This window comes from Sinohyriopsis cumingii, chromosome 18, assembly GCF_028554795.1.
Source record: "Sinohyriopsis cumingii isolate HCF-2022 chromosome 18, ASM2855479v2, whole genome shotgun sequence".
NCBI lineage: Eukaryota > Metazoa > Mollusca > Bivalvia > Unionida > Unionidae > Sinohyriopsis > Sinohyriopsis cumingii.
In genome coordinates, this window is record NC_142978.1 from 82,488,467 (window position 1) to 82,632,645 (window position 144,179).

Below are 144,179 nucleotides of genomic sequence, written 5' to 3' on the forward strand. Positions count from 1 at the left end.
CCCAGGGAAGATAACTGCACAAATTCGTTGTTACATGTTTTAATGAGTCAACTACGCCTACTTCTCAACAGATACATGTTATCTACTAATTTATGAGAAACGGTTCATCCAAGCAAGCACGGAACTTGATCATATGGATCCCTATAAGAAACACCACTCATTAAAAAATAAATAGGCACAGATCAATGAATAAAGGATTATTGATCGTAACCATGTAAGGCCCTAAAATATAGTTCACGCTTCCGTGACTTGGACTAGTTTACATGTTGAATTATCGGCTTTTAGCATCTCTTCTGATAGAATATTCAAATTCTCCTTTATTATGATATTTCGTCGCAAGCCGGATGCCATTCAAATATTATTAATCACGTACACAAACCTACCGCGTTTCAATAGTTTAGATTATATCAAGGTTACGTATACAAAACTACTCTATACAAGACATTGGCTTTCAAAATGTGATATTAGGTCATGCAGATTAAGTATATGTCTTTTCAGTTACACGCGTTTTTATAGTATTATGATAATATTTACGTTTGTCGCCGGTTTATCATAAAGGTGATGCTTTCAGCATGAGTGTCATCAAGTTTTGCCGATAACTCCTTAGATCAAAACAAGGAAATGCCGTGATTGAATAAAGTTCTGTCAGTTGGGAAAAGGGTTTATAGCCAGTAACGGTCTTAGCAAACAAGCGGGGCCTCCTGTAAGCACGGCATTTGGAAAAAAAAACTTTTAAACAAGTTTTATATAATAATGAAATTTTCTTCCATCGCTTTAAAATTACTTTCTCTTGATAGATATGTTTTTCAATGTTACGAACGCGCGCGGCCCCCGTGAGCGCGGGGCCCTAATTAGGCCAAATTGGTCCAATCGGCTTGAGGCCGGCCCTGTTTATGTTCACATTCTTCTGAAAACAGAGTTGATTCTCAGACTTCAAATATGGCTTTTATCAATATGCATCCCGTGTCATTCCTGATCAGTAGGAAATTATCAGGACTAGATTGGTGGCAAAATGTCAGACACCCCCCCCCCCCACGACAAAAAGCCAATAGTTTTGCAAATAATCCTTTTTTATTCCTATTTAATTCTTAGTTTTCAATTTATGTGCAGCAGGATTTGGTCGGACCTTGATGATTGTATTTGGATGATTTCCACAGAAGCTTTAACCAGAGTTGTGTCGAGAAGTCGGTGGTATTCCTTGGCTTTGCGGGTCTAAATATTAGTGACGAGGAGTGGTAACCGGATTTCTGTTGGCTCCCACCTCCGTTTGCGTTCTCGGAGTCAAAGGATTTCCTCGACCACCAATGTCTGCTGCCTGATGAGGTGTAATCGGATTCCAGTGGAGGCTGGGGGCTGTGTTTGAACGGCATAAAGAAAATGAGTTTGGATTCGAAATATGCTTGTCAGCGAACAGTCTCGAAGGATCAAAATGCAGAGTATGAAGCACTCTTTTGTCGAAGCTGTCTGAACAATACCGGATTTCGCCACGTAGAGCTGCTCCCATTTGGTTATTGATCTGGAACGTAAACTCCATCCATTTGGTGTCTAGATATGGCTGAAAGACAACAAACAGTCCAAAATATTTTCGAGCCTGCGGTCTTTGAATTCGACCTCTCAAATCAGTTCGTATCCGCTGACCTTTACGGAGGGTAATCACTTCAGACCCTTCGTCTAAACTTCGAAAACCGTGCTTCCACATCGTTTCTTTTACCTTTCCTTTAGCTTCTATTTCAATTATTTCGGTTCTTATCAGACACTTTGGTCTATTCATAAAAGTCAATAGTATGCATCATTTTGCCTCTCCTACCACATACAGAAATTCGTCCTGAAGCGCATTCATTGATGATTTGTCGTCTCTGACCGGTTGCTTAGTTTGCACAATGCTGCAACTAAGCGAAATAAGCATCTTAAATACTGCTGCTGCTGTTGCTAATAATAATAATAATAATCAGGGAGATATTTTATTGTGAAAGTTCTATACTAAATCTCTACAATTGCGTTCACTCTTTCTGTAAACTAATATAGGTGAATTTGCATTAATATATAATCCTTTCAATTTCGCAATGTATAAACACAAGACATTCAAATTACATTTCACTTCTATTTCGAGAGAGAGAGAGAGATAGAGAGAGAGAATATTAATTTGAATTTTTCTATTGCAGAACAGGAATTACCCTTAACACTTAAATGAGGCCACGGTCCCAGAGGAATAGCAACAGAAAATTATTAACCGAGAACGAAAAGGAAAGTATTTACTTGGAATACAATCAGACAACTAACTGCTTGAAATCCCCCCGCAAAAAAAAAAAAAAAAAAAAAAAAAAATCCACAAACGACATACAAATGTACAAAGACGTTTGATGGTCATTATTAAAATTTAAAACAAAAGTTAAACAATAACTCTTTGTTTTGCTTTGTGTTTGGTACATCAGTCATACAAAAGTACGAAATGTTTCTGTTGTCCTTTTCTAAACATGTAAAAATATAGTTTTATAAATATTTAAGATAATATTACGTTACACTGATTCACTTATGCAGCTACCTTGATATGCAGGATAAAGTAATGCCTAAATCTAATTTATCGTTGTTCTAGTTTTAATTTGATATAACCATGTTATGACGCTAATGTTCTATGCGATAGAAAAATCACTAAAATTGAACTCTGACTGGTTCGTTACAAATATATTTCTGGTTTTTGGGGCTATTAATTTTGTCCAATTGACTTGTCAGAATTTTGTCTATAATTATTTTCTTGTTAGTCCTCATACGCCTTCTTTCAATCGAAATTATAGTACTGCTATATTAGCTATTTAATTAATTAAATGAAAAATGAAAAAATTAGATGTATTGTATTCGTTTAATTTTGATCATGTTTGACACAAAGAAATTGTACGCGATAAGGTGTATCGCGTACAATTTCTTTGTGTCAAACATGATCAAAATTAAACGAATACAATACATCTAATTTTTTCATTTGAATTAAGAATAGGAAAAGTTTTACTTAATGTTCAGTTTTATTTCTCAAATGTTTACTTTCCGAAACAGCAGCTTTATGTTAGAATTATTTTGAATCTCTTCAAGACAATCAATATAGCCGATGAAATGAGCCTTAGTTAAGAAGGACTGTCATTAATCTAGCATCACGAGGGGGTGGGCAGACCAAAATAAGTGTGGCGACGACCTTTTTGGTGTACCCGCCCCTCTTGCTGTTAATCTAATTTTCTAGAACTGTCCATACCTAAAATATCTGTTGTAATTATGAGTAAAATTCACATGACTGTAAATATCTTTCCTCTTAAAAAATTCGGATAAAAATACTCATCGATTTTAAGCAAGCAGAGAGTTGTGAGTGAGAATGAGTGTGAATGACGTCGGATAATGGGTATAGCAGATTTGATGAACATGCATTTTGAATGAATAGAAAGGCGATTATTTTACATAAATAGATGTATTGTATGCTTATGTGCTCCTCTGGTATCTAGTATCATGTCTGAATCAATTAGACACACTAACTTGATATTGATTGAAATTAGTTAGACACACGTTGATATCAATTCCTTACGTGCTGATACTGTTCACTTCACACGAGTGTGTTCCGTTTTTCAGTTTCACACTGAATACAACAGCTTGGTCATCATAATTTAGTCTCACCATTAGAGACTGGCTGTTTCCGGATGAAACCAGTGGATTAAATGGCAGCTGTACCTTAACTGGCTTGTTAAAATGTGTGTTGTCTGGATTACCCACAACCAGGCATAGGGATATATACTCTATGATTGGGTTCTTGAAGGCAACCTTCAGTTTCTCAAGCTGTTTTTTCATCACCAGCAATAGCTAAAACGTTCATAATTTTTTTTTTTAGTGAGAAACAATGTGTAGTCGATGATCATGTTTTGTTTAAATTTTGATAAACTTTAGGAAGTCATTACTTTCACTTTCATTTCAGCCATGGACATGACACATAAATAAATGTTAAAATGATTTGAACAAACTGAACCATATAGGCTTGAGTGCATGGGAACAAATTATACTGAAAAACCGAAGTACACTGAAAAACCGAAATACACCAAACTACACGTGTATTTAAATGTTCTCGGTGTATATATCGTTGTACATATAGGAATTATGATTTGTTTCTGTTTGAATAATAATAGTTACGTTGTGTAAAACCGTGATTTTAAATCTTTTTTGTTTTTTGCAATTGAAAGGAGTAAAGCAAACTGAATTAAATCCGCTGAAAAAAGAAAGCAATTTTCCAAATGAAAGAAATAAGTGAGCATAGCGCGGTACTAGCAGAGAACGAGAATAACTACTGTAATATGAATCCACGCTGAACAAGGAAAACAAAATCTAGTTGTAGCATCCAAATAAAAGGATGCTTTACTGTTGTTGTTTTTTACTATGAAGGAGGGTGCAAATTTAAAGTAGTTTATTATCGGGAGTATTTTCTATTGGTCTGATAAAGATTTATTCCTGTGAGGCTACCGCACACTCAAGTCTGTATTCAGTGACTAACTTAAAAAAAAACCCAGCAGAACTGAGATGGCCGCTATCGCTAAACCGGCTTGAAGCAGCTGTTCCGTTTTTGTGTGCCGTTTTATGATATTTTTGCTTTTTGCCTGTCTTCGTCTACGTTATTGTGTTCATTATGTAATGGCTCTCCAGTTCGTATGTGTTTTTTCATCTCCTTGTTTTGAAAACGAGAACAGTTAGACTTTTTCTCAGCTGTCTTGCTCTACTGCTACAACTTCGTTTGTTTTTGAACAAACCGCCATCACGTGATACTCGCCAGTCAACCCGTTTATGCTATGATGGACCCTCAATAATTGCTTTAAATGACCACTCCTTGGCTCCCCACACTACATTGTGCTCTAGACTAAACGAACTGGGACTACATACATTATTACCTAAATGTAAACAGAAGCGAAAAAATAAACGTTGTTTCAAAGCTGACAGTAGAACAGGAAGAAGATTACCAGTTATCTCCATTATGCTCTTTCCGGCTCAACAATTTAAAAATTCGACCGTTAGTTTAGATAACAAAATCCAAATCCCTATTAATTCGTCAACCTTTGTGTCAACTATCCAAGAGATACCTGTGCGTATTGCATTATTCAAGTAGGAGTAGGACCACAGGAAATTAGTTAATTTTATCGACGACCAGAATACTGACGTCTTTTTCCTGACAGAAACATAACTAAAAACATCAGGCGATGAGCCGAAGTGTGCGGATCTAACACCCACTAGTTACTCCATCAAGTCGTTCTCCCGTAACTCGCGTGGAGGTGGAATTGCTGTCATCACAAAGAACTCCATAATCAAACGTCTTAACCACACCACAACATTCAGTTTCGACCACACATCGTTTGAACTAGTGCAAACCACACTCACACTGGAGCAAAGGTCAGTCCATTTTTTCTGCCTATACCGCCTTCCTTCTAGTAGAAAAAACAAGCTGACTGAATCTCTCTTTCTGGAGCAGTTTCCGAATCTCCTGGAATATGGAAATTCGATAGGTTGCAACCTGATTATTCTTGGAGATTTCAGCTTTCACTTTGACTGTCCTGGAAACCCGAACACATCAAAACTCCTAGATTCCATTAATGTTTTCAACCTCAAACAGTCAGTTAACCAACCCACCCATAAACATGGTCACATTTTAGACTGGATTCTTCATAGATCTGATGATAACATTCTACGGTCTTCCTTGGTATCCCATGAACTTGCATCAGATCACCTCTGCATTATATGCCATCTTGACGTATCAGTCCCTAACCCTCCACCTTTATCTGCTACTAAGAGAAACCTCCATATGATAAATAGAACCAAACTAATGCATGACATCCAATCAAACCTAACAACTTGCTTACCTCCTACGGCAGAACAACTTGATAACTGCCTGCGTTTATTGCTCGACAAACATGTCCCAGCTACCAAGTGCAGAGTATCAATTCAAAAGTGTTCTCCATGGTATAGCAGTGTTAGGGACCAGCTTCGCACTACTAAAAAAGACCACCGTAAAGCTGAGAGGCTTTGGCTTTCCAACAGACTCACTATTCATAAGCAAATCTATGAAACCGCTAAGAATAATGTCACAGATGTAGTCCATGCAGCGAAATCAGCCCACTACAGTACTAAGATCATGGAAAGTTCCAGCTGCAAAGAGCTCTTCGAGATTACTAACAAGCTAATATCAAGGAACAAATCTACACCACTTCCAACTACCTTCTCTCCAGTCGACCTTCCGGACATGTTTGCAAATTTCTTCCGTGACAAAGTACAAACCATTAGAGACAGGCTTGACACCACAATTTCAAATGACTCGTCGTCACCATACAGTTGGGATACAGAATTTGAGTGGCAACCATTAGCAGCATTTGAACCTGTCTCTATGGATTTCGTACGTACAATCCTGACGAAGAGTGCACCAAAGTCATGTGAACTTAATCCAATTCCAACATCACTGCTGCTTGAGTGCTTAGATCCAGTATTGCCTTCACTAACTGATGTTATTAATACCTGTATCTCATCAGTGGAATTCCCATCATTTTTCATAACTGCCATTGTAAAGCCTCTGCTGAAGAAACCAACACTAGACCATAACGATTTAAAGAACTACCGCCCAGTTTCTAATATCCCATTCATATAAAAAATCTTAGAAAAGGTTGTTCTATCCCAGCTTGTATCTCATCTGAATTCAAACAGTCTTTTTAGCAATGTACAATCTGCATATCGCCCTTGCCACAGTACTGAATCTACTCTTCTAAAAGTAGTTAATGACATTCTATCTGCGTTGGATAATGGAAAGATTACAGTCCTCATCCTCCTTGATATGTCTGCAGCATTTGACACAATAGACTATGATATATTACTTCACCGTCTCCAGCATGTATTTGGCATTAATGATACAGCCTTACTTTAGTTCAAGTCCTACTTGGTCAAGAGGACACAAATTGTTCCAGAATTCTCTGTTCTTGGACCTGTTCTCTTCATTCTATACACTCAGCCGCTCTCAAGTGTCATAGATCTTGATCCAGTGTCTCACCAATTGTACGCTGATGACACCCAAATATACAAATGTAGCCACCCAGCTGAAGCTGATGCTACCATCCAAGGTATAGAGAGGTGCATTTCTGATGTGAAATCATGGATGATATGTAACAAGCTGCAGATGAATGATGATAAAACTGAGGCCATTCTGATCACAACACAAAGACTTTCTCATTCACATCCTTTACATGAAACAATAAATATCAGCAACGCCAACATTAAATTCACACAATCAGTACGAAACGTAAGTATTACTCTGGACAGTATTCTTACATTGCACCAACATGTCATGAACATATGCAAAGCTGCATATCTTGAGCTGAGACGCATCAGCTCCATTCGCAAATATATTTCAGTTGATGCCACTAAAACACTTGTGTGTTAATTAGTACTTTAGTTAGATTGGACTATTGTAACTTAATTATGTCTGGTTCATCTCTATATCTACTCCAGAAACTTCAAAAAGTTCAAAACACAGCTGCTCGGATCATACTTAGAGTACCACGATCAGAGCACACCTCCCCGCTGCTCTGTACTCTACACTGGCTATCCATTTGATCCAGAATCAAACACAAAATTTGTTCTCTGTGCTACGTTTCATTGACGGACTTTAGTCTAACATGCCTATCCGACCTCACCCAAATGTACACACTAGCAAGATACTTACGCTCCTCTTCTGACAATCGTATACTCATTATTCCCACTATGAAAACAAAGTCATATAGACAGCGTTCTTTTGCATACCAGGGCACAGCAACGTGGAATGAATTGCCCACTGAACTTAGACACAAAGACAGTGATCCCATTCAAGAGTGCTCTCAAAACTCGCTTATTTTGACTGCAAGAACAAACTTAAAGACCTAATAATGTTTCCTACCTTAAATATTTTCAGCATGTTTTTTATGTTTTCTAATTTCATGGTGTTTGTTTTTGTAATCATATCATATGTTTTTTATCTTATAGGTGTTGTCTAATGTTGTAAAGCGTGTAGAGCTTCTAAAGATTAGGCGCTATACAAAGTTCTCATTTTTATTATTGTTATTATTATTATTATTATATAACGAAAAACAGCATTCTTTGCAAATGAGTCGAACATTTTGTTTAGGTTGATCAAAGCTACATGTATATGCATTCAAATATATCTGTACAGTAGAACCTGATTCGAGCAGTTACCTTTTAGAAGTGAAATAATAAAATAAAATAGAGACAGTCATATATATGATTATATTGTTATAAATGATATACAGTTTATCAATTTTTTTTAAAATAATATTTTAGAAGTGTGAAATTTCGTCCCTGAATACACCTGCTTGCTTCATAAAGATTCATTTCTTCAAAACTTTAATGGGATGTTATAGAACTATTCTTTGAAACAGACGTTTGCAGAACATACGAGGGTTGATTAAGGATTCGTAGACTTCGCGTATTAAATTCCAAGTAATCTATTTAACATCGATGACACTGTTTTGCAATTCTGAGATGATTTTTCCAACTGTACTAAACTATGTTGCCTCTTCTTGAATCTTTTTAGATCGCTCCACATCAAAGTCCAAAGTTTTGCAGTTTTGCATCCTAAATTATGCTAGGTTTAACTTGGAAAGTGGCATTTAAACCAACCAAGAAGCCAAGCGGCATAGTCTGTATTCAATTTCACTAAGACTATTATAGTTTCACAAAGCCTTTTCTGGTCTCATCAGTGTCTTCTTTTAAATTCCCAGCTTTTGTAAATATCACCAAGTGATGGGTTTCCTCCCAGATCTCTTGCGTCACATCTGCAACTCTGTGAAACATCATGAAACACTCTTCTGGAAGTACTTTACTCATCTCTTTTGATTTTATTTTCGCTTTACCAAGGTAATGAACCGATACACCGTTTTTCTTCCGATGTCATTCCTATAATACAGTACATCAGTCTGGCTGGGATATTTGTCATTTATTCATACTTAGAAATAAGCCAATGCGAAACTGGATACGTTTACTTTAAACCGCTCAGAGTCAGCCTATGTTACCTAAAAAGGTGTGTCATATTTATAAAACAAGATGAAGCATGTTGGCAACATTTTGTTTGATATTTCATATGGAGAAGTTTGAACTTTGCAGTTTGTTTAATTTTGCATTTATTCATAGTGTCATCGAATTTTTCAATCAACCCTCGTACGTGACACTTGCGGCAGGTTTGACTGTATTGTGTTATATGTCTGTCTGTTTCTGTGTACATATGTCCGTGTCGGTTTCCCTCCGTGTATGTATGTATGTATGTATGTATGTATGTATGTATTGTAATAGCATACCGTGATGGATATCTGCGTAGTGTTCAGCTCAGATCCCTTCCGCGTTTATCATTGGGTCAGATTCGTGAATATAATTAACGTTAGAATCATTGCATATCTCCAACGCCATTGTTTTGAGAAAATACATTATGAAAAAGTATCAAATTTTCTTGATTTTGAAAATAACTCCATTGCCCTTAAAACAAAGTGTGTGTGTGTGTATATATATATATATATATATATATATATATATATATATATATATATATATATATATATATATATAAGGAACGGAAAGTGCATATACCAAAATGGAAAGTGCTATTCACGGATTCTAAAGGAGAATACTCGATAATACTAACTTAATTTGTATAAATACAAATAAATATTATTATGATACAGGTTAAAAGCTTTGTAATTCATACCCCACGGAGATTCGAACCCAGGTCTTTGGGTAAACGGTAACCATTCATGCTTGCATGTCGACCTAATAATCAATTATCATCTAGGAATCAGTTATCACCTAAGTGTTTAGTCATTCAAGATTCCTCAAGCAGAAAGCAAGGTAAATAAAATCGATTATAGAGATTACAAATATACACCAAATAAAACGAAAAGTGCCGAGTGCTAAACCTGGATTCTAAAAGAGAATACTTGAAATACTGTTTAGTCATCCGTATATATTTATCTTGTGGTGGCTTTAGCCCCGACTCCTATTGATAAACATAACTTCCACGTCTTAATGTAATTCGAAAGGGAGCAAATCTTCACTATGATTGCCAATTCGGTAAAGTAAATACTGCAGGAAACAAATCAACATGTAAGTCATTTCTCCCATGAAAATGAATGCTTCCAGGAACAAAAGCGGTGCCTACAAAGGACATGGTCGAACCATGTTGGAGTTTTACCTGCAAGTTGTTAATGATCTGAGAGGACTGGACAATCTACGTCATTTTCTGTACTAACCCTTCAATGTATCAATATTTTCATGGTTTGTACAGTTATGTAGACTTCTGAAATACTTCGAACAGATCTCGTGGAGCATTCTTTCCATACGAAAATTAATTTGTCTAAATGTATTGCTCTCTTTTTCAGATTATTCATAGATACAAATACAAAAGGATGAAACATGAATTACCATGTAACTATAACATTAGAACCTATCCCCTTTTAACTACTACTCATGTTATCTATCATTGGATTTAACTAATTTCGTTCCACTTTCTTTACATCTTTCTTTATTGCTTTATTTCGGAGGCAAGGATATAAATAAGCTAATTGTATGAATGCAAAAAGCTAGATGTATTTTATTAATAATTTAACTTCACGTTTTGACTCAAATTCAGTCAAGTGCTACTGGACGAAAGCCAAGAAATGTTTAAACAAAGTCAAAGACTTCTATTGGACGAAACCAGCTTTTCCAAAATTTCCAACAACCGTCTTAATGCAAAGATTTTTAAAGTTGTGCAAAACATAGTGCGTTGCTATTTAATATAATGTTCTACCCTCGAACCACAACAGAAGTCCAAAAGTTTTCAATGAAGTTTCTGAAGTTCTGGAGCTAATTTAGAGCGCAAAGGGGTTATATAAGTACCAATTAATGAGGTCAAATGTCAAAGTGCACGTGTCTCCTGTGTACATCCAGTTATGCATAGAATTGCAATACTTATCTTGATGCGTGCAACATATGATTATAAACAAAGCTTCGATTTGTGAACTGCCTAGTTTTGCCCAGCTTGTTCAATATGAGCTACACGCTGGAAAATTGTTTATGGATTTAAACATTGCAAAATCTAAACATTGTTAACATATAATACTCATTTTCATATCAGATGGCACGGAACGTTTCCAAATCAAACTCTGCTGCAATTGCAATAAAAACATATTCGAAGATTGTGCCTTTCCCAATGTTATAAATCCACAGGTGGAATAACTGTGAATCAAAAGATGGAGTTCAGTAAGAACAGTACAAACCCCGTAACTCCATGCTGAATCATATTTGTTTTCAGAGTAAGCGGGCCTTTGAAGACTGCAGCTTCTATGTGTTTTCAAAGATTTTCTGAATATGAAATAACTCGTTTACTTGATGGTCAAGGTAAGGGAAATCTAATCTTGAATTTATTTTGCACCGAGGTGCAGAACATTCTAAGCTATGTCTGAACTGTTAAATTCTGATAAGAGTAGGTACTCTGCTTCAAAAGGAAAGGGATACAGTATTATTTGCCTTATGTTCTGCAGGAATTTTAATCCAAGTCGTATCCTTGACCACGGCACAGAAGTCTAAATACTGGCTTGATACATATCCATGAAATTTCACCATGACCTTCATCTCTTCCTCAGAATTAAGGCTTCCTTTAATTTGAAATATTTCAGACCTGTCACTGGTTCCTAAGCGCCCACTCTTTTTTTTAAATCAGATTTGGCAAAGATAAAATTTGCTTATTCTTCTTTTCATTCGACAAAGGTTTAGGCCTTCAAGCCATCAATGTAGTTTAGGGGTACCTGCACATTTATCTCTGGATTGTCATACAGCGTTAAGTACCCTGCATTGAATAGCAAATGTTTGTTGCTTTTGTTGTCTGCTAAATGAAATAATTTACGATGTGTTAATTTTCTACGCATAATTTTCCAATCAAAGAAATGATTCAATACGTTGCTATGAAGAAATCCTTAAATGTCTTGAGAGGTTATGTCCCTTTGATTGGTCATCAGCTAACTCCATTATATGGAATACCATTACGTTTTTGTTCGTATTGATATGTGTAGCACGGTAGAGCATTATATTATTGCTCACATAGGTATTGGCAGATATAACATATTATGTGCAGTCATTAAAAAATTCCTTCATTAGCAATTCTACGGTGAACGCGTGACTGTAATTTATGTAAGCATTTTCGCATTCATTTAATTGTTAAAATATATATGTACGGTCAGCATTTTTGAGAGAGAGAGAGAGAGAGAGAGAGAGAGAGAACAGAACAGTCAAATAATGTTAAACATGAATAGTACACAAAATTCAGATATTAAATTTTCTAGTATCATATTTTTTTTAAAATAAAAAATGTAATTATTGCCATAGAAGTTCCAAATTCACATGAAACTATTTTAATTTAAACGCATGGTAATAAAACATCATGATATATCCTTCTGATAGCCATTTCATCTTTACGCTTTTAGAACAGTTTTAGTTTAGTTGGATATAGTCTTTGTCTCTGCAGTCAGTTCCAACACGTGTCTTCAATATCTTCCCTTTTATGATGCACCCTTTGTTTTAAAAATTACACAACTGTATTAGTTAATAGTATTTAACCCTATCACGAAGACACTGAGTCTTTAGTTGGAACAAGAGAGACAGAAAGCAAGAAGTAGTGCAATTGAATCCACGCCGAACAAAAAGGAAAGGTAGGCATTTTATTTTACTGTTTGAAACTATTTAAAACTGAATTTCTTTGTATACCTTTGACAAACATGCAATTGCATCATTTCGTGTAGTTAAATATATAGTGAAACTCATCAAAACCGAACTTACTGTATGCTACTACTTGGATCCCTTAAAGATCAGACATTCTTGGAGGGGTCCCAAAACTGTTCCTTCTTTAATATAATCCTACTCCCACCCCAATTAATCTAATCCTCTCTACTATTAAAACAAAAACATCTTTCAATTCTAAATTACAATTGTATCCCTATTTTGTTCCTATTATTATATTTTTTTAATTAAATGCCCGGGATTTATTAATCGTGAATGTTGATTTTAATAAAAAGATAAAAAAGACAAATCTTTCATTATACCCTTTTGTGCAAAAAAATGCATCAAGCACACTTGTGTAATAAGCTGATAAACCCACACTTTAATAGTTTATCTACTAGCTTTAATTATTACACACTCATTTTGAAAGCTCTCTCTCTCTCTCTCTCTCTCTCTCTCTCTCTGATGAATGACTTCAAATTAGCTCTTAGTCGGCGCTGATCCGTCAAGTGTTGTTCTAACCACGCGTGCCCTTGGCAGATCTTATCACTGATACGCTTACTAAAGTAATTCCTAACTGTAAACAATCTAGACCAGCACGTGTCACGCGTTTAGCAGCTAAGTACGTTTCCTACTTTGGAATGAGTTTCGGTTTTATGGAATTTTATTTAGTGTAAAATTTAAATTTATGATTGAGATTTATTTCGGTTGTGGAGTAGAGAGGTTTCAGTTTACTTGACAAAAATAACGCTATAAAGTTTAATCTGCGCTGGTTGTGAATTTATAAAGGCTATAAGTGTCTGCTTTTTTGCTTTCTGTTTAATGCTAAAACTTATTACGAGCGAATGACGAGAGAAAAAGGCACCCCCCTCGCCCATGTAAATTTTGAATAACGTCTAAAATCACCATTCTTTATTACGACGTGGAACGAAAATGCCTTGTAGACAAATTAAAGTATGTAACATGATGTGTTTGTCCTTATTGGATTCTTTTATGTTTGCCCTAGCAATCTTTTCTCTGTTTCTATATGATATATCGAGCAATAATGTTTCCTAACCGAGTCTTTTTCGATTTACTGTTCCATTTCGCTTTTTATTTTCTCTTGTCCATTTCTTGCTTTCTTTGTTCTGTCTTTCTGTACTTGATTAAAACAGCGTCAGCTACCACTGACACCAGTGAATAGCTTTAGCAGTTAAGTAGGGCACCGAATAGCCAATTTTTCATCATAGTTTACTCAACACCAACGATCTTACAAGTGATTACAAACTAGAATAAACCGAAAGCTCGAAGTGTAGTTCAATTCCGTGGCACTTCTAATTTTAAAAGACTGCATATAAATTGAAAGTAATTTAATACTAAGGTATTTACAACGCAGATGATGAAATATCGATAAGCGTCTGTATGATATGCCAACAAAAATGAGTGAGGTTCTACATGACAGTCTTCTTGTCAATAAGTACCTTAGGAATGACACAAGTCTTTATAAAATATCACTGATGATCTGTATAAAATATAGTTTTCCCTGGTAACAAATTGCAAACGTATTGTAAATGTGAAATCGTGTAAATATAGCAGTTGCAGATCTTGCAGCTTTAAATGTTTCAGTCTACCCTAGTATTTTGCAATACAACGTTATAATATAATTTACCTTCAGATACGTCATAAGCAATGGCTTAAGTATTCGGATAATGTACGGTTAAAACACTGATTTCACTTTCCAAAGCATTTATTGCGTTTTTTCTTCATCCTGTCGGAACTGAGCCATGGTTAAAACACGAAGACAGGAATGTGAAAGGCCCGTTTTGGTGAGTTTCGTTTATTATGCATCCGTTTACACGGAGATTGCTTCGCAATAAAAAACAGAAAACTAACTTTAGTGCAAAAGTCTGAGACTTTGCAAAAACACTGCTAGAATTTCAGAACATTATTGTCGTCAAGTTTTGCGAAATTGCATAACTTATTATGTGAGTAATTCAAAATCTGCACACGAATTTTCAGGCCTTTGGGTCGGGTAGAAATGTACTTAAGAAATAACTTTCAAGACCGAATAGTATTATGCTCAAAATGGTTTATGACATGAAGGTTGTTTTCAAAAGGACAGAAAGAAAAATCACTTGTGATCAGAGATTTATCGAATTTTTATTGTAGAACTTCATGACCTGCAAACGCAGATACTGCAAAGGCCTAAACAATTTCTTTAAGTCCATGAAACAAACTTTAGGCCTTTGTTTCGTTTGAACTTAAAGCTTTCATAAGAGATCAATCCCAAATTTTTGACAGTATATAATTCTAGCTTTTAAAGTGTGTTAATTACCACAACAATTTTATTTTCCTGAAAAAAATATACAGTTTGGTGTAATTTTAAATAAATGACAGTAGATAAGATATGAGAGAGCTGAAACATTATCTAAATAAAAAAGACTTCGATCCTTTTGGCGCGTTGTCTGATGTGCACGCACCACATACAAAGTAGATGGAACAAATCTGATGCACCAATAGTTATGAAATGCTACAAATTTTACAGAGAAAGTTGGTGGATTAAATAGAAAAACAAAATACAGTTTATTAGAGATGAAGAAAGTGCATAAGACGCACTTGAGTACTAAGGTACAACAAAGATGGAAATGAAAAGACTGATATCAAAATCAACAGTGAAGTATGTGTAATTGTGTATAATCAGTAATATAGGATGGATACAAAATAATCACGCTTATGAAATAATGAAGTTAAGTTCAAGAAAAGCTTATCAGCACAATAATTTGCCCATTACTGTCTAATACTCCAGTGAACCATATTATTTTCTAAATATTTAACGATACAACTTTTCTTCACTGTTTCATCTTTTGAAAACTGCTTGTTGCTGTATTTGCCACTGCTATCTGATAGGTAACGATACAAGTTTGAATCGAATAATAATAACATATATTTGACACAATTTAGTTTTCAAATCAAGTTAATTGTTGGATTGTTTTATTTTGTCTTGACCTTTCTTCTCGTTTTTTGTTGTTGTTTATCTCCTCTACTCTACAATGTAACACTTTTTTCGTCACATTTATCTCGCCTCAAAACCTGGCATTTTACCGTCAAAAAAGAAAAATAGTACAAAACCCGCTAGCCCCCCCCCCCCTTTCAAGAATTTGTTCTTCCAAAATGACTTTGGCGATTTTCATATCATGAGTGAACTGAATATTATCTGTGCCAAATTTATGTACTATTCGTATATTAAATTAATATGTGTTTGTGTTAGTTTCATACCATATTTGGACATAAAAAAGACATGCCATCCTAGTTGTTCAGATACATTTGTGTACGGTACGACTAAGTCAATTATAAACACACAATATTTTTTCTCGTCAGAAATGGCGGAACGGTCAGCGCGTGTATTCAAAATGGAAGGACTGTAAGAAGTGTCCTGGGTAAGTCAAAGCTGTAAACCATGATGACGATACCCTCATGATTGAGTTCGATGGCGGAATTATTTACAGAGTGAATGCTGCACTAGGTTAGTTATTAAATTAACTGGAAATATGGAGCGAATTACAATTTTAGCTGTACTTACCTTTAAGCTTAAGTAATTTACCATTTTCGTCTGTCAGTTCATCCTTATTTATAGTACAAGTCACATGGGTCATGTACGCGCATTTACTCATTTCAAAATAAATATAAATTGTTCTCTTAAAATTTAACACTAATTTTCTTTAACCAAAGTCTATTCAATCTTGACTGTTAAATGCTCTACGCGTTAACTGTCACCAAGAAACTTCCAGACGAAAATTATCTATCGCTAAGGGCGTTTACAATGGTGGCCATGTACTAAACTTGGGTTAAAATACAAGCACAGTCGAGGGTAGTACGAATTTGTTTATCAATATGCGTAGCTTTCATTGTGACATCACAACGAACGACATTTAATCCGGATTGTACTGGATCCCACCTTTAGGTTAAAAAATGTCTACGTATTTTAACATCGATTTTGCCGTATGCACGTCTCGAAGCATTTAAATAATGACCTTCCAAAGGAATATGGATGTATATGAATCCAAATGAAGTGAATACTTGCCACCTAAAGGTATGAAGAATCATATTTTATCAAATGATTCCTATTATTGAAATAGTCGGTGTTGAATGCCTACATGGCCCGTGTGGCTTATACTATAATCGTTTACAGTTTCTTGCTTCCATCATAACTTGAAGTATTACACGATTTTTTTCATTTGTCTTGAGTTTGTCTAGGGCATTAAATTAAATGACTGGCACAATGTGTTTGGAACAATCACGCTTGATAACATAGAACTGGCTTAACTGGTTTAGAAAGATCATGGTTGCATAAATCCAAAAAAGGATTTCTAACAAATTTCATAGTGTGCCCGTAGAACAAAATCTTTGACGAGTTGGAAAATGGCAAAGTTTACGTATCTGTATTTATCTTATTTACTACTACTACTACTAATAATAATAATACTAATACTAATAATAACTTACAGACTTAAGTTTATAAGCTAAACCCAGCAGTTTCACAGAAGATATGACAAAATAATGAATACCACAATTTGCTCCAGCGATCAGTTCTTGATAAATTACGGCAGCATGAAAAGTGAAAGACTTATTCAAGATTGTGTGATTACTACTAGCGATTTTAATTTAAAATCAACGCGCTCTCTTTCTAAGCAAAATGTAAAGGCTCTTGACATTGAGTAGTATCAAAATAGGGTTTTGCCTTTTCTATTCCTTATTTGCTTCACAGACTCTATTCCCAATGACTTTTGCCCATTTTAGCAAGTAAGCTGCACATATTCTGTAACCAGTTTATTATTGGCATTAATAATCCATGAAAGTGAAGTGGCCCAAGCAAGATTCATACAGTGACGCAGAGCAGTGACCAGCAAGGCCGCCATTGTCACCCACGTTCTTAATCGTAAGCCACTTTCCATTGCCAGATTTTAAATCACTGACTCTGACAGTCGTTGTTGAGCGACTTCATAATGGTTTTACCAGTCGCAGCCGGCATTGTTACTGTTTACGGTAGTGAAACAGCTTTTGTTGGTGCTCGAGTCACTCATGGCCGTAGTCGATCTCGAACCCTGACAGGCTATGCCTGTTGTTGCAGACTTGCTTTCGTAGCTTCCTCTGATGGCGTCACAAGTTATACTGATCTGCGTCGTCGAGGTATTCCTCTGTCAGGGGCGATTTGATGTGCAGTCCCTTCGATTCTGCAAGAAAACTTCCCAGTGAAATTTGGTTTCGTTGATGAGATTGTGAGCACTGAGGTAACGCTTTGGGTTGTACAAAAACAACAAGTTGTATCTTATCATTGATTTGTGCGCAAAGTAGCCTCAGAACTTATCACTGGTGTCGTAAATATACATCAGTGATATCTTCAACAATTGCATACATCAACACGCGATATGTTTCTCGTTATGGTCATATAGTCCACCGAGACCTTTTCCTTGTTTCGGTAGTTGCTGGCAGCACTTTATTTTTGGTCCTTTTATCTATTCGGATTGTTCTTCCTTTGTGCTAAACTGAGTTTCAGGTTGTTGCGCTATTCACTTTCGAAACTGTTGATCTGTACCAAATTGTCGTTCTTCAGGAGTTTTCGCAGTTGGTAATACACGTTTATGGCTGGTTTAAAATTGAACGTGTTTCTTCAATTTGCTGCTATTCGTTTTGGGGTACATGTGCTACTCGATTTTGTTGTTCCAGATAAGTATATGATTGTTTCTCCAGAGCCTCGGCCAATTCTTCCTGTGCACATGTTGCGCGTCGTAGATTTATTGTTGCTGTGCTTGCTGTCTTGACAATTCTTGTTGTAATCGCATTGCTGGTTGAAGTACAAAAGAGTGTCATATATTCTCTCAATGAATTGTTACCTTACGTTCCGATCGCAAATACATTATACATTCTTACAAAGTGATTACGCCTTTCACCGGTAGCTTGTTTCTTTCCAGTAAACTCCCTAAATACCATTTTAGGCCATTCTGTGCTCATGTATTTATCATGTGTCTTTGATGGTAATTTTATAATGTAATCTTTCCAGTTGGGAGGTCTGCGAAGAGCGGCACGTATAGGATTTTCAAAAAATCACATCACGAGCTAGACAGTTCTGGTGGTCTAAATGGTTAAGCATCAATCTCGAATGCCAGAGGTCACGGGTTCGAACCCCGGCGGGGTCATACCAAAGACTTATAAAAATGGTACTAATAGCTGCCTCGCTTGGCGCTCAGCATTAAGAGGTTAGTGTTAGGACTGTTCGGCCTGGTGTCAGGATAATGTGACTGGGTGGGACATAATGCTACATGTCTGCGGCATGATGCCCCAGTGCTAGACACCACTGTAAACTGGCTACGTGTCTGCGGCACGATGTCTCAGTGCTCGACACCACTATAAACTGCCACACTGCAGACATAGTAGCGATAAGACTGAAAAGGTGTTAAAGCTACATTAAAAAAACCAAATCACACACACACACACACACACACATCCCTCGCGATTTACGTTGTTAAACTAATAAACCGATGTTTGCATCTGCGGCTTGTTTTTGGGTGGTACGTTTTGGTATTTTGGCAACTGTATCGCTAAGGCCTTCATCAAAAATACGGTTACCTTTTTGCGAGAATGAAAATAGCTTCTCCAATTTCACCGTCTTCTTTGACTTCACGCATCGCCGCTGGCAAGTTTATAAGTGTCTCTGCAGTTGCTATTGTTGTTTCTTGATATTCTTGATGTGTTAATCTTTCTTACGAATTTTACCTGGTTGTACTTTTGGTCCAGTTAGCGCAGCCAACAGTTCCACGGTTGCTCTTGTGTCCTTCTTAATATCGTCGACACATTCGACGATTTCCTTTGTAGTTTGAATCAGCGGTGCAAATGCTTGAGTACTGATACCGCAAACGACGACCCAACTGATGCAACCAGGACTGACACGGACTTTGGACACCTAGAAGAAAATACCACAATGCTTGCTATGGCTCAAAACGACACGGATAACGCGAACTTTAATAAAATAACTATGTAGGTTCCACAGGGAAGATCACTGTATCATCCTCTGATAAAGAAGATTTAGATCTGTATTATAGGTCTGAAAGTGAGTACAAGCCATCGAAAGAAAGCGAAGCATATGATGAGTCTGATTTAGAACTAAATGAATCCTAATCTGAGGTTTCAAAGAAAGACAATTTCAATAATAAGGAAACAGATGCAGAAATTGATATAAGTCTGTAGTATTCAGATGCTGCATTGCCCTAAAGCAAATGCGACCCCCCCCCCCCAACAAAGCACTGCAATTGAAATGTAAGATTCACAGGCAAATAAAAAAACATGCTGAAGTTGGGAGCTGTAAACGTTTCTCGTCAATTCATGTGATGACAACTTCAAAATGAAGTAGGAGCTCGGAAATGGGACAAAAACGTTCACTGCTTGTGCTGTGAGAAAGCGTATTCCAAATTAACTGTTTTATGATTCAAAGATAAAAGACCGAATAATAGTTTTTACTTAAAACGTCATCATACAAAAGAATGTGAATGTCACGGTTTTTCTCCCATTTATGATTTTATAACAATGTTATATCTAATCTTTCAACAACTCGTGCATTCTTCTACAATACGTAACATTATTAGTTGTTTACATATTACGGTTAATCACATCTGTAAAGTTTACGAAACCAGTTTAATTAATCAATTAGTGATCGTAAGTCAATTTTATAATTCGAATTTATTTGTTTAATAATAAAATTTGTTACGAATCCACACAAGATCAACCTCAAGGATAGTAAGAATAATGTTTTTGAAAAAAATGTTTTTAGTATTATTTTGCAACAGCGTGTTCCATAAAATAACTAGATTTTTTTTAAAAGCTCTTAAAAGAAAAATATTTAAAAAAATAAAAACAGTTTGTAATTATGACTAATGATTTTGTAAATAATTCTGCATGGACTAAATGTGCGGTTGACCGATATTGCTATGGACTGACCCCGATATATATTGAGTATGCTATGGGCCGACAAGTCACCCTTGAAACATGAGCATATGCAATGATTGCTAGATGACCATACCATCAAATCACGTTCAAATTACATAGGACACAAAAGTCGTCTAAATTCTAATATTACATTTCTATAAGGTCCCAAGTGAAGTCCGTAATGCTAAAATCCCCCATTGGCCCGAAAATGTCCTATCCAAGTAAAGTGCCCTCAAAGTCCCATAATACATCAATCTTATTGATAATGTATTTTCCATAGGGTCTCACAAGCCCGATATTAGTTTACATTATTTTGGTTCCTCATTCTGTTTAGTTCTACATTCAAGCACGAATTGTTGGCCTTGGCAAGCTTGCAGTAAAATTTGATAACAGTCGCAAAAACAAAATTTCGAGTATTACTTATGTCCAATTTCTCTGTCATTTTCAAACACTGTTACTCTTGTGACGATAATTGAAATCACTACTTAAATTACTACTGTAGTTATATTAAGCAATATATTTTCCTCACAAAGTGTTCACATGTGCCTTAGTATAAACAAGTATATATACGATACATTATGGATGACGGAATACCGGATAGCAACAGTTATGCCAGTTCAGTCACTCATAATTGTGCATGAATGAGGTGGAAAACTAAACAAATAATACTAAATGCCTGACATTTTTGTTTGGAGCTTTTTTTTCGGCATTTGTTATGGCTTCTCCAAATTGATCACATACATGGATACTAAGACTGTCGGCAGTCTTGACACATTTGAAAATCCGTTCATCCCAATTTGGGAGAAGGGGAGGAGAGGCAAAGAGAGGAAATACCAGAAAAATAAAAAATGATGTGATATTGCCATGGTGGCATATAATTTTTCTCCCACTTATATTTTAGTATCTCAGTATGAAATCTGGAAGGAAATAACTTATTAGAGCACGAGTAAATATTTCATTGTCAAGACCGATAGTACAAAATTACAAATTGCTTTTACTTAACAAGCGAAGCATTGCCTTGTTTTCAGTAATAAATATTGGATTTAAAAATCGATCGACTTGTATAGATTCTTCCACCACCCAAAATATACGCCAAAGTAGTCAACAGTTGCAATAGTACATCAAGAAAAAGAAGTTCTTAAAGTTTTACAATTTAGGACCGTGACATTTTACAAATTCATCTAAATAAAATACTTGAAATTGTGTATTTTGCAAAGTTAGTGACTATTTACATCCTGAGAAAGGAAACAAACTTTGCTTAGCGTATTTTTGTGTGGATTAATGGAGTGAACATTGACAAAGGGATAATATTAAATTTTCAGAAGTTCCATGCTGTCCAACTTAACTATTGAGAATAGATGTGTAATTGATTTGCATTTACTGCAATCGAACGTGAATTGTAATCTTGGCAAATCTGCATCACGTTTGGCACGAGATGGTCCTACCAAATTGTGGAAGTCACTTAATTTCAGCTTTCATTGAATTCTATCTCATGGAAATCGAACATTAAAGCAAATACTGGATGGCAAAGATTTTACATATATTTAAAATAACTGTGTATGGGGGTGGTATGAAGTTCTTATATCAGTTTTGGGAATACTATGAGCCTTATGGTATCATTTGGCAAATACAGTATCAGGAAGAAGGGACATTTTAGGTCCAATGGGAATTTTAACATTATAGAGATCTAATATTATCATATGGGAGACCTTGGCATGATCGGACAATATAGTCCTCTATGGGAATGGTAAACGTGGGAGACCTTGGCATGATCGGACAATATAGTCCTCTATGGGAATGGTAAACGTGGGAGACCTTGGCATGATCGGATAATATAGTCCTCTATGGGAATGGTAAACGTGGGAGACCTTGGCATGGTCGGACAATATAGTCCTCTATGGGAATGGTAAACGTGGGAGACCTTGGCATGATCGGACAATAGAGTCCTCTATGGCAATGGTAAACGTGGGAGATCTTGGCATGATCGGATAATATAGTCCTCTATAGGAATGGTAAACGTGGGAGACCTTGGCATGATCGGACAATAGAGTCCTCTATGGCAATGGTAAACGTGGGAGATCTTGGCATGATCGGATAATATAGTCCTCTATAGGAATGGTAAATGTGGGAGACCTTGGCATGATCGGACAATAGAGTCCTCTATGGGAATGGTAAACGTGGGAGATCTTGGCATGATCGGAAAATATAGTCCTCTATGGGAATGGTAAACGTTGGAAAGACAAACAAAACCCCACAATGACAAGCACACATGTCAGAACTTGGCAAAACAGTCGAAAATCATGAGGTATGATATCATGTTTACAGTATATTTTTAAGACTTTGGTATGTGACTTGTAAAATCAGACTATATTTTATAATTGATCTATAGGAAAGATGACCATGCCCAATGAATCCATGTGAGAAACAGACAACATATGAAAAGTCTTCAAAGATGTTTCCTGAACATAAAAAAGGATGAACGGAAATCAAAGTCCAAAATAAAAAATAAGACTTATTTACAAAGAAAATCTTTACTTCCAATTATACAAATCTGATTGCATATATGTATGTATGTATGTATGGACAATACAAATAAAAGTAACTGACAATACTTTATCATCAACACTTTTATTTTTGATACAAATGTTAATACTGGAACACTGACTTGCAACTACATTCATTCTTTAATCTTAAGGTTTCAAATCATATTCTTTTCATTTAGCATTTGTTACATTTTAATTCTTTCCTAATTTCAGACATTTTTATAATCAAGGAATTAAGAATACTGAAGGCATTGATGATTCTGGTAATATGGTTCATTAAACACGATTCATTAGATGAATAAAATTAGTGAGATAATCATGGTATTTTTATTACCATATGCATATATCAATATCTTCATAAGTCTTTTATTGCCTTTACCTCTCAACAGAAAACGGCTTTAAAAATTCATACAAAATTTTGGCATAAAATATGGAAACAATTACCTTTATGGCATTTTCTGTGTAAACGATGCATTGTTTTAAGTACTGCACTGAACTATGATCAACGGCAGTAACCAGAAAGTCTAACAATTGTCATCTACGATTAGATTTAGAGTTTTGTCTTAACTTAACACGGCATGCCTAAACTTTACAACTGTAAAATGTGTACTGTCACAAACACAAAATACTGAGGCAGAGAACGTATATAGTATGACATAGGTTTGGATTCATTCCTAACGTTTCAAATATCAAATGTATATTATTACAATAAGATACTAATGAAGTAATTACTAGTAGATGGTATGTCAGAGGTTTGGAAGAATACCTCACATCTTCTCTTCATTTAACTGTAATTAATATGCCATTTTGTTTATCATCAAGGCTGCATATGGAATTCCTTGTCATAGCTTTCTGCGATTCTAACTGAACAAAATAGTAAATGTTCAACAACATTCAGGGATTCTTTGCAGAGTAGAACATACAAAACCTATCAAGCATTCCGAACATATGACATCAAAATCTAAAGTACTTTGCAAAATTAGTCAAAATTATGCATCCAATAATTGAAATTTGGTACAATATACAATTCTGAGCAACAAGAAGTCAAATTTAGAACATACAATAACTATGAGGAGCTGATAGGGAATTAGAAATATATATTTAACATATGTGTGGAATATGCATTTTTTAATACACTGAAATAAATGCAATCATGTTCACACCTAAATGATAAACCTGAATTTATTTGCACAAGCTGTTCACCACAGACAATAGTACCTCATCTCAATATCTAAAAGCTCAAATGGTCAACTCAAGAGATTCCGACCTATAAACATACCATTTAAGGAGAATGTTTCGCCCTCAATTTAAATTTATTTCTTACCCTTTCAGAATATGGAGACTTCTCCATCCACAATGTAAGATTATTATTTCTTACCCTTTCAGATTTATGGTGAACTGTCAGCTTTGAAAAAAATATCTTATTCTTGTTCCTTCCTTGAAAACAAAATGTACAGATGTCTCCATTTTCAGTCTTTTATTTCACCTCAGGCAGTGTTTCAACTGAAATTCTGGTTCTTTTTGCATTGTGAAATCTCCGTAATAATATTATCAGCTATGAAGGTTCATAATATTGCTTCTGCGTCACTTCATTATTTGCTTGTCCATCACTTGCCTTAATTCATCGTTATCAAACACAGAAATATAAATAACAAAACTTAACAATAATTAATGCTGATTTATAGTTATCAACTTCCACCTGCATGTGTTGGTTTGATATACCTCATGAAGCAACATTTTCATGTGCACTGTATCTATAAAAATAATAAATCAAACGCAAAGAAGCCTCAGAAAGTTAATGCATAACATGTAAAAAATGTCCAAAAGGGGTTCCTCATCTTGAATATAATATGTCCATTGTGTTAATGTTGGCATGCAGTAAATTAATATACCTTTTGCTATCATAAAAGCACAAAAATGCAATAATAATAACAATAATGATCTCAAAAATAATATCACAAATTTTGGTCAAGGATAACAAACTGTCAATTATATATATATATATATATATATATATATATATATATATATATATATATATATATATATATATATATATATATATATATAATAGCATAAACAATTTCCCTATTGCACGTATCTACATACAAGAAGGCAGCTCCCTTTGTCAATGTTGGAAGCTCTCCTATTTTGAGGTGCACTGTCTGTGAAATATGTTTACATATATTAGGCATGTTTTTGAAGCAAAATTAGCCCACATAGTTAATTGGAAAGGAAACACAAAATAAGCATAATGGTACAACAGCTGTGATAGAAAAATCTGCTCTCAGCAAGAGATACATGTATTTCTTAAATGTGTAGACCAAAATGAGGTGTGGGTGTTTATAAAGGTATGTACAGGTATTATGTCTAATATGACATTTACATAAATGACAACTTTGAAACTTGTATAACAAGTTAATTCTATCAACAAACTGACAATGTATAATTCAAAGCTCAATATTAGGCTAAATCTACCAAATTGGAATCAAATAATGATGGGCTCAAACCCAATGCACGAAAACAAAATCAACTTGATAAAATATATATCCTCAGTAAATACGATGGATGTGAATATTTTTTTTCAGGCTGGTATATGAAGGCAAAGTTACCTAAAATTATCCCAAACATAAAAAGAATCTTGAAAAAAAAATATGAAAAAGAAAATAATTTAATATATATCCATATTCCAAATTTATAATAACATGTAAACTTGTAATTGCTTGTTCTTGCATGCATGAACTGCAAATCTTTTAGAACATACTTGTGTGATTCCTGACACTATTTCATGTGAAACCTGGCAAAAAAATTGGGTCTTCTAGATATTATTTATAAACAGTCATGATGGGCTCAAACGTATAAATGTTCTCCTCTACCCTTTCAGTGCGAACCTTACATCAAATATGGCTGATCAAGAATCATAATCAATAAGAAACTAGAATGAGAAGTCTTCTGACAAAGGTTTATGTCAATTCAACTTTTAGTTCAGAATGGAAAGGTATAAGAATGCTTCTAAGATTTAAGATTGGCACCATCTTTGTTCAGGACCAACCAGACATCATCCAAAGTCTTACAGTGAAAACTTCATGTAGACATAAATGTTTAAGTAGGATGGGAGGCTATAATTTAAATTTCAAGATGGTAACTGTTACCATCATGGCCATATTGTTATTTGAGCAGCACCATTTCATTTAGGACAAACAACACTGCGGGATGAATGTGTGTACAAAGATTTATGTCACTCCTTGAAATAGTTTCAGAGGGGTCGCCATAAGAATTTTGTGAAAAGAGACAGATGACAGACAGTAGGCCATCCCATTCTGATTTACAACTAAAGAGCTAACCAAAATTTTAAACATAAATGGTATGTCCTGAACAATGATTCAACAAAAACTATAATAGATGTCTTAACATTATATAAGAGTAGAGAAGAGTAGATATTTTCAAGGAACCTATAAAGGGAATCTGTATTACAATGTATTATCTACAGAGACAAACAAGAATACATTCACTAGTCAATTATGGTTAGCTATTTTTGGTTTCTTACATCAAATCTGTAAGACTTGTGTCAAGATTGACAACAGTTTCAAGGATTTAAGATGTAAATCCATTCTATAAGAGGAATAGTCAAAACATGAAAGTTTGTATTCCAAATGTTTACTTCCATAATAAAAATGACCTAATACTGATATCCCATTCATTCGAAAAATTATCCAGTTACAAGAATGCTATATGATTCCATAGAAGAGTGAAAGTACTGAAGGAACCAGTAGTAAAAAGATGAATAATGAAACCATCAATATTTGGCAAAAGCAGTTTCTTTAATGGCGCTTTTTCTTCTTAATAAAGGTTATGCAAATTGCACTAAATTTTAAGCTGTAATTAAAAACAAAATTGTGATGACAGCAAGCTGGTCACCAGCTCTACTGTAGCACTCAGGGACAGAATGTGCTCAATGTGGACACAGTCACAGTCACAGTGCCTATTTTAAATTACAGAAGTATGCACAAAGATGTTTTAAACAAAATTCATTTAAAGGGAAGGACTATTCTGGCAAAGAATAGCTAGAAATCTGATTAACCAATAAAAGAAACATCTCATGTACAGAAATGGATGGGCATTTTCTGGAATAACAACACCAGAAAATGTTCAATTGTCAGAAAAGAAACAACATGCACATATCTGAATATAATCTGTTTTACTGTACCAGCAATTACAGTTTATACAAATTACACAATTATAGAACTTAACTTGTAAGACAAATTTCCACAAAGATTTGGAAAATGACACCAAAATATATGTTTCAAAATAAACCCAAATGTTAAGCATCTATTCCAGGAAATATAAAGTCTCTTCTTTTAGTGATAAATCAAAATTATAAAAATTGTGATAAAATTCATCATAAATATGGATGAAAACACATGTATGCAATACTCATCATGTACTCATTGTCCAAATGAGTCTTCACAACACAAGTAATCACATCTTAATACAATACCACTCGTATTCGTAGAGACCAAACACATTCATGTTGTTTATGTTTATTCTGGTGTAAAGAAGACATAAAAAAATACAAAGAAGCAGAAAAGAAATTTTAAATACAATAAATGTTTCATGTAAAGGATTAGTAAACTGTAATGGCATTATGTAAGGAAATACAAATATCATTAATCAATCATTAATCAACGATAAATTCAAAATGTATCTGACCAGTTTTCTCATTGGCATCGTGATAAATATTTCTGGCATAGATTTTGCAGGTGACCATAATGATAACACCAGTTACCGGTCCATCGAATCTGACAAAAACGAGAGGCGAACGGTAGCCTTGCTGGTTACGGAAGGGGAAGTACTTGACATGGAAACCATACGGTGGGTAGTATGCGATCGGTCCAATATTGTCCTTGTCTGCAGGATTCTAGAGTAAATACAAGAACAGATCAACTTAACATAGAAATAAATACAAGAATCCCAAGCTGGCACAAGATCACTCACATGGCTGACACCTGCCTAACAGTGAAATGAAGAAAGCAGTTGGCAAAGAAATCCGTGTGGTAATCAGGATGCTTTCCATAGACATCTCTTCTGATATTATTATGCTGTGTTAAGAAAAGAACCATTTCAAGTTTTATTTCTGTTTTTCCCATCTCTACACCAATCTTAGTGTCCTATACAGCTAAATTTTTGTGATAGGACTGTTACAACTGTAGGTCTTAAACTAAGTAACAGAAAAAGTGAAACCAAGAATTTAAGTAAAATCAAGCCATTTACTTTTCAAATTTATAAAATGCAAAGTTAAGGAACATAGTTTTATAAATTTAATCCCAAATAATCCTAGATGTCCTATTAAAGTCCAAAAGTATAGAATATTCTGATTTAACTCCAATAGTTTTTAATGTCCTAGTGGATCGCAATGATCTAATCAAAGATGTTGTTAAATGATTTCTCAATAACCCCAAAATAATGTCTTAATCCAGTCAAAGAGTACTTTAGTGATTCAAATGAATGAAATAAGTAATTTCTCTCAAACTAATATTCTTATCACAAATGCAAACTCTGATCATAGGATCATAGATTCCCAAGGACTGATATGAAACATGAATGTATTAATTTATTTCCAAAGTCTATTTATTCATAGGCAATAGAATGTTCTGGAATTCCCTAGATGAGAATCATTTTTAATTTGAAAATTACATTAAACTGTAAACAATTTAATTTCTAGAATATTCGGAGCCCAAATCCTACATAAACATGTTTACAAATTACCATTATCTTAAAGTACAATTTAAAATCGCGGAAAAACTTTAAGCACAAAATATAGATATACATAAAATGAGGTTTGTTGTCAAAGTGAATATGTTTGATGAGCACAAAAAGTTGTTTAAATGTTTTTCCGACTTAAGATATTGTGGCTTTATTTCATAGCAGATAGACATTGTCTGTGCAAAATTACAAGCCCCTCATGTCATGATGTTTGGTCAAATTCTTTGGACTGGTTTTCTAGAAGATGTTGGTAAAAAGCTTTTCTTTTCTTTGTAATTGTGACCTTATTTTATGAAAGTCCTACTTCACAGACACAACCTAAAGAGGTTCATACAAGAATGCTTGTTAAATTTGATCAAATTCCAAAACGTGGTTTCTTTAGAAGATGTACTTTCAAACTTGTCTATTTTAATAGTGACAGTGACATTGATAGCAAATTAGTGTCCATGGTAAAACAAGAGTCTTTTTAAGGGACGGATGCTCTACTTTCTGGAACTGAATTCCTGAAATTGAAGATAACAATAGTAGCTATTACAATGGATGCAAGATTGGCCCCATTTTAATTTAGGGCAAATTTGACACAATCTGAAGACTTTTGGAGAAATTCCATGTTAATATGGCTATCCATTCAGCTGAATTAAGGAAGAGACTTTCACTAAGTTCATTGTGATGGCCATATCTGAGGTACAAGCAACAGAATTATTATTCCCAAATAACTATGAATCACAATTATTCTTCTGGCGAAACTCCATGCTGATATGACTTTTCATTTAGAAGAAGCAACAGTAACAAGAGTTTCAAGATGGCTGCAAAGGCAGCCATATTGTCTGTTAGATTGGCACCAATTACATTTATGACCAATTAGCATAAAATGTCCTCTGGTGGAAACCCAATGTTGCTATTGCTTTCCATATAGGAAGCACAATGATAAGATTTTAAAGATTGGCAGTTTTTATTTAACAACTGCTGAGCTAAACACCATAAGATATGACTTTCCATTCAGGAGGAGCAACAACATAAAGTTTTTCAACATATGTACAGTCAAACCTGGTTATCTCGACTATGTCGAGGATGTCAAAATCATTGTCATAACCGGGTCCCGAGATATCAGGGTTTAGTTGACATATCTACTGCAGAACAATGATTATGCATCGGAAGCATAAAAAAATGAAGAGTTTTGTTTCTAAAAACAAATGACATTTCTAATGCACAATAAAAATAATAAGTCAGTCATGCCTGGTTGCACAAAAAAGAAGACTGGAGGTCTTTTAAATAAGATTAAGTAACAAGTCACACATTTTTACAACACTTAAGTTACTGCAACAATGTCAATGGTTTAAAGTTGTTTTTATTTCCCTGTGAATAGCCTCATCCCTTTGGTAGCCTGATTTTCTCATGCTGTCCAAAATCTAGGCCAACTTAAGTACATGTACGTGTAGGACTATACTTTTTTTTTAAGTATTGTCTTTTCTTAGAGTTGACTAGCAGCAAAATGTAACTGACCAATATTGTGCATGACAATCATTCAATTTTGTTGATCATCAGTGGTTTCTTTACCCCTGTATAAACCGGTTTTCACTGATAAAATTTGCCTCTGTACCGGAAAAATATGAGGCTGTCGGTCATATACCAACAAACTGTAAAATGTGTTTCAAGTCTTTAAAGTTATCTGTCTCAATATCAAATTCTGTATGAAGACAACTTATTCGATTCATACAGTTAGAAGCCAACTTAATCCATTTATACAGCTGTAGCCCCAAAGGAGAGTCGGCTAATATCTTTGATGGTCAGCAAGACTTTGATATTCAAGATAAAAACAATACAAATGAAAGCACTCCTCTTTTTGTTTCATAGAGGTTAATTATATCAGTCATTTTCTGCTTTATTCCGTTTGTGTTGAAGAATACAATCCTGACACAGTGTTCAACAATTTCATTAAAAAATATACTCATTACTGGGCGCTGTGGAATTTTGTAAAAAAAATACCCTTGGTGTTTTTATTTACTCTTGTTCAAAACAAATTAATAACCAAATGTTGGGGGCTTAAAGGGGAGGGGAACCAGCTTAGTTTGGAATTTTGCAGGTTTCTATTTGTAGATTAATGTGAGTCACGTGACCTAGCTATCATGAAGGTGAAGGCTTAAATTTGCACCAAGCATGGAAACACTTTAACTAATACCAAATTTGTATTAAATATACTGTGTAAAACAAATTTGGTATTTGTAGCTACATTTAATGATGTTAACCTGATAATTTTCCTAGTTACAGATAAGATCACATTCACAATGCTGTTTGGAACGAACTATATTGTGGTTTTGACATGTGATAATGTCTATTTTGAAGGCAGCTTATATATAGGCCAGAAACACATTCATTCAGTTTCCTTAAAGTATTGTTTACAAGATAATTTTCTCCATTCTATGCAAGAAGTGATAAACCCTGCATTAATGAGATTGGTAGATTAGCATTTGTACCAGTAAAATTTGCTTTTGTACCGACTTTTTCCATCATTGCCATTACGAGGTACTGATAATAGATGCATTTTGTTGAATTAGGGGGGCCACATGTTATTTCAGACCAAAACTTATCCCCAACATAACAAGGTTATCGACTAAACAGGGATCAAGATAAGTGTTAAATACTTAGCATAACAAAGAAGGCTTTTTTTTCTGGACCGAACCAAAACACTCACACATGGATTCTCGAGATAACCGAGGTCGAGATAAGTGGTTTGACTGAAGTTGCTGTTTTGGCCATACTGTATGTGATATCTGTACCATATTTGTTATGATAAACTAGATATGAGAAGTATTGTAGCGAAAACCCGATGTTGAAATGTCCATCCATATCAGGTGGAATAACATAAAGGTTATCAATGTGGGTGATTTGTCCTCCTCATTGGATGTCTTGGTTACACCACTTCATTTAGTAGCAAGCAGACATTCATAAAACGCCTTCTGGTCAAAACCCCATGCTGGCTAGACTTGCTGTACTGGGGGACTAGCATAATTCTTTTTTGAGGGCAAAATGTTAAAATGTAGCTGTGATTCAGTTAAGGAAGCAAACAAAGTCCCGCAAAACTAAATTTCTGAAATTCTGTTTGACACAGTCTGACTTTGTGAAGCACAGATGCAATGAGGCAGATATTTTTTCTTTACACATGCTGCAAACAGCATACCAGCATTAAGTCATTGTTGACATCCATCGACATAACACCATGTGTATTTCTGATACTTTACAAAGCTAAGTCTACAAAAAAAATTTGTTTTGTAAATGTATTAAATGCTCCAAAGAAACTGAAATTTTATATTCTCAAATGTACTATGTTGCTTTCTTGGGTTACATTTACTGACCTCCTTTTTCTAACTCAAAACAAACTTTCAAATCTCAACAAAGGCCCAATTCTGTCTGGGAGGTTGAGAGGTATGAGGAATGTTCCTCTCTGTTGTGTGATGTGTCATCAGACTTGGTCTCAGGACCCATGACAGTTGAAACAGTTACTTTTTTACTATTTGATGGTATTCCTTTATTACCAGGTAATGACCTAGTGGGAGATATCATTGCAGTTAATCAACTTGTAACTGACAAGCCTTGTTTGGATCCAAAAGTTGATCCTACTGAAAATGAAATCCCTGATTTATATCCTGTTTGTGCAGTTACCAACTAAAGAGCTCTTGAGAATGATATTGTTCAAGAAATTATTCCTTTGCCTGATGTACTTACTGGGCAGTATTTTGATGAGGTCACTTTTGCTCCTGGTATTGGTCAATCAAGAGGTATTAATCACAGTGATACCATTTACCATTTGTTGTCTTTATTCTAATAAGGAAAAAACAGACAATCATTCATTATCAAACAGGAATGAGGTCCCAAGACCTCCTGTTTGTTTCAGAGAACTAATATCAAAAATTGAAGCAACACAAATGCCAGTCAGTCTTTTGGGAAAAAATGCATCCTTATGAAAACATATAGACAATGTACTCGCTGGTCACGATTGGTCAGTGAACTTTCAGACTGTTGTTCATAAGTTGTATAGACAGGAAATTCTTGGTTTTCTCATGAACCTCTCTTGACTGGTTGTGTAGGAGTCAACAAGACTTATCGCAAGATCTTCAATCATTTGTATTGGCTGAAAATTAAAAGTGATGTGTTTCAATACTGTAGATCTTGTCATGGAAAAACCCAACCAGACAATACCTCAGCCTTTTCTGCAACCTATTCCTGTATCTGACAACCCATTTAGCACAATAATCATCAACTGTGTTATGTTTCTCACCTATGGCTAAGTCAGGAAACCAATGTTAGTTGACCATAATGTGTGTATCCACAAGAGTTCCAGAGGCAATTCCTATGAGGAATATTAAAACTAAAACCAAAGTAAAGGCTTTGAATTTTTTTAAGATTTTTTGGCTTTCCTGAATCAGTTCAGTTTGATCAAGGATCAAAGTTTGCCTGGAATTTTCCAATAAATGTTGGATGAATTAGGCATCCAACAACTTAATTCATCTGCCTATCAACCGGAAAGTTAAGGGGCTAATGAAAGGTTTCATCAGACCTGCATAATATGATTGCATCCATATAGCTCTGATACAGGAAAAGACTGGGATGAATTTGCTGTTGTTTGCTGTTAGTGAATCATGGCACAGTGATCAACAATGTCATTAAAAAAATACTCATTACTTATTAATCTTTTGAACTAGTTTTTGGACATACTGTCTGGGAACATTAAAATTATTACATGAGAAAAGTCTTTCAACCAAAGATTCAGAGATTATTCTTCTTGATTATATCTCTGATTTTATCAAAGCTTGTAAAATAGCAAGAACTAATCTTTCCTCTACTCAGTCAAAACTTAAATTAAGGTATGACAGAAGTACAATATGAAAGCAGTTTTCAGCTCTCTTGCCTATACCTCATAAATCCTCTTCAGGTTAAGTATTATGGTCATTATTCAATGGGAATGAAAGGAAGTGGCTTTAATTATATCATTAATGATCCTGGGAGGGGATATAAGGGAAACAACTCTGCCATATAAATATGTCAAAGGAGAATGTTGATAGATATAGGTCTGTTAATCATTCTATCAATTTAGATGTAACTGTCCCACACAGTGATGATTTTAATGATTGCATGCAATCTATATCAATTTAGATGTACCTGTCCCACACAGTGATGATTTTAATGATGGCATGCAATCTATATCAATTTAGATGTACCTGTCCCACCCAGTGATGATTTTAATGATGGCATGCAATCTATATCAATTTAGATGTACCTGTCCCACACAGTGATGATTTTAATGATGGCATGCAATCTATATCAAGTTAGATGTACCTGTCCCACACAGTGATGATTTTAATAATGACATGCAATCTATATCAATTTAGATGTACCTCTCCCCCACAGTGATGGTTTTAATGATGGCATGCAATGGCATGCAATCATACTGCAGTGATTTTGGATTAACCAATCTTTGGAATTCATAAATACAGAACAATCTGGTTGCATCCACTACCTTCTCTCCAGTCGACCTTCCGGACATGTTTGCAAATTTCTTCCGTGACAAAGTACAAACCATTAGAGATAAGCTTGACACCAGAATTTCAATTGACTTGTCGTCACCATACAGTTGGGATACAGAATTTCAGCGGCAACCATTAGCAGCATTTGAACCTGTCTCAGTCTATGGATTTCGTACTTACAATCGTGATGAAGAGTGCACCAAAGTCATGTGAACATGATCCATTTCCAACATCACTGCTGCTTGAGTGCTTAGATCCAGTATTGCCTTCACTAACTGATATTATTAATACCTCTCTCTCATCAGCAGAATTCCCATCATTTTTCAAAACTGCCATTGTAAAGCCTCTGCTGAAGAAACCAACACTAGACCATAACGATTTAAAGAACTACCGCCCAGTTTCTAATCTTCCATTCATATCAGAAATCCTAGAAAAGGTTGTTCTATCCCAGCATGTATCTCACCTAAATTCAAACAGTCTTTTTAGCAATGTACAATCTGCATATCACCCTTGCCACAGTACTGAAACTACTCTTCTAAAAGTAGTTAATGATATTCTCTCTGCATTGGATAGTGGAAAGATTACAGTCCTCACCCTCCTTGATTTGTCCGCAGCATTTGACACAACAGTCCATGATATATTACTTCACCATCTCCAGCATGTATTTGGCATCATGATACAGCCTTACTTTGGTTCAAGTCCTACTTGGTCAACAGGACACAAATTGTATCTGCAAATGGAATACACTCCAGCCCAGTTGATCTATGTTGTGGTGTTCACTGGGGTCTGTTCTTGGACCTGTTCTCTTGATTCTGTACACTCAGTCGCTTTCAAGTGTCATAGATCATCATCCAGTGTCTCACCAATTGTACGCTGATGACACACAAATTATAATCTAGCCACCCAACTGAAGTTGATGCTACCATCCAAGGTGTAGAGAGGTGCATTTCTGATGTGAAATCATGGATGACATGGAACAAGCTGCAGATAAATGATGATAAAACTGAGGCCACTCTGATCACAACAAAAAGACTTTCTCATTCACATCCTTTATCTCAAACAATAAATATCAGCAACGCCAACATTAAATTCACACAACCAGTATGAAACCTAGGTGTTACTCTGGACAGTACTCTCACATTGCACCAACATGTCATGAACATATGCAAGGCTGCATATCTTGAGCTGAGACGCATCAGCTCAGTTCGCAAATATCTTTCAGTTGATGCCACTAAAAAACTTGTGTGTTCATTAGTACTTTCAAGACTGGACTATTGTAACTCAATTCTGTCTGGTTCATCTCATTATCTGCTCCAGAAACTTCAAAAAGTTCAAAACACAGCTGCTCGGATCATACTTAGAGTACCCCGATCAGAATACACCTCCCTGCTGCTCTGTACCCTATACTGGCTATCCATTTGATCCAGAATCAAACACAAAATTTGTTCTCTGTGCTACGTTTCACTGTCGGACTCTAGTCCAACATACCTATCTGACCTCACCCATGTGTACACACCAGCAAGATACTTACGCTCCTCTTCTGACAATTGTATACTCATTATTCCCACTATGAAAACAAAGTCATATGGGCAGCGTTCTTTTGCATACCAGGGCCCAGCAACATGGAATGAATTGCCCACTGAACTGAGACACAAAGACACAGTGATCACATTTAAGAGGGCTCTCAAAACTCACTTATTTCAACTGCAAGAACAAACTTAAAGACCTAATAATGTTTCCTACCTGAAATATTCTCAACATGTTTTTTATTTTTTTAAAAATGTTTTTCTAATTTCAAGGTGTTTGTTTTTGTAATAATATTATTATATGTTTTTTATCTTATAGGTGTTGTCTAATGTTGTAAAGCGCTTAGAGCTTCTAAAGATTAGGCGCAATACAAAGTTCTCATTTTTATTATTATTATAAAAGATTCTTGCAAGAATTCTTAATCAATTAAATTAAGTACATTGCTCATCATCAAAGTCAACTGCCAAGCTAAACTTGTTCAAATTAGGGGGCAACGATTTATAAAACATCAAAGAAACAAAAGCCGTCAACATGTGTGCGTGGCTTGGCGGTGTTGTTTTATGCAAGCTGTTGACTAGTAAATAATGTCGTCCATTTCCTACAAATATACCCCCATTGTTTAATGACAGTTATTCTAATTTTGCTGTAGTCTTTCAAACCAGTAGGAGTAAAAGTGTTAATTAGTGGACATTTTGAATGGAAAATGGGAAATGGAAACGTAAAGGTTTTACTGTTAAAGAAAAGACTGAAGCATTGGACAGGATTAAGTCTGGTGTTAAACAATCACAAGTAGCTAAAGATTTAGGTGTGAATGAATGAATCATCAGTTCGAGGATGGAAGAAGGGAAGAAGCAAAATTAAGAGAGATGGTTGTGGATATGCATGAAAGTGAGGGAATGATGAGGAAAAAAGCAAGACTAGCAGGAGACACCCAACTTGATGCAGCCCTGTATCAGTGGTCTGTCCAGACTAGAGCTGAACGAGTGCCTATTTCAGGACCAATTTTAAAGGCACAAGCCGAAAAATTACACACCGACTTACACGGGCAAGCAAGATTCCAGTTTCAAAGCAAGCAATGGATGGCTAAACTGTTTTAAGAAACTACATTGGATTAGTCACATGGAGAAATTCGCTCTTCAGATTCTGATGCAGATGAATTGAGGGAAATAACAGAGGAAGGTGGATATTCCCCAAAGCAGATTTACAATTGTGATGAAACTGGATTGTGCTACAAAATGATGCCTGACACCATCCTAGCTGTGAAAAACATGAAGGGTTTAAGAAAATAAAGGAGCAATTAACGTTGCTGTTTTGTGTCAATAAAATGGGATGACACAAACTTAAACCACTATGTACTGGAAAATTCAAATCTCCTATGTGCATCCATCATTTGAATGTGAAGACCCTACCATTTTCGTATGATGCCACAAAAAACGCATGAATGACAGCTGCTTTGTTTGAAAAATGGTTTCAAAATGAAATAATACCAGCAGTTTGATCCCACCTTAGAAATCTGAAGATGGAGCCAAAGGCATTGTTATTATTGGACAACTGCCCCGCACACCCACCTGCAGACATCCTGGTTAGTAAGGACGGGAAAATAAAAGCTAGCTTCCTCCCAAAGAATACAACTTCCAGGATTCTGCCTCTGGACCAGGGCATAATATGTTTTTGAAATGAATTATTGAAGAGAACTTGTGAAAAAGATTGTTTGCAATGAAACCTCAGTCCAGGCAACACTAAAAAGTTTAAATCTAAACGAAGTAATGTACCTTGGTGGCAAATCTTGGGATGCCATTACGCCAAGCTGCATTGAGAACAGCTGAGAGAAAGGACTTGGGGCAGCATTTACTATTACACAGGAAAACAGAGGCAACATCAGTGATGATGACAATAGTTTATTTGATGGATTTTCTGAGAATGATGTCTTCAAGGCTGATAGGGCATTTGGGGAGCTGATGTAGTCACGTGAAAGTGTTGATGAATGGCTCAATTTTGATAATGACTGCCCAGTTGCAGACCACATTTCGGATGTGGAAATTATTAAAAATATTAAGTTCAATAACATTAATTGTGATGCTGACGATGGTGATGCTTCTGATGATGACAGCGAGGACACCACACCTGAGGATAATCCACCACTAGCAACAGAAGCAGTCAAAGGTTTAGAGTGTGCTTTGAGATGGATGGAGACGCAAGATATCAACTATGTTTGAATTCTTCAGCTGAGAAATATAATTGACTTTTTCAAACAATAATAACGTATTACAATTGACAGATGAGAAATTTAGTGGTATGAAATTTATATAGACACCGTTAATTAACCTTCGGACGTACTGTTTCATCATTCTTTACGTACACCCGTTATGTAATTTTTGTCATTTTTTTCCATTTAATTCAGTCACATAATGATCTGTGACAAAATTATTGAATATTTTACATCTGTGTGTGGATATTTTTTATGGAAGTACTTGTATTGTGGATTCAATGTATGTTATGATATTTGCTGGTGAGTACACGGTGTTGATACTCTATTCATGCTATAGATTAGGCATGCATATATAAACTATACACATGTATGTACCAATGCATGGTTCTCTGAATAAAGTAATATATTATATATGCAATTTCTGTTATCAGTGCAAATGTTTTTCTCATTTAATATACACTGATCTAAAATGGTAATTGTGCCAATGAAGCATGCTTTTTCGCACCCGCTTGTAATACCCCCCCCCGTTAAATCCACAAATGTGTTGGTACTGTACATGGTTGCTTATAACACGGTTCGGTTCATAACACGGTTGGATTCTATGGCTCCCAACCACCATGTTATAGTGGGGTCACACTGTATGTATATATATATACATACATACATACATACATACATATATATATATATATATATATATATATATATATATATATATATATATATATATATATATATATATATATATATATATATCATTAAAACATGAATTTGGATATAACACGGTCATGGTGTGGCTCCCAAAATTTCATGTACATGTATTTTTCTTGTACATAAAAAAAATTCTTTCTTAAAAGTACAAAACTAACGTAAAAGGTTTATTATCATTTTGGGGAAGAGAACGCATAAGATAAATACAATACGTTCATGATGTGGCTCCTGAAATTTTCTGTGTATTTTTCTTGTACACTAAAAAGTAGTTTTTTCTTCTTAAAAGTATGAAAAATAACATGTAAAAAAGTTTATTCTGGGATCCCCTAGGGCTTTGCCAATGTCACAAACTTGGACTTTTTTTCCCTATTTGCTGTAAAATATACCATCTGGCAAGTTTTTTTATATTAGCCACATTGTTGGCTGTTTAACACATTAACCCCTTGCAATGACTTTACAGGGCAGGAGGTAGTAGCCAACTGTCGATCTCTGTAGCGTCATGGTCATGCATGATACACTAAAGTGGGTGGTATTATAGAAAGGTAGACAGATGTAGCTCTACAATGATACCAAATAATCAGGAATATCTAGTTGCATTACAAAGTAAAATAGAAAAACCACATTTTTTGGACCCGACTTTTTTTTACCCAAAATTTGCCATGGTCGGAATCTGATTTTGTGTCCGGATTTTATACTTTTTGGTCTCAGATCTAAAGCAGGCCGGTATGAACTGCAAACTGACAGATGAGACTTTGCAAAAAGTAGGATAAAGTGGGCATTTGGAATAAAGAGTGGTCTCCATACAAAAATAATGGCTCTGTTTAGCAACAAAAAAAAAGAAGTCCAATATTTACCCTTCTGCTCATGTGCGAGTCAAATAGCCAATGAAAATCGATGTTTCTGACACCACTAGGCAGTATGTTATTGAAAGATGACCGGGAATTAGGTGTTTTCGAGTCTATTCAGAAATAGCTTTCAAAATGTGTTTCCTACTCGATTTTTAGGCAAAAATGACGAAAAGCCCCAGGGGTTAATGTGTTAAAATTGTATATACAACCATTGGTTTGGAGTGGAGAAATTCAGAGGCCCCATGAAAGGAAGCCACAAACTGAATATAAAACACACTGAAACTTATCTATTGTTACATAAACAATTTCTTTGTCCATACTGACAAACCATCTAAACAGTGCATTGTTATAACATAATCTGCTTATCTTGATATCTAGCATGAGTACTATATGTTGTGAAATATCCGCTTTTTTGTTTTTGAAATTTCTGGTAACAGAGATCAATTGGACAAGGCATTATCTTGTATTCTATCTTTCGTTGGATTTTTGGTCACTTACTAGTAATTAAAATATTTACACAGACTGACATTTGTATGTGGATGGTAAGTAAAATTCCTCTTCTTTTCACTCAGAATTAAATTCTTCAGAACACTCACATTTTCTGTAATAATCCATGTCATCATATCAGAATACAGAACACCTGCATCTCTATCGTTTGTTGATCCTTTGTTAAATTTCTGACACATGCATGGAAGGCAGCATCATGTTGTTACCACAAATGTTAGAGAGAAAAAAACACATTTTACTTATTGGTTTATTCAATAGGCAGGGTGGAAAAGTAACTTGAATAGACCAAATGACAGCCGATTCCTTTTCAAAAATATACCCAGATAAAATAGTTTGCTGAAATTTCAAAGGAAACAGATTACCACCGAAGCACTGATTGTTATGAAAATGTACTCAGCAAATGGAAAAAGATCAGTCTCAATCATGCAATAGAATTATTTGATGTTGCCGCCACAATAAGAAATGGGCATTTATTCGGTTCTCCAAAGCTGTCCTTTAGCGGTGACTTCAATAACAAATGCACCTTTCATCAATCTTCAATAAAAACAAAGAACTTTTCTTCAAAGGAAGTCAGTACCAAACTTACATAATGAAAAGTAAATGTTCTTCGTCATTCATTACATCATTGTGCTATGTTTTTCCACTGAATTCAGACCAATATGACCTGTGACAAAATTACTGAATATTTTAAATGTGTGTGTGTGTGCGCACATTTTCGATGGAATCGCTTGTATTGTGGATTCAATGTATATGATGAGATTCACGGGCGAGTACACAGTGTTGATACTCTATTCATGCTATATATTAGACATGTATTTAAAAACAGTATTCACTTATATGTACCAATTTGTGGTTCTCTAAATAAAGTAAACTATTATATTTGCCGTCTCTGTTTTCACTACAGATGTATTTCTCATTTAATATGCATCGATTTAAGATGGTAGCTGTGCTGATGAAGCACATATTTTACAGCCTGCATTTATTACCTACCCATCCCCCCCGCAAGTTGTTTGAGGTACATGCATCATTTTCTTCAGCTACCTGACCTGGCTGCTTATAACACAGTTCAGTCTATAAGATGGTCAGGTTCTATGGCTTCCAACTACTTTGCTATAGCAGGGTCACACTATATATATATATATATATATATATATATATATATATATATATATATATATATATATATATATATATATATATATATATATATGTTACCATGGGGAAATGGTGCTAGGGTTGGCAGTGAGAAAAAGGAATGGTCGACTGACTCATGGGAACATTTTTCTTAGCTTTACAATCAAGTATCCAGGTTGATATTACTTAAGCTATACTTTATTTCAGTCCATCAAGGCCTTTTAATGGTACTGTTTGGAAACAATTTGTGACTAACATGTCTGACATGGGCAGTGGCTGTATGGAAAGGCATGGATCATAACACTATACGAGTCCTCCACAGACATTGTATTGACACACAAGTATCAATATTACCTCTCCTTCACATTGAACAGTGATATGGTTTTCAGCCCAGTTGTCACGGATCTCATCTGGTACTGTGTCATTTGTGTAAAGTTCAGGAATCCAGTCGTAGACCTGAAATACAGAAAATGATGCAGTGGTAGAGTTTTATATTATCTGAGGCCTAAGAGAATGACTGTTGGGTAAATAGCTAGGCTTTAAAAGAAATAAGTGACTTATATTGAAGCATGATCTTGCATCAAGGCTCTCCCAGACATAAAGGAAATTGTGTGTGAATGAGGTGAGGTGAGATAGTGGTAAAAACCAAAAGGCACCTTTTCAATGTCTCCTGCACACATACAATTTTAACTGAAAATGGTCTGGGCTTATTTTGTAACCCCACACCATTTATATTTCATGATGGATATTGTTTAGGTTTTATTATCAAATCCTGTCAAAAGTCCCACTTGGTGAACATAATATAACTTTTAAAAACAACATAGATTCCAAACAAGATTTTCTGACATTTCTGGAGTAAAAAATTCTCTCTATATTGAGAAAGTACACTAATTAAATTAAGTGCCTTCTAAAGTTCCTCCTCCACCATTTATACTGGCCACCATGAATAGCCTATCTTGTGCTGAAAAATGGCATTAAACCATACAACAACAGCATCACTTGTTGCAGCTTCATATGAATTTATCAGCAGTAACATTGTATGATGAAGGTTTCACACCTTTTCTATAAAAATTATTCAAGTGTCACATTTCTTTCATGTCTTTGTATCATTGGTAATTTGTATACATTTAAAAACAACTTTTAAAGAAATGTCACGGTTCTTTCTGTTACATGTATATTATGGTGGTCTCAGCTACCAAATGGATTGTTTTTGGTTTGATGGTTACAAATTTACATTCAGGTCTGAATTTCAACTAAGTAGTTTATCACATACTATGTTAAAAGTAATTTTGTAAATAACCTTATGCATGTTAGATCATATGAACATAATATTATTTTCAATACAATTGTCACTTATGTTGCCTGCATCAACAAATCATTTTCCAGCGTTATTCATTATGCTCAAATTCTTACTTTCCTCCTTGCTGTCGTCAACTTAAAACTTTTAAAAACTCTTAATTTGGTAATATAACTGCTCAGATATAGTGTACTTAGTGTACTTGTAAATCCTCTCATGCACAAATATAAAAATAATATGTGACTAAATGACAATCTACCGTTATATATGAAATACCATGAAATAATACTTACATATAATCACATTAAAAACAATATATTTTTTAGGTACCTTATCATGACAATACCATTTTAAAGTATTGAGTGGCTTTGGTTACTTTGTTGGGCAATGAAAATAAAGTATCATAAGGTTAGCAGTTTCTGTCGAAAGAAATTGAAGGTATTTCACATAACAGCCACGATACAGCATATTCCTTCCCAAAATGGGCAATAAAGTCAAAGGACACAACACCGCAAATTTATTCAGTCTCGAAATGGTCAGTGAATAATGTCATGGGATACAATACATCAAATTCAATGACAATACTGGACAGGTCTAGTTTTTTCTAAACTAACCTCATCCACAACCTATTTTATCTACCAAGAGTGTTGCTTTTGCTCGATTTCCATTTTGCACTTTCTCTTCAACTTGTACGCTGTACTACATATTGTTCAAAACTAACCCCAAAACACCAATTTTTACTAACTTATAAAACTGGCTTCATGGAACTATATGCATCCTGTATTCAAAAAATAGAATTTTAATTTTAAATTTTGCTTCAAAGGGGTAAGCTTCATTAATACAATAATCTGTGATTCTACACAGTCCCCATTATAGATGACTTTCATGGTTTTAATAAGCAAAATGTCATAATTGGACTGGATCAAGTTATAGTCAACAGTTTTGGTGAAATCATTTAAAGGTTTCATGCTAAGATGTTTTCTGAACATTTTGGTCAAATTATGTTGAGCAGTGTTTTAATAAATTATTTTTACATTTTTTGATTTTAAATAGTTGTGACTATATTTGACACAGGGTCAACATAATGTGCATAAAACTGAAGGCTCTTTACACCAAAACACTCTTTCTGTCAAATTTAGTCAAACTCTTTTTGAATAGGTTTTGAGAACAAGTCATTTAAGGTTCTTCTGTTTTTAGTATCAAGGATAAATTGATGGTCTATCATCATCGTTTAAACAAACCTGAAAGATCTTCACAACATAACACTTTCCATCAAATGTTGTCAAATTCTAGAAGATTTTGATAAGTTAGTCAGAGGTTTTCTATTTTCAGTAATATCTGATGACAGATTAACATAATTTGAAGACATCAGAAAGACCTTCATACTAAGGTTTTCTATTGTTTGAATAAAAGAGGCCATTTATGATGGCAGATTGGCATTATGTGGAGAAATTAGACATACCTTTATACCATAGTGTTATCATGGAGCTTTCTTTCCAATTGGGTCCAATTCTATTGAACCGGTACTGAGAATTCATTATTAGATTTTTCTGCTTTTATAACTGTGTACATATTTGAAGATGGATCAGTTGTACAAAACTGAAAGACATGTATAACAGGAGACTTTCAGTAAAACCTGCTAAAATTATATTGAGTAGACACTGTATTTTTTAAGAGGTCATTTATAGGTTATTTTATTTTTAATTTGGGTCGGTTTTGTGGGATAACATATGGTACCGATCGATATAACACAGGCATACAGTGAAGGAATATTTTGTAGGAGCAGCAGCTACCATTTTCGATCAATAAAATAGGCCTCTGCGTGTTTTTATTTGTGGTTTACTTTTTGTAAATCTGCACCGATTCTTATTTTTGCTCATTATTGTCTGTGATTTTTTATTTCTGCCAGGACAATCTCAAATTCAGCCCCACTGGTTATTTTATCCTCAGGATTGCAACTAAATACAATTTACTTGTTGTGTTCAGACTGCTCTATGTCACTGCAACAAATTTTGTATTAAGTTGCATTTAAATTAATTTGCTAACACCACTAGAGACACTGTTACTATAGATATAACTCTCACTATGGCTGTTGTTGCAATGATTCCAGTCACACCAAGACCAACAGGCACTGCTGCAGCAAGACTACATAATAATATCTATGACCAAACACACGTGTTTGTATTTTATGATCAGCGCAGTTCTCTTGCTAATTTCATCTCACAGCTGTTGTTCCACTTTATTTTTTCACACTGGTAGGACCGCAGGTTCATCATAGTTCTATTAATAATACAATTGCAAATTTTAATTGTATGACAGTTATACAACCAAATGGTTGTGATCGGATATTATGCCAACTGCAATAAACTTGCAGCGACGCAGTCCCACATACTCTTCAATTAGTTCACCCGATTATTTGTCTTCAAACCTAGCAACAACATTTCATTGGTGTTATTAAGCAATGGATGTTCTTTCTGATACTTGCTAGTACACCTCTAAACCTCGATAACTCATGCACAATGGGGTCCACAAACACTGACCGCACTATAAGCGAGGACGCGAGTTACAAGGGACCTACAAAAATTGAAAAAATCCACTTAAACATCGAGAAAATTGCAAGGGGGGGGGAGTTAGGGGACTGGGCTGTTTAATGACTGAGTCCTCGTCTTACAATCATGTCGATAATAATTGTTAATAACTTGCTTTTTCAAATGAAGTTGTTCATTATTCTGTATAAATAACATTTATTTTCAAAATGTTCAACATGTGAAAGATCATTTCAACTGGTTTGAACAACCATCATGTGTACGCGATAACACCTGTGTTTGATGTCACTGCTCTTTGTTTTGTTATAGTATCCTGCCAAATCAGGAGTTTGTTAGCAGGGAACTTGACTAACTGTTGATACACAACCAAACAAGATTCCTTTTTGTCTGCAAAAACAAGTGACAGTTATTTTGATTTGTTCAATTAGTACATTACTCATGTCGTGATTTCATTGGAAATAATAGTGAAGCTTCTTATCATCCTTGAGGATATCTCTTAGTGCCAGTTCAGGAATTCTCTGAAACTCGTTTGCCCATAATGGTCCACATCTGTGATACCAAACTCTTTATTTTACAAAGTATTCTTTTAGCTTGGTTGCCTAGCTAGCTTTGACATACGACCGAGGCCGCTAGATTTTAAGTTTGTAGGATTTGCATGCCTTTTAACTTTTCTTGTAATCCACCTCCTTTATTTAATTCAAAAGACATAATTAATGTGATAATACATCGGAGGCCAGCTTTTAATTCTTGCAATACTACAACAAATACTTCCACAAGTCAGTTATCAAAACACAGTTGGCACTTAATTAGGTTCTCAGAGAAACGCTTGTGGACATAGCTGTTACAGTAGATTGACACATTTTACATTTAAATACACATTGCATTTATGATGATTACACTTAAGAGGAACTAAAAGATAGAATTAAAATACAAATTTCACTAACAAAAATTATTTAATTGATATTTAAGTATTAATGTACTGCCTACACTAGGCGTGACATTTTCATTGATCGAAATTTCCTTGAATACTTTTAAATATGGTGTACTAAGAATGTGTTTGGAAAATTTTTTTAGCCACTTATATGACTTCTTATTAAAAGATGATAATTTCAAAATGTTGACAGAAATTCTGATGTTCTATCTACTGTTTTCGACTATAAAACAAGCGATATATCACAGTTTCAGTTACCAATTTTGATCACGATTTTTAAAGTTTTAAGAAATAAGGATCCTTTTTTTTGGTATTTTCTAGTTTTTAAAAAATGGGATCCACACCTGACCCACATTATAAGTGGGTTCACGAGTTATCAGGGCGCAAGTTATCGAGGGAGTGGTATATCATATTCATTGACCAAACTGTTCACATACACATCACCAGTAGCAAGTCAGTGCTGGTCTACAGCATCTTGACCCAATCCTAGTAAATCAGTTTGATCCGGTCAAAGTAAAACTCAAACATGAGCAGCTTCGACAAGTCCACTATGGACTATCCAACACAGATAGATTTGTTAGCATTAGTTTTCATTTTTTCCTGTGAGTAGCAGTAAGTCCACCATCAAAGATTTTTCTGAATTCACTGCCAAGTCAGCAACAAGCCTTTCAAATTTGTCTTGTTCACTATCACAGACAAGATCTACACGAATTCATCTGCAAAGATTCTCCATGGTTTTTCCAAAGGAGGTAATATTCATGACGATGAAAAAGTTTTCAAAGATTTTGGTGGTCTTAGTCCTCGGTTCCATATTCAACTGAATATACAGTGTCATCCAAGCTTTGCTGGCAAAATCCAAGCACTCGATGAATCCTGGTTACATGCATATATCCAATCGCATATACAGCTGAGATGTAGCAAGTGCAGTACATAATTGAATTTCATCCTACAGCCTGGTACCAGTTTGTTGCATAGAGTATATTTATGTCTGGACTCATCAATAATCGCGCTTTGATACGGGAACAACCATGTACCAGACACTCTAGTTTCTTCACCACACCTAGCTGCTACATAATACAACTCATGTGGGATTTGTTCACTGGTTTGCTCTGTTCAATCGAGATCAGACGTACATGTGTCTTTGGAAGCAGAACTGGATGCATTCGTGTCTGCCACTGAAACATTATGACATTCAAAGTCTGCATATTTATATAACAGACTTTCATCTTTTCCTTACACCATTCTGAATCCAAGATGCTGGCTTTTCAATCCATTCTTGTAAACCCAATGTGTGCAATGGATAATATCTGCTTAACGCCAAAGCGACCAAAATTTTGTAATGCAACTACGATTCCAGGAATAATATTTATTAAAACTTGTTGAGCCTCTTTACCTAAATCGTATGTGGATGGGATGATTGCCACGAGAGTTTCTAATTCACCACTTAGTCTACTAGAATAAAATTTAAATTCAGGTACTTTTGATTACTGTAGTTTTGCAAGAACATACTCAGCTGCTAAAGTATCAACAGCAGATGCAAGAAGATGATGATTTTCTTCATACTAACCTAGTATCAAATGGATGTCGCTTTTTCATGTACCTCTTGACCTCTTGGTATCTGGATATTATGCTCACTTGCAACTTGTTTTAAATGTTGTACTGTTATTGTATTAGTAATTGTTGATGTTTTTGCAATGGCAGTGACAGTGGCAACTGATGGTGGTTCTAGAATCAGTACACTTATGGGTCTCAATAATTCAAGTATGTCAGCATTTCACGTAAGACTTGGTATATTCAATGTTCATATGAGCTGAGGTATGGTAGGCATGTTTATGCAATGGAAAATGTGTCTCTAATTAAAAATTCCATCAATGTCTTGTTCTAATTTTTGTATTTTTTCAGGATCAGAAACTGCAATCTCTTCAATCCTAGTTATTATTTCATTTATTTCTTCATTTATTTTGTTTTATTTGTTTGTGCAAGCACCTGTGTTCATGCTGCCAGTTTATTTTTCTTCACGCCTGATAGTATTCCTATACAGATCCACAGGGTTGGAAAAGTTGATTTTGTGACGTTACTTGAATGCTACATTATAGGCATGGCCGAGCGCCTAAACCTTGATATAAGACCATGTAAAAGTTTTACATATTTTTTAATGGCAACTTCTGTTGCAGAGTTCATATTTTCCAAGGAAGACTACTTTGTACTTATTACGTCCCAATGTCATGGAGATTTATGTACATATACACAGGCTTTTTTTTTGATTTGTGGAAAGACAGAGTTCAGACATATCCATATTTTTGGTATCCCATGGCAGTCTTATCTCCTCTGCATCAGGTGTTACAATGATTTTAAGGATAGGTGGATATTTAGCATCACAGAGTCCATTTTGTGACTATGGTATCTTGAAGTTTTAAATCGTGCCTTCTCAGATAAAACAGGTTATTATTGGCATCATCAAAATCATTTGCAAACTAGAATAAAATAACTTCTAATGCATTGTCAGCCCAAATGAGCTAAACTGACCCATCACGTTAAAGCACTCCACCAAACAGAGCTGGGCCATGCCCTATGCAGTAGAATCTAATAACATAAAATTTCTTATAGCACTCATAAATTTCCTTAATTGTTTTTTGCTCTGATGCTTTCACTGATAGCACCTATACATTTCTTGCATTCTGTTCTTCTGCATCATTATAGTACCTGTTGTATATCCACTCAAGAGTAATATTCTTGCATGCCATATGTATATTAATGATCCAAAAGCATTAATTCAATTGCCCTTGGCTATCCTCATCAAGAAAAAGTCTTACTAACATCATCAAAAATTTAAGGCTAATCAACGATCTATTCCTCTTTGTAGACATACCTTTCATGCACAATTAATCTGCAAATTCGCAATGGATGCGTGAAGATACAAACTCATGTGAACAGAGGTTAGATATGGAAGTGATTTGTAAAGGCAAGCACCTTCTATCAAGTGGCCACCAATTGCACCTCTCTTTAGTAACCACATCAGTATCTGATGTTTGATTGGCATCATTTGAACAAATTTGAATGTATGCGTTATGTTCAGGGATGCTGAAATGATGCTCAAAGGTCTTTCTGTTTTTAGCAACCAGAGATCTATTTCATAGCGTAAACTTTAAAAATCTTTCATGTCAGAAATCTATTTGTCACGTTTGGTCAAATTTCATTTTCTTAAATTAAATGTCATTACAGTTTTAATTTTTTTAGATGCTATATTATTAGTGGTATAACTTGGTTTGGTGCACTGGCATCATTTAAACAAATTTGAAAAAAGGTCAATGCCAGGATGTTTTGCATTTCATTTAGTTAAAATTTAGTGAGCAGTTTTGGAAGACAAGTCGTTTAATTGTTCTGCTATTTTTCTCTCAATTGGCAGTTTTTACGCTTTTAGTAATGGCGGTCATAACTGACTGATTCTTTTGTACAGGAACTGCCAGTTAGAATGCTTTCTGTCAAATCTGATCCAATTCTGTTTACCCTTTAAAGGGATCTAACTGTTTTTGGTGATCGCAGCCATAACTGACGTTAACTGACATCATTTATGCACATTGACAAGTTCGTCAAGATAGGAAATATTGTGCCCAATTTAGTCAAAATTGGACAATTGGTATTCAGAAGAAACTGGCATCTTTGACGGTGGCAGGGACATGCCTTACAAGCATGTGAATTGCATCCACAAGATTCTGCCCTACACAGGCGAAAACAAAAACTCATCAAAAAATTATTTTGATAAGTACCTTTTCAAATGATGACTATCCAAACAAACTTACCTTTCGGTCAATGGTGAAATCCAAGATTGTCCGAATGCAAAATTGCACTGTGAGTAGGGTTAATGTCCAGACGTCAAGATCGGCAAACAATTATTGCATTTTCTCCATTATATCACAAATTGAACGAAGTGTGTCGAGCTGTTTTGAAAACTGAACTATTCTTGATTACGACTGGCCTAAGTTGGAAATTAGCAGACGCAATTAGGATAAAATAGCAGTGTTGGAACTGCCGAGGGGTGTGGACCGGTGTCTTCCCTTGTGTTATGTTATTACAGGTCAGAACCCCCATCCCTTGATTTTCTTTGTAATGAGCCCCTGTGAATGCGACAATGTGTGTTGTTTTGAGCGACACAGTGTGTCCTTGTGTCGGGTATATTATTTCGACAACTAAATGACACAACCACTACAAAATGGATGGAAATTTGTGTTTTCAAAAAGTTACATGAAATTGAATAGGAAATTCGATAATGCCAATCGGAATATTAAATTTCCAATGGATAGCAGACGGCTGTGTTCATGACGACACAGTGACAATGTCGTCAGCTAAATCCCTCTGTGGGAGTTTTTATCTGATATAACGAAGAAATAAACGTTGAAACCATTTCAGAGAAACTTTATAGTAGTCATTATGAGTACTAAATTTAATGTGTCGGTAGTAACTAGTCTACCTTGCTTTTAAGGCTTGAAATTATCAGTTGAGACTTTTTGCTTGGTCTTGAGACTTTACCGGAATCCAGTAGAACCACAACTGCCAAAACGGCGGATCTCACCCCTATTTATAGGTTTTGGGGACAAACTCGGGAAATTCATAACAAAGTTTTCACGAATATGACTAAATATGGAAGAATTCGGAAAGATTAACCTGAGTGCCTCCTAGTGGAAAGCCGAGCGCCCAATACACACAGTAGTAAAAATGGCGCCCGATTTCAAACGACAAAAATAGCAATTATTTCACAATAAATTATACAAAAAGTCAACATTGATGATGAACGGTTTCATCACACTGGTGACAAAAAATTATGAACATACACGAGTCTTACCTTAATCCTGGAGAAAAATGGATACAATTGCCTATTTCTCTCGCAAAATAGAAGGTAAGTGATAACAGTTTACAATCCTGTCATGTACACACTGGGCTTCAAAAATCTTTACCCAGATGATAAATATTTAAACAAATCATTGTTACATGATTTACATATTGTGTCAAATTACTTTTCCTTTTTCCAAGCGTCATATTACAAAAACTGACACTACAGTTACTATTATTTGCATTGGAAACAGAGGTACGACTTTTCAACATGAAGGGAATGTAAACAATAAATGGAGATTATAAATTATCTCCAAGATTAATGATATGTGCAAATGCACTTTATAAAAATACAAGTTGACAGGTAGTCGATTTTATGCAGGTATTGTTGTTGTTGTTGTAGTTGTTGTTGTTATTGTAGGGTTTAACGCCACTTTTCAGCACAAGATAGGCCAATCATGGCGGCCAGTATTAATGGTGGAGGAAGAACCCGGAAAAACCCCGGAAAGAACCACCGACCCACGAGAAGCTACTGGCAAGCTTTTTCACATAACCACATTAGCCGAATCCGAGACTTGAACCGACGCGGACAGAGGTGAGATGGCAGTGATCTGTAACGGTGAGCGCTTTAGACCACTCGGCCACTCGGGGTTATGCAGGTATAACTCGATTTAACAACGTTTAAATTTGCTAGCCCATCCGCTAAGCGGCTATGCTTTAGCACTACCATACTGGCCTCTTGTGATGCTAGACTGGTTTTCATACCTTCCATATAAAAAAATACAGATATCAAGCTCTCTGTGAAACAAAAAGTGAAGTTGTGGAGAAAAATTCCCGGGGTTTTCCCGACTTTTGTCAATATTTGCAAAATTCAAGGACTTTTCATGGTTGGGAAAAAAATATAATTTCTCCCAACTTTATCCAGAGTTCTGGTAGCGTGGGAACCATGTACTCGAGTTGTTAAAATATATTAAACCATACATAACATCAGGTGCCATGTACAACAGGACAATAACTCCTAAAAATGCAGAAATATATTGATTTGACAAAGATCGAGATCGAGTGATTTACACAATAATTGCTATGTTTTAACAGAGTAGTTGTGCTACAAAGACTGGCATACACTGCCTTAGGCAACAAGACAAACTTGGGCAAAAACTCTTAACAAAAATTGTGGAAGCCGAGATTTGTTATGTGCATCTTCAGTTAATGATCATAATGTTTGACCTGTGTTATGGCAATCTGCCAAAACTGAAGGATTGATAGTACGTAAAAGATTCTGTGCTGATGAAGGAAGATGAATGAAAGAACCGATCAACACAAAGATTGCTACTGTGCTGATGACTCCATCCTATACACCCCTGCAGGGGAATAATTAGGTTATTCCTATTAATGTTAGTAATAAAAGCCCCAAAATTCTGAGAGTATGGGTTCCACATACCCAAGGTATGTTCCTCTTACCTTGTTTATCTTCAAGAGAACGCAAGGCAGTCCATCTTCTAATCCGAATCCCTGCTGCTTGACGCAGTCAACACCTAACTGCAAGACGTCAAATCGGCAGGCTTTGTCCCAGTCCTCTGGATTGCGAAACCCATCGACTGATTCACAGTCAATCAATGAACCAGTTTCAGAACGCTGCATGTCATTTTCATAGACTGTAATACACAATTGCTGCTTGAGTTAGGACAAATTCCATAATACTGTAACAAACAAGCTAGTGTTGAGACATTACATTTCGAATCTACAACTTCTTGCTACATTTTTATTTAAGTGACTTTCTTTCAATTTTGTTTTTGCTATGCATAACCACATTTCTGCAGGGTACACATAGCAACAGGCTTGGAAAAAAAAAAATATATATATATATGTATATATCACAATACCTTTTTGTCCATTAAATACAGTTCCTTAAATTTTGCATATTTTAAACCATAGTAGGGGAAGCAACATTTTACACGTATGATCCATCCTGTTCTGTTCTCTTGTTTTGGAGTCAGTAAAATTGTAACAATATACTGTATGCCCTATTTTAATTAGCTAATTTAAAAATGATGATAGAACAAGACATGTTTTGTTTTACTGTTCTTCCTTCAATGGTTTAAAGAGTGTTGCAACAGTGCAGCCTCGAGTAACTAATGTGCAACAAAACATATAAATGTTAATGCTGTCATTTCACAATAAATATAACACATTTTGGAAACTGTCATGAATAAAAAAATTCCAGTGAATATTTCCAACAGAATTTATTCTCGTCTTCAGAAATGGATTGCTCCAGTGGCCTAGTGGTTAGAGCGTCTGCCTTGAATGTGGGAGGTTGTGGGTTTGATTTCTGCCGAGTCATACCAAAGATTTATAAAAATGGTACTAACAGTTGCCTGAACTTGGCACTCAGCATTAGGAGGTTAGTGTTAGGACTGGTTAGCCTGCTGTCAGGATAATGTGACATGGTGGGACATCATGCTACATATCTGCGGCATGATGCCCCAGTGCTATACATCACTATGAACTGTTACATTACAGACATCGTAGTGATATGACTGAAAAATTGTTAAAGCTATGTTAAAAATTCCAAATCACACATACACTTCTAAAATGCATGTAAATGACAATGTATTATTAATTTCTCCTTGGCCAATAACAGAATATTGGCTAAACTTAAAAGCAAAGTTAGAAATCACCTAGTTAGAACACAAGAATAAGGATAAGGAGCTTTCAAGAAAATCTGAATTATCACAAGCTAAGAGAGAGGGAGCAAAATTCCAGCTCAAGAGACCCAACACGGCCCACATTTTTGAGGACAATAAAGATATTATGAACAGGTATTTACACAGTTTATGTGCCAGTGTCCAGAAGTGGAGGAAGGATATTAAATCTCTCTATCTCAACACATGAATAAAAGGTAAAAAAGAACTGGCTATATGCTTGTGTCTCCAACATAATGCTAAATTATGACACAAATAGAAGGGCACTCTTTAAGACATAGGAGCCTCAGTTTGCAAGGATTATGCAAAAAATTTAAGCAATGTAAACTCAAGAGAGACAAAACAACCACCGAGTTTATAGTGATCAGGACTGGAGATTATTTACAATGGAGGGGTTGAAGATAGAAAAAATACATTTGAGGGTCATACAGACAATTTAATTATATACAGAAAAGTTGTTAACCTCTTGTGATAAGGAGTTGTTCATTTTTCTAAAGGGAGATATCCTTCACAAATATCTTTGATATGACTACAATTTAGGCAAATTATTTTTCAATCAAGTAAAAGTGCAAATCACAAGGATAAGCAATGTTACACATGTAAAGTGTGGGGCCATATCTTGCCCAACTGTCCAAAATGAAAGAGGTTTGTCTAATTAGTAGTGGTATCTGTGACAAGCATGATGAGTTTTGGAAACTAAAAAAGCAAATATGGTATATGAATCCATGGCACATGCGAAGATCGGTTGTGATCTCATTCAATCAACTGGCACTTTCATTTTCCTAACGGCAAGAGTACCAACAGCTTGAGGTGCCACCAATTCTCAAGAGGTTACAGTCTTTCATAACAATGTGTGTACAGGTGTCATGGTAATATAGAGTCTTGCTTGGGATGACCAAAAATGCATGGTTGGAAATACCCATGTATGTTCTGAAATCCAACAATTAATCACTTTCCCATTGCAATAATAGAAATTGAGACAAATTTCCTGACCCGAACCATCAAAAATATTGTGTATGGACAATCCCATACATGACTTCACATTTGGAAATGTTGAGTTATCAAGACTTCCAACTAAGTCATATTTTCGATCTCCCATTATACAAGCGGCCAAAACTAGGTCACAGGTACAGATGGTGAAACAGCTGCTCAACATTTAAAGTTCCAGAAGCCATTACTGATTCCTTGCAAATGAATTTATGCATAAGCAAGGAGATGATGCTCCCTTGAGTACAACCACAATGAAAGTTGTAGTCGATATCATGAAGCACTGTAAAAGTTGAAGAAGCTCTAAAGTTCAATAAATTTAAAAAGGAAGGACTCCTGAATATGGAATTTACTAAGTCAGATAGTACTAAGTTCGTCCAACTGGTAGTCCCTCAGAAATTCAGGTCCGAATTGTTCTCACCATGAGTCTAGTGTTTAATCAAAGAAAAGTCAAGTTATGAACTAAAATTAGACCCCAGTATAAAATATCCCCTAGAGTGCCCCAAGAATGTGGGGGATAATAACAAATAGATAAGGATTGTGCCTGTCTGGATACCTGAAGATTTTGAGTATGTATTGAGATGTATTCATAGACAGAACAAACCATACTGGGTTAATAAACATGAAAAAAACTTAAGAACATCAGAGCCAGTCAGAATTAAAAAATATCCAGAATCCATTAATATACAGAAGATGATTCATAATGAACCATTATTAGTAAAATGCTTGACCTGGGAGTGATTGAACCCTCAAACTCCCCATTTTCATCGACTGAATAAAATCACCATGTTTGATGATGAACCGATGCCAGATGATGAAGGATTTTTAAAAAAATTGGCAGGGCACCAATACATTTCAAAGTTGGATCTCACCAACAGATATTGGCAAGTGTCCATCGACGACAATGACAGCACATTAACAGCTAGTACTGGAAACTCACAAAGTTCTATACCAGTTTAAAGTTATGCCCTTCAGTTTGTTCAATGCTAGTGTGTTGTGCATGCATCTTTTGCCCAATTTCTTCAAAGACATGGAGAACAAAGTATTCTTAATGATATGAGAAGTACATATCAACCTGTTGGGCAAACTACACTAGGCCAATCTCACCACACTATCCTGGAGTCAGGGCTGGCGCCAGACCCGGCCAGACTATCTGGCGCCCTAGGCAAGGTTAGATTCTGGTGCCAACCACCCACCCCCCGGAAAATATCAATTTCAGAATTTATAAACAATAATTTTGTTTAAAAAATACGCCCCCTGAAATCAGTGTCCTAGGCGGCTGCCTAGTTTACCTATATGGTAGCGCTGGCCCTGCCTGGAGTAGTATACCATATTCTTAATAGGAATGACTAGGTCATCAAGTAAGCTGGTCATATTAGTTAAAACCCCACCCCAACAAAACTGAGGAGATCAGAGATGATTTTAGGCCAGAAACCATGAAAAAGATTTGATCATTCCTTAGTTTGATGGTGTTTTACAGGAAATTTGTTCTGAGTTTTACAGCTATAGCTAGTCTTCTGACAGACTTTAACCAAGAAAAGGCAATCCAATAATGTTTCTTAGGACTGATGCCATGAAAGATATTTTAATGCTCTTAAGATAAATTAATCAGTGCACCAATCCCAAAGTTGCCAAGCTGAACAATGAGCTCTGATGTGATCGACCAATGATTAATAGTGTTGCTGCAAAGCAAGAGGGAGTAAAGTTGCCCATTACATATGTTAAAAGAAATTTGCAGCCTAGGAGCAAAACTACTCCGTAATTGAAAAGGAATGCCTAGTGCTGTTGTGGGGGACAGACGCATTTCACCCATATATTTTCGGAAGGGAATTTTGCCCTTGAATTAGAACCACCATCTTCACATGTATTTGAACAAGGCAAAGGTTACCAACACAATATTAATGTGCTGGACATTGACTTTAGTTATATTATTTCCAGACCTTTTTTATGGAGCAACTAGAAACCATCAGAAGTCTTTTGCTGACCAAATATCAATATAATATTCCATTCTGAAGGAGCAGATAGCCATAGCAAGATTTTCAAGATGACCACTAAGGCTGTCATCCTGGAGGTCAGTCTGGCACTATTTTCAATTAGGACCAACAACATATTGCAGGAATTCTTTTGGCGAATACGCCATGTTGATATGACCATCCACCAAAAAGAAAATAACAATATAATTATCCACTAAGAAGGAGTAATGATAATGATACGAGTCTATGCTGAGCCTCTTAAAATAAGTAACAGAAAAGAGTGAAGACAACAAGTTTTGTAAAATTTAACAAAGTAAGTTATTTCCCTAGAATAAAAGTGAAAAAAAATGGGAAAAATAACCTACAGTATATCAAAATAAATACAAAAATAGTCTAAGAATTAAAAAAATATAAGTATTAGTAACAAACTGTCCTAAATGAAACTGAGTTTGAGTCACAATGGAATCTAAAATGGAAGGCAGTGACATCTGTTGTAACCTTCAAAATATGGATGGGTCAACAGTTTCTTGTTGAATCACAGAAAATATTTTTTCAATTTTGAATTCAGTATAACTTCCAGTAAATGTCTTTATCCAAAAGTTCTGTAAGAGCACTTATATATTCCCAGGGAAAATAATCACTTGAAATTCAATAATTTGAAGAAAATAAAAACTCAGCCCAAAATGGACACAATAAAAAACAACTTAACATAACATAGTTCTCTGCTTGACCTCGAGGCACATTAGCATTTTCTAAAAACAACCATTACCTAATGGAATATAACTTTCTAGAATGATCTTTGTTTAGTTAAAACATAATAACCTATTGAATTTCCTTTGGAATCTCCAAAACCCTGACCCAAATCAACATGTTTACCTGAATAATAATTTGGTTAATTAGCTCAATAGAGAATAAAGAAACTATTTCAAGTTGTTTACTAAAACTATCACTGATTTTAAAACAAGATTAGGAACTAGATTCAATGTTTCTATTATCAGTTGTTTATCAATAATATAAAAAATAACAGGTCAAACAGAACTGAACTGAATTTCTGGACAATGTCAAATCCAGTAAATAAAGTTACATTACAATAGCATGTAATGGAATAAAAAAATTAAAACTAACAAGCAAATTATTAAATTAAATATACATAACAATAACAAGATTTAAACACGATTATTGTACCAACCACCCAGTATTTTCGAGCAGCACCATTTTCAATAAAGCCAACAAAACCTTCAAATTATACTTATGAAGTTTCGAGGCAATTATCTGTAGCAGTGATAACAAACATGTGCTTATGACGAATGACAGGACGGGGAACATGCCACCACATAAGCTATAGAGTAAAACACTTCTGTGAAGGCAAGAATATTCCTCAGGTCATCTACTTACGACCAAAACAAAGTGTGTAAAATTTCCTTAACTTTTTAGGTAAAGGATTATGGGGGTAAAAAACATATGTAAAGAATTTCTTGCCTTATAAGTCACAACTCTTAGCAACAATTGATGGTTATGCTAGTAATTCTTAACAGTGTACCAGTTGTAGAAGCAGGGCTTGGGAGAAGCACTTATCCACTAATCTGTTCTGACCTGGTAAATTTGGCTGTGCTGAGTAAAATATTACTACATACTCATTCCTGGATCGAGTAGATGCAGAATCGCATCCTGAGAATAAAGCTGAATGCATTTTCATTCCTTAACAAGTGCCAAAGTTCAGCATCCTTACCATATTAACATTTGGCATGTGTGAGCTATAAATAACTTCCAAATCTTCCTACTTGTCACTCTGGAACATGTTGCAAAGAAATTGACTTATTTTTACATAAACAAATGATACTAAAATGGAAATTACTCTGAATATTTTGTATTGTGGATGTATGCTAAGCCCTCAATTTCGTAAAAGTGTTTGCAATAATGGCAACACTTTCAGTAACTTCAGATTTGTTTTAATGTGGAAAAAGATTCCAATTCAGTAAACTGTCTGATGTTTATGATGCAGACCTCTTAGAAGGAAAGAGGCAGAGAAAAGTAAAATTTATATACTTTTTCATTTGGTCAGGCAATGTTTCAGTTGCTGCTGGTTACCATTTCTTTCAAGACAGAAGCTATATTGATACATTGTCATGTCAAAGAATGCAAAAACTTTTCGCAAGAACAATGTTGCTAAATAACATATGAAAAGAGTATTTTAAGTGCCTCAATCATGCCTATATATCTTCTGATCTATTTATACTGCAGATTTCAGGGATACAGCTGTTTGGTTGACATCAAGTTGGAATAATGACTGGAAATGTTACAGTTCTACTGAGCAATCAGCAGCCTTCCTTTTTATCGAGCCCATGAATAGCTCTCTAGAATTAAGGTTTGACCACAATGGATCATTGAGTCCAAAGGTTTGTAGAAATTGAGACAGTTGGAATTTTTCTTTCAGATGCTAGTTACTGACTTTCGTCTTCTGAAAAGTAACTGCATATGTTTATAAATACATGCTGGCATCATTGCTTTGTCACTACAATTACTAATAAAGTCATACAGTCTTGACAATACTGGCAATCTGGGGCAAGAATAACAAAGTCGGACAAGATGATAATCATAAAATGTTAACATCATTCTTTTGCATATGTAACTCATAAAAATATGATGTAACTCATACTGAAAATAAAACACCTTGAATACTAAAGGGTCTTGCTGTAAATGTGAATACAATAATAGTAATAATGAGGACTTTGTATAGCGCCTAATCTTTAGAAGCTCTAAGCGCTTTACAACATTAGACAACACCTATAACAAAAAACATATATAATGATATGATTACAAAAACAAACACCATGAAATTAGAAAACATAAAAAACATGCTGAAAATATTTAAGGTAGGAAACATTATTAGGTCTTTAAGTGTGTTCTTGCTGTCGAAATAAGTGAGTTTTAAGAGCACTCTTGAATGGGATCACCGTGTCTTTGTGTCTAAGTTCAGTGGGTAATTCATTCCACATTGCTGGGTCTGGTATGCGAAAGAATGCTGTCCATATGACTTTGTTTTCATAGTGGGAATAATGAGTATACGATTGTCAGAAGAGGCTGAACTATGAAACCATGGGCTATAAGTGTCAAGTTCTCACATTCTACTAGTATGAATAATTTTAAACATAAATACTGGATATTATATCCTGACAATCAACCAATAATTTTATTTATGAGGTATAAACTGTCTTAATACATTTTCATTCCAATATCGGGTATCATAAGGCCATTTAAAGACAATAAATCTAGGGTATCCATTTAAGAACAGGCTTAAAGACAAAATAATGTTTCCTTGCCTTAAATATTTTTAACATGTTTTCTGTTTTCTAATTTCATTGTGTTTGTTTTTGCAGTCATATCATTATATATGTGTTGTCCAGTGTTTGCAAAGCACTTAGAGCTTCTAAATATTAGGCGCTATACAAAGTCCTCATTATTATTATTATAATTAAATGCACCATAGCAAGCTGTTGTATTACTTACAAGCTAGAAATCCCTGTACATTGTCTTGATGATGTTGAAAAGATGAAGGTTTGGCTTTGTTGAGGCGAATGAGAGTGGTACCAACATCAGCTAAAGGCCGCATCCCTAGTCCTGAAATCACAAGCATCAAAAACTGAACAGAGCAATTTAAAAACAAATGAATGGAAAGTTATTAAGAATTACACCCTGTCTCTCAACAATTCACGCCTACCAATGATGAAAATTAGGCTACAGCAGTAACAAGATTTTCAAGATGGCTGCTCTTACAGCCATATTGTCTGTATGATTGAACTATTTTCATTTAGGACCAACCAGACAGCCCAAAAAGTCATCTGATGAAAATCTATCATCAATAAGACCTTCCATTTAAGAGCAAAAATAATTCAAGATGGCCATTACAAAGGTAACATCATAGCGATTTTCATTATGGAGTAGTGCAATATTATCAAAAGTGTTTTGGTGTAAATCCGGACCTGCCAACTCTTTAGAGACCTCTTCAGTAATGTAGGTAGTATATTTCTGTATGCTAGAACAATATATTTTCAGTAAGGTGTAATGAAATATGAACACCCTTTGTCAAGTTGGAAAGCACACATTTGAAGCTCTCTGAATGTGGTAAGATGCTGCAAAGGCAATATGTTCAACTAAAAATAGCATCAAGTAATATTTGATCCAAATGACTAGCTCTAATCCAGTTTTAGAAACTGACCTCTAAAACTCATCAAGGTCCTTACTAGATCTCTCAACTCGAAGCAATCTTTAGATTATGGGCTTTTTATTCATTCTCTTGGCAACAGCAATCATCTCTCCTTCCAATAATCAGTACTTAAATGGAACTGTCCCATCTTTCGGTATTGTTTCAATTTCATTGATGTAATATTTATCTCTTACTATTGTACTAAATTACATACCTTCCTGGGATGGACATTCCCTCTTCCCTTAAGTATAAACTAGAAGGCATTCAAACACCGAATGTTCTCTGCATCACAGGATCATATGCATCAACCATCCTAAGCTTTTAGGGACACAGATTACTTGCAGGACATCAGAGTGGAGTGGGACTCTATGTTTATAGCAACAGGTAAATAGTCTATAGCATTGTAATTACTTTTACCCCAAAAGATCAACATTTTTATACCAGTAATATGTTACTCGTCAATACTGCATTGCCAAAATTTGAAGAGCAGTGGGAGGCTGATGACATCAAAAACTTGTACATTAGAAAAGGATATACAATTGTACTTGCCCATAAGGTAAGAACAACCACACAGTATTTTTGTTCACTGCATATTATATGCATATGAACTGCAAATAACTTTTAAACAATTTCAGATAGAAAATATAAAAGAAATAATTTTATGCTAAAGATGACCTCAGCTAATTTAACAATGTGGATTATTTAATTTCCAGCAATTACATTTTGTTATATTTAATATTACCAAATTTAACTTTTTTTAATGTGGTAAATATCAAAACCTATAGTTAATAATAACAATAATAATAATAATAATATTAATAATAATAATAATAATAATAATAATAATAATAATAAACAACTTCATCATTACAGATACAAGATGTAAATGAATATGATTTTATTCCCTCTTATTATAAATTTCCATCAATATCAATGCTCAGATAATGAGTTTTTTTGTTTTACCAAAATGGGGGGGGGGGCGAGTGACCGAGTGGTCTAAAGCGCTCTCCATTACGGATCACTGCCATCTCACCTCTGTCTGCGTAGGTTCGAGTCTTGAATTTGGCCAGTGTGGGTATGTGAGAAAGCTTGCCAGTAGCTTCAAGTGGGTTGGTGGTTCTTTCCTGGGTTCTTCCTCCACCATTAATACTGGCTGCCATGTATAGCCTATCATGTGCTGAAAAATGGCGTTAAACCCTACAACAACAACCAAAATGGGAGAAAAAGCAGCCATTATTGATAAAACTCCATTGTTCTGAAGCTTTTGTTTATCATCATGTATATTATGTGTCCCTTTTGTTATTACTCTAAGTGTTGTTGTGAATAGTGTGAAATAGTATCATTATAATAATTTATTATTACTATTATCTGCTGCCAGAAGAAACAAATCATTGGCAGTTCTTTTTATACTAAATAAACACTTAAAATGTATATAATTATTGTTTTCTGAGAGAGAGAGAGAGAGAGAGAGAGAGAGAGCCATCCCATTCTGTCAACATTCTATAATGATTTAGAGTTCATGACTTTTCCTCTTTTTTTTAATAAAAAGTAAGAGAAATCATATAATAAAATAAAACAAGATGAAAAGTTGTTTTCTGCAACTGTCCCCTATATACAGGTTAAACACACCATGAGTCCTGACCTTTTATATAATTATGTCATGTCATTGACTGTCCCCTGTAAACAGGTTAAACACACCATGAGTCCTGACCTTTTATATAATTCTGTCATGTCATTGACTGTCCCCTATATACAGGTTAAACAAACCATGAGTCCTGACCTTTTATATAATTGTGTCATGTCATTGACTGTCCCCTATATACAGGTTCCAATGTAATCTCATAGCACTAGGTTTTCAGGCAAATCTCTAAATAAATTTATTACCCTCTTCATACTTCGTAGTCTCAGAGCTTTGTGACTAATACTGTATTTGGTGTATATATAAGCTATGGAAGCAAAAAAGCAGAAGACCGTCACAAGGATGCGAGGCCTACAAAAATAAAAAATTTACTGTCTTTAAGAACTTCAGATGAAAATGCTGCATTTCAATGGCACGCTCAAGGTTTTGTCAGGCAGAGTTAGATAATTTATTTTGATAAACTTGGAGTTTATGGAATTAGGAAACATATTTAACAACTGTTACCTGGACCTTGTCTTAGTATGGAATCTGCACCTCTCAGGCGTGGAACATTCCAGTCCAGGGTGTAATAAAACACCACCATCATGGAAGCAAAAAATCCTGCCAGACATAAGTAAAAGACCAGGTAGAAAAGACAAATCTGACCTGTAACAGAAAAAAAATAATCAGCACTTAATAAATGTCTGCAAATAAAAATATACGTTCCAACAAAGATGAAATTTCAGTACCTTCTGCCAAATGATTTTAAAGATATAATATTAATTTCAACTTTTCATAATGAAAATCTGGAGAAAACAACTTTCAATGAATTAGACACAACACCAATTACATATATTTACTTTTGTCATGGAGACTTGAGTCACTAGCAAACAATAAACTCCATGAATTTTATGACTTACCAGCTTCCCTGCCTTGTACAGAGATATACATTATGGTTTACCTTCAGATCACCCTGGCCTTGCATGAATGTGAAAAAGTACATCTTAAGGGTTCTACAATGTAAGTATGGCAGCTTTCACTCTGGTGGTTTTGGCCTTATGACCATGCTATTCAAAAACCTCAAAACTAAAATATTAAACAAGATTCAAATTACCTTGACCTTACCAAAGGGTCGGAGGGTATGTTGTGGTTAAAGAGCAAAACCTCCTGATAATACGATACAGGTATGGCAAGAGGCTGTGCCAGGCTCTGGGACTTATCTTACAACCATACAGAACAAGAATACTATTAATGCTACATTGCTCATCTGCCACAAGTTTAATACATCTGTGAAGACACTACGAATGTATGGTTGATACTGGACATTATTGTATGATCTGGAAACTTCTGGTCCAAGCATGTCATCTTCAACAAAAGCTAAAGCTGTTCATTATTTACAGGTCATTATTTTCTTATTGGATTTAATATGACCATGAACTTTATTGCACTAACCTAGCCTCCCATACAGTTTGATCAAGAACATACTCTGAAAAACTTTACATTACAAAACCCATTTTTATTTTAGCTACATTGCCCTTGAACTTTCAACTTCTTATTCTATTACCCTAAATCAACAGGTCTCTTCCATACCTTAATTAATTTCAAGCCCTACAGAAACTCTAGTCCTGACACATGCCCTAGAATTAATCTTCCTTGCAAGAAACAGTTTTCTTCCTTTAGTCCTTGACCCTGACCTTTAACCTTTTGACCCAAAAACTAACTGGCTTCTCACTTACAAAATGTGCAAGTCATCTGGAAACTTTTTTGAAAGTTTATTATCAAGAACTAAAACTTTTGTTAAAAAGAAATCTTTCTGCCAGGAATCTGAGCTTTCACCCTACTTACCCAAAATCAAAAATTTTCTTCTCTAACCTAGGCATGAGACATCCACAAAGTATAGATTCATTTTGTTTGTGATTTAGGGCAAATCAGCAGAAGTAGGTTATTTAGTGCCAAGGCAATTGGGGTTAAGTATTTTACCGAAAAGGACAATTCAAGCACGGTAGCTGACCCAAGCTGGTCCAATGGTAGGATTCAAACCCACATCTTTTTGGTCCCATGTCCAGCACACTAACCATCGAGTCACTGCAACTTGTTGAAGTTTGCTCCAGGCCTGAGATGTAAACTAATGTTATTTAGCAAAGATTTTTTCTTCCTTTCAGTCAGGGCCCTGAGTGGCCAAGTGGTCTAAAGTGCTCACCATTAGGGATCACTGCCACCTCACCTCTGCATGGGTTCGAGTCTCAGGTTCAGCCAATGTGGGTTACTCTGTGAGAAAGTTTGCCAGTAGCTTCTCATGGATTGGTGGTTCTTTTCCATGGTTCTTCCTGTACTGGCTGCCATGTATAGTGTATCTTGTGCTGAAAAATGGCGTTAAATGCTACAACAACAAATCTTTCATTTCATTAACCTTGACTTTTAGACCAATATTTCAAAAAAGTTTTTTCTTGCCCCTGTTTGGTAGCTACTCAATGTTGAGAGCTTGAATTCTTGTACAGAATATATTTTTGTCTTTCAGTTGGCAACCTTGCCCTTTGCCACCCAAATGGATAGGCTTCTTTCTAATTCCAAGTGCAAGCCATCCATAGAATCTGAGAACAATAAATGCTGGACAGCAACATTATTATGTGGAACAAAAACTGGTACAGACATAATAACGTATCTTCCAGCTTGTATACAAATTTACTGAACAATTATGCATCTTTTTTTCAAACCAAAGTGTTGTTCAGTAGGTGCAGTTTCACGTAACTTACATTGCCAATAACTTCCAACTCAGTTCCTCTCACAATTCACTTTAGTCACCACAGGTAGGGCAAATGAACAGATACACATGCAAATCATAAATACTGTCTCCATGCTTGGTTTGGTTATGTATTTCATATGAATTATTCCATTTGCAATAAATAACCAACTCGTGTTAATTGATGTCTCGTTAAGCATTAAACAAAACCAAACAACATGCAGATCTCCTTACACATTACAAGATTTAAAAGGTATTATTTGTAGTGATTTTTAATTTATATTTTCTGTACACAAACTGCATCTACCTTTATCACAGTCTGCATATATTTTAGCTGTGCTTAATGTTTCTTATCCAGATTTTGCTTTCAATCTGTATTTGACTTACATTTTTCTGTATACTTTCTTAATCAAATTAACCGCTCTGGTGCCTAGTGGTTAGAGCATCTGCCTCAGATGCGGGATTTCATGGGTTCAATCTCGAGTTATACCAGACTTACAAAAATGGTACTAACAGCTGCCTCGCTTGGCATTCAGCCTTAAGAGGTTAGTGTTAGGACTGGTCAGCCTGGTGTCAGGATAATGTGACTGGGCGGGAGATCATGCTACATGTCTGCGGCATGATGCCCCAGTGCTAGACATCACTATAAACTGCCAAACTGCAGACATTGTAGCGATATGACTGAAAATATGTTAAAGATACCTTAAAAATCAAAATCACATCACATAAATCTTAATCAAATTATCACATCAATGAAAAGACCTGAGAACAGTGGAAAAAATTTAATATTTTGTTTCCAATATTTAGATCTGAGATAAGATTGGTATAAAGCTATGACTGAAGGAGACAATATTAAGTAACATCTACATTCTACTCCGCACTGAGGTGCTCTACGCCCATACATCTTTAAAGGGATTTGATTGTTTATGAATTTGAATCTTCAAATTCAATATTAGCCAGAACTGAATTACTTAAAAACAATGCCTGAATCTGATAACTGTATTTACTCAGCAACATTTGTGGGTTCATCACATGCCTTTCTTAATTACATTATATATTTTGGCTATATGACATCAAAAGAATACAGCAGAAATCTATACTTTGCAATAAATTGTAAATGCCTATAGTACCTAGATTACCTTATCATAATTGCTAAAAGATATCGACATTCCTTTAAAGCTGTAGAGATGGATAAATCATTTATTTAACTGTCAATCAGTCACAACTACTTTTTCATCAAAAACAAGAAATGAGTAATGTTTGCAATTGTGCTATGGTCAGTTGCCAGTATCAGTCAGGTAAAGCCTAAACAACTATACTGGTGTTATCTCCCTTCACACTGTGATAAGGTCACACAATACAAGACAAACAGATATAAAGTGAAAACTAACTATATCTGCTATATCTACCTGGCTGATTTGGAACAACCAGGTATGTATTCAGAGATGGCGCTGGGCTTCACCAATATCGCAAACTGTGATTTTTTTCTTCTTATTGGTGACAATATACTCCATCTGGTGATTTTTTTTACAACAATTTTTGGTTGTTTAAACTTGTAATCTTGGGTTTGGAGTGGAAAAACTCAAATGCACCATGACAGGATGACATAAACTTGGATGCATAATGCACTGGAATCTATCTATTGCAACATGAACAAATCCTTTGCTCATTTTAAAAGCAAATTTTTACATCATAATCCGCTTAGGTAGACACCTGGCCTTGGTAGTGTATGCATGAGATACACTGAGATAATCATGCTACCGGATTAGCTACCCTTGATCAACCTCTTAATGGGGAGCAGGAATGACTGCAATCGACCACATGACCATTTTTTTTGCTTCTTCTGTTGTTTTTGTTTTTTCTTGTTGTTTTTTTTCATAAAAAAATGCACAAAAAATAGTTTTGCTGTAAATTGATTACTTTTTAAACTCTGATTGTTATGTATAAATACTAAGCAAATAAAACAAAAAAACAGTGTCAATTAATGTCCTACATTTATTTGATGTTACCGCCGCAATAGCAAACCAGCAGTTGTTTGGTCCCCAAAAGTTTGAATTTAGTGGTGACATCAATACATGTGCACCTATTATCAAAGCATGCCTGGAGGTACATTCTTCAATAAAAAGAAAGTACCGTTCATCAAAGGAAGTCTGCACCAAACTTAAATAAAAGCAATGGAATCTGACTGAATTTTGCCTTTTCCAAAGTGATTGGAATACTTTTTTGTGCAGTGAAAGTTTCTGCTTAACAGGAAAAATGTTCACGCATACAATCGCTACAAAAGACTGCATAAAATGCAAATTAAATGTCAAATCTTTTGAAACCATAGATGTTTATTAAACGTTTTTAGTTTGTTCACATGTTTTCTTTCCCTATTAACAGCCTTGTCCCCTTGGTAGCCTCGGCAAGATGATAGGTGTCTCCAGCTGACCAAAATCTAAGCTACTGGCAACAAAGAATATCTGATTATTTAGTGATTTGTGTTTGTTGACAATGGGATTTATATTACATGAGGACTAGAAAAGCTTCCATACGATTTTTTTAACAGGATGAGAATGATACATAATTTTTCTAACATGTTATCAATACTTGAATTCAAGAATTTTACATATACATGTACGGTACTTTACAAATTATGGATTCTTCTACACAGTTGTAAGCTATCAATATACACTCTAATTGTAAATCATACTCAATGAATGTTTCATTACATTTTGTGGAAACTGTCCCAGTGAAAACTGTCCCAGTGGAAACTGTCCCAGTGGTTAAGGAAAAGCAGCAATAAGAAATTTGTGCTACAGATGCCATACAAAAGGCTATTACCTAAATTACCAGTACAGCTAAGTGGACTAAACATTAAAATGAGCATAGTCAGTTCAAAACCAATAAAAATTAACATTAAAAAGACACTTAGCTGTGAGTTCTGGTCACAGTCATTACAACAGACTGGTAAGGAAGTCTAAAATAATAAAGAAAAGAAACAAAAAATGTCATCTGTAAAACAAAAAACAGAAATCATTTGCATTGGTCAAACTTAAATGTCATCCACTCTCAAGTCCACAATAACGTACAGAAAACATCATAAGAGTTCGCATTTTGAAATTCCGTTTGGTACGTTGTTCCAGATATTGGGGTGTAGCCAACACAAATTAAGCATCACTGGCCTACATTTCTGTCCTCACCATAGGTAGATCCAAAATTACTACCATACATGAAATTATAATGACAATTTTTCTTTGTGCGAGATCTGAAAGTTATTCCAGGATACCATATCAAACTTAATTATATAAAACTCCAAAGAAAAGGTTCAAAGTGATTTATATGGTGTGCCTTGTAGGCAATTCATCATAAACAATTTTTATGATGCGATTTTAATCTTGCCTTTGTAAGCAATTCATCAAAATAGATATGGATTCATCACAGATATAGGCAGCTCATCATATATATTATTATAGGGTGTGTTGGGAATCATGCTGTTGTAAGCAATTCATCAAAATGGATACGGAGTCCTTATAAAGAGATCGTAGTTTAATTTCTTCTCTCATCTTATTGCAAAATTTCATGCTAAATGATAGTTTTAATGTTATACCTTACATGTATTATAAATGAATAGTTTATCTTCAATGGTTTCAGTTTCTTTTCATATAAATGTTTGCATTTATGTAATGTGATGGCAAGCACACTTGTTGCAGCCCCCAACCCCCATCATGACAATTATTCCATGGAAAATTATTATAGACTAATAATTAGGGTCAGCATTACAAATTAGGTAAACTTTAAGGGTGGTCAGGTTACAGCTTTTTTTCTTTTGACCTATTGCTGCTAACTGCATCAGTTGAAATGGCAGATCAAGAAGCAATGTGAAAACTATGATTACCTTTTACATTCTAACTGTCCTGGGTGACTGAATTTTTTAAGGCACTCACCTTTACAGATCACTCACAAATCTCAACTCCGTCCAGATGAGTTCGAATCTCGTCTTGACCAGCATGGGTATGTAAGAATGTTTGCTAATAGCTACCCATGGATCAATTGTTTATCCCGGCTTCTACTTCCACCAAATACACTGGCTACCACGTATAGCCTTTCATGTGCTGAAATGTGGCACTAAACCCCACGAAACCAAACCATTCAAATTCTGCAGCAGAGCAAATTTAATTTATACATTTTGGCATGCTTGGCCCCTTGATATAATGCACAACAAACACCAACATCCTTCATATAACTTGGTTTTGGGTCAATGAACCAATGACAGGCAACAGGTTTTTATTGCTATGTAATCTTCCCCAGACTTAAGTACATATTTAGGACTGTGATATACTTCTTTGTCTATGTATCTGTCCATCACAGAATCACATAAACTCTAGGATGAAACTTCAAGAAACATTGCCGCCATGTTACCATTGGGGTAACCACGCCACCACTAATATATTGGCAATGGTCTGATAAACAAAAATTTCAATTACAATGCCATTTGCAAATAAATCAGAAATTTTTATTTTTAACCCACAAGATCACCACAATAATTTTTGTGATTCTGTCTTAATTAAACTGGTCACGCTTAAAGTAAAACAGAAGCCAGTTCAGTTTGTAATTCAACATTTATTATTCAATGACATCTTAAAGTTTCAGATAGATATTCAAGCTTCTTCAGGATGCTCTTGTTGAAAGATGCCACAGTTTGCTCTGCATCTGAGGAACCAACTTACTTTGTTTATATTACTTGTCTCTCTACCATTATTTGCTGGATGATTGCATTGTGCGATTCCTAGAATTATGTTATTAAACCTTCTTGCGAACAGTTATATAAGTGGCCTACCCTACAGTTGAAAAGGTACTGGCTGATGCAGAGACCACTCTGTGACGACTGGCTGAAGCAGTGACCATTCTGTGATGACTGGCCATTGCTGTCTGAACTGCCTGTCTGCCAGTATATTTTTCTCTACCTATTCATGTGAATGGTCCCCTCCAAAGCTGTCTATCTGACAAGGTTGCTGCTGTTTTTCAGCACAAGAGACTATATATGGGTTCAGTAGACTCACTGGTAGAGGAAGAACATGGAAAGACCCCGGTAAGAACCACATACACATGGGAAGCCACTGGCAGCTTTCTCACAAATCCAATCTGAAAAGGTTAGAGACTTCCAATGCAACAGAAGGGGCACAAGGTCCTCCTCTACACCTGATGTATGCCATGACCAACAGCGAAAATCATGCTTTATGAGACTGATACATCCCTTTAAGGCCAATGCAACAATTGACAGGGTTTAAAATTAACATTAGTACACTAGCCCAAGGCTTGATAATTTCCTGATGAATTAGTAATTTAGTAGTTTTCATACTTTCATCAGTCTGATGGCTAGTTATCAATAAGTTTCATTTGAATCATAAACTTGTGAAGGATTGGGGCAGTTTCAACAGGAATAAAAAAAAAATTCCAGGTACTAGCTCTTCTGGCTAAAATTGAAATTTATTTTAAAATCTGGGCTTGAATGACTTGCTTTTCTATGTCCCTGGATTGAAGAGCAATTTCCTAGTGATATCAAAAGCCCTGGAAGGCTACCTCCTCATGCTGTATGTGTCGGTAAGCACCAGATCCAGAATCCGAGGCATCCTGTTCAGGAATGAGTATGATCCTGGGACATGAATAGTAACTCAGGTTAGAAACCTGTCCAGATTTAGTTACTAACTCAGATGGTGACATAATCTGGATTCTGAAAGAATCTGAGGTGAAAAGGAGCGATTTGTAGCTTTTTATTTTCATCCTAAAGCTTGCGGGTTTTATTAACCTTTTCATTTCCACATGGTCTGTTTCTCTACAGCTTTCTGTTTTAACTTTAAGCTTTCTATATTTTGAGCATGCTGTCTTCACTCAAACTCCTATAGTAGTTTTAAGCTCTGATTCTTAGACTAAGACTTCTTTCGCTTTCACTAGATTTTATTGATCAGTAATTCATATTCGCTTTTTAAACTCAGATTTAAATGTTTTGTCATTAGAAATACCTATATAATTTGTACAACTTATTCTCCATAACATAGTAGGACCCTGGGTGCTAAATGGTTTCAGGTACTCACCTAAAAATTCAGATGACTCACAACTCACTTCTATTGCCATGGGTTTGAGTCTTTGCTCGGCCAACCCGTGCACAATATAAAAGATTGGTTATATCTTCTGGTGGGTTTTTGGTTCTTTCTAGGGTCTTCCCAAGTTCTTCCTCCACAAGATGTACTGGCCTCCATGCATTAAACCAAGCAATCCATAACATAGTTTTTGAACAGTGCCAGATTTGATGAAACTGTTTTGACTAGTGTTATGTATATTTAATTTGTATTATTTGTTGGCTTTTCTAAACGATTACGTTATATGCATATGAATTCTGCATTGACCTTCTCCAAAATCAAGTTCTTTGTGTTGTTGACCAGTTACATTTATTTTGTAAACAACAGAATACATGACTAAATATTTCCCTTTGTGAATTAACTGTTTGTATCAATATTAATGGTAAATATGTTTATATTCCTGATTCTTACTGTATAAACTTTTAGAATGGAATTTTCCATTGTGTGACTGAGTATTTTCAGAAAATAGTAATTCCAACCTAGGTCAAACAGAGGGGTCAGTGCTAAAAAAAAATTCCATTAACCAGAAGCCCGTGGATGCTATAATTTTAGATTGGGTCGGTTCCGTGGTCCGAGGTGTGGTGTCCTTCCAGCTGTTAAAAGAACTCTAATTTGCCCAAGAAAGTTTTGATTTGCTGATGAGATGCTGCAATTTATTTCCAAGATGTTGGAAGACTACTATTAATAAATGATTAGTATGATTCATCATTACCCCTATGAAGACCATCAACTTAGCACTTAATTTCTATCGAAAGCTGTAAATTTTGTATTCTAAATGAAATATGTGATCTTCGAACAGGGAACATATTTCCTGGGTCACTATAACTAGTGCTCACGTGGATTTAACATGCATGTGATTCTAAAATACCATTTTGTATATTTGTGTGCCAGAACCAGTCAGAGCCAGTCTTATGGATATCGGAACTGACCAGGTACAGCAGGTGCAATGATGCTTGGTCACGTAATGTGGCTGAGGTAAGAGTGTATCAAGAAGTTGTTACAGTATATACTCGCGTATTAGCCCTTTCACGTATAAGCCGACCCCCAAACTGAACAGATATAAAAAGTGCATGACCCGCGTATAAGCCGACCCACCACTCCGAGACATCTCAAGATGCACGAGGTATGTGTGTTGATTAGGATGTTCAACGTAGCTTTAACAATATTTCGGTCATATCGCTACGATGTCTGCCAGTGTGGCAGTTTATAGTGATGTCTAACACCGGGGCATCATGCCGCAGACATGTAGCATGATGTCCCACCCAGTCACATCATCCTGACACTAGGCCGACCAGTCTTAACACTAACCTCTTAATGGTTGAGCGCCAGGCAAGGCAGCTGTTAGTACCATTTTTGTAAGTCTTTGGTATGACCCGACCGGGGTTCGAACCCACGACCTCCCGCTTCCTAGGCGGACGCTCTAACCACTAGGCAACCGGAACGGTATGCACGAGGTAAGTTCAACAAGCATTTATTTGGGCAAACTTGTATTTTAAACAAAAATTACATGTATACTTATCTCGGGGGCCCCGAGTGGCCGAGTGGTCTAAAGCGCTCTTCGTTACGGATCACTGCCATCTCACCTCTGTCTGCGGCGGTTCGAGTCTAAGATTCAGCCAATGTGGGCATGTGAGAAAGCCTGCCAGTAGCTTCTCGTGGGTCGGTGGTTCTTTCCGGGGTTTTCCGGGTTCTTCCTCCACCATTAATACTGGCCGCCATGTATAGCCTATCGTGCTGAAAAATGGCGTTAAACCCCACAACAACAACAACTTATCTCGAGGTTGGCGTGCATGATTATTAAAAAGAAATGGTATAAACTTGTTTGAAAAGTAATTTATTTAATTTTGTTTTTTCTTATTGTTTCTGCCTAATTTAGATTTGTGTATAATTTGATCGAAAGATGACTAGAATTTAACAATCGGGAGTTGCTGTAACACTACCCAAGAGTCTCCCTTTTGATTCAATTATTGTTTTATTGCATTGGACATTTTATATCAGTGCACTGGTAATTACATTTTTACTTTGCTTTGAAATTTTAAACACCTAACTCGTTAAAATGTAATCCCAGTATGACCGCAGAACGAACAATTATTATACGGTTCGATTCAACGCTCGCAATTAGGCTACTGAACGTCTTTACATAATGAGGCCACCGCATGTACATTGTAGGTTTGATTACGCGCTGAATTAAGTACATCCCTTGGAGTCGAATCATGGGCACCATTGCGCTAAACTTTAATGATATCTCCAAAATATAATAATGAAGTTTCAGAAATAATGTTTCGAAAATTATGCTAATACCGTAAAAGCTGAGTTGTAGTTTGCTTTGATGTAAGCGACCTTACACCATACCTGTCAACTTTCACGCCGGGAGGAGAGAAAAAACTCCCAATTTTTGGGGTCGCTCCACACCTACCTCCCGATTTCATAATATCTTCCAATTTTTGCAGAGAACTCCCGATTATTCCATTATGTCTTCGATTTTCATTTCTTCTAAACAAGAAAGTACTACATGTTCTGTTGTATCACCTGTGAATTATTGTTGTGACGAAATAATTACTTTACTAGAAAGAATTCGCGTCTTCACTAAATAGAATGTTAAGTTAAAATTATTCACGTAAATTGATGATTTTTTTTTTACCTCTACAACAATACAAAAAAAGAAACCCAGAACAAACAACAAAAAATCAGAACCAAAAAATCGTCCACAGTTAATTTCAGTCCCAAGAACGATCACTAACAATGCAGTAACTACATATGGTACAGCCCCATTCCCACAAAAGAAAGTTACACGAGTGAAGACCTGGCATTTTTATACCGTATAAACCAATGTTAACTACCATCGTTAAATTAAAAGGAATGAAAATACATACCACGCAGCAAATGTGTCATCAAAAAGCTAATTCATAATACATGTTTTATAGTAAACAATACTAAATGCTTTACGAGTTGACAATAATAAATAAAGGTCGGATATACAACAAGGAGAAAAATAATTGCCACATGTACGCTACAATGAAGCTGCCTATTTTGGTACCTTTAGTTCAACAAAACTGGGAATCCTTTATTTGCCAATCAATTGCTATTCATTGCATAACACACAATAGTGTAGAACAGGGGTCTAAAACTCAAGTCATCCTGAGGGCCGCATGAGGGCATTTCTGATGGCCCGCGAGCCGCACCAGCTTTGTTATCTCTCATAACACCTTGTGACGCCAATCATTTTGCTTTTTATTTTATTTTATTTTTTTTTTTTTTGGGGGGGGGAGGGTGCTTTCCCTGGTTGATCTTCTCAGACCATTTAAGGAGGTCCTCCTGCCCTACTTGTGGTTGTATGTGCTATACTTTTCTCTTTATTTATATGTTTCCACTTTTATACAAGTTTCATGTTATACTATTTGTATACATATATATTTAGTATTGATTTATTTTTTTATTTATTTAAATTTTGTTTATTTTTATTTTTAATATTTATTTATTGTTGTATACGTATTGTATTTTTTTTATCATTTGAATAATATGAAATTCTATTCAAAGTATTCGTCGTCTTCCAGAATGTAGGTTTCGTTCTTTTTGCCTCTTCTTCTCTCTTTTGTCTCTTTAATGCTCTCCTTCTACGTCTGTCTCTGTTTAATTCTTCTTCTAGCGGTGTTGTTGGCTCTGGATCTTTTGATGTTTCCGTTATGGTTTCCTGGTTATCCGAATTATCTTCCGGACAATCATCATAATCTTCCAGATATATTTCTATCTCATTTTGCATTGTTTCCCTCTTTTGTGTTTTTTTTCCCCCGTTGTTTTTGTCTTTTGGCTACTTTCCTCTGGTTTTGTTCCCTTGTTGTATGTTTCCCTAAAATTTTCGTTCATGTTAGCTTCCAGATATTTTTCTATCTCGTTTTGCATTGTTTCCTTTGTTGTTGTATTTTGGCTACTCTGCTCTGGTTTTGTTTGCAATTTTCCTTGTATGTTTCTCTTCTTCATAATTGGCGCTGTATGTTTCTTTTGTTTCTCTTGGAGTAATTCTACTTGTTTTCCTGCTACTTGTTGTTGTGCCTTCTGTTGTTGTTGCTGGGTTTGTTTTTGTACTAAATGGTGTTTTTGTTTCTCCTGTTGTTTTAAGATCTTAGTTTCTTGCTTTTCTTGTTTTAAACGCTGTCTCTTGTTTTTGTTGCTGTTGTTGGAATTTCTTTTGTCCATTTTGTTGCCTTTGTTGTTTTTCTACATGGTGTTGGCGTTCTTGTCACTTTGTTTGTGTTTTTGTTGTTGTTGTTGTGGTTTTCCTTGTTGTTTTTGTTCTTGTTGTTGTTGTTTTTTGTCCTTGGTGCTGATGTTCCTGATCCTGTTGGTGTTGTTGTTGTGTTTCCCCTTGTTGTTGTTTTTGTTCTTGTTGCCTTATAGTCGGGAAGATTTCCATCGTAGTTGTGTATACTTGTTCTGTGTTCGTTAACTGGTTTTCCCCCGGGGGTTTGGGGCATTTATGTGGGGTGTGCCCTGTCTCCCCACATCTGTTACACTTCGGTGGTATATACATCCCTTATACCAAGCTTTTGTCAGAACACCATGTAAGTAGAAGGCTCTTTTGATCCCTCTCAGTTTTGTTTTTTCAATTTCCAGTATTCTCATTCCGTTGTATATGGAGAATCCTGGAACCGTTGCCAGTCTAGATTTTTCTATCCTTATACCGACTTTTTTTTCGAAACAGGCGACAGTTTCTTCCAGTGGTATTTCCATGGGATATCTGATAAATGGAGTTCTCCTGTCTGTTTCTTGATCTTTTTTAGAACTGGTGATAGGTTTTTAACTATTACAGTCTCTCCCGAAATACTTATTTATCCAGACTGTAATACCGGCAATTTCTCTCTTGGTCGTATTATGTATCCCTCATATCCTTTCCTGTTGATGGAGTAAATTTGTTCTAAAATGTCCGGATTCCTAATTTTTAGGGCTATTATTACTGTGGACGTAGTAGGTACTCTTTCTCTCTGTATGTGTCTCATATCTAATTCCTGGGTACCTTCCTGATACTTGCATTCAAGATATGGCCCTTCTTCAGTCTCAATTCTTCTTAAAATTTATAGTTTCCTTATTGCATTGTGAGCCTCCGCCATGTTTTCTCGTTTACCTTGCTTGTGAGTAGTATTCACTCTCTGTTTTCTTCTTCTGTATTTCTGTGTGAATTCTTGTTTATGGTATTATACTAACGTATATAATTCCATCGATTCTGTACATCTATCTTGAGAGTTAGTGAGCTGCCTTGGTTGCCAATTGTTTTCTGGGAGCTTTTCCTCCGGTAGATTTTCTTGCGGTTTTGATATAGCTTACGAGCTGGCTTCAGTCTTAACTTACGATTTAGACAACCGAATCATTTTGCGGTCTACAGGATACGGATTGGCGGGCCCGCAGGCCGCGTGTTTCAGACCCCTGGTGTAGAACATGGTTTCTTTAAATTACGACGGAGGGCCAGTCGTTTTCATAAAACAGTTGCATCGATAAGGATTAACTTTTAATTGGTCGCGCTGGCTTTCTTGCTTGTTTTTTTAAGACTAATCTTTAACTATTTTGCAGTTTGGCCGCAGCTGGCCAGAACATGAAAAAAAAGGGCTCGTCCTGGGGGAAAATAGGGCGCTTCACAGGGAGAAACGGCGAATCTGTTTGCAAATTTCATGCATATTGGAGCAGGAAGATCGATCAATATTTAGTGAAAAAAGATCCAGATTTTAGGTCCCAATCTCTATTTTTTATATTCAGTCTCCCTACATGGCTTTTAAAAAGTTCATATGCCTTACAAAATTACGGTAATCATGCTAATATTATGGAATAAAAGGCAATTACACATCAATGTATTGGTATACTTGCCGGTCAAAATTCCCTCTTAACACAAGCCAGTTTCAGGGTTTTAATGATTAACTAGCCTGTACTGCTGTTGCAAAACGAAACACAAATTTGCCGACTATCAACATAGGAGACTCCGAAACATCCATTGTGTAGAAAGTTATGATGTTTGTTCAGCCAAAATACAAAACTAAAATTGATTGATGATGATCTTAGTCGATCTCTATGAGAATTTTCGATTTTATTATTACCACTCTTCGTGAACATGTAAATTATGCAAGTTATGCTCCTTATATAATTAAACGTGGGTACCTTTTTAAAAATATTACCTCCATTTGTAGGATCGCTTATATCACTGAAAATGAGTAACTCGCGAGTACGTCATTCAACGTAAATGAAACGGCTATTAAGGACTAGCTGAAATGTTATCGGGAAGAATGCAGTTCGGTAGAAACAATGAATAAAGCAAAATCTGTATCTAATATGTTTGTGAATAAATAAGGATTTAAGTGATGCTATGCACGCTTTGCACTGTGTAAGTACTGTACAGCCTGGTCTCCCGAGTAAACGCAACCGGCCAGCGAATAATGAAGTCTGTATTTACCTTTATTTAATTTCGTGTGGAAGAAATCAGAAAATAATAGCAAAATCAATCATAGTATTGTATAATAGTCTAATAATTGTCTGGTCACGTTATTTTATTTTACATGCCTATATCTTAGGACATGGAACAAATTATTTTTTTCGTGTCCCAAGATTTACAGCCATTACAGTGGTCAACATAAAGGTGAAGTTTAGAAACTGGCCCGCGGATAAGCTGACTCCCCCCACCCTTCTTCAAGGCCTTTTTTTTCCTGAATTATTCGGCTGATACGCGATTATATACGGTAATTGATTTCTTTATTGTTGTAATTTGGATAATTGGATAATTTGGGGCAAACGTGGGATTTTTGTGAGGAATTATAAGTAATGAACGTGGTTATGCTGGTTCTTGGGCCCTTGATAAAAATTTGACCGTCCTTTGGCTGCGTTGAGATAAAAAGTAAAAAAAGAAAATATTACTGCAAAACCTCTTGGAAATTTGTATGTTCTTATTTAATTACATTATTCAACTGTTTCAAGTTAAAGTTTAATTTTTTTTTTATATAAAAAAAAATGACAATTCAGCTGTTGTTTGCTCATGCTGACACAAATGTAATGAAACATTGGTTTCGTGTGTAACGTGTTTAGGCTCGAGTAAACAGTAACACAAGAAAGAGTGAAAACAAAAAGCTTTGAAAAATACAATAATTTATTTCCCTGGAAAAATTCTGTAAAAGTAAAAAAATACGAACTTACGGTTTTATAGAATCAAATCTAAAATAATATAGGAATACAATTTTTTATGTCCTAATTAACAAAATGTTCTACTGATTTCAAGTTCGAATCCCGACGAAGAATCCAAGATGAAGACGATGACGAATGCTGCAATCTGTAATGTTGAAATCTACAGTTCCTTCTAGAAACATGAATTATCGCGCTGGTTTTGGAAATCAAAATAAAGTTCTTATAAGAACTGTCTTTGATTAAGAAATCTCCCATGAGCACATGTATTTTCCAGAAAAATAACTGAAATAATCCTTCTGAATCCAAGTAATTTAAAATAGCTCCAAAACAGCACAGCATACAACTTAGTTTAACAGCCCAGCTTCTACTGAGAATAAATCTCTAAAACATAGGTTATATGTCTTTTAAACGTAAACAATGGGATCACGTGATCATGTTCTGGACGTTTATAGAAATTAGTACTTGTTACAGATCACGTCTATCCAGTGTGACCCTGACGAAAACCAATCATTTCACTCTAAGAAATAAAACAATAAATAAAATTGTTTACATCTTAAGCACGAAGTCCCATCATGACCTCGACAACAACCAATCACTGTAAACTAAAATAGAACTTGTTTACGTGGTTGCTAAAAAAAAAGTTGAAATAAGGTCAGGATTTAGATCAACATCTGGTATTTATAAACTAACAGTCAAGGTCAAACTATTTTCTGAAAAAAGTATCATCTCTAGTGAATAAATTTACATTACAATATCATGTAATAAAACATAATAAAGTTTAAAACTGACAAACAAATAAATTGAAATAAATATATATTAAATAATGTATAATTAAATCAAATATTCATAACAGATTACTGGAAAAACATAATAGTGGCATATATGAAAAAGAAAACTGTAAACAGAAACTGGATGAATCAACACACGCTTCAGATGCTAATAAGGATAAACACTCTTGATCCACTGAGTAAGAAGGACATGAGTGAGAGTAATTAGACAAAGGATGACCTTAGGAACTGGAGAAAAACATTGCTTTGTGGTAACTTTTGGGGGATCCAAACAAACACAAATATAATGGGGTTAAGTTTTTATCGTTTCATTTTTGAACTGCAGCAGTTGCAATGTTGTGTGGCAAATGATATAAAAAATGACAATTTGTTTTTACGTAAGGAAATTAGTCCAAGCTTGTGGAATCTGAGTTACGGGCTCGTGACATTTAAGGTCACCAGCCTAAGCATGCATCCAGAAAAAGGTTTCTTTTCGCACTGGGGTAAATAAACTTGTGTACATAGGGATTATTTATTCTTGCCTTTTTCTTGGGACATAATCAGTCTATTGTTGTGATCAAATTATTCAAATTAGTATTCACTGCAAATACAAAGTGCTTATCAATAATATTCTTTTTGGAGAAAAAAATTAATTTGGAACTATTGTGAATTCAGACCAGGATAGATATGGATTATATTAGTATGATACATCAAAGGCTGTTAGCACATCATCACACCCCAAAGTACTGGTACATTAGCACGTTCAAGACTACTTACACACATCAACATGTTGGTTTTTGCTCTTGTCTGTTAAGAGTTTAAAAACATCGAGTTGTAACAGTATAACATCTTGATCAGCTTCTTATTTTTCACCAATATTAAAAATCTTATTATTTATATACCTTGTAGTATTTCAGTATTAGCATCAATAATAAATGTTAGCTATTTTGGGAGGATGTGAAAGAGACGATATATACTCATCAATGATATTGAGGTACACATACTGTACAGCATCAATCTATGCATCTCTGCATTTATCAGCTTTTCACAAATGTCCCACAATCGAACATTGTTATTTCTTGCCCTTTAGTTGCCTTGTTTTCTCAAACCCTTTTCATGTTTTTCTCTCGTGCACATTTTTCATATCACGTACAGCCATAATTGTTTCTCAAATTCATTATAAAATTTATCTCATTATACGTTTTTGAGCTGAATTTTGAATGCATTACAATAGTCTGCGACTAAATAGATATACATGAGTACTATGAATGTCACATTTGCCGTGCCAAGTTTGATAGTCCTTGAAGTAGAAGATAGACATTTTCTGGATGAGGACAATTTTCTTCTTTCAGTCAGCGAAACTTATATCGTCCTAATAGCAAGCAATTCACAAAGTTTAGGCAAAGTGTCTGTCTAATGTTATCATACAGAAACCATCTTGCTTCTTTCAGTAAGAAACCTTGATGATTCAGCTTTTGACTTCCTAATAAATCGCCTTTTCCTCACGATAAATGCAAGCCAACTACAAAGGTTGAGAGAGACGTAATGTAAAATTAATGCTATTGTGCAAAAACCAATTACTTTGTAAATCAGTGACTTGGACCTTTGATCTTTTTTTTTCTCCGAATATCAACCGAGTTCTTCATTACACTAGGTGCAAGCCATCGACAAAGTTTGGGAACGACAGATGATGAAGAGCTCCGGTTGTTGTGCTGAAAGCACTTTTCTTCTTTCAGTTACAATGACCATGACCTTTTGAACCTAAAAATCGGAAGACCTTTCCCTTATCCCAGGTGCAAGCCATCCATCAAAGATTGGTCAGATGTTGGAGAAAAGAAGTTACTGTGTGGAAACCAAATTGGTACCAGAAGAATGGATGATAAACATAACATAATACACTCCAAACTTATATCCAAGTCATCATGAGCAATAGATTTGCTATAATGAGCAAAACACTCAGACCGGGGATAAGGGGGCCCGGGCCGAACAACACATTTTAATTTTATAAAGGAAACATTTTGTTTCAGCAAGAACTAAGAAAGACCAGGGTGTTTCTTACCACAGGGACCATAATCGTTCCCTACGGCCCTGCACTCAACTTGCTATTTGTTATTATAATTATTTTTTATCATGGTACATGCACTTTACTGTTGTGTCTAAAAAGTTCATGCAGTTAGGGTCATAGAGTGATAATAAGACCAACGTGTCACTCTCTGTGCTTTTATGTCGCTACTAACTAGTTCCTATTAGTGACAGTTTGTGGCAAAAACTAATAGTTAAAATGTTAAATATAGATAGATGGTAGGTACTTTTACAATACCTAAATGGTATGTAATGTCTAAGCCATGTCCATATTTCCATCACACAGATAGAGATTGGTTAAATTAGTTACTTCTATTAAAACCAAACACGTCATAAGCTGGAAAACAATAAATTCACTAAATATAACGATTTCCCTGCAAAAACAGCAACAGATGATGCACGTCAAGGATTGCTATAGCAACGAAGAAAAAACACAACAACGTAAGACAAAAGAAATGTGGAAGAAAGTCAAGTGAAATCGGATAGGAAAATGTCAATAGATTAAGTGTACAATATGATTTCAAACAATTGTATATAAAAAAAAAATTATGAAAAATATGCATCGCGTACCGACAAAACTAATGAGAAATAAAAGATTGAATCTATTATGTGTTTTGAATTGGAGAATAAACGAGAAATTAGAAGATGAAGTTGAAGAATTGGGAATCTGTTCTACGATATAACTTGTTATAAAAAAATTACAATTTTAATCAGGTTGGTTAGTTGGGAAATGAATTATTGAAATGGGGGGAAAAAACGCATTACTATGAGAATTTCGAATCCCGGTGTGCAGAGGCGGCGTTAGGAGTACGCGGGGCCTATGGCCGACCATGACCGCGCGGGCCAGGGTATCGGTATCTCGATTGGTATGCTATTGCACACACTGATCATGTCTAGACTAGATCAACTTTCGCGATTTGGCGGAGAATATAGCTTGACAAACTCATAAGGACGACCTTAGGCCTGAAGCGCGGAAATCCCTCAAGAGCGGGGCCTGGGGCGGTTGCCCCACTTGCCACCCCCAAACGCCGTTCATGCCGATGTGCATTTGTACGGACAAACCCGTGGCAAAGGAAGATGCATATTTCGCCAACAAAATACAATAAAGGTTTAATGCCATATTCTGCCTATAAATAGTATGTATCTGTAAATTCTACATGGGTCTTCATTATTTTATATTGGCACTGCCTGATAAATGCATTCACCAAACTTAACAACAATATACGTTTATATTGACAAGCACTACATTTTTCAACCAACAACTGCTATTATTTCAATATCCCTAAAGATAGCCTCACTAAGTTTTGTCTCGTTCGTGGGGGTCTTGTACTCCTTACGGCTTGTATAGAATTACCTGGACATTAAATCTGGATTCAGCCTAACTAGGCATAATACAGTAGTCTGTTCGTAAGAACTCTTTGTACCTAGCAGTGTAAGTTTCGCCTCACGTGACAATTACTCGTCTCATTCTCGATCGCACATACTTACTTAGAAGTCGAGTCAAACTACAAACAACAAAGATCCAGCTCTGCCATAGCATAATGTGCATGCAGATTAGGGTTCATGCTGTTTGTTCTACTGATTAATCCTAACAAAACTTGACAGACCCAGATCTGCCGGAATATAATGCGTCAACGATCTGGATCTGTGTAATCTGCAGTTAGAATCACCATATAAGCGAGTACAGTGACAACAGAATATAATTCGTCACTAAATAGCAGGTCACAAGCAAACATGGATCATGAAAGCCATGATTTAGATAAACAAAGAAAAATACATTATTATTTCATCCATTTCCATTTATTTCTCGCACATACACACACACACGAAAAGCCTTTCGAGTTCTTATATAAGTTTATGGTAATTAAAGCCATGAGCTTAACAGTGTTGTAGGAATTTGTGAAGTTGTAACTTTGGCCATCTTAATCACATGTTGAAGTGTAAGGATGGAAGGATTATCTCCAGGGTTGATTTTTGACTACCTATTTGAAAATGACCTGTTTATCATCTTTCGTGCCAGAACGTTCCCACCATGATGAACGTTGTGCGCATAAAAAGACTCAAAGAAAATAAACATAGAAGACAATTAAGGTTCATATTAGGAGAAAAGGGGCACATCACAAGCGTAAGTAAATATAATGTATTGTCCATTTCAATCACTGACAGAAATGTCATACTGATTTTTATTAACTATTATCATCGATAGAACACATGAAAAGAGAAGATGAAATCTTAATCGATACGTTGCTGCGTTTATTTCCAGGGTAGTGTACAAGAAGGAATAAATGCAGACTCAAATTTCTAAATAAAGCCTAGAAGAGATTGGTTACTTGAGCACGAGGAATTAAAACCATAGTACATAAAGCTCATGACACTTGTGACTATTAATGAAAACAGGTACAAAGGTATCTGATGTATTATATCTATAACAAATATTCACATTTCCAGCATTATATGCCTTGAATCAGTCGTTATTGGGTCGGACTACTGCACTGTTTGATACAATGTCCTTGTCAACTAAAATAACCATGACCTGAATACAGAGTAGGTTTAATTAGAATGTAATCAAGTTTGTGTGTGTGTGTGTGTACGTGTGTGCGCGTGCGTTATGTGATTTGGATTTTTCAACGTGGCTTTAACAATTTTCTGTCATATCGCTACGACGTCTACAGTGTCAGTTTATAGCGATGTCTAGGACTGGGACATCATGCCGCAAACACGTATCGTGATGTCCCACCCAGCCACATTACCCTGACACTAGACCTACCATACTTAACACTAACCTCTTAATGCTGAAGCAAAGCAGCTGTGAGTACCATTTTTATAAGTCTTTGTTATGACTCGGCCGAGGATCGAACCTTGCTCACGCATCTGAGGCGGACGCTCTAACCATTAGGCACCGGAAGAATGTGATCTAATTATCATGATACCTTTGCCTTCATAGGTTTTACAACGTTAACTGTTTGACCACTGGCAACAAGGAAATGTTTGGCTCACGTCAGCAAGCATGTGAGACCTGGCCAAAATTCAAATTTCATTTTGTAAACACAGTTCTTTTGCCTCGAGTGTTGGAGAATAAAAGATACGAAATCTGTTTCAGTTGTCATTCGTGGGAAAATAGATTTTATGCAGGTAGGACTATGCTGTAAGGCAGTGTTTCTCAAACTTTTTTGTCTTGCAGGGCACCAAAAAGATCTAAAAATTTTCACGGCAAACCTGAAAATATTTAACAATTTTAGTGGTGAAAAACTTATTTAATTTACATATATATTTAATTTTAAATTTAATGTGAAGGATGTGCCTGCTTTCGAGAGCAAATCAGATTGAAGCGAGGCTCCAAAGTTGACAAACAAGCGAGCATTTCATCGTCGATTTTAAGAAGTCTCTCTCTCTCTCTTTCGATTTGATTTCAGTCAATGCTGAAAATCCAAACCCACAAAACCACGAAGATACAAATGGCAGAATTACTTTGATTGCTTTTGAACTGATTGCAGGATATGTTTTCTTGATTGAGATCCAAAACTCATCCAGGCTTATTTCGGGAAATGTTGATTGAAAAAATGTATCGTTTTTTAAATCAATGAGCTGTTCTTCTTCTTCGGTTGTAAGATTTGTAGTTTCGTTGTTTCCGAATGGATTGGTCACCCATCCATATTCATCGCTTGCATGTGATGGGAAGTAATGCTGCAGTGCCGTTTGTAGGTCTCTCAGTGTGTCCAGAATTTCGGGGATGAGATCTCGCACAAGTCTCGCGTTACGAAAGGAACCAATCAATGACAGACTGACAGAGATTGCGTTTTTATATGTTACTTTTTTAACTTTTGCGACATTGATTTACCATTTAATTTTTCGATATGTTCAAGGTTTCCAAACGCTAGCAATTTTAAATATTTTTAAAAACTCCTACGGCACACCTGCAAATCTCTCCCGGCACACTAGTGTGCCGCGGCACACAGTTTGAGAATCACTGCTGTAAGGGTTAATCAACATTTCTCATTGATGCAAGAAAAAGTAATTAGTATAGTGTCATTATCCCCCTTCCCCGGTGAAAGGTTGTATTTTAAAATGTTTGCAATTTACTGAAGGATTACAGAAGAGGTGACTTCATAACAATGTCAACAGCTAAATGCATGATACCTTCATTTTATATATAATTATCTCATATATGTTTAATCAGAACTGGCAGCATTAATCAAATTGGTTATTTCATTTTCAAATGTTTTATTGATTAGTTTATTTAGATTGGATATTTAAAACCCAAAACAGCATCAAATGTCTAATTAGCTACGAGAAAACACTGAATGATTTTTAAAAATACCTTTTCATCTTTCTCAGTTTCTTAATCTAAGTTGCATTGCATATCACATAGCATTGCTGTTTTCTTTACAGTACTTTAAAAATCTGATCAATTTATATGTATGTTATCCATGCAAAACAAAAGTGCACATCTATCAGCAAAATTGTTATCCTTTATATCGAGTCTTTTTGTTTGATCTAGAAACTCTACATTTCTCAAATTAAAACAAAAATAGAAAAATATATGCTCTGGTGTCACGTTTGCTAGGCCCCGGCTATAAGGCCATGTATATGCTATAATCTGCTGTCTTGGAAATATTACTGCGGCCATGTGTTTGACATCTAAAGATTTCCGCAGGCTAGTGTTAAACTCGTACGCAATGTTACCATGACCAGCCAGAGAGTGGAAACCTGAGTTGGCGAAGGAGACTGCTTGCATCATTTGACAAAGGCTTGCCTATATCACACCTATATGTTAAATGTTGGCTCCATGATCAAAAGGAAAGTCCACGGGTGAACGAGACGTGTTCTTATCCGTCCCCACGTGGACAGACAGCGCGAGGGCCAATGTCCGCTAAGTTTGACTGGATCGGTCCACAGAGATATCTAATCAAAATCTGAGATAGAGTACGTGATAGAATTCAGACATGAATGATACCTATGAATCTTTAGAATGAGTCAGTATTCGCCTGGACAGATTGCTGAGCAATAAGGTTACTCAACAGAGCGACTCGTAATTTGGCGGCTAAATAGATATGGGTCAATGAAAACTTTTCAGGGGAAGGTGATTTCGAGATAGGCGAAAGAAATCTGGCTCGGATGAACAACCCTATAGAAAACACTAGGGAGTAGAAATACCCCATCAAAAATTTAACTGTAAATAAATGTTTGATCAAAATTCTATTTTAATAAAAAGAAACAAACAAACACACCTATGGGGGAAACAATCATACATAAAACACCTTTTCTTTTTTTTCGGCAAGTGGGGGGGGGCATCTGTCTGGTGCCCCAAATTTAAAAAAAGTAATTTGGCGGCGAAACATAGAGGTAAATTATAAGGAGAGACAAAGCTTAAAAAAGTCAGTAAGTTATTTGCTCGATTTTTGCAGAATATTACGGTATTATAATTGTAATTATCTGTAGTATGTAAACTTAATTACTAGCATCATTTAGGATGTAGAATTACCTTTGAAGTGTTTCATTTACATTCGTATTTGAGAAATGGGCTTGAGCCTACGTAGAGAATTATTAGATGCGAGGCGGAATTATGTAGATTGTTAGCTTGTGGCCAGAATTAATTCTGTAATTCGGTGTTAGGTTTTACTTCGTAGTAAACTAGTGAATTTGTTATTGCGTTATGTTAGAATTTACACATGCTTGAATTGTGAATTTGGAAAATGGTTGAAGTGTGCGAGATTAGTTACTATGGACGTATGGATATATCAGAGCATAGGTATTTGAATATTTGTGTAGTTTGTAAAAGTGTAAGGTAAAGAAATGCGTCTGATTATTGTGATATTGTTTAGTGTAACTGGATTAGGAATATGTACTGATGTGACAGAATTTATTGATGTATGCATAAGAAGTAATGGATATCGTGCTGTATTATGGCGTTGTTTTACCATAAAAGAACGTATGGTATCTCGATGTGAACGAATGCGTGACCGAAGAATTTTAATAGCCGTTATCTGATACTAGGCTGTGTGTAGTGTGAGATGAGAGGGCTAAGGAAAAAGACTACCGTTCTTGTGTTTTCATAGGAAGCTTTTTAGGGGACAGAACTTCCGTTAAATTGAGTTCCGAGTCTCCAAGAGGTGGAGACGGAACTAAGACTAGCCAAACAGTCGAAGATGACAGAAGTCTAGTCGGTGGAGAGAAGGTGGAAAGGATGTGGAGGAGGATGAAAAGGAGTCGGTGGAGAAGAAAGTGGATGATGAGATGGAATTTGGAGAAAGTCGAGAAGGAATTTGGATAACGTTGGGAAGGAAGAGGAGAGAAATAGGAGAAAGAAAGGAAACAACAGAAGAGTAGAAATACAATGACAAGTGGAAATCAATCTTACACTGCTAACCAAGTGATGCAATAGGGTATTAAAGTGTCGAGCGGGATTAGTGTAATTGGAAATTTGAATCATCTGATTATTTAATTTTTTTTAAAAATTCTTATTCATTGAATTTAAACCTTTTTGTATATTTAAGCATCTAACCGCCTGCCTTGCTGACTGGGGGCTCGGAGCTTTACATCTTTCTTTCACTAAATTACCTTCCAACAAAATAGAGCCTAGGTGGGACTTCTATAATAATTTAAATACAATGTTGGGAGCACCCCACCCCAACCATAGCAACCCTCTCATATATCTAGCTGGCTCTATTATCTATTGATAAAGATATTTTTATATAGAAAACACTTCAGCTGGCAAGCTTTATTTATTGTGATAAGTTCTTGTCACAGTTAGTCTTACAGTTCGTCAATGGAATAATATTCAAGCTTAATAATGGGTAAATTGTTATTTTTTTTCTTTTTATTTCTTTCTATGACTTATACCTTATATGTTTTCCAAGAATATCGTCTGGTATAGTTATTTATCAATTCACTGTATGTCTCATTTTTATTCTCTTGTGGATTTCTGAGAATAAGTAAATAGCACACCGTTTAATTGTTTCCTTCACTAAATATATGTTTACTATTTCATAATTTTTTTGAGGTTAACAGTTTGTCTGAAATTTGTTGGAGTCCAATTATCATCAATTTATTCAAACTAAATTAAATTCATAACTAAATAGAATAACAATTTTATCTAACAAGTCCTTCTAATTAACATTTTAATTGTACACTTTACAATGCTATTATTTTTTTCGTCTTTTCAGACAATGGAAAATTATTCCGACAGTTTTAAAATATATACTGTACGTGTATGCATATTTGAAATTAAATATATATAATTTACTATTCTTTACTCGTTTCATGATTTGTAAAAGAATGTTGATCATTCATTAATGAAGGTTTTAACAGCTTCCTAGGAAATAAGCTTACTAACGGCTTGTAAGAGTGATATAATTAGCGTAATATTTATTGATTGTCAAATTTTCAAAAATAATTTATGGGGGAGGGGTAGACATAGTTTAGACTGAATTCGGTTAGCTATCTTCACTATTTGATGTAGTTTGATATCTATCCTGAGAGTACTCATTGAAGAAGAAACTGTTCAAGTTTCATTATCTAATTACAGTCAATTCCGTAAAAAAAAATATGGCCATTATTTACCTGAATTTTATATATGCCTTGAACAACTGAATTTATTTTTAAACGATCAAAACCGCAACATCTTGACCATCTGACAATACTTTTTTAAAGATACTTTTTTCAATTCAATTAATTGTAGGCTTTCCATTGATTACTGAAAGAATAAACCGTAAAAAAATGCTATAGCATTGCTACTGAAATTGAGGGTGGGTAAGCAAAATGAGAATAATAAATATTATTCTAAAATTAAGGTTTATAGCTTATAACTTTATTTTGCGACTAAATTAGTTTTCGAACTACACTAATCCGGACTGATTTATTGGTTAAATTACTACTCCTTATTTACATTTTATTAAACATGCAAAGATGATGCCAGGAAATGCTGTAAAGTTATCGTAACGACAGTAAGGTTCCAAACGTATAAAAATTAAATCGAACTGTGGGATCATGCACAATATAGCACTTGCAATAATATATTTCATTTTTTTTTCTTTTTTTGGGGCACCAGACAGATGCCCCCCCCCCCCTTTAATAAATTATTTTATGTGTTTTTGTGTTCTCCCAGATTTGTTGTATTGTGTTATTTCATCGTTTTTGTAGTAACGTGAATTAGGATTTCGGGTATTTTTTTCCATCCCTGGTGTATCTATAGGGGTGTATCTCCGAGAGTGATTTCAATTATCCTCTCGGGTTACTTCCCCTAGTTTGCTTTTTCTGTGACCTTGCTAGGGTCTCCTAAATCCCGTGTTTGTTATATGTTTGTGCTATATGTTATGTCTGCTATATTGTGTTATTGTTGGGATAGCATTTACATTAAATTCTTGCAGTGTATCAGTTTTCCTATTATATTCCGTGTTTATAATACAACGGAATTTTATTAATTTTGAATTTGGAAGATTGGTGATATCCCCTTAATGTTTTGAATCTTATTGATTCTTATGAAGTGTATTAAATTCATCATTCTTTATGAGATGAGACTGAGCTCCAGGGGGGGTTCACATTTTTTTAAAATTTTCATGTGTCTCCCCCATGGAGCAGGTCTATCTTTTAATTATAATTGTTCCAAAAGTTCGTCACAATAGTGGTAGCTGATGATGAGAAAGAAAAAAAAAATTAATTTAAATTAAGTTAAATTTTAAATTCCAAAATTCGGATTTTTCAAATTTTTTAAAATTTGAAAAATAAATTTCTTTTCACATAAAATATTTGTTAGTGTAAGAGGATAAATAGATAGATATTCATTTTATATTTTTTGGTTTTCCATTATCTCAAGAGGGTTCTTTTCCAGACTCTTACATAGGCCTGTTCACTTCGCGTAGCGCCATGTGACATAGCCCCACGTCATCATTATCTGTACTTTCCCTCTTGAAAGCTATTATAAGTTAAAATTTTATTGGCCCACAAATTTTTATAGTATTAACTATAAAACTTGAAATTTTGTATGAAGTCTGTTTGTTAAAATTACCATCCAGGTATAATATACATTGTGGTTTAAAGTTATCATTTATATTTATTTCATCTATAAGTTTTTTTCCTAGTGTTTAATGTTTCCCTACAATTTAAAATTACATGTCTTTTAGTATATGGACCTATTTTGCACAGCGGACATTTTGGCGGTACCCTGACCATATGCCGTCTCGCTGCAGCCTCTCCTGTCAACCACGCATCATGCATGTATTTGAAGGCGAGGCTTTGTATTTTCAAAGAACCTAGTTGGGACCAGTGCCAAGTGTACAATATGATTTCAAACAATTGTATATAAAAAAAAATTATGAAAAATATGCATCGCGTACCCGACAAAACTAATGAGAAATAAAAGATTGAATCTATTATGTGTTTTGAATTGGAGAATAAACGAAATTAGAAGATGAAGTTGAAGAATTGGGAATCTGTTCTACGATATAACTTGTTATAAAAAAATTACAATTTTAATCAGGTTGGTTAGTTGGGAAATGAATTATTGAAATAGGGGGGAAGAAAAGCATTACTATGAGAATTTCGAATCCCGGTGTGCAGAGGCGGCGTTAGGAGTACGCGGGGCCTATGGCCGACCATGACCGCGCGGGGCCAGGGTATCGGTATCTCGATTGGTATGCTACTGCACACACTGATCATGTCTAGACTAGATCAACTTTCACGATTTGGCGGAGAATATAGCTTGACAAACTCATAAGGACGACCTTAGGCCTGAAGCGCGGGAATCCCTCAAGAGCGGGGCCTGGGGCGGTTGCCCCACTTGCCACCCCCAAACGCCGTTCATGCCGATGTGCATTTGTACGGACATGATTACATTGCTGATATTTTTTAAACCCGTGGCAAAGGAAGATGCATATTTCGCCAACAAAATACAATAAAGGTTTAATGCCATATTCTGCCTATAAATAGTATGTATCTGTAAATTCTACATGGGTCTTCATTATTTTATATTGGCACTGCCTGATAAATGCATTCACCAAACTTAACAACAACATACGTTTATATTGACAAGCACTACATTTTTCAACCAACAACTGCTATTATTTCAATATCCCTAAAGATAGCCTCACTAAGTTTTGTCTCGTTCGTGGGGGTCTTGTACTCCTTACGGCTTGTATAGAATTACCTGGACATTAAATCTGGATTCAGCCTAACTAGGCATAATACAGTATTATGTTCGTAAGAACTTTTTGTACCTAGCAGTGTGAAGTTTCGCCTCACGTGACAATTACTCGTCTCATTCTCGATCGCACATACTTACTTAGAAGTCGAGTCAAACTACAAACAACAAAGATCCAGCTCTGCCATAGCATAATGTGCATGCAGATTAGGGTTCATGCTGTTTGTTCTACTGATTAATCCTAACAAAACTTGACAGACCCAGATCTGCCGGAATATAATGCGTCAACGATCTGGATCTGTGTAATCTGCAGTTAGAATCACCATATAAGCGAGTACAGTGACAACAGAATATAATTCGTCACTAAATAGCAGGTCACAAGCAAACATGGATCATGAAAGCCATGATTTAGATAAACAAAGAAAAATACATTATTATTTCATCCATTTCCATTTATTTCTCGCACATACACACACACACGAAAAGCCTTTCGAGTTCTTATATAAGTTTATGGTAATTAAAGCCATGAGCTTAACAGTGTTGTAGGAATTTGTGAAGTTGTAACTTTGGCCATCTTAATCACATGTTGAAGTGTAAGGATGGAAGGATTATCTCCAGGGTTGATTTTTGACTACCTATTTGAAAATGACCTGTTTATCATCTTTCGTGCCAGAACGTTCCCACCATGATGAACGTTGTGCGCATAAAAAGACTCAAAGAAAATAAACATAGAAGACAATTAAGGTTCATATTAGGAGAAAAGGGGCACATCACAAGCGTAAGTAAATATAATGTATTGTCCATTTCAATCACTGACAGAAATGTCATACTGATTTTTATTAACTATTATCATCGATAGAACACATGAAAAGAGAAGATGAAATCTTAATCGATACGTTGCTGCGTTTATTTCCAGGGTAGTGTACAAGAAGGAATAAATGCAGACTCAAATTTCTAAATAAAGCCTAGAAGAGATTGGTTACTTGAGCACGAGGAATTAAAACCATAGTACATAAAGCTCATGACACTTGTGACTATTAATGAAAACAGGTACAAAGGTATCTGATGTATTATATCTATAACAAATATTCACATTTCCAGCATTATATGCCTTGAATCAGTCGTTATTGGGTCGGACTACTGCACTGTTTGATACAATGTCCTTGTCAACTAAAATAACCATGACCTGAATACAGAGTAGGTTTAATTAGAATGTAATCAAGTTTGTGTGTGTGTGTGTGTACGTGTGTGCGCGTGCGTTATGTGATTTGGATTTTTCAACGTGGCTTTAACAATTTTCTGTCATATCGCTACGACGTCTACAGTGTCAGTTTATAGCGATGTCTAGGACTGGGACATCATGCCGCAAACACGTATCGTGATGTCCCACCCAGCCACATTACCCTGACACTAGACCTACCATACTTAACACTAACCTCTTAATGCTGAAGCAAAGCAGCTGTGAGTACCATTTTTATAAGTCTTTGTTATGACTCGGCCGAGGATCGAACCTTGCTCACGCATCTGAGGCGGACGCTCTAACCATTAGGCACCGGAAGAATGTGATCTAATTATCATGATACCTTTGCCTTCATAGGTTTTACAACGTTAACTGTTTGACCACTGGCAACAAGGAAATGTTTGGCTCACGTCAGCAAGCATGTGAGACCTGGCCAAAATTCAAATTTCATTTTGTAAACACAGTTCTTTTGCCTCGAGTGTTGGAGAATAAAAGATACGAAATCTGTTTCAGTTGTCATTCGTGGGAAAATAGATTTTATGCAGGTAGGACTATGCTGTAAGGCAGTGTTTCTCAAACTTTTTTGTCTTGCAGGGCACCAAAAAGATCTAAAAATTTTCACGGCAAACCTGAAAATATTTAACAATTTTAGTGGTGAAAAACTTATTTAATTTACATATATATTTAATTTTAAATTTAATGTGAAGGATGTGCCTGCTTTCGAGAGCAAATCAGATTGAAGCGAGGCTCCAAAGTTGACAAACAAGCGAGCATTTCATCGTCGATTTTAAGAAGTCTCTCTCTCTCTCTTTCGATTTGATTTCAGTCAATGCTGAAAATCCAAACCCACAAAACCACGAAGATACAAATGGCAGAATTACTTTGATTGCTTTTGAACTGATTGCAGGATATGTTTTCTTGATTGAGATCCAAAACTCATCCAGGCTTATTTCGGGAAATGTTGATTGAAAAAATGTATCGTTTTTTAAATCAATGAGCTGTTCTTCTTCTTCGGTTGTAAGATTTGTAGTTTCGTTGTTTCCGAATGGATTGGTCACCCATCCATATTCATCGCTTGCATGTGATGGGAAGTAATGCTGCAGTGCCGTTTGTAGGTCTCTCAGTGTGTCCAGAATTTCGGGGATGAGATCTCGCACAAGTCTCGCGTTACGAAAGGAACCAATCAATGACAGACTGACAGAGATTGCGTTTTTATATGTTACTTTTTTAACTTTTGCGACATTGATTTACCATTTAATTTTTCGATATGTTCAAGGTTTCCAAACGCTAGCAATTTTAAATATTTTTAAAAACTCCTACGGCACACCTGCAAATCTCTCCCGGCACACTAGTGTGCCGCGGCACACAGTTTGAGAATCACTGCTGTAAGGGTTAATCAACATTTCTCATTGATGCAAGAAAAAGTAATTAGTATAGTGTCATTATCCTCATTATCCCCCTTCCCCGGTGAAAGGTTGTATTTTAAAATGTTTGCAATTTACTGAAGGATTACAGAAGAGGTGACTTCATAACAATGTCAACAGCTAAATGCATGATACCTTCATTTTATATATAATTATCTCATATATGTTTAATCAGAACTGGCAGCATTAATCAAATTGGTTATTTCATTTTCAAATGTTTTATTGATTAGTTTATTTAGATTGGATATTTAAAACCCAAAACAGCATCAAATGTCTAATTAGCTACGAGAAAACACTGAATGATTTTTAAAAATACCTTTTCATCTTTCTCAGTTTCTTAATCTAAGTTGCATTGCATATCACATAGCATTGCTGTTTTCTTTACAGTACTTTAAAAATCTGATCAATTTATATGTATGTTATCCATGCAAAACAAAAGTGCACATCTATCAGCAAAATTGTTATCCTTTATATCGAGTCTTTTTGTTTGATCTAGAAACTCTACATTTCTCAAATTAAAACAAAAATAGAAAAATATATGCTCTGGTGTCACGTTTGCTAGGCCCCGGCTATAAGGCCATGTATATGCTATAATCTGCTGTCTTGGAAATATTACTGCGGCCATGTGTTTGACATCTAAAGATTTCCGCAGGCTAGTGTTAAACTCGTACGCAATGTTACCATGACCAGCCAGAGAGTGGAAACCTGAGTTGGCGAAGGAGACTGCTTGCATCATTTGACAAAGGCTTGCCTATATCACACCTATATGTTAAATGTTGGCTCCATGATCAAAAGGAAAGTCCACGGGTGAACGAGACGTGTTCTTATCCGTCCCCACGTGGACAGACAGCGCGAGGGCCAATGTCCGCTAAGTTTGACTGGATCGGTCCACAGAGATATCTAATCAAAATCTGAGATAGAGTACGTGATAGAATTCAGACATGAATGATACCTATGAATCTTTAGAATGAGTCAGTATTCGCCTGGACAGATTGCTGAGCAATAAGGTTACTCAACAGAGCGACTCGTAATTTGGCGGCTAAATAGATATGGGTCAATGAAAACTTTTCAGGGGAAGGTGATTTCGAGATAGGCGAAAGAAATCTGGCTCGGATGAACAACCCTATAGAAAACACTAGGGAGTAGAAATACCCCATCAAAAATTTAACTGTAAATAAATGTTTGATCAAAATTCTATTTTAATAAAAAGAAACAAACAAACACACCTATGGGGGAAACAATCATACATAAAACACCTTTTCTTTTTTTTCGGCAAGTGGGGGGGGGGGGCATCTGTCTGGTGCCCCAAATTTAAAAAAAGTAATTTGGCGGCGAAACATAGAGGTAAATTATAAGGAGAGACAAAGCTTAAAAAAGTCAGTAAGTTATTTGCTCGATTTTTGCAGAATATTACGGTATTATAATTGTAATTATCTGTAGTATGTAAACTTAATTACTAGCATCATTTAGGATGTAGAATTACCTTTGAAGTGTTTCATTTACATTCGTATTTGAGAAATGGGCTTGAGCCTACGTAGAGAATTATTAGATGCGAGGCGGAATTATGTAGATTGTTAGCTTGTGGCCAGAATTAATTCTGTAATTCGGTGTTAGGTTTTACTTCGTAGTAAACTAGTGAATTTGTTATTGCGTTATGTTAGAATTTACACATGCTTGAATTGTGAATTTGGAAAATGGTTGAAGTGTGCGAGATTAGTTACTATGGACGTATGGATATATCAGAGCATAGGTATTTGAATATTTGTGTAGTTTGTAAAAGTGTAAGGTAAAGAAATGCGTCTGATTATTGTGATATTGTTTAGTGTAACTGGATTAGGAATATGTACTGATGTGACAGAATTTATTGATGTATGCATAAGAAGTAATGGATATCGTGCTGTATTATGGCGTTGTTTTACCATAAAAGAACGTATGGTATCTCGATGTGAACGAATGCGTGACCGAAGAATTTTAATAGCCGTTATCTGATACTAGGCTGTGTGTAGTGTGAGATGAGAGGGCTAAGGAAAAAGACTACCGTTCTTGTGTTTTCATAGGAAGCTTTTTAGGGGACAGAACTTCCGTTAAATTGAGTTCCGAGTCTCCAAGAGGTGGAGACGGAACTAAGACTAGCCAAACAGTCGAAGATGACAGAAGTCTAGTCGGTGGAGAGAAGGTGGAAAGGATGTGGAGGAGGATGAAAAGGAGTCGGTGGAGAAGAAAGTGGATGATGAGATGGAATTTGGAGAAAGTCGAGAAGGAATTTGGATAACGTTGGGAAGGAAGAGGAGAGAAATAGGAGAAAGAAAGGAAACAACAGAAGAGTAGAAATACAATGACAAGTGGAAATCAATCTTACACTGCTAACCAAGTGATGCAATAGGGTATTAAAGTGTCGAGCGGGATTAGTGTAATTGGAAATTTGAATCATCTGATTATTTAATTTTTTTTAAAAATTCTTATTCATTGAATTTAAACCTTTTTGTATATTTAAGCATCTAACCGCCTGCCTTGCTGACTGGGGGCTCGGAGCTTTACATCTTTCTTTCACTAAATTACCTTCCAACAAAACAGAGCCTAGGTGGGACTTCTATAATAATTTAAATACAATGTTGGGAGCACCCCACCCCAACCATAGCAACCCTCTCATATATCTAGCTGGCTCTATTATCTATTGATAAAGATATTTTTATATAGAAAACACTTCAGCTGGCAAGCTTTATTTATTGTGATAAGTTCTTGTCACAGTTAGTCTTACAGTTCGTCAATGGAATAATATTCAAGCTTAATAATGGGTAAATTGTTATTTTTTTTCTTTTTATTTCTTTCTATGACTTATACCTTATATGTTTTCCAAGAATATCGTCTGGTATAGTTATTTATCAATTCACTGTATGTCTCATTTTTATTCTCTTGTGGATTTCTGAGAATAAGTAAATAGCACACCGTTTAATTGTTTCCTTCACTAAATATATGTTTACTATTTCATAATTTTTTTGAGGTTAACAGTTTGTCTGAAATTTGTTGGAGTCCAATTATCATCAATTTATTCAAACTAAATTAAATTCATAACTAAATAGAATAACAATTTTATCTAACAAGTCCTTCTAATTAACATTTTAATTGTACACTTTACAATGCTATTATTTTTTTCGTCTTTTCAGACAATGGAAAATTAATCCGACAGTTTTAAAATATATACTGTACGCGTATGCATATTTGAAATTAAATATATATAATTTACTATTCTTTACTCGTTTCATGATTTGTAAAAGAATGTTGATCATTCATTAATGAAGGTTTTAACAGCTTCCTAGGAAATAAGCTTACTAACGGCTTGTAAGAGTGATATAATTAGCGTAATATTTATTGATTGTCAAATTTTCAAAAATAATTTATGGGGGAGGGGTAGACATAGTTTAGACTGAATTCGGTTAGCTATCTTCACTATTTGATGTAGTTTGATATCTATCCTGAGAGTACTCATTGAAGAAGAAACTGTTCAAGTTTCATTATCTAATTACAGTCAATTCCGTAAAAAAAAATATGGCCATTATTTACCTGAATTTTATATATGCCTTGAACAACTGAATTTATTTTTAAACGATCAAAACCGCAACATCTTGACCATCTGACAATACTTTTTTAAAGATACTTTTTTCAATTCAATTAATTGTAGGCTTTCCATTGATTACTGAAAGAATAAACCGTAAAAAAATGCTATAGCATTGCTACTGAAATTGAGGGTGGGTAAGCAAAATGAGAATAATAAATATTATTCTAAAATTAAGGTTTATAGCTTATAACTTTATTTTGCGACTAAATTAGTTTTCGAACTACACTAATCCGGACTGATTTATTGGTTAAATTACTACTCCTTATTTACATTTTATTAAACATGCAAAGATGATGCCAGGAAATGCTGTAAAGTTATCGTAACGACAGTAAGGTTCCAAACGTATAAAAATTAAATCGAACTGTGGGATCATGCACAATATAGCACTTGCAATAATATATTTCATTTTTTTTTCTTTTTTTGGGGCACCAGACAGATGCCCCCCCCCCCCTTTAATAAATTATTTTATGTGTTTTTGTGTTCTCCCAGATTTGTTGTATTGTGTTATTTCATCGTTTTTGTAGTAACGTGAATTAGGATTTCGGGTATTTTTTTCCATCCCTGGTGTATCTATAGGGGTGTATCTCCGAGAGTGATTTCAATTATCCTCTCGGGTTACTTCCCCTAGTTTGCTTTTTCTGTGACCTTGCTAGGGTCTCCTAAATCCCGTGTTTGTTATATGTTTGTGCTATATGTTATGTCTGCTATATTGTGTTATTGTTGGGATAGCATTTACATTAAATTCTTGCAGTGTATCAGTTTTCCTATTATATTCCGTGTTTATAATACAACGGAATTTTATTAATTTTGAATTTGGAAGATTGGTGATATCCCCTTAATGTTTTGAATCTTATTGATTCTTATGAAGTGTATTAAATTCATCATTCTTTATGAGATGAGACTGAGCTCCAGGGGGGGTTCACATTTTTTTTAAATTTTCATGTGTCTCCCCCATGGAGCAGGTCTATCTTTTAATTATAATTGTTCCAAAAGTTCGTCACAATAGTGGTAGCTGATGATGAGAAAGAAAAAAAAAATTAATTTAAATTAAGTTAAATTTTAAATTCCAAAATTCGGATTTTTCAAATTTTTTAAAATTTGAAAAATAAATTTCTTTTCACATAAAATATTTGTTAGTGTAAGAGGATAAATAGATAGATATTCATTTTATATTTTTTGGTTTTCCATTATCTCAAGAGGGTTCTTTTCCAGACTCTTACATAGGCCTGTTCACTTCGCGTAGCGCCATGTGACATAGCCCCACGTCATCATTATCTGTACTTTCCCTCTTGAAAGCTATTATAAGTTAAAATTTTATTGGCCCACAAATTTTTATAGTATTAACTATAAAACTTGAAATTTTGTATGAAGTCTGTTTGTTAAAATTACCATCCAGGTATAATATACATTGTGGTTTAAAGTTATCATTTATATTTATTTCATCTATAAGTTTTTTTCCTAGTGTTTCATGTTTCCCTACAATTTAAAATTACATGTCTTTTAGTATATGGACCTATTTTGCACAGCGGACATTTTGGCGGTACCCTGACCATATGCCGTCTCGCTGCAGCCTCTCCTGTCAACCACGCATCATGCATGTATTTGAAGGCGAGGCTTTGTATTTTCAAAGAACCTAGTTGGGACCAGTGCCCCCATGCTCTTTTCCAGTTAACATATAGGTTTTCTCGTTCTACTTTACATTGTATATTTTTGGTAATGTCGTTCCGAATCCATTTATATGAGAGTTTTTCGTCCAGGTCCCAAAATTCTTTTTTATCCCTATATTTCATTAATAAATCTTTTATACTTTTAAATTTCCTAGGAGTTTCTAATAATTTCATAACTGTGTTGTTTTTATAAATTCCCCTCCCTGTTCCGTAAAACGAAACCAAACCAATATATATATATATATATATATATATATATATATATATATATATATATATATATATATATATATATATATATATAAATCCCTTCCCAAGGTAATTTCGGGTCGTCATTCAGTCGTTTAAATCTATTTAAAATATTTGTAATTTTTAAAATTATGGGATTTGGTATCCCTATCCCCCCCCCCAGTTCTCTTGATTTATACAGAGTTTCTTTTATAACGTAATGTAATTTAAAGTCCCATATGTAGTTAATTATGATTTTATCTATATTATTGAGTATTATATTATTTATGTTGGTGGACTTCATTATATAGTTAAGGTTTACATACATGTATGTTTTGGCCACTTGGGCCCGTTCCATTAGACATAGCGGCGTAAGTGCCCAGATATCAACATTCCGTTTTATCTCGCTTTCCATTTTTTTACAGTTATCCTTCTCTTCGTTTTTCCCAAAGCAAACCCCAAGTGCTTTAACAGTATCTTTAAATACATGGGCTGGTATGGTTGAATGCCTACCACGCCAGTTACCTATCTCTAATATTTCCGTTTTGTCCTGATTTATTTTAGATCCCGACGCTTGTCCAAATTTTTCATATTCCCTTATTAGGTGCACAAAGGATTTCGGATCATCTAAAAAGTTGGTGCAATCATCTGCATGTTGTAGCATTTTCACTTCATCTGTAATATTTGGAACTTTTATACCTTTAATTTCCTTGTTTAGTTTTATGCTGATACTTAGCATTTCGATTGCTATTACATATAATAGCATAGATAGTGGGCACCCTTGCCGCACTGATCTTTTTATGTCAAATTTTTCTGTCATTGCTCCGTTATTTTGTACTCTGGATGTTATATTAGTATATAGTATTTTAGTCCATTTTCGGAAAGTTTCTCCGAAACCAAGTTTTTCTAAGACTTTCTGTATATAGTTGTGCTCAATTCTATCAAAAGCTTTTTCCTGATCAAAAAGTACCATGGCAGCTTTTTGTCCCTTGTTATGTAAATAATCTATTATTGCAGTTATGTTTAAAATGTTGCTTTGTATATCCCTATTTTTTGGCCCACAAGTTTGGTTTATATTAATTATGTCCCCTATCCCCTTTTTTAGCCTATTACTTAAAATTCTACTCAAAATCTTGTAGTCTGTGTTAAGGAGGGAGATGGGCCTCCAGTTTTTCAGATCTTCTCTGTCCCCTTTTCCTTTATATATTAAAATAATGACTCCTTCTTTCATTGTTCCTGATATTTCCTTATTTTTTAAAAGTATATTATTGTATAACCATTCGAGAATGGGCAACAACTCTCCACAAAATGTCATATAGAATTCTGCAGAGAGTCCATCTCCTCCCGGTGATTTTCCCTTATTCATAGTCTTTATACTTTCTAGAATTTCTTCTTGTGTGATAAAGTCATCACAAAGTTTTTTAAAGTCATGGTTAATTTTCTCACAGGGAATTTTTTTAAAAATAATCATCTATTTCACTCCCTGCTATATTTTGTGATTCATAAAGTGTGGCATAATAGTTTTTAATATGTTTCATAATTTCCCCTTTTTCTGTTATTGTTGTTGTTGTTGTTGTGTTTATTTTTATTTTATCTAAAGTTTTATCTCCCCCCATTCTTTTCTCCTCCCTTTTATATAGCCCCTCTGCTTTTTTATATATCACCGTATATTTTCCTGCCCTAATTTCCCTACCCCTGCTTTCTATTTTATTTATCTCTTCCAATCTGTTTTTTAAATTGGTCTCCATTTCAATAGTGTTTGGTTTTTGCATTTGGTGTCTAATCGCTTTCCTTTCCATTTTTAGTTTCTTACTTTTTAAATTACAGTGTTCTATAGCTAATTTTTTAAATTTAACTTTTAATTTTTCCCATTCCAACATTATATCTATATTTTCCCTACTTTTAAGTTCTTCTATCTCCTGTTTGGTATTTTGTATAAACTCTGTATCTTTTAGGATTGAATTGTTTAACATCCACCTTCCTTGCCCCCATTTTATTCTATTTTTAATTGTTATAGTCATGTTTATAAGTTTGTGATCAGATATTTTAAAATCGGTTATATTAGTTTCTCTGTGGATATTTATATTATAATTATTGCAATAAAATTTATCTAAACGACTTCCTTTATTTATTTTATAGTCGTAGGTAAACTGTTTCCTTAATAAATTTTGTACTCTATAAACATCTATCAATTTGTACTTTTTAATAAAATATTCCATTTCTGGTTTAATTCTAATGTCATTTGGTGCCAGGTTTCCCTCCCTATCTATATTTTCTCCCACCCAATTAAAATCACCCCCTATAATAAGATTTCCTGTAGCATATTTCTCTATATATTTTGTTAAATGTTCTAAAAATACTTTCTTTTGTTCCCTGTTTGCCGGCATATATATATATATATATATATATATATATATATATATATATATATATATATATATATATATATATATATATATATATATATAATCATGTGTATTTCTTCAATTATAATATGTATCATCCTACCTTTAAAAACCCCTTCTACTTCTACTCTATCCCATGATAAACCCCTTTTATTTTTAATTAAAGTTTCCACCCCACCCCCCTTTAGTATCTGTATGTTCATAATCACTGATTAGTAAAATACCGTCCAGGTGACTTTCAAATGTTACTTTCATGTCATCTTTAAACCCATTGTGCGTTTCTTTTATGAATAACACATCATAATCTAGATCTTTCGGGAATTTAAATAATTTATCTCTATTGATACCATTTACATTAATAGACAGGAGTTGCAAGATTTTTCCTTCCATTCCTGTCTCTTACCAGGGTGTCGCTTTTTGATTATATTAATTTTACAAATATAATTTGAAGTATAATTTTTGTGCTTAGTTGTGAATTTTCGGGGGGGGGGGGGCACTGGTTTCCCTACCCCCCTCTGATGAAATTGTACTGCTTAAACTTTCTACTGCGCTTGTGACCGTTGTTTGTATCGTACTTTCCGTTTCTGTATTGTATGTTTGAATTGATTCCATTGTTGTTTCCTTGTTTCTTGTGTCTTCCTCTATTTCCGTTTCGTATTCTGTGTCTGTTTCCGTTTCAGTTTGTCCCTTTTTCTCCCCCTCGCTATCGCTTTCTGGATCTGCTTCTTCTTCTTGTATCTCTGTTTCCCTGTTTTTCTTTTCCTGTTTGTTCTTTTTCTTCCTCGATACTATCTTTTCTTGGGGAGAGATTACATCTGAATTTCTTTTTGACCTCCTCCTCTTGGGCATCGGTGTTGACGTTAGGGGGTTTGCTGTCTGGAGGCTATCTTCTTGTTGGGTGCTTTCATTTTCCAGGACGCCATATCTATTTTTTGTCGTTATTCCCTCATTTCTTTGCACTTCTCTGGTGGTTTTGTTCGGACTCAGGTAACCATCCCAATCTAGGGTCCTATGTCCCTCTATTTTGGTGATGTCCAGATCAGGGAGAACTTGTATTCCTTCTTCCTTTTCTTGCCTGATTTGTTTTATTAGATTTAGTATTTCATCCTGTTGCTGTTGTTGTTGTTGTTGCTGAGATGGAGCTTTCTGCCCTTGGTCCGCTGCTTTACTGGCGTAAGTCGTCTCCTGTTGTTTTGATTGCTCCTTTCCCCCTGGGCAATCCCTGGGTCCATGGCCTTTCTGGTGGCACAGGGGTTAAACTCTGTCCAGTTCGCTCCCCCTGTACCAGGTCTTTAGTCTAAAGCCCAGAACATAAAAAAATGGGTATCTTCTTGGCGTCTTCACGGCTTACGTATATTAGCCCGTTTCCAGACTTTATGGGGGCAAATCCCCATACTGTCGCCATTTTGTGGGTAACTATCGTCACCCCCATTTTCTTTTTTAGTTTGTCTATTAGCTCCTGGCTGCTAACTTCCATTGGTAGCCCCATCACGTTTACTTCTGTCAGTCTTGGCTCCAAAGTCCTGATGAAGGGTGCGGTTTTATATACCCTGGCCACCATTCCCTTTATGTTAAGTTCTTCTTCTTCTAGTATGGGTTCTTCTCCTTTGGGGTATACTACATATTTGTTCAGTCCTCCGTTTTGTATAGCTTCGATTTTTCCTATATCCACTCCCATCGTATGTAGGCCCATCAATACCTCACTTTGTCTGGGTGGGTTAGTCGCTCCCTCGAAGTCTATTGTTTGACACCCAGCCGGGTGGTTAACAATCATCCTATTTTCTTCAAACACAGTGTGAAAGTACTGTCTGATTTTTGACCGTACTGGGGCGGCTTGTCCCTCTTCTTGATCGATTTTGTTTTGTCTTTTCAGTGAAAACAACTGTAGGCTGGTTGCACACTACTATTACTACCACAATAAACTTCCTATTTGATTTTATTATTTTAGAGCCGGTCAACCTTCTCTGATTTTGTCCCACTTCTATATAAATAACTTTTATATACTGATTTTTTGGATGAAAAAGTGCAAGAACGCTGTCTGCTACTGTGTATATAGTGAATACAACTCACTCTGTAATGTCGCACGTAATCCCAGCCGAGATTAATACCGTGCAGCAGTCCGGAATAAGTGAAAGTGTTACAAATAAATATATACTAAACTACAAAAAGGTATTAGTATGAAACAAAAACCCTTGTAACCTCTCTTCTATGTACAATCGCAGCTATTTCCTTGCTTTGTCCTCGCCATTTTCAGACGATAAAACAACAGACTGTACTTCTCAAGAAGGAGTATAAGAATGCCGCGTTCAAAGCGAAATATATTAATTATAATATATATATATATATATATATATATATATATATATATATATATATATATATATATATATATATATATATATATATATATATATATATATATATATATATATATATTTCAGCGCTTAAAAGACATTGAATACTGAGCGTTAAAAACTGGTTAATGATTATTAGAGTGTACCGCTTGCTTCCTTACCAGTACTACCATGGTATGTAGCGAAATAACGGGGAGTGGTGTACACACTGGGCGCCAGAGGTCTTGGGGCACCAAAAGTACGGGCGCTATATGTACTGACGAGCCAAAATATCTTTGGGTCATCACCGTCGCCCCGGGCGCCATTTACCGTTAGTAAGCCACTGTGCACGAATTTATAGTCTCCTGCATACGGATTACAGCAAAGTTAAAATCGGAAATCTTTCTAATGTTTTTATTTGTTTGGTATTAAAGAAACAGGTCAAAACGCTCCACTGAAAACTCGCCACCTACCCACCCTCGACAAAAACGTCACCTCTTTTCACTAAATCACCCCCACTGCAAAATCGCCAATAATAAAAACAAACGCACCTATGGTTCACAAAATCGCCTCCATTACAGTCAATAAGGCCCCACGTGCTTCATTCTCTGCATTAATTACAACTTTATAAAGTGTCATACTGCATGCACGATTTCGTAAACAGCCAATATTTCAATGATCATGAAAGTTATAAATTTGATCAACGTAAGCACGTTGTTCCTAATATGCAGAAAACACCGTTAAATTTTACGAAGTGTCACATTTCATGCATGATCCTGAAAACTGCCAATATTTCGATGAGCATGAAATTTATAAATTTGATTTACGCAACACGTTCTTCCTATGCTGCAGAAAGAAACAGCCTAAAAAGGATACCGGAAAACACCTTTAAATCTTATACAGTGTCATATTTCATGCACGATTATGTAAACAGACAATATGTATAATGATAATCGTTGTTCTAAGTTTGACCAGTCAATGGACATGATGTGATGGTACTCATCTGCTGCGATACGCGGCCGAAAAGAAAATAAAATAGCTCTTTCTCAATTGTGTGTGTGTGTGGGGGGGTGCGTTTTCCGGTCTATATATGCACCATGTAAAGAAGGTCGATATTACAAATACTTACCGAAATTTCAGTTCGGTAAACATTCTAGTTCTCAAAAATTAATTAAAAGCAGGAACAAAATCAATCAAGGTTTAATTCAAAGCAATCAATTATAATACTAATGGTAAAAACAATCCATTTTAATTATCCATAATGATAAGTAAATATTAATTACTGGCGGGTGCATTACTTATCATTAAAACAATGACTAAAAGAGCATAATTAACCTTAGATATATAAATCAACATAACTGAACTAACAAAAAAGGCAAGAAACAAAATCAGCATCATGTAAAAATAAAATTATATTTAGTATATTTATCTTTTTTTAAAAGTTGAAAATCTTTGTAGTGAATGCGAATTTTTAAAAGGGTGTTTTTGACATGGTGCGATTTTAAAATGGGGTGGGTGGGATTTTATGAAAAGTGGAGCCGGTTTTTTTTTTTGTTTTTGATGGGGCGGTTTCGGAATGGGTAAACATGGGACAAATGGGCATGTATTAATTCAAAAACGGTTCATACAGAGACCGGAAAACGACAAAAATCGTCGGAAAACTCCCCAAAAGAGCCGAAAAAAGCCCGAAAGCACCGAAAACGGGGGAAACCACTCTAACTATAAATATTGTTATTTTATGACCTGGTTTAATGCATAATTTTGTAAATATTTCTTGTTTCTAGGACTATCAATGTTTTTTACTTTGATTTACATAACGTGTTAATACCCTGTAAAGAAATGTGGCTGAAAATGCCGACTCTTAAACAAAAATATCGGAATTTTAATGACAGTTATTATTTTAAAAATAAAGAGCATAATTTAAAAATGTACAGGAAAACAATAAAACAAAACACTTAGCATAGCAACGAATAAACCACGTTCTTTATTTGTTATATGTATTAGTTATCCAGAAACATGTCACCTTACAACAGCAATTTGTATCTCCTTTACTCCATTGAATTCAATAAATTGCGGTCATAATCAAAGGAATTTTGCAGACTGAACATGCAGCCATCACTTTCATGTTAAACTGTGAAACAGGTGCATTCACTACAGCTGTGAAAAATATTCCTTTTAAACACGAAAATTTCTCCTTGAACGTAATTGCAATCAAAACTATATTAAGGAATCAACGTGCCGCCGCCTTCTGTCAAGTCGGCACCTCGATTATTAACTACGGGTGCTCAATACTACTGTAAGGACTGACACGCAATTATCTTCATTAATTTCGTTACTCAGTAAACTGAGTCACAATCAACATCAATTTGGGAACACCTTCACCGTTTTTTTTTCTTCGTTTTTTTTCGGGGGGGTGGGGGTAGGGGGTGCATTGTTTAAATAATCATTTTTTCGACGACTATAAATTCACTGGTAAAGAACGTTTTTGCACCAAACCCAATTTGTCTGTTAATGTATATTACAAGTCAAGGATGACTATCTTTGTTCAGTTTGCATTAAGGTGCGCACAAATGAGACAATTCAGTGTTCAAATTCTCTCAGTTGGGTTCGTGGTTCATGTGCAAACGTGGCCAAAATTGATTTGAAAGCTTGGTCAGCAGAACAATTAAAATTTATGTGTTAATGTTGGGTTTTCGTTGGAACGGCTTAAAATTCGAAGGCAGCACTTTTAAGGTAAGTGAAATAGTTTATGCAATTCCAGTTAATTGTGTCAAAATGCTATAAAAAATATTTTAAATTGACTTTACTCCAAGATTGCATGTTCATGAAAACTAACGATGATGAAACTAATATTTTTAAGTTACATACTATTACTTATAATAACTTCTAATTTTTAGTTATTTATTGCTAACATGTGACATTATCAAGCGTGTACAATCGTTGTTGATATGATTTTAATTTATAAATTGCGAATCGTCAAAAACGCTACCACTAATTTTAATTTTATTTTTACATGGTACTGATTTTGTTCTTGCCTTTTTTATTAATTCAATTCTGTTCATTTATAGATCTATGTTAATCATTTGCTATGCATTGGCAATGCACCCTTCGAGAATTAATACTTACGTATTAATTTGAATGGACTGTTTCTACTATTATAATTCTTTGCTGAATAAAACCTTTATTGATTTTGTTATTACCTTAGAATAGGAATATTTGCCGAATCGAAATTTCGTTAACTATTTTTAAAAAACTTCATTGTATTCAACATTGACACTAGTAATAACAAAATCGCCCCCTAATTTGAAAGAATCGCCTCACCTTAAGAATTATATAAGGTAATACACTGATACCAGCACTGTTATTCACATGTTTGACTAAGGACATCCAATACATGCGAAGGATGTACAATATATATACCAGAGCCTGACATTTAATCAACCATCAATTCCTCTTCGTAGACACGCTCGTCTGTTCACTCTACTGACCCTAATCCCAATAATCAACTGGAAGTTAACTATACACACATTGTATTTAAATATACGCTTTTAACCTTATAATTACCATATGTATTAATTGTATTTCTGACAAGTCTATATTCTTTTCCATCCATTAACCTACTCTTAATCTGTACTACACTATAATATATATGTGGTATGAATCTTCCAACAGCGAGTTCTGTAAGAACTATATATATATAAACAACTTTTTAAAATTTCTGATGATTGATACAGTTGTTTTTTTTCCGTCACAGATTAATGATTTCCCTCACAGATTAAAGACAGCCCTTGTGCGCAAACAGAAATCAGCACTTAAAAATGCTGCAAAGTCAGACATGAAATTGTTAGAAACGTACAGGAACAGCTTGCCACTCCATAGTGACGTCAAAGTTCTCATGAAACCAAATAGATAATGTGTCAATAGATATTCTAAACATCATACTGCAATGTGCAAGGTAAATAAACCCATCAAAAGAGACAATCTTTGAGCGGGTCTAAGGATTACCATGATTGCCAAGTGCTTTAGATGTGATACTCATTGAAAAGATATAATAAGGACAAACAAAATGCAATGAGTTTATTGGAGTGACTAGAATTGTGACAAGTGACTATGCAAAACTCTTGCGTCCCTAGACCAACAGTTAGGTCTCCGTTTTTTTTTTTCTGACAGCGGAATAAAAGCGGAGATCTGTTGGTTTAGTGCGCCCAGTGTACATTAAAAAAAAAACAGCCATAAAAGAAAGGCTTCCAAGTGAGGTCGCCTTTTCTATGGACTAAGAGCTATCTTGCGACCAATAACATTGCTATCTTGCTATCTCAGATGCCCCAGGCATAGATTCAATGTCGACATACGTGTACACACAGCTCTGACGACTTCATGTATAAATGTATAAATAGGAAAATCGGGAGTGAAAACAAATGTTACTATTTTATCTATCCATAGGAAAATGTCACAAATTTGGTGCACTTGCACTCCGCGTGACTCTCACGTTTGTCTCCATTAAAGACACGTGTCGCTAGGGACTGATATTGCCCGTCATCTCTGGAACTCACTGGCTCATTATAGAGAAAATTCAGACTATCCGTTAGTGAATAGAGGGGTGGGGGAGGATCCAACCTGTAACTACATGAGAAGATGGAGCCTCCCTCCCCACCCCTCAAACCACTGACTGATACTCTGAATTTTCTTCGTAACGAGCCTCTGTAACTCAAAAGGTCTATATTTGCTTCTAAATCGAACCGTGACGGTTATCTATACCCTCAGTTAATGGCGCATACAAGATAAAAAGTTCATACTAACCCCAACTTCTAGCAGTTCTTCCAAGGATTGTGCTTTCCTCTGGGTCGAAAAGAAACGTTGAAAAATCTTCAAACCGACTCCTCAACGTGGGTTTTTTATACCATGGAACCGCTGGGTCGACAACCGTGCTTCCAACAGTAGATGCCATTTCACTGTACTAAAGAACTTGATGCGTATAACCTGTATATCATGAAATGCGATATTCGATTCGCCTGTTACCGGTACAACCGCTCATCGGGTGACTCCACAGTATTGTGTCTACCCCGACTTCCACTGTTTGGCGTAGCTTCCGGTTAGCTAAGGTCGCTATATATGTATCTATAATCGAATAGTGGAGAACTCGCCTTGGGAGAAGTCGTCCCAGGTGTCAGGAAAAGTCGCCCTATGGTGGTTGGAGACAGGGACGTCATTGGGGGAGGGGGGCATGCCACCGAATTTGCATGTGCTTTAAAATTGCTGTAGCCTATATACAAAACTTAAATACCCCGTCAAGTTTTGCACCCCGCTGAAAAATTGAAATGACATCCCTGCTATTACTATCTCTCTAATCTGTTATTCAGCCTGAGCCAGCGCGTTTATATTTGCATGAATAAAGTTTTGCCCCCCCCCCCCCGAAAAAAGTTGAAATGACGTACCTGGTTGGAGATTTTCTATTGCAAGTGTTGATGCGTGCCCTGTATATGTCGGACCATTATTACCGGTCATCTCAGAAAAGTTTGCTGTTGTTGATGCTATTTAGTACTGTCACCATAATCATCTTTGGTTTCCAAGATGGTACAAAATTCATGGCAGCCCCATTTATTGCATCCTCTATCAGACTATTTAATAGTTTCCTAATTTCCCGAATAAATTTTATCTCCATCCATCAAAAACAGATCCTTCATTGTAACTATTTATTTTAACTATTTATTTTAAATGGACCCAATATTTACAATGGAATTTAAACTTTGATCTTATTTTAGTAATAACTTAATTATATCACCGAATACCTTTTAATAGAAACAAAACTAGGTTAGAATAATTGAAATACGTGTGAATTATCTGAAGGCTTCACTCCATCTGTTTGTCCACTAACTTCACTGACGTGCATAATCCCCCTCCCTCCATCATCTGTGTCGAATTTTTAGTGAGGTGTAAAAACCGGAGAAAGTCCTAATTAACTTTTATTAAGAATTAATTAAAATAAAGTATTAAAATGCTTACGGTTTGAAATGCGCTGTTGTCACCAGAACATTCTGTTCAAAATAATACTAATTCTGGAAATACTACACGTGTTTTCATGACTCACGATATGTCGGCCTGTTCTGCGCATGTCTTTGAAAAAATGTAATGGTTATGCATCGGGCTATGAAAATGGAATAAATTACTTTAGACTCATTCCGTCAGCATTTTAAACGAGGAAGCATGTCAGGTTTGTAGCTATTTTTAGAAATTTCAATCTAACAATGACACTAAATGGCAAGATATATTAAGCAAACTTAAACAATTTTACAACAACCTCAAAAAAAAAAAAAAAAAAAAAAATGGACAAGTTCAGAATTTTATTAATTTAATAAGTTATTAAGTTGAAGAGGAACAACAATGAATAGTATGTAGTGTGTTAAAAAGGATTATGACAATAACAAAAAAATCACTGCAAAATTTTAACCAGAATATACACCCAGCAATTTCTTGACAATCTCGCTCGAGCAGCAAGTTGACAAGTTAAATAGCTGACCATAAAGTAGGTGTAGGAGTAGGTGTGGGACAAAGTCTTGCAAAATTAGAAACTTGGAATAAGATGCAGGATTGATTTTAATAAAACATTTCTATCCTTTAGATACTTTATTTATCGGGATGATTCTAAAATATAAATATTCAATAGGTTTTTCTGGGTTCAAGAAGGTCATTGGGTGGGTCTTCATGTTGACAGTTAGACATTACATTTACATATGCATTTAGAATAGAAATGTGGGATATTGTTTTAGATTTTATGAATATTACCTAAATTAAAGGACAATCGTTCTTTCTTGATACAATTTGGATTTTGGACCAATAGCAACACGTGATCCAATGTTTACAGAAATGACGTATCTTTGCGCAGAAAAGTGGCGTGTTTATATATGTATATATATATATATATATATATATATATATATATATATATATATATATATATAACACAATGGGGCGACTTGTTCAGATAGGTTGATGCGACTTCTCCATAGTGCGAGCTCTCCACTGAGTGATTTCTCCCGAGGCGATTTCTCCATGGTGCAAATTCTCCATGTACCTCTAAGATCTAGGGTAGCGTTTGGTAAATTAAAATTACTGTACCAAATCATGAACAACAAACCGTGCAAACATTACCGGTACAAATAGTGAGATGGCAAGATGTTCATTTAACCAGAAGGTACACGAAATCAGATTTTAGTACTGATAATACTACCTTCGTCGACAGGATATGAATTGGAGCAGCCGGGTGTGATTATCAATCTTGTATTCTTCTCATCACTTTGCTTACCTTTGCTTACCTTCCTAATAATTATAATGTATCTTTCTATGCGTTTTCAGCACTTAATTACATTCCTCTCTAGGCACAGTTACTGTGTATCTACCTATATGCGTTTATGGTTTGGATACATAGAGTACTAGTCTACCACATAATTAAACACCAGAATTTCAGTTTACCGTTACACCTAGAGGTTAGAGGTTCGTATAGGTTCCCTGGAGGATAGGACTGTGTCTCTAAGTGCTATTACATAATACCTGTACAGAACAAACGTGTATTGTTAGAAATTTCATTCCAACTCAAGAGTAATCTATATTCTCAGTAATTAATAAATTTGATTCAGCCAAACGTTTATAACATGCGAAACATATATACCGATATCTTATTTATAAAAATCGATTATTTTTTAACAAATATATTCTTGGCGATAGTCCACACTTAGTAGTAATTGCAAACTTTTTATTTTACATACTCAATTTTTTTATATACTTCCCACCTTTTTAAAATCATCAAAAACATCTAGCGATATCTTATTATATAAAAATCGCTTAAGTTTTTCTGAAATCTGTGAATTATTGATATTTAATAATTAACGTCGGAATAGATATACGGTTGAAAATGCAAACTTTTATTTTCTATTTTTACACAACTTTATTGTCACAAACCGATTTGGAACTATGAGAAACCTATGAATCGATATTTTATTTGTCAAAATCTGTCAATGTTTACGATATGTGTGACTTATTTAGCTGTATCAAAACACATACATACATACATACATACATAAAGGGTCAGAGTTAGGGTTAAGATGAAAATGCAAACATTTTTGTTTTCCAGTTTAAAATCTTTTTGTACTGACCGATTTAGAAGTACGAGAAACCTATAATTCGATATATCAAGTGTATAAATGTGTAAAGATTAATAATGTAACGTTTTTGGCTATTATTAACACGTCCTCATATACAGACACTTTGCGTCTGTTTTAATCTGTGATATTACCATACAAATATGAGGCATGGGTGCAAGGATTCAAGAGGATACCAAATAGCAATGCTAGAAAATCGCTCAAATCGGAATAGAGAGAGGATGAGAATAGAAACTTCTTTTCTTTACGCAATTGTCACAAACAGAAATATGGCAGTGCTTTCATTCACGTCCGCGTAAAGATTGATACATGACAATGACTGATTCGTCAATGCAATCCAGTACATTAATTGGCGCTCTCTTGGTACACAGAAACCACGACCGGCACAATGGCATTATGGAGTCAGAATTTTGAGCCAGTTCTATTATGAAGCTTACTCAGAGTTCTCCTTGCGCCAGCTGACCGAGGCGGCTAAATACATCGCTAAACTTCATGGTTATGCATTTCCTGGGGAAACTAACGAAGAAAGCAAAACAGCCCAGCTATGCAGGGAAGCAGAGGACAGACGGGGAACGTTTGCCTAAAAACAAAAAGCCCTTCTTAGGGCTACTAAAATTGCCTGTAAATATCTAATAGGGATCCATTTTGGCTTGGTATCCCTCCTAGATCAACTAATCTTACATCTGAATTGATCTGTTTTGGTACTGCCGTTTACATTCTCATACACTCTTTTACCATGCGTTACTCAACTGCTATAAGTCGTTTAGACTTGACCGATTGGTTTTTAATTTCGATAAGTATGTACACTATGTACACTAAATTCAAACTTGTTCGGAAAATTTATTCAAAATTTATAACTCTAATGATTTGATTAATTGCAGAGGTGGCTAACACATTATTGGTATATTTTGTCCATTAGTAAAACTGGACATGATTTGGAATAAGTACGTGCTGGCGTTTTGGGGAGTACATGACATCCATGGCTGGCTTTCCGAGTACCTTTCCTCCTTTACCACGCTCGGACAACGTACACGTGGCAGTATGTGGAACGATTTCCACCTGCCACAAGACCAGGTGTCCTAATATGACGTCATCGCTGCCGACCAATCGTAGCGGGCGTCACATACTGCTTGGATTGACACCTGGGGCATTTCAATCCAACTAAGAAACATGAGTGTGTGGTGTGACTATTCCCACTCATGTTTATTAGCCTTTCAGTCAGGTTGTTAAGGACTAGTTAGTCCTACACCTGAGTGGCTAAATTAAAATGTACTCTGTGAGTACATAAAAGCCTGGGGGATGAGGCTCCTTTTCCCTCCCCCAGGAGTAATTAAAAATCACGCAGTGCGTGAATAAACAAGTGATACATGTTCAAAAAAACGAAAACGACTATAATCCAACTAACCAACCAATATATATATATATATATATATATATATATATATATATATATATATATATATATATATATATATATATATATATATATATATATATATATATAACCCTCTAACAGACCAGTACACGCACCACAGCAATCTGTTGGCACCCACCATTAGATTTTAAAAAAAAATACAAATCCAGACTGTAAAAATTTTTATATAAAATACTAGATATTAAGACAAAACACACAGGTCTTTTCTTCGTATCAAATACTGTATTCCAACATCTTATTATTATATAAAAAAATGCCAAGAACCTCCTCACCCACTTTAATACAAAACACATGTCACTAACCATCGCAAATTTCTCTTGAAAAAAACTAACATAATTCAAAAACACATGTCCAGAGGTAATAATTAATCTAGAGGCGGGAGTATTGCTAACAAGTTCGACCATTAGGGAAATTCAACCATCTTCTCTTCACTTACCAGTAGATTTAGCTAAACATCAATGTTTTATCATTTTGACAACATTTATCACACAAAAACGTATTTTTGAAATTTTTCTGTGAAAGTTAAACTTTGCCATTTTGCTACGAAAGTTGGACAGTTTTAATTCTCCGTTTCAATGTGATATTGTCAGAAACATTACGCATAGTTTTTCAAAGATTAAATAGTACAAGAAATTAGTATTAATAGTAGAAAGACAAAAGCCGCTATGGATTTAAGCGGAACATGCTAAATTATTTACCAATTTAAGTAAATAATGATGTCGCATACAACTTTAGAAAAATCTATAATGTGATATTTGAGTTGCCCAGCTTTTTAAAGTATTAGGATATTTCAGTCTTATTTAGACTATTAAAAACAGCTTACGTCTGAGTGCGTACGGATATAAAAACAGTTACGGACTAGAAATCATCTAAAAAATTTCTAAGTTAGTTGTCATACAAGTTACATTAGAGATTATTTCATTATATTAGTGGAAGATAATTTATTTCACAGAAGTGTATGCTGTTGTGCCTTAGAGTTTAAGGGTTAAAAGAAAATACTTGTTCTATAAGATACGATGATAGTTCAGGCAAACTATGCAAGTTATACTCAGAGTAGTATTCCTATGACGCACGAGAGCCAAATCAGCGTGGACGAATCGAACTGCACGTTTTGGATACGAGTAGATATTTCTTACCCGCTGAAACATTTACTGAGGTAGAAGGTGAAATTTTAAAAACAGATGATACTTTGAACACTCTCTGTGGTCATCGTCAAACATGATAATATTAATTTACCACCTGACATTCATGGGACGTGATTAAAATATTGATTCTGGTATTTAAATATCACAACTTGATTTTACAACGCTGTATCCGATCAATTACAAAAACGTGTTGAAACCGGTATCATTAATCTTGATGGAAGTTCTGGAAAAGGTTTGACATTATAATATATTCTGTGCTGTTTGAGTTTGACATTATAATATATTCTGTGCTGTTTGAGTTTGACATAATCCATGGTATTCTATTCAAGAGAATCATAGATTCTCAGATGTCATTTTCTCTGTTTTATCATTTCACAAGTTTTAAACGTACACCAAAAAAACTACATAAATTATTTTGAATGAATATATACTGTGTCCATGTCATATCAGATGAGGAGTAGTTGATCAATTGTTTGTCTGGGTTTAAATGTCCGGAAACTCAAACAGCACAGATTATATTATATGTCAAACTCAAATTATATTATAATGTCAAACTCAAATTATATTATAATGTCAAACTCAAACATTACAGAATATATTATAATGTCAAACTCATATTATAATGTCAAATTCAAACAGCACAGATTATATTATAATGTCGAACTCAAACAGGACATATTATATTATAATGTAAAACTCAAATTTTATTATAATATCAAACTCAAATTATATTATAATGTCAAACAGCACAGAACATATGATAATCAGGTACCTAAATATCTTGATTGATTATATATCTGATGCATATCTATATGACTTCCTAATGTATGTATGTACGTATGTATGTATGTATGTATGTATGTATGTATGAATGTATGTATTATTTGATGTATGTATGTATGTGCATGTATGTATGTATGTATGCATCAGTATCATTGAATTAAAACACGGTATTCATTCTTTGATTTATATGTATGTATGTATGTATGTATGTATGTATGTATGCATGCATGCATGTATGTATTATTTGATACGAATAAGTTAACGAACAATCAATAGTAAATCGCGTTTTCTATTTCATGATTAAATAATTTTCTGGTTTCTAAAATTAAAATTCGCGATATTACGGACAAGACATTTGTGATTAGTATCTCAAAGACTTGAATGATGATGACGAGTAAATATAACCTGAGGGAAGTAATTAGTCGAAAAGTTCTTATTATTGTTTTTTTTTTTATTTTTTATAAAGTTTCCTTGGTACATCCAAATCAATATACACCAATAGCGCTTTGAGACAATCACCCATCACAAAATGTGAAATATGCCAGATAATGGTGACAAAAGTTATCATTTCATGCGAAGTTGCTGACATAGAGTTCACTAGTATGCATACCCAAACAACAGAGGCAGACGCGATCATTTTGTATGTTTCTGTATTTTAGGCTATGTACGTTTGTAATTCATTTACAACTTGCAGTAGAAACACAATTTTATGTCTTCCAACAAAGTTCAGAAAACATTGTTATCCTGATTCATGAATAAGGTTTTGTAAAACAAAATATTCATCAACAGATTATTTTTTTGTGACTTCGCACTTCGCACGCTATTTGAAAACGCAAAAATGGAAAAAAGAAAACAAGAAATAAAAAGGGAGATGATAACTGAGTTTAGTGCAAGGCCGTTACAGTGTTAAATTTCACTTGGTCTGCATGCCTGATAGTGATTTGTCACGTGTTGTACATACTTGTATATGATATTATTACACAAGCTGTATTAGTCTTTGTACAAGAATATATGCCTGGAATAGTTTTTACCGGGAAAAATGTGTATCTATTATTAATTTCATTCAAAGAGCACGAAAAGATATAACTAAGGCGGAATACGAATATAGATGAGATTTATGTTGTACATTTTCTTTTGTGCATATGTTATGGCGATCGATTATTTCAACAGCCGTCCGAAAAATTTAAAGGCTTTTATGGGTTTCTGTATCCCCCTTAGTGTAGGTGTTTGTTTTACTGTAAAGAGTCAAAAAGAATTTGGAAGAAAAAAATTAAGTTTTATTTTTGTTTAGGGGTTGTTTTTTGCTATTAGCATTTGATTATTTTATGGTGGGTCGCACTCACAAGATCTCTGGAGCTGGTCCCCTTGATTTCCTTCCCAGGATATTTTTATGACATATACTTGCCTTTCACGCACTAGGTTTCTTGACTGTTTCCTTATCTTGGCCCCTAAATCTTAGTGATCGTGGCCAAGAATTAATCTAATGTACCGTGTGTGTTATTTGTGCATGATTTTTGTTTTAACCATGCTATATTGTGTTTGTCCTGCGGCTTGATTACCTACCGGATGTAGTAACTACCTAATGAGAAGGATATAACTAGTTTACCGAAAGCGTCACCGTGAATCATCGTTTCGGAAGATTTAAATATCATCACACTGATATTTAAAATCACTGTCATTGTTTACTTGTGTTTCTTCCTGTTGTGTGATGGTGATAAGTATGCTGCTGCTGATGATGATGATGATGACCGAGTCGAATAATGTTGATTTCTTCTTCTTCTTCTTCTTAGTATTATTTATTTATTTATTTATTTATTTATTTCAACACCAGTGAGACTTAATTCTGTAAAGTTTACGTCGTAAAAGTTTTTGTTTCCCCAAACAGGAACAAATAAAATTAAATATTCAGATAAAAAAGAGCTGAAAGAAATTATTCAAATCCTAGTTTGACAGATCATTTCCTTCTTTTCAAGCTGTCATTTAAAATATGGACTTTCGCTCGACCTGCTTCCTTATTATTGTAATTTTGTGTGGAGATTGATAAAATATAATTTTAAGTATTGATATTTTTGTATACTTATTCTTGAAAACAAGATCTACGACATCGAAACAAATAATTAGTGTGCAAGTAAAATGTTAAAATTGCTAACAAGCAGATATTCCTACAGAGGTACGCAGGAAAACTATGACAATATTGTTTCTACGACAGCATGTATATACGTGTGTGTATATGTAGGTACTACGGTTATTCCTAATTAGGAATATTGTAAAATTTGAATATATTATTGAAATATACCAGGTAGAGAAGGATGGAAAGCACCCCACCTTGGCGTAAACCTTGCCTGATAAGTATAGGCTTAGATTTAGTGTCATTTATAGTTCCAGTGTCAGAGATATTATACTATGCTTCCTTAATTACATTGAAGACTTTGTCAATAATTCCCAATAGTGAAAGTTTAATGAAAAGCCCCTTGTGCCAGACTGTGTCAACTGTCATCCTTATGTCCGGCATATACTTTTGATTTTAATTTTAGGTTAGAGAATTAACACGTGGAAATTGTTTCAGTGGAGAAAATGTTAGGAAAGTATCAAAAGAAACGTGTTTACGTGAAAGGACTGTAACTAAAGGTGAGCATGTTTACACCAAAACTTCCTTTCATACTCGTTACTTAAAAGAAACCAATGAAAGCATTAATTGATGCACCGATATCAAAGAGGAAAATAATATTAATAAATATCGCAGCCTTTAATGTACAATACAATTAAAATGAAATTAAAAAATTTACTCGAAGATTTTAAAATATAATAGTTACAAGGAGGTAAATACTACAATTAATTTAGGAGACGATTAACCGATTAAAGGAATTTGTGTTGTTTCTATTGTATCAACATTAGTTACCACTGAAAAGTAACGAGTCTTCTTAAATTGAATCTTTCACTTTGACATTACATTCATTACACTAAAACAGCAACAACTTGTATCTTTTCGTATACATTTCTTGTATTGTATCGCAGGCAAAGTTCGTGAGGCCAGACTAAGGTGGTATGGTCATGTGGAAAGGATCAGAAGAATCGTGCAGACAGAAGTGTATGGACAATGAAGCAGTGGACGGCAAAAGAAAAGATGGATGGATGTGGTAGGCTACAACAGGATGTGAAGAAACTCAGACTCACTTAAAAAGTACTGGCGATAGAGCTGAATGGAGGAGAACCCGTGTGGAAAATATTTACTTTGTTTATTTGTCTCTCTCTGTGTCTCTCTCTCTCTCATATCTAAGATAATGTGTTAAGGTAAACAGTTTGACCCAATAAAGCAGATTCCACGCGAAATCGTCAGATGAATCCTAAACAACTAAATATTATTCCAAGCAATACTTATGAGTTTACAGTAGATGTGTTACAGGTTAGGGAGTCAGATGTATTTCAAAAAGAATTAACGTGCCCAAGGGAATATATCCAACCATCAAGGTAGGTATGGAGGATGGCAGAAAGACTGAGGTATGGCCAATCTGCGTCACATTCGAAATTCTAAATGACATTATATGTTTTACTATTGAAAAATTACTTACTTATTCGTTCCTTATGCATAATAAATTTTGCATACTATCGATAACTGTGCATTGCTTAATTTTTTTTAATTTTTGGGGGGTGGGGGTGGGTGGGTGCACCAGACAGATCCCCCCCACAAAAGTGTTTTCATGTATTCTTGTATCCCCCAAGATGTGTGTGCTTGTTTAAATTTAAAAAAAAAATTGATACAATTTTTAGTTTATAACTAAATTTTGACGGGGTATTTATTGTTTCCTAGTGTTTTCTAAAGGGTAGCAGTCTGAAACATGGGTCTCATCCCCATTTTCAGATTTCCTATCCTTGATATTTAGTGATCTTTGCCAAGGATCTCCTATGTCCCGTGTATGCTATGTGTATCAATGCTATAGTGTGTGTATGCTATATAGTCTGTATGTAGGGACAGCAAAGCTATTTGTCAAATTTTTTCCCAGTAGTCTTAATAGATATTTTTATATGGACTTTTCGAATTCATTTGTTTGTCCTGGAATAAATTTAGTTATTTTTTAAATTGTTCGCAATTTAGAATTTCGGCGAGATGAACGGTCTACTACAAGTTGAAATGAAAATTAAATCTAGTGTTTTATCTGAGTGGCTATGGTGTGGCGTTTCTCGCATTAAGGTCTATTTCCAAAATAAGACAGGCTGTATTCCAGTCGGGGTCCGCAGTTTCTTTATTTATTTGTGTTTCTCCTGATTCGAGATAGGCCTCCTCTCTATTATTTAATTTATAATCTAAAAGAAGTTCCAAAATATTTTATAGACTTGTTAGTTGGTTAATAGAGGGTAACTTATTAGTCCCCGTGTTTTTTTTTGCATTGTATTATTTACTTCATGTGGGTTTTACTGAAACTCTTTCGCAGGCCTGTCCACTTCGCATAGCGCCTTGTGACATAGCCCTGCGTCGTCTATGCATCGTACTTTATCCACATGAAGGTCTCCTGTGTCCCTCCTAATAGTCAAAAAATTCTATTTTGTATTTTGTTAGTCCTATGCTGTTGAGTTACCCTTTATATTTTAAGAGTGTTGGTGAGAGAGAGAGAGAGAGAGAGAGAGAGGGGAATACTAAGTTCTTATAATTTTTCAGCAGTTTAGTTATTTTGAAGGGAAGTCGGAGCCGTATGTCTGAGCTGAGGGATGAAGTGAGGGCTCCAGCCCGCGCTCTGGCGGTGGCACACCCCTAGTGGGTAACAAACGGAAGCCTCTCCTCCCAAACCCCCTCGTTCCCGTTCAACACCCCCACTCGTAACACTTTACATTTAATGTTGTAATTTAATTGAATTATAAATTATAAAGAATTGACATATTTTTAGTTTGTGTACTGGTTTGCAAAATCCGGAGGTAATTGTGATTTAATAGTTTACGATCATATTGTTACAAAACCCAAAACATTGCTTAAGTAGAAGCATCCAGTCAATCTTGAAAACTTAATGTCATTTGCTAAAAGAATTCTAGAATGTTTTAAAATAAAGTTCGTTAACATTGAAAACGCAATTCCGAGGCAATTTATTTATATAAGTATTAAAACTTAAGATTTTAAGTTATTTTTTTAAAATCCAATACTAGAAAGTTTGGCTGTGGATTTGTATATTAGAAAATTTTATTTAACATTTTTTAACCGTGAGGAGAGAGATGAAACTGAGGCTCCAGACCGTGCTTGACGGAACGCACCCTTACATGGGCAGTAAACCGAAGCCCCCTTCCCATCTCCCCCCCCCCCCCGTATAGTATGAGTCCTTCAACTACTTTATTATTTTTATTACCTGACCACATGATAGCATAGTTTTAATAATGTAATCTATTATTTTTAAAATTACCTTATTTTCATATTTTACATCTAAATATAAGATATTGTTTCTATGATATTTGTATTTTTTGCATATTTCCATGGTTATGATTTTAAAAAAATAATTTTAGTTTCGTCACATTGGGATATCGCTTGTAGTTTGGTAAAGTTTGCTATTTTGCATAGCGGACATTTAGGTATTGTTCTAATCTGCGACGACAAACAGCTTCTTCTCTCGTGAGCCAGGCGTTGTGCAAATATTTAAAAATTAGACTGTTTTTTTTAACGACCATACTTTTGCCCAATTTGCTCAAGGCTGAGTCCAGTTTATCCCCCATTTATTCTCTTCTACTCTATATTTTAATTTTTTAGTTATGTCTTCTCTTATCCATTGGTAAGTGATCTTTGTGTCTAGTTGCCATAGTTCTATTTTATCCCTATACTTTAATAATATTTCTGTTATATATCTAAATCGTCTTGGAACTTCGCTTTTTTTTTTTTTTTTTTTTTTGTAAGGTTGTTATTCCTATTTATCTCCGGTCTGTTTCTTATTGTGAAACCAAACCAGTATGTATATATATATATATATAATGCCTCCCAAGCTGTTTTGGGTTCAGGTTGTACTTTTAAAAAGATCTATTAATTATATTTGAAACCTCTAATAATAGAGGGCTGGGGATCCCCATTTGGATTTCAAAAGGATTAATTCTTTTTTCTCTGGAAATATTTTGAGAGCCCTGAGAATCTACTTCCAGTCGAGACAAATACGTCTACAGTGTCCTGTTAGGAGTCATTTGGAGTCCAGCACAAAGTCTCTCAATAACATGGAGCCCGTGCCACCATCTGATGATTGTACCACCCAGTGTGACCCAGTCCAGCCAACCCCCAGCAAGCCAGCTGTACCCAATGGGCCCAACAGTCTAAACACTCCAGTGCGGACGTTAAGTGGGAGAGTCGTCCGAAAACCAGCCAGATTCAGTGATTTTGCCTAAGAAAGTGACTTTTATAAATGTGCCAACGCGTTGTTTAGTATTCGATTTCTGAATTATTTCAATAGAATTGGACTTTTAGGTTTTTCTATAGTATTAGAATCAGGACTATCCTGTGCAAGTTTACAGTAACCTATTATATAAATCAATTCCGTTAAATTCTTTCAGTGGACAGTTCAGATACAAAGACAGTAAATTCATTGCTTACTTATTTAATGTTTTCATATTGGCGGAATTGAGTCATTGTTTTTCCTATCTACTCATAAGCAAAATCTTATGTTCAGATAATCTTAAAAGAGGGGAGATGTGACATATCGTAGTTTACTTGCTAGTTCTAACTAATAACTGCTCCCCTTAGTAGCTGCAACATTATATAGAGACTGCTCCCGGAGGCAGGGGGCGCCGCGATTTATCATGGAAGCTTATTAGCACGTGTGTGAATAAATACTGTTTGTGTAACAACTTGAGACTCCCTCATTTTCATGACAAGAACATAATGAATCTGAATCTGACTCAAGAATTTGTTAAAACTATTTTTTTCCCACACTCATCTTGTAGGGATCACAACCAGTGTAAGGTAGAGAAACGGATGTCTATCCCTGAGAGCCATTGGCTACCATGGCGCCATCGGAACTGAGAACGTACATGCTGGTTTCTTTTCTGTTGAATGTTCAGGATATTGCTATTATCTAGATATAAACTGTTCTCAAAATGCGTTATGTGTCCCACAATTTGACAAAGCACTTATGCCATAATTGATTCGAATAAAACTTTCAATGAAGATCGTGACTTTGGTTCTTTCGTTAATATATGTTAAGAACTTGAGAAATATTCAAACGATGTACTACGACTTGTATAAAGTATGGTAAATATTAATGCCGAGTCATTGCATATGTGATATAAGGTCTTTAGAGCAATTTAAATGTGATTGGAAGCAAATGTTGTGAAGATTTTACTTAGTATTGACATCTAATAATGGATTTATAAAAATCAACATAACCTTATTTATCTGCAGAAAGTTATTTACGTTCAAGATCAAACATCGATTTCGACAAAATCAATTCTAACGCAGCTGGTTTCTGAAAAGAAATGAATACCCTACCGATTTTAGAGAAAGAATACGAATGTATGTTATAAAGCCTTTGTAAAATATTATACATTACATTGGAATACGTTCCAAGTTTGTATCTGAGATTGATATCCTTCATGTACTGAAGGCAGAAGGTATAAATAAGAGCCTTTGTAATTTACATTCTTCAGAACAGCTACATGGCATACGACGACAATGGTAAACATCTTTTGATCCATACCAATTGTTTTTTCAAGCTAAATCAACTGCTCAGAATTGGAAAAGAGCTACAAATATTATAATATATAAAATACAGGTTTTGTTCCAATGTACTGAATATAATTGGTTTCAGTAGGAACATAGTCGACACGCATACAAGTTACGAATGGCCTGAGATTTGATAACTTGCTTTATTCATAGCCATAACTTGTCCAATACGTGATTGATTATTTCCCATCACAGTTTTGCTAAATTACACAACAGTAATTTTATATTGATGGTGAAATGTTTTCCAACAGTGCTTAAAATGTGTGTATTAAAACATTTCTAACTTGTAGAAATGAAAAGGTGAAAACTATTTAGGCGTAAGACACTAGGTGATAAACGCTGCATTGAATTTACATAACGAATTTTAAGCCCCCGAATTTATATTTTATCTGATGCTTCAGAATAATCCACGTGAATTTGGTCAGCATGTTAGTAGGCTTTCCAATAAACAAAACACGTTTGACAGCTCATTAAAGACATGTACACCTTACATATTCTTCAGCTGGATCCCAAGGGATGAATCTGAAAGGAATATCTTATTTTTATCTCAATAATAGCTAAGTCACAATAATCTTAAACATATGGGTCCGACGAAAGGTCTTTAAAATGATTTTCACAGATGAATAAATTAAATGCATGTGACTTTAAATCTCCTCATTAAATGTTTGCACACCTAAATGTTCTAAGTGTATGTGTGTGTGTGTTTGCGTGTGTGTGTTACGTCGCAGCTGGTTGATGCCAGGATCATCGCACAGATGTCAACCTGTATGACCTGGTAGTTGTTGTCCCTCTCCTTACCCATGATCCACATTTCCTTCTAAACGGCACATATGACGGCATCGTCCAAATAGGACATCTCAACTCTATTTTTTAACTGAATATTTTTGACGATCCCCGTACGATGATTTTAACAATCGAGTGGTTAGAATCCAGCGTCATAGATCCTTCCTTAAGTGATATGGTAAATGCCAGCACTGGGATGCCATAACCGATAACGTCGTCTGTCTCCTTTGATTGAGAATCTTATGATGATCATCTGGTCTTTGTCGATTGCGCTTGTGGTTTTGGTAACGCGCCAGTAATGGTCCGGGCTGCAGTGACACCCATGGGCAGTTGGAAGCTTGGAATAGCTCGAACTTGTTGCGATACTGAGACATCCATTTTGTTCTACTTTTGAAGCCATCCCTCTCTCTCAAATAAGTGATAGCGCCACCAGCCATTACGCACAGCATGCAACGTGACAGCTTGACATTCAGCAAGTGGTAAAACCATGTCTGGAAGGCCTCCAAGAGGATGACATGATGCTGAAGTAGAACAACGCCATCATTTTCCGTGTAAATGCGTTTAACACGAAATCAGGTTTAGCAAGCAGTCAGTCTGTGACGATTATATCATCGAGGAAGGATGGCTAAATATCTGACGACAAGCCATATAGCTGGAATACGTGAGTAGAGGAAGAGCCTTGCCATTCGCCTTAAGCTCACTGTAAAAGTTGCACGGTGAATCTATCTACAAATAAATGTCCTAAACAAAGGCTCAGAAGTGGGAGGCGTTGCTCCAAATGGCCGCTAAGAAACTACGATAGATATGTGAGGGGATACCTGGAGATATGTAATGATATAACGATAATGACCTAACTCATATCTATAGAAGGGAAGACACGGCTATTAAGGACAACTACATCGCTTGTGTTCGAAATGGTAAAGTTAATGGATAATATGTTTTCCTATACGTCGACCCTTGTCTTTTCTACGCCTGGCAACGTGTTTTATCAGCATGATGCACACTACCATGTCAATGGTACGTTCCTTATCGAGGTCTTGATATAGGCGATTTAAACATGTGCGCCTGGTGTCGCACTGCAACGCCTCCGATCTTGCCATACGTGGTAGTACTCCTGGTGAGAACCCACACAACTATCGCTATGACAAAATAGGCGATATCTCCTGCATTGCCGGTGGCATATGACCTCGAAATACCTGTCTCTAATTGATCCAACACTGGTCGATGATAGCTTTTGGCGCTGATCGTGAAAATGGGACTTTCTCTGGCTTACAGAGGCTTCCTTGTGATGTGCGAGTGGCCTGTAAATAAAATGAGAGCTCGCTGGAGACTTTATGCCTTACTCTTGTTGCTAGGCATCCATATATAATTGAAACAGGGTAAAAATATATATTTTACTATTTATGATTAAAGAAACTCTGGTGACAAATAACGTAAACGTTTAGATTACCTCATAATGTTTTCTTTCAAGACGTAATCTAGATCTGCCTATGTCATTCGCACGTGCTTAGTTTATACATTTACATACTTTTCCACCTTGACATACATGGAAGGCAGAATGTATAGTGAGAGGTTTACGCCCCATTTGTTCATAGTAGAAGATGTTTCACGCGTTATACTAAACAACCACACTTAGTACCTCCTTATTTGATATGCAGTGACTAATAAGAGACATGCTGCCGATGTCTGTTCGATTGATTTGTAGGTGTTACATAATCTGAATTACAAATTGCATATACATAAAGGACATACTTAAGTAGTGTAGTGGGACGATGTAGGGACAAGGGGACTTTAACGTTAAAATAGGGGGTTTGCCTTATAGGGACAATGAGAATTTAACATGGGAAAATTTTTGATGCTTTATAGGGACAATGGACTTTAACATGGGAATATATTTTGGGACTATATAGGGACAATGGGAATTTAACATGTGATATAGATTTTGGGACTATATAGCGACAAGGGAAATTGAACATGGTGGGACTGTCTAGGGACAATGGGGAAATTGTATAGGGCCTGTCTAGGGACAATGATGGTAGAGGGCCAAACACAACAGAGACAGAGACAGACATACACTAGTACAAGCCTGAGATTTATATATAAAGATTTACCAAGACCTTAAATTTTGCTGGGGTGTTCAAAAATTTGCATAATTGTAATTATGCTATAAATAGCTATAATCAAGGAAAAGCTCAACGTCAAAATGGATGTGACTAAAAGTAACGCTAAAATGACGAAATTGTCCCAGAATTTAAAGGAGAATAAACATATCCCCGAAAATTAAGTCACAATGGTTTGGACTAAAATGGATAAACCTAGTAACTACTTACAATATCAACTTGTGTGACGATCGTGGATAAACACCCATGTATCTATTTAAAGCTATAATAAGCTGAAATTCCTATGAACTTTCACTATCTATTTATAGCTACAACTTGTGGGAAATTCCTTTGGAAAACCCCACTATCTTTTCATAGCCTCAGCTTGAGTGACGTTCCTGTTTATGAACTCTAGTATATATGTATAGCTACAACCTGTGGAAAACCCCCAAGTCCATATTTATAGTCTCAAAATTTCCAGCGTCAGTGACGTCACTGTACTGGACACAAGGGATAAATAGCAACAGTGTTGCAAGTGGCTGACCTGAATACGCGCTACTGTAGGCAGGTAGGTAGATTGTATTTGATAGGGATAAAGGGAGTTTTATAGGAACAAACAGAGACCAATACACACACACACACAGGGAAGAAGAAAAAAACATGACTTTGGCTTTTGACACTTGCACAGACTCTTCCCTTTATAAGTGTCACGAGACAATTGTATATCCAATTTGTACCATTTTCCAAAACACGCACACGCTTGCAGCTTGACCAGAAATCTGTACATCTTGTTTTGTGGATAAGTCACAGACAAGTCCAAGCATATATAGGTGGTTAAGAACGTTAAGAATATCCCCTCATTTTTTTCTGAAATATCAAAGCTTTTATGCGTATTTTCCCTTTTCCACTCTATATTAGTGCTTAGATTTGTTCCAAAAAAGAAAAAAAAAAAAAAAAGACAGCATGCCCCTCAATACTGTAACACGTCTGTTCTGACTCTTCCGATGTGAGTGTGAGTGTTTATGTCAAAATGTTTAAGTGAGATATAAAAAACTGGTCAGCTTGAAAACGCGAACCAATACTGTGACGCTCAGTATTTTGATGTGGTAAGAAGAAATGGTACAATACACAAAGAGGTCTTGTAAGTTCACATTCCAGTCTGTCTGCACTGAAATGGTAACAACGCAAGAGCGTAGGGTTTATTTTGTCACACAGCCTTAGAACAAAACAATGCATCACCCGTTGTAAGCCATTTCATTGGCTATACTTATTTTCTTACCGCGTTCACTTCGAATTGACTTGAGTAGCTATTCACACAGTGACGAGAATAGCCATGCTTTACTGGGTCTATCCTATAGGCGATTTATAAAAAAAGAAATATTTAAAAAAAATTAAACTAATATACGAACAATCTTACCATGGGCGATCCCATGGAAATTCTGTCAGTCTTATTGCAAAATACATAAAGGAATGATGTTTAATTGTACTATTCTGTGAGTACGTTTTAGTCGCATTTGTCAGCAGTTCACTCTGGTGATATTTTACAATAGTGGATTTTTTCCGATGGATATTATTTTCTAAGTGGAATGTGTGTTTCATTGAAAATTTCTTAGCGAAAATATGCCATAAAAACACGTAATTGTCGTAATTCTTTTTAAAAGTAGAAATAACATATTATCTCTCTCTCTCTCTCTCTCTCTCTCTCTCTTATAGTAGTTTTTATTGAAATCTGAATAGTATTTGTTCATTTTGAAGATACCTCTCCAAAAATGTGATCAGTAGTTACCATAAATAGGTGAGCTGTTCCGTTTGTCATGTCATTTTTTTCCAAAAACTTACACCTTAACAATTGGATAACGATGATTTTTCTTTCTATCAGTAAATCGTTTGATGAAGTAAAATCTTGAGTTGACGAGCTTGGACAATACATGTATCTTAGCTTTATCCTTATTTTGGCACCGCAATGTGTCACGGAAAAGTTTACAACATTAGGTCTACCGTTTTTTTTTTCTTGTCAGAAAGGTAACAAACACATGACTTTTTAAAGAATAACGCCAGTGTCATTGCACTGTATAACCCTGTCTATGTTTAACTCTGAATTCCAAAACCAAAACATGCGTTCAGAAACAAATTTACCAATGTTCGACCTATTTTCTCTCAGTTTAGACTGTCGATAGAGGATACACGTACTAATAGTATGGAAAAATGGGAACCAGCCTGCCTAAAATAGAGTATTTATATGGGTTAGGCTGACCAGGATTGGTTAATAATGTAAGTTATATTGTAGGAAAAAGAACCTTTTGAGAGGTTATCTTAGTTGTAAGTGAAAAAAAAAATAGAGACATTGTTTTATTGATGGAATTTCAGTCCTTTAACATTCTTGAGTTTGGAACACTCATTACTAAAATTAGCACCGGACTCTTTGGTGCAGAATTGAAAGCACATGTTTCAAACAAATGCAGGTCCAGAAAATGCCGTGGCTCATATCCTTTCCTCTACACAGAAGCTGACATCCAGGTTTTATCTATACTGATAAATATAGGTTTGATCATGAGTACTCAAAAACTGTAAGTTGTTGAACTTTGAAGATCATGGGGCTTGCATAGGTTTACTATGGGGACCGAATTAGTACCGTGACTCCTAGAACAAGGCGCGTTTTTGGTGCTGCTTTTTCCCCGCCCTCAGATTTGTGAAAACTCTTCCACATTGTTAGTCGCGTGTGCTACGAAACACAGGACATCTCTTAAATTTGAGATATACAAAAAAATGTTAAGCAGTCGGTTGACAATAGATATCACAATACCTTTTTATAAAATTGATGAATGAATGAAAACAATGAACATTTCTCACATAGAATGTGAGGTTGTCTTAGTTATCTTTGTTCTATAATGCCGCAAAAAATAACAAACCAAAACTGGTGTCCTACGTTTTTTTTCTTTACCATTCTTTCTTTCTCTCTCCAATGTAATGTTAAGTCTATCTGTCCATCTCTCAAAACATTCCAGACTAAAGTACTGCCCGTTCTATTGGCACCCAATGCAGTAACACGTGTGTGTGTGTGTGTGTTAGCTTTCGCTTACATACACATCGTTTGTACAAAAATTTAATTACAAATAGAAACCATTGACGTAAACCATTTAATTTATCCGTGCAGATCGCTAGAACAAACCTCTAATAATACATTTTGAAAAGTGTTGTGTGACACGGATCGCCATTGTCACTTGGTGTCTGCTTTCTTCTTCGAAAATAGATCGTTTCGTCTTGACTATAAAAATTTAATTTGACTAAGTTCTACGCACTACTTGAACTCATACATTTCACGTTGTAGGTGTAAGCCATCGTTCTCAGTTTTCTGGAAGTTCGTTTTTGCGTTTCTCAAATGTGATACCAATTTTTATGGACCGAAAGAAATTTCTTTTGGCGTGAATCAGGACTCGTGGTTTTGTGGCACAACTGGAGAGCATTGATTAAAGCTCAGTTATGTCGTCTTCGAAATCGCTGACACGGATTTGAGCTAACACTTCAGCTGTTGTGTGAGGCGACACGGCACGTCATTGCCTTTTACTTTCTCAATGAAATCGTTTCATCTTATTGCAAAATTACATTTGACTAGGTTTCATACGCAGCAGGTCCCTGTATATAGGGAGAGTGTCTTAGAGTCAGAGTAGTCATTCCACTCTCAAACGATCAAGAAGATGGAAGAGTCAGCACAGATCGACCTGCTGGTCAAATATTTGCTAAATGTCATACGAAAGCATAATTCACAGGCGAAAGTGGCAACAAAACTTACTCTTTTGGTCGTTGATTTGATGAGAGTCATACGAAAGTGTGTAAGTGCTGATGAAGTTTGCTATATCTGCAAAGGTAAATGGTTATTTGTCTCCAGAATACCTGCTTCGTCTAAGAAAGAGAGACAAAAGTCAAGATACCTATTATCGTTGTCGGGAGAAAGGACACTGGGATTCAGAGTGCCCTAAGAGAAAAGAGAAGAAACAGAAACAAGACGAAAAAGAGGAGAGGGATTCAGAAGAAGAAGAAATTGAAGATGAGGAAGAACTTGTGCCAGTGAAGACATGGAAATTGAAAAATTGTCGGGAGAAAGGACACTGGGATTCAGAGTGCCCTAAGAGAAAAGAGAAGAAACAGAAACAAGACGAAAAAGAGGACAGGGATTCAGAAGAAGAAGAAATTGAAGATGAGGAAGAACTTGTACCAGTGAAGACATGGAAATTGTAAAATTGACAAAGTGAGCCGATGCGTTGGCCCTGATGTGAAATTTCATACTACCTTCTAAAAGAGAATAGACCAGAAAGAAAACGTAAGTGTCTCTTGGTCTTGACATTCTATAATAAGGACGGCGTGTTTTGTTTTTACTCACACTTCATGAAATTGTGCTCTTTCATCTCTCTCTATCCCTCTGGATCATGTTTGAGTTAAAACTGAAATGGAAGGATGTTTTCCTTCACGCACGCTCTTTAGACATACAAGTCGGTAAACAATAGGCAGTCTATTCATCCATCATTTTGTGTCTTGATGTTTCCTAAAATCACACACTGATGCCATAAAATAACGGGTTAAATGGGTTTTGTAGTGTTGGGGGTGCGGGTGGGGTGTAGGTGTTTGGCAAAGTTGGTCATTGCAGGTGAGGGCTTAGGTGCTTTCAAAAAGCTTTTTCTTCTTTACTCTGTGTTGATGGAATATAATGGGTTATATTCTTCACTCTATGTTGATAGTATATATAAAGGGTTATTTCTTCACTCCGTGTGGATAGTGTATAATGGTTTTCTTCTTCCCTCTGTGTGGTTAGTATATTATGGCTTTTTCCTCTTCCCTCTTTGAGGATAGTGTATATTGGGTTATTTGTTTCTTCTTCCCTCTGCGTGGATTGTAGATATGGGGTTTATTTTTTTACATCTCACCTCTGTGTGGATAGTAGGTATGGGATTTGTATTCTTCCTCTTCCATGTGTAGATATTATATTTGGGGTTTGTATTATCTCCCTTCTGTGTTGATAGTATATTTGGGGTTTGTTTTTTTCCTCTTCCCTGTGTGTGTGTGTGTTCGCGTACGTTGTGTGGATAGTATAATTGGTTGTTTTTTTTTCTTCTTCCTCCCGTGTGTGGTATATTTGTTGGATTTGTACGCGTTAGCGACGTTGTGTGGATATTATATTTGGGGTTTGTACACGTTAGCGACGTTGTGTGGATATTATATTTGCGGTTTGTATGCGTTTGCGTACGTCTGTATGTGTTAGTGTACGTTTGTGTGAATAGCATATTTGGGTTTGTTTTCCCTCCCTTCCGTGTGGATAGTATATTTTTTTCCGCTTCCCTCTGTGTGAATAGTATTTTTTAGGTTTGGTTTTATTCTTCCCTCTGTGTGTGTGTGTTTGTGTAAGATAGTGTGGATAGTATATTTGTTTTTTTTTTCTTTTTCTTCCCGTGTGTGGATAGTATAATTGTTGGGTTTTTTCCTCTTCCGTGTGTGAATAGTATATTTTGGGTTTGTTTTTTCTTCTTCCCTGAGTGTGTGTGTATGTGTATTGGTCTCTGTTTGTCCCTATAAAACTCCCTTTATCCCTATCAAATACAATCTACCTACCTACCTACAGTAGCGCGTATTCAGGTCAGCCACTTGCAACACTGTTGCTATTTATCCCCTAGTGTCCAGTACAGTGACGTCATTGACGCTGGAAATTTTGAGACTATAAATATGGACTTGGGGGTTTTCCACAGGTTGTAGCTATACATATATACTAGAGTTCATAAACAGGAACGTCACTCAAGCTGAGGCTATAAAAAGATAGTGGGGTTTTCCAAAGGGGTTTCCCACAAGTTGTAGCTATAAATAGATAGTGAGATTTCATAGGAATTTCAGCTGATTATAGCTATAAATAGATACATGGGTGTTTATCCACGATCGTCACACAAGCTGATATTGTAAGTAATTTAAGGTCTTGGTAATGCTTTATATATAAATCTCAGGCTTGTACTAGTGTATGTCTGTCTCTGTCTCTGTTGTGTTTGGCCCTCTACCATCATTGTCCCTAGACAGGCCCTATACAATTTCCCCATTGTCCCTAGACAGTCCCACCATGTTCAATTTCCCTTGTCGCTATATAGTCCCAAAATCTATATCCCATGTTAAATTCCCATTGTCCCTATATAGTCCCAAAACATATTCCCATGTTAAAGTCCATTGTCCCTATAAAGCATCAAAAATTTTCCCATGTTAAATTCCCATTGTCCCTATAAGGCAAACCCCCTATTTTAACGTTAAAGTCCTCTTGTCCCTACATCGTCCCACTACACTACTTACATACTAACTTCATTTTATTTCTTCATTTTATTACACAGATGAGATTGATCAGCTGGCGGGTCTTTCCTAAGATTTTGAATTTGGATAAATATGGGGGAAAGCCTGGAAATAAATTAAGTTTTCTTGAACTGAGATCTAATAACAAATGCTTGATATACAATTGTTTTGTAAGCGAAGTTTAAAGTAGATAGCAAAACTATCCATCCATTGGCAAGAAAAAGGTGTTAAGTTGTACTATCAAGGTAAAGCTGCCACCGTATAGACCTGTAAATGGTGTCCTGTAATAGAAAATAAAAACGTGAGGGTTTTTCCTGCCTTATTCTTCCATATGTACCTCTCTAGTATTACTAAGATGTTTTTTTTTTAAAGTATCCTGTCGAAATATTTACAGCATATTATCTCCTGATATTTGCAGAAAATTATGTTGTTGTTTTTTATTATAACCGCTGTCACGCTGGAGAAACTGATGACGCTGGAAGTTTAGTAAATCGAAATTGTGTCCGATCATCGAAATACGTTTGTAAAGGTTAATACTGGCATCAATTCAAACCGTAGGCACACTACGATATGGTTTTCTTCACAATTCTTATTACAATTCTTAGATTCACCAACTGCAGTCTTCAAACGATCTACATATTAAGAACTGTTTCTCTCTCATAAGTAATTAAGAACCGAGTTTCTAACTTTTACTTAGGCTTTTGATTGTACGTAAACGTATGACCTCGACACAAATCTTGCCATATAGTGAATACTTCAAAATTATTAAAAGTTTGTGGTGACTGCGTCCTCTCACTAAATAAATGTACTACATACCTTTAACTCAGGGAGGCTTTGGTTCATTTCAAGGCATGTAGCTAAATAACAGCACACTGTTAGAACCCACCAGGTGATTCTACGCTGGGTCAATAATAAATTGCAATACCTGTTTTATATACGAATGAAAGAACGAATGATGAAATATTGAATAAATTAATTAAAGACCAGTGGACAAAATATTGTATCCTTACAACTTATAAAAGAGGATGACACGCTATAGTATGATAATGTACACACTCTCTCCGAGGCAAAATTACTCTTTCATACAAGCCAACAAGTGATACTGAATTGTGTAATATCCGATGTTACTGCTGTATGAAGCAAGTTTGGTCCATCACTTCGTTACAAATGTACTGATTATGATTTGCTGCCGCAAATTTCATATGCTCACTGACCTGCTATTGATTGTCACTTCAAAAAGCATTCACAGAAAGTGGTTTGCAACTGTTCTATGTTAATTACCTCTGGATCAACCTCATTCTTAACCGTGCACAAATTTATGTGAGTGCTTGTTCTTGTCAAAAATAACATAATTTCATTCATACCTGCCCAAAGGTGATGGATAATGAAAAACACTTTATATTTACATGCTCTGTACATCAAAGTTTAAACAATATATTGCTTGATACTCGCCTATTGAAAGGGTTTAGCATTTAAATAAATAAATCAAACAATAGATTTATCATTGCAATGATCCATAAAATAGATTCTGCAATATCGTAGCTAAATTTGCAAAGAGTCTTTTGAAATTGTCAATTCTTGGTTTTAGTGCACTTTCGTATCGAGTGAGGAGTGAAATATTTGTTTCCTACAACAGCAAAACTAATAAGGTTACGAGTAATGCAGATCACACCATCACTCTTATTGCATGACACAACATCACATTTGTTTTTGTTTAGTTTTAGGCAGGCGGGTCCAATATGTTTCTTTGTCGAATGCATCATTCTCGGTAGACATATCTGTTCATAGTAATCTTTTTTCCTTAGAGCACTACCTTTGTTATATGTGGGAGGGTACCCGTACAGTATCGTATTTGTAAAAGATTCCGACACCAAATACTATTAGAAACGTGCATTGGCTGTCATATAATCAGTCAAGGTGACATTATCAAATAAGTCAGGTGGAACAAACCCCACGAACTCTTTGTATTCGATCAAGATCAGATCATCTCATATGATTTTGAGCATGAGCAGAAAGATAATATTGGAACTACTAAGCATTTCGTTTTAGGCGGCATCGAACATTGCACAAGTTTTCCGTTCAAATAATTATGGATGACCTTAGCAATCACTCGTCTTATTCGTTGCGTTATGTGTTTTATGTCGACACCTTCTATGGATTTTTACCAATTTTGAATACATCATTCTCGTTTCTTGCTTCAATTTTCGAATCTCGTTGACATACCTGAAATAGGTCACTGGAGCTGTTGCACTGTTGGTATTGTTCTGTAACAGAATAGTGCCAAATTTTGCATTCTTGTAACGGTTGGCGACCTCGATCGAGAGTATGAACTATTTTGGCGTACACACACACATACACACATATACACTTCCGTCATCGAATGGTACAATTACGTCGCTGGAAGAACTTTGTACTTGATCAGACCTTTGTACTGGAGAATTTGTTTTGTTCTATGTTGTTCTGTTCGGTCAAAATGTGTGCATATTTACACGCCCAAGGATACATCAAACATATGTTGATCTGTTCGGTCAAAATGTGCGCATATTTACACGCCCAAGGATACATCAAACATATGTTGAAATATCTGATTTATTTTCCTTGAGACACTAGCTTTGCAGTGCAATTTCAGTTCACTATCGAGAAGGACGCGGTCGGCGTGCCAATCCATGGAATTATTGATGCATTCACAAGTTCCCGCTTGACACCATTAACTCATCGAGATTCACAAACAAAAGACGAAGAATTGTATGTAGCTTTCCCTGGATACTGTAATTTTGCCAGTAGATTCCACATGTTCAAAGAGAAATGACCAAAATATCCAAATCAATTGCAATAGCAGAATTTGTGTACATGGGACAAGGGGACCACGTACAGTGTTTCAGTTGTGGCATGAAACTCCAATAATGGGAATAAGAAGGAACAGTTTTCCTTGAACATGCTAGGTGGTCTACTGTATGTCAATACCTTCCTTTGTCTGTCATTAGTATCATCCCCATGGAGAATTCGTAGTGTACTTTATGAGCCAAGAGAACGCATTTTCAAGTATTTTGTACCGATTTAAGTGAAAAGCAAATAAAACATTATTTCTACATTTTCGAACTTCTGCAATCTGAATAGTATAAGACTGATTACACTGGTCAACAGTGAAATCATTACTGACTTGAAAAGGCCCTAATCTGTAGTATTTTGGTGTGCCGAACACGAATATAACCGTGAAAAATTTGTATTGCCTCTCGTTTTGAAGATATTCATATACCTCATTTTCTATGTTTCACTGTGTAAATTTCTCCAGTAGGACTGCAGCAACATCCGGAATAATGATGTAACATTGCATAATACCATCATGCTCACATCATCCACAGTTGATTGCATCATTTTCTGATGCAATGCAATACTAATGCCATGCGGCTGCTGAAGTAAGTTGACGTTAGCAGTGTACTATACATGTGTAGGCCTATTATACTAATGCCAGGCGGCTGCTGAAGCTGACGTAAGCAGTGTACTATATAAAGCCCAATCAGATAGGTTCAGCATTTAAAATATTTTAGACGTTGTGCGAGACAGTTCAAGCTACTGTTACATAAAACTTATTATTTTATCCATTTACGTACAATAAAGAACAGTAATGCCTCGAAAGTGTGTTAATACCGCGGACAATTTTTGCTATATTTGTGGGGAAGTGACATTTGCCAACCAGAAGAAAAGTATCAATTCTCAAGTGAAGAAGGCATATCATCTTTACTTCGGATGCAAGGTTGGTGACCAAGACAAGCCTTGGGCTCCGCATATATGCTGTGCTACATGTACAACACAGCTTTCACAGTGGTTGAATTGCAAAAGGTCATCAATGCCGTTTGCAGTCCCAATGGTGTGGAGAGAGCCAAGCAACCACCTAAATGACTGTTACTTCTGCTTGGTTCCTCCTCTTTCCGGCGGAATAACGAAGCGAAAGAAGTCGAGAATAGTCTACCCAAACATTCCGTCTGCATTGAGACCAGTTCCACATGGTGAGGGACTTCCTATTCCAGAACCTCCAGCAGAATATTCTCTTGATTCATCTGACGAAGACAAAGGTGAGTCGACCTGTTCTTCTCCTGGTCCATCAGCATGCAGTGATCCAGATTTTCACTGTGGTGCATCATCAACCCCACACAGAATAACACAGGAAGAACTAAATGACCCGATTCGTGATTTGGACTTATCAAAGAACAAGGCAGAATTGCTAGGATCAAGACTCCAACAATGGAATCTTCTAGAAGAAGATGTCACAATTACTGCATATCGAAAGCGCCACCAGCAATTGGAGCCTTTCTTCAGAAAGGAAAGTAATCTGATATTCTGTTCCGATATTGAGGGCCTCATGAATGCTTTAAAAATCACTCATGACCCACAAGAATGGAGACTATTTGTGGACTCTTCGAAACTGAGTCTCAAGGCTGTGCTTTTGCACAATGGAAACATTCTTCCATCTATTCCAGTAGCGTATGCTGTCCACATGAAAGAGACATACGATAACTTAAGGCAGCTACTGAATTCCATTGAGTATAACAAGTACAGCTGGCACCTCTGTAGTGATTTGAAGGTAGTTGCCCTTTTAATGGGACTGCAGCAAGGATATACAAAATACATGTGTTTCTTATGCGAGTGGGATAGCCGAGCAAGGGAAATGCACTACATGAGGAAGGAATGGACTCACAGGCAGAATGTAGCCATTGGAGAGAAGAATATCCAACACCCAGCTCTGGTTGAGGCTCAGAAAATCTTGCTACCACCCCTTCACATCAAACTAGGTTTGATGAAGAACTTCGTGAAAGCCATTGACCGGACTTTGCCAGCATTCCGATACCTGCATGAAAAATTCCCTCGACTCAGCGAAGCAAAGATTAAAGAGGGAGTTTTTGTGGGTCCTCAGATTCGAGAGCTTTTCAAAGATGACCGGTTCAACAACTTGCTGGAAGGTGACGCGAAACAAGCATGGAATGCTTTTCGCCTAGTTTCTACAAACTTCCTTGGAAATGTTAGGGCAGAAAACTATAAGGAACTAGTAGAAGACATGTTGATGAAGTATAAGAAACTTGGCTGCAATATGTCTCTAAAGATTCACTTCCTTCATTCCCATTTGGATTTCTTTCCTAGCAACTGTGGTATTGTTAGTGATGAACACGGCGAACGTTTTCATCAAGATATCGCAACAATGGAACAAAGATACCAGGGAAAATGGTCCACTACAATGCTGGCTGACTACTGCTGGACACTCCTCAGAGATGCTCCCGAACAGCTGTACAAGAGACAGGCGAAGAAATCTAAGATGTAGTCAATGACTTGATTTTTTATAGGTAGGCTATTACAGTTGACCTTTTACTATTGGAATGCATTTCGTTATGTAAACATTAATTTCTTGCAGATTACAAAAAAACTAGAGCCAATTTTGCAATTTGACTGTCATATTCGTGTTCAGCACATAAAAATTGATAAGAATTGACTAATTTTATTTCAGTAACATGACTTTTGTAAAAATTTGTTGTCCAGTGTTATATGATTATAGGGAAAAACATAATATAAGCTTCTCGATGACACGCCCTCTGCAATTAGCTTGGGAAATATTAAATATATGTGAGTTGCAAGTTTAAACGAGTACATTCAGAATCCACATTTGAACTATACGAACGCATTTACAATTACTTTATAGAGATACAAGTGAAACACACAAAAAATGATTCAATCTTCAACGGCACAGACATTTAAGCCATTTGTATATGTATGCTGTATGATAGCTGATTACCTTAAAGGTATTCAAATGGTCATGCATTGATCAAAGAATCGAATGTTGTCAGACTTTGGACGCCACGACTTCTCTATACAGCGTTAGAAAGAGTCACCAAAATCAATGACAGAAAGTCCATGAAAGGCTCAACATGTGTACAAGTACAAAGAACTTTAAAAAGAGTATTGCATCACGAGGAAACTTATATACAATATGGTTTGCTAGCAGATCCCCTTTGGCTTATGCATGACCATTCCACCAAAATGACATTGATCAGATGGCTAGGTTAAAAGGCACATTCAGAACCTAATTTTAGAACTGACACAATTCATTTAGCACCACTTTGTAAAGATTTAAGTGAAAGATAAGGAACAGTTGTATCCTCAGTGTCACACAATGAATATCCATTCGTACCTAAATGTAGTCAAAAGACTGAGTGAACATGACTGTATAATACTAGTAGTCGGGATAAGGCTTTTCTTGCTACATGTACAACTTTTGTGGGCACACACAAATTGCGTGACATGTCTTGATAGGAAATCTTATCTTTTCACATGTGAAAAGGTCATTATATATTTTTGACATTTAAAATATAAGGATATATTCTTCACATGTGAAAGTATAGCAGTGACAAAATATTAAAATTATTTCCAAGTCTATATTTCACACTTAGGTATTTAATAAATAAATTAATAAAGGAATTAGTTATTTAATAAATAAATTAATAAATAAATTAATAAATGAATAAATTTTGGTGAAATTTTACTTAAGACGTCCAATTACAAAAATGTCAGTTTTTCTCACTTTGTTGATACTATAACAATCTGATGCCTAATCCTTCAACATACACTTGCATTCTACGATAGTTAACAGTATTGTTTGTTTACGTCTTTCGATTAATTAAACCTGTAAAGTCAGTATTAATTAATCAATTACTCACCGTGTAGCATATTTTTAAAAGTACTTTTTAATAACTATAAATGTTACAAAATCAAGGATAGTATAAAAATAATGGCCTTTTATTTTATTGAGTATTATTTTGTAACAGCGTGTTCCATGCAATAACTTTTTTAAGTAACATCCCCTTATAAAGAAAAATACCAAAAGATAACCCTTTTTCTTCAAAATATGATAGTAATCTGTTTAAATTTAAGTCTGCACGGACAGAATCTGCTGTGGTCCGACATTGCTATGACTCGACTTTGACATTTACCAAATATGTTATGGACGAGAATTCTACTCAACGCTGAAACATGACCAGATACAACAGATTTCAGAGTGTATCATTATGTATATCTATATTTTTTGTAACTCCTGGCACATACTTTTACCTAATGTTTGTAATTTTTATTCATAGCTATAAATTGTAGTAATTTCTCATCATCTTTAGTTAACTTTTGACCACGTGACAAGGGTCTGTTTTAGAATTATTAAGAGCGCAATAATTACATAGGATCTATAAACAGATGCTTATGTATGTATCGACAACTAATAATAATCCTAATTTCGACAATAAGTTAATTTCTCATTGGCTAATGGATTTGGATGGTTTTAGAAGATTTAAATAATTCCCCATTGCAAGGGCTAAGTCACGTGAAATAGGCAAATTTCAAAATAAATTAGTAGTATGATCTGTCACGTGACGGTATGTTGTGAAATATAGTGGTAGTGGAAGGTGTATAAGAGGAAAGAAACTGTGCAATCAGATTCATTCCTACTTTGGGGCCATTCTTATCTGTGTTCATGTTGTAAGTCTGCAGACGTGTTATATGTTTGACTTAGATATTATTCAACAGGAGAAACGTTTGTTTATACTGTTCGCTAGAAATAAAAAAAAGTGCTCATTGGTTGGACTATAGTATTATTTTGGAACTACGTAAATTATTCAAAGGAATTCTGGACAACACATTTGTGATAAAGTCACAATTGTTGGCGGACCTGTACATTTCCGGTTTGGAAATCTATACAAAACTTTTCATTCATCTGCACTACCATAGAACTTATCAGGATTATTTTGTATTCACTCCCCCCAAAATACTTTTTGTAACCATAAAGTTGTAATATAAATTGGGGGCTCGTCTGGGATACGAATTTTAAAAATATTTCTGAGAAATTGACATTGTTTTCCAAATTAAATTTATATTTTCAACATTTCTTTATCCCATGTCTTTTTATTGTACATAGTGAAACCAACAAGCTTTCATAATGTCATCTAAAATGGAAACTTTACTTTAATTCCTACCCCGGAACGGTCTTAGAAAGAGGATGAATTGTTCCAACTTGCAAGACAATATCATTTCTTGGGGGCAGAGCCATGTTTAGTAAAACAAGAAATAAAAAATATTTTGGTTCAATAGTTGGTGGAAAAGCATATTTTGGATAAATGTGATTTGTGTTTGATAAGTAAGCTTTTTCTGGCTCTAATTTGCAAATTACAAAATTGAAATTAAAATACAACAGAGAAATGCAGTTCAGAAAACTTTGGCTTCAAAATGTGAAAAGGGGAAAAAAGAAACAAATAAAGTTAAAAAAGAAAAAAAAAAAAGAAATAAAATTTCAAATGCAAGAAAAAGAATGATAAAAAATCAAAAAGAAGAAATGGAGATTAAATTACAAATGCAAAAGCGATAAGGAGAAAGGAAAAAGGAAGATCGAGTAACGTGGAAACACAAAAGAAGAAAGAGTTGCAAATGAATTTGTAAATGCAAAAAGAAACGGGAGAGAATGGAATTTCAAATTAGATTGCAAGAATTAGAACTGGCAACCATAAAGTACCCCATTCATGAAAGTTCGGTTTTTGATGTTACAAAAATATTAGTTTAGTACTGCCTTTTAAAGAAAAGTATGTAGGTCAATATTTTTCTTATTTTGAAAAAAGTCAAGAATGTTTCAAATGGCCATGAGAACACTGGATTTTGTTATGACAGAGAGTACTTAATGGCTGAGCCCATGAAGGTTATAGTTCACTGTCAGCATAAGTATTGCTTATTATGAATTGGCTAAGGAATGCATATTGAAGGGTTATGAGTTGTACCTGTGGAATATTGACAATGGTTTCGGGATTGAAAAAAAATAAATTGCCAAACACAGTTCGAGTTTACTTGGGAAAAAGAAAAAAAGTATCTGACGTGGTGTGCATCTAAAACTGATTAATAAAATTTATGATAAACTTACACAACTTATAAAGTCAAAGAGTTCATGAACTGCGTCCCTAGTGACAAACACTTTACCTTGATGAAGACAAGATATATACTTTAGAAAACGCTGATTGTACTCTTGACGTATATTCCTTGGCTCACAAAGTTTCACTTGTCAATAAGTTTTTCTCTCAACAGATGATTAATCAGAAATAAATTCAGTCTCAAATGAGCACTCATCATTTAAATTTGGGACAACTTATAAGAATCATGCGTTTGATAAGGCTGATCAAACATCCTTATCTCTTCCTACGTGTGCATATTGTAAGAAATATTGGTGCACGTTATTTCTGATTGCTTTAAGATAGAAACAAAATAAGTAGCAGAATAAAGAAAGGAATTCGGAATGCTCTTGTTTCTCAGATGTCAAAGTCGTACTCGTGTATTGGAAACGATACATTTGTTAGGTCAAACAATCTAAGGTCGGACTCTCTTATGAAGAATCATGAACCAATAATGTCAAAAATTTTTACATCACTTATTGGTGACTCGGCCAATCCTATCCCTGTTAAAATGTCATGGGACACAGGAACTTCACAGGTACTTTGCCTTTGTCTGTGAACTTCCCTTCTTTTGAAAGTGTTCTTGTTGGGACTAAAGTGCAGTTTTATTCAAATTCCTCTCTATACTGTTATTTTGTCATCAGACTCAGTTTCTGAAACAGTGACTGTCGGCGATGTGAATTCTTTGCTCGTGTTCATTTATTGTCAGGCAAAGACCTAGCTGGGTATAAGGAGGTGTTTAATCCACTTGTAACTGACATGTTTTGATGTGATCAAAAAGTTCACCCTATCGAAAATTATGTTTGTTTAATAAGAATTCACGAGAATTTAAAGAATATGACAAGGTCATATTACTTTGATACCAGAAAAGATTGGACGAATTTATTCATTTGTTGTTTTTTTGTTACTGGGTCAGTTCAAGAGTGACTTGGATTGAGTCCCTTTGAACTTGCTTTTGGATACAGTGTTCGTTGACCAATGAAGTTGCTGAAATATAATCTTCTTTTAACAGAAATATTAGAGATTTTTTAACTTGATTATGTCTTTGATTTTAAATAAAAACTAATAAAAGCGTGTGAAATAGCATGAAATAATCGTCAGTCTACCCAATCGCAAATGAAAGGTATAATGAAACTACAAAGAAAACAAATTTTCAACCTGGTGAAAAAGTTCTGGCTCACTTGCCCATACTTCAGAGTCCTCTTCAGGCTAAGCATGATGGTCCTATTTAGTTAAATAGAAAGTAAGTTACTTAAATTATATCATCAACACTCCTGGGCGGCGGAAACATAAACTACTCTGCCATATCAATATGCTACAGGATTATGCTGATCAAGCGCTGCAAATGATTCAATAAATTTAGTTATTCCTTCCCAAAGTGATCATTTAAATGACATACAACCTGATGGTAGCGACTTTGGTTCAAACAGTTTTCAAAGTTCTGAAATATTATAGAACCGAGACAATAAACGTTCACATCTACAGCCACAGGAAAAGAAAAGAGTTAAAGCAGCTAATAGGTAAATAAGAGCACTTGTATCCCGATGTTCCAATTTGAACAAATAAGATCTACCATACTGTTGAAATTGAAAATTCCAAGCATGTAAAACAACACCCTTTTTATGATGAATCCTTTCAAAGAGGAATATTTGAAAAAGAAAATTGAATATTTGTTGGAGAGTGTTTATATTGAACAAAGCAAAGGTAACTGGAGTTCGCCGTGTATTCTTGTGCCAAAACCAGATTCAACTTATGAATAGAGCAAAAGAAATGTCAGCCTTTGCAACTCTAGATAGACTATGCCAATACAAAGTGATGCCATTTGGTATGAAAATCCCCCCACCCACCTCTGAGCGCCTATTGAACATGATAACATCTGGTATAGATGGTTGTGATGCAAACACCAACCATGCCATTTGTTAGTTATTCCTGGAACAGTCACATGGAAACTATCCGGAAATTCTTTGTTCGCTTGTGTGAGGCAAATTCGACAATTAATCTAAGAATAAGCGAGTTTTTCTGAGCTTGTAACATATTTTTAGGACAGTTGTGGGACATTGTCAAATCAAGCATGTAGAAGCAAATGTTAAAGCTATCAGGGGCCATCCATTTAGTATGTACGCATGGAGGGGGTTAACCCAAATGCATACTTTTGTGTATGGGGGGGTCTACTGATAATGTTTGCACATATAGAAAACGGTGGTGGTGGGGGGGGGACTTCAATAAGAGTTTGACTAATACATGACCTGTTCGACGGTTCAGTTGGCGCTTGAATTTTAGCGGACACTAGACAAACCTTTTCAAGTTACGCAGCTTA

The 144,179-nt window shown here is 35.3% G+C and overlaps 1 protein-coding gene across 1 annotated transcript; it reads right to left on the reverse strand.

Moving 5' to 3' along the window:
* Positions 1–23,257: 23,257 nt before the first annotated feature.
* On the reverse strand, positions 23,258–109,764 carry LOC149777171 (sodium/potassium-transporting ATPase subunit beta-2-like). The gene is made up of 6 exons (XM_089941870.1): positions 109,306–109,764; positions 63,120–63,260; positions 60,280–60,390; positions 52,572–52,765; positions 41,864–41,965; positions 23,258–28,206 (listed from the first exon to the last, which is right to left on the reverse strand). The coding sequence occupies exons 1-6, from the start codon at positions 109,451–109,453 to the stop codon at positions 27,967–27,969; spliced, it is 936 nt and encodes a 311-aa protein (XP_089797996.1). The 5' UTR covers positions 109,454–109,764; the 3' UTR covers positions 23,258–27,966.
* Between the last annotated feature and the right edge of the window lie 34,415 nt (positions 109,765–144,179).

Coding starts and splice junctions, on each gene's coding strand:
- LOC149777171 (XM_089941870.1), bottom strand. CDS start 109,453: ATGGCATCTACTGTTGGAAGCACGGTTGTCGACCCAGCGGTTCCATGG. Junction 52,766..60,279: donor TGTACAGGGATTTCTAGCTT/GTAAGTAATACA, acceptor TGTGTATTACAG/TCTATGAAAATGACATGCAG. Junction 28,207..41,863: donor CTGTTCAATGTGAAGGAGAG/GTAATATTGATA, acceptor TATTTACTCTAG/AATCCTGCAGACAAGGACAA.